The 144179-nt window shown below is 42.4% G+C and overlaps 5 protein-coding genes and 1 pseudogene across 5 annotated transcripts; 3 read left to right on the top strand and 3 right to left on the bottom strand.

The window, feature by feature from the left end:
• Positions 1 to 19035: 19035 nt before the first annotated feature.
• LOC115390206 (noelin-2-like) lies at positions 19036 to 49285 on the bottom strand (annotated as a pseudogene).
• A 7864-nt stretch (positions 49286 to 57149) lies between these two features.
• Positions 57150 to 98611, bottom strand: LOC115390122 (collagen alpha-1(XI) chain-like). The gene is made up of 66 exons (XM_030093829.1): positions 98280 to 98611; positions 85527 to 85694; positions 85356 to 85447; positions 85146 to 85267; positions 84335 to 84497; positions 82868 to 82990; positions 81561 to 81680; positions 81343 to 81474; positions 81174 to 81221; positions 79951 to 79992; positions 79737 to 79799; positions 79553 to 79627; positions 78923 to 79009; positions 78718 to 78774; positions 77901 to 77954; positions 77730 to 77783; positions 77563 to 77616; positions 77404 to 77457; positions 77266 to 77319; positions 77136 to 77180; positions 76053 to 76106; positions 75146 to 75190; positions 75010 to 75063; positions 74882 to 74926; positions 74741 to 74794; positions 74556 to 74600; positions 74423 to 74476; positions 74123 to 74167; positions 73753 to 73914; positions 73615 to 73668; positions 73469 to 73522; positions 73334 to 73378; positions 72913 to 72966; positions 72780 to 72824; positions 72626 to 72679; positions 72127 to 72180; positions 71215 to 71268; positions 71027 to 71134; positions 70849 to 70938; positions 70669 to 70722; positions 70484 to 70591; positions 70299 to 70406; positions 70157 to 70210; positions 70030 to 70083; positions 68416 to 68523; positions 68280 to 68333; positions 68150 to 68203; positions 68004 to 68057; positions 67875 to 67928; positions 67691 to 67798; positions 67405 to 67458; positions 66864 to 66917; positions 66732 to 66785; positions 66402 to 66455; positions 66212 to 66319; positions 66078 to 66131; positions 65495 to 65548; positions 65298 to 65405; positions 62540 to 62593; positions 62376 to 62411; positions 62226 to 62279; positions 61665 to 61992; positions 61317 to 61429; positions 61136 to 61204; positions 58348 to 58581; positions 57150 to 58260 (listed from the first exon to the last, which is right to left on the bottom strand). Exons 1-66 carry the CDS (start codon positions 98356 to 98358, stop codon positions 58114 to 58116), a joined length of 5241 nt encoding a protein of 1746 aa, XP_029949689.1. The 5' UTR covers positions 98359 to 98611; the 3' UTR covers positions 57150 to 58113.
• Positions 98612 to 101524: 2913 nt separating this feature from the next.
• Positions 101525 to 107254, top strand: LOC115390123 (retinol dehydrogenase 8). Its single transcript, XM_030093830.1, has 6 exons — positions 101525 to 101698; positions 105191 to 105352; positions 105454 to 105633; positions 105862 to 105955; positions 106314 to 106497; positions 106590 to 107254. Exons 1-6 carry the CDS (start codon positions 101593 to 101595, stop codon positions 106815 to 106817), a joined length of 954 nt encoding a protein of 317 aa, XP_029949690.1. The 5' UTR covers positions 101525 to 101592; the 3' UTR covers positions 106818 to 107254.
• A 1612-nt stretch (positions 107255 to 108866) lies between these two features.
• Positions 108867 to 116250, top strand: palb2 (partner and localizer of BRCA2). The gene is given in 17 exon segments (XM_030093357.1): positions 108867 to 109157; positions 109231 to 109290; positions 109364 to 109514; positions 109619 to 110050; positions 110136 to 110456; positions 110459 to 110998; positions 111077 to 112188; positions 112775 to 112927; positions 113978 to 114014; positions 114017 to 114059; positions 114214 to 114329; positions 114332 to 114362; positions 114468 to 114584; positions 115165 to 115252; positions 115339 to 115517; positions 115586 to 115613; positions 115615 to 116250. Coding segments are annotated over 17 exon segments (3660 nt in total). The 5' UTR covers positions 108867 to 109085; the 3' UTR covers positions 115795 to 116250.
• A 1343-nt stretch (positions 116251 to 117593) lies between these two features.
• Positions 117594 to 122603, top strand: plk1 (polo-like kinase 1 (Drosophila)). Its single transcript, XM_030094004.1, has 11 exons — positions 117594 to 118254; positions 118593 to 118761; positions 118867 to 119011; positions 119108 to 119201; positions 119289 to 119514; positions 119601 to 119643; positions 119878 to 119972; positions 120069 to 120146; positions 120771 to 120925; positions 121567 to 121749; positions 121858 to 122603. The coding sequence occupies exons 1-11, from the start codon at positions 117892 to 117894 to the stop codon at positions 122050 to 122052; spliced, it is 1746 nt and encodes a 581-aa protein (XP_029949864.1). The 5' UTR covers positions 117594 to 117891; the 3' UTR covers positions 122053 to 122603.
• A 3008-nt stretch (positions 122604 to 125611) lies between these two features.
• On the bottom strand, positions 125612 to 128299 carry sfrp2 (secreted frizzled-related protein 2). The gene is made up of 3 exons (XM_030095195.1): positions 127686 to 128299; positions 127392 to 127472; positions 125612 to 127079 (listed from the first exon to the last, which is right to left on the bottom strand). Exons 1-3 carry the CDS (start codon positions 128185 to 128187, stop codon positions 126775 to 126777), a joined length of 888 nt encoding a protein of 295 aa, XP_029951055.1. The 5' UTR covers positions 128188 to 128299; the 3' UTR covers positions 125612 to 126774.
• Positions 128300 to 144179: the final 15880 nt, after the last annotated feature.

The raw sequence follows: 144179 nt of genomic DNA, 5'->3' as shown, positions 1-144179 counted from the left end.
CATCCGTCCTCACTTCACCGCTCCCTCCACCCTCCGCGGTCCTTTTCCTCCCCGTCTCTCACCCTCTCCTCGCGTCTCCTCGTCTTGTGTAGGAGGAAGATTAGAATCGCCAGAGAGCACAACGAGGATTACCAGATCAATATCGGAGACAATCTTTTTCTCCCATCTCTTTTACATGGTCTATCCCTCAATTTCCCTCTCGTTCCTGCGTCTGTCACTCACTTGCTCTCTGTGGTTAATTCATCCTTTCACCCTCTGCCCTTCAAGTCACTCATTGCTTCTAGGTGAGGGAAAACTGGAAAGAGAGAGAGAGAAGAGCGGGATCTGCCCAGATAATAGAAGGAAAAGACAGATGCAGCTGTGACAGGGACGCGGAGAGGAGAGAGTTTGCTTCTTTTCACTCCACGGATGCTATTGATTCGCCATGACCTGCTTGCACACACAGTCATAATATGCAGCACTCTTAATTCATTACACAATGCTGCAACAGGCAAAGCTGAAGGCTCTAGAACACAGCAGCATCTCGAAGCGTTTCATACCCAGTGACAGATTCATAGCTGAGTGGCGATTATGAAAACACCTGGAGGTATTTTTCTGTCCTCTCAGACAGACCGAGGCCTGAGGAGAGCAGAGGAGAGGTACAGGAGAGGCAGAGAAGATGTAGAGAAGGCAGAAATAACCACAGGTGCACAGATCCATACCAGTTTAAAATAACAAGTCGAGGCGTGTGGAACCTTGTTTGTCCAGTTCCCTGGTAGGCAGAGAGCTGGTAAATGAAATCTAACACAAAAACAGATTAGCCAATAAACTCAGGTAAACACTTACAGATATAGTGGCGCACGCGTGTGTGTGTGTGTGTGTGTGTGTGTGTGTGTGTGTGTGTGTGTGTGTGTGTGTGTGTGTGTGTGTGTGTGTGTGTGTGGTGACGGAGAAGGAGGGGAGGCAGAGGAGCTCATCTTTTATGTATGAGTGTTTGTTTAGCTGCACTTGCAGCTGTGCCTGGGTTACTTCCCATCTCAGTCACACACGACTTGCTAATAAACCCTTTCATCGTGTTTAAACACAGTACTCCATTTAAACTGTCGGTCAATTTGCAAAATTTACTGGACAGTGTGACCAGATCATACCATCTCATATGGTGTGGATGTATGAAGATGTTCTGTAACCATGTGAAAGAGTAAAAACATGGAATAATCTCATCTCTCATGGCGCAGGGTTATTCACATGAATGAACTTGCACACTTGTTTGCTTCGCTTGTTGAGCTGTATGTGTGTGCGTGCGTGCGTGCGTGTGTGTGTGTGTGTGTGTGTGTGTGTGTGTGTGTATTCTTGTGTTTGAATGTGTGTGTACTCGTGTGGCCAGCTTGTATCTCAGTTGGACTCAGGAAATGGGTCTTCGGTTGGGAACAGATGATTGTGAGGCACATTGTCCCAGGCATGACTCTGTAACAGGAGGTGGCCAGTACAGACACACACACACGCTCCTCTTCTCGCTTGCATAATCAACTAAAGTGAAGTCTGCCAAAACTCATGGCCGTATCAGCAAGTCCAAATATCAAAAAGTCTCTCACTCTCTTTCACTCACACACACACACACACACACACACCACAACAAACCTGGCGGTACAGATGTGCGCATGAATCTCATTGATATGCGTGGGCAAAGGCGTGTTATTGGTTCCTACGGGCTCGTTTGGGGCTAATTAGAGAGAGTAATGAGATAAGAGGAGTGGGAGAGGGAGGCGATGCTCTGATGGATGTGGGGAAGGGGACGGCATCTCAATGAAGGGAGACTCCGAGGGAGGGAGAGCGATCAAATTAGAGGATGAAAGGAGAACAAGAGGGAGGGTGGTGAGGGCGGAGGGACGCTGGGAATCAATAATGTGGATGGAGAAAGGGAAACCTCTGCGTACAGACGTAAGCGTCCCCTTCAAAGACGACCTGCCACATGTGTTCCTGCCCACTTTAAACTCCATCAGCCTTCATAATCACAGATTCATTTGCATGTGTCTCTCAGGTAAACTACCCTCTCTGGGTTTTCTGTGTTTGTGTTGCAGTTTAACAATCAACTTTGAACCTTGAAAAACATCACCTTCCATATAAAGTAAAACAGGCATGTTTTAAGAGGACTACTTTAATTCATTTCATTCAAGTATTCCACAAAGACATTCATCAATAATGAAAAAAGGAAATGGTAATAAGGAAGAACTTGGCTAAAATGCCTTTTTTCATTTGTTGATAATAAAACGGGAGATTAAATTGAGAATAAAATCACACATTATGCAAAACAGATGTTATTAACAGTTATTACTCAGATAAGGCTTATAGAGTTGCAAAACACTGAAGTACCTCGCAAATATTTCTGTACTGGAGGAAGAGAGTTATATTCTCTCTCATTCTCGAGCTGCAGCCAATATATTTGACAAAGTTTTCCTGAGCTTAGATTTCTGTGTGATTTGGTTTTAAATTTGACAGCTGTGAAAGTTGTCAGATTTCTGTTGGGACCCAGAAAACAAAAGGAGAGAGAGAAAAAGTTCTTTCCCATAAAATTTCAAATTGATTCAGCATGCTTGAGAAAAAATCAATTCTGCTTTTACATTTGTTTGTCAAAGTATAAGATTCGGCCAACAGACAGTTGGCTGAATGCAGTATAAAGACTTGGAAACTGAAATCGGAAAAAAAGGACTGTTTTATAAACCTGTGTAGAAGCAGCAAGAAATGTATAGATTGGAGCTGTAGTGGAGTCAGAGTGGGGGCAAGGGGGCGGTCGCCCCAGGGCCCACAAGGTCATAGGGCCCCGTTTCTTGTGATGTCTTTACATTTACTCGTAAATAAATTATTATAAAATGTGAAGTGTGTGCGAGAAGGTATACGCATATGATTGTGGGCTCCAATTTGCCAATTCTTACATTACAACTGTCCATGAATGCATCAGAGCTGTAAGCCAGCGCTGATTGGCTGTGCGGCATGAAAAAGTTTTTTCTTTTGCACTTGATCTGAACTCTTTGGAGGGAAGTTAAACAGTAGGCTAAACACTATGCTAGCCGCTAGTGGTACTACCCAAAACCTAACATCGGAGCCATTGGTGAGTCAGTGAAACCTTCAAAAATATTATCTTTATCAGAATGCTGTGGTCTTAAACACCTGCCTATTTGAATGTGCCTTGTGTTGCTTTCAACTACAAGAGACCGCAGAGTCTATTTTTTTCTCTAATATACGTGAATTCCAAAAGATATAGATAGCTGTGTCTATATCTATCTGAATAGATTGTGTAATTTTAGACCAGCTGTGTTCATTTTATATTTAAACTGTATCAAAGATGGTACAGATGTAGCCCGTGACTTTTTATCTGAGATTTCAGCACCATGGACAGCGGACGCCCTGAGATTGACAGCTATCAGCCTGCATTTGTGTGTGTGTGTGTGTGTGTGTGTGTGTGTGTGTGTGCGTGTGTGTGCATGTGTATGTGTATTTGTTCTTCAGAACAAGTTTGTGAACTGGTTTGTGACTTTATTCTGCTTTCTGAGGCATATAGGTTTGCTTGGCTCAATAAAAGTGAGCATTAGTGTGTTGTTTGATGGTAGCATGAGGTATTGTTTGAATAGTAAAATTACTATCATAAGGGCCCTTCGAGAATGCTCCGCCCCCTCTGTACTGAGACCCACGCTCCGCCTCTTGGTTGGAGGGAAGGACAGAAGTCATTTTATTTTATTTTGGCTGTCACTGGGACAAGTACAGCTTGTCAAGCAGATAGGAATGCAGTTTAGATCCATATGACTGGGAATCGAACCTATCTTATCTGTTGCCTTTACACAGATAGGAAAATAACTAAGTGATTGTGTGAGCTGGGAATTGATTAGTATATAGTATAAAAGCTACTCAATTGGGGTCATATATTTGTACATCTGAGACTGAAACCATAATAATTAGATCACTGGGCGTAATAAGCTTGATGATCTAATATGAGACACATGCTTCAGAAATCTAAAGCCTCGGATCGTGTTTCATTATTCTATTTCTTTGGAAAACATATGAATGGTGTGAAATAAGACTCAAACGTTCGATTATTTTCATCCTGTTGAACATGGTCCTTCCTTTGGCCTCAGCAATCATCAGTGTGCTTTCATTTAATTTAGCATGAAATTCAGATCTTCTTTCCACTGCTGCACGTCATGTTTGTGTGAATTTTTCTTCTTTTTTTAAACATGTGTAGATGTCATAGTGCACAAATCAATCAACAGGTTCACATGCTTGAAAATATCAGTGTTGGGAGAATTTTAGGTCGGTTGGATTGGTTTGTCAAATTTCTCAAGTTTAGTGGAGCTTATAACAGTGTTCCCACAGCTACGTGACCAATATGATGGTGATTTTATTTGTAGTGTGGTTGTAAAAAAGGCTCCAAATCAGATCTCAGGATGTCAGGGGACAGCTAGAGATGCATGACAGACTTTCACTCCAGCAATCTCTCACACAAAATGTATTTCAAAATATCTGTGGACATTCTCATTTGTGAAAGTAGGAAGCATCTTAATGTAAATTGAATCAGGTCAGCCGAACTTGCTCATGTGTCCTGGAAGACTTTCACTCCTCATCCAGGTGGTTTCATCAGTTCAGGCTGTTCCCTTGTGAGTTCCCTGGTGAATCTTAACAAAATGGAGGAGCTCAGCTATTTAAACTGTTTAGATGAAATACCCAACGTTTTATATGATACTGAACTTGAGTTGCATAGTTTGCCCATTTAGCGACTAAATAGAATGGTAAAATAAACTAAAGGAGTTCAGCTCCTTCTGTTGAGGACTGAAACACAGGCACATCATTCTGAGACAGAAACTCTTTATTTAAAGGCTAAAGAACACAGATGACAACAACGCAGAAACATTCAAAATGAACAACTACACACAGAGATCAGGGTTTAACAAAGGGAAGACACCAGTGCAGCACATGAGGGAAATGAACACAAGGGGAAAGAGTATTGGTTAATGTGAAACAGGAGGGGGAGACATCCTGGAGCGGCAGACACACACAAGACACGCACTGACACAGACGGGGAACAGATGGGATCCTGACGCTGTCGGTGCATAAAGTGTTCTAAGTTCCTGCTCACCTGTGAGAAACCATATAATAGCTGGGACTTCTCCTGTGCTGTCTGGATTTCAGAAGGGAAATCCTGTTGACTACCTGTTGAAGCCGCCACTAGAGATGTTGCTAAACTGAATGTCATTGTACCCTCTTCCAATCACAATGACAGCTTATTAAACAGTTATATTAAACTCTTCACACAAGGAAGTCTGAACTGAAATCCAGGTCCATGTTTGGCAGATTATTTCGGCGTTACTGTTCATTGTTGGCACCATTATCTTGAATTTGATTTGAACTTGATTTGGTAAATGATCATATGTAGATGTGTGTTACTGCAGATGCACCCTGCAGAATCTTTCTTGAAGTCAGATCTTGGACGAAGGCCTCTAAGGCTCGTGCTGCTCCAGAAATGGTTCAGACAGATGTTGGTGCACCATAAAGGAGAGCAGACAGGTCTCATTAAAACTCAGTTTCCAAACAGTCCTCTCAGGGGATGCTGCAGCGACTGGGAAAGAAAAGGTCTGTTATGGCTGTGCAGGAGGGGACGAGCAGTGATGTATTGCAACACTATCCAAGATAATGATCCTTGATCAATGCTCAGTCATGTTGTATTGTGGAGAGAATGTGAGACAGAATGTGAGCTTTATCACTTGACTCAACTGAGTAGTTAACAAAAACGAAGTCAAGAATGTGTGTACCAAATTAACTCGCTTCCTGTTTGCAGTTTTAATGGATTAAACTTTTAAACTCATCTCCTTCATGTGGTTTATGAAAGCTGTTCTTTAGTTCATCTTTTGTGGGATGTGTGTTTTATGAGCAGAAAGTTGTCTGGAATTGGTATATATCATCGATGAATGCAAAAACTGTGGTAATGTAGTTTAGTTATTGTCTCAGAGTGCAGCACAGTGTCTGGGGGCATACTGTAATCCTGGCACTCTTTGTGATGAACTGCAGTTTCATGCAGGTTGTTCAACACAAATGCAGAAACTGACAAAGTGGTTACCTAGCAGCAATTTTTACACTGAAATAGACTCTTTGTATTTTCTGATATTTCTGACAAATTGCACATGGATACCTGACTGTGAAACCACAGTAAGCACATACATTATATATCACTATGAGCTCCATTTGACATGTTTTGCATGGTTTCCTGGTGATGTAGCTGGAGGAGAACACTTGCAGGCAATTATGTGACACAGAGCAACCGAACACGCCCATCTATAGACGGTGGAAGACAGCAGGAAACGTGTGGATTAATCCCTGTTTTCCTTCCAAACCAAGTCATCTTTATTTACAACAACAAAGATCGCAGAGAGCCAAAGTGCTGTACACAATGTAAATAACACAATAAAACATTTAAAAGACAAATAAAATAAGACATTAGAAATAAAACAAAACTCTCCTCGCGATCACCCGAGAAGATTATGTAAGAGCCGAACCTGGAGTGACACCAGAATTAATACCTTTCCAGGGTCACCCAGGGGTCACAGGTGACATTGATGGTATGCATACTCGAATTGTTTATGGGCGAAGGGAATAGTTAGTGCTTTTAGCACCGTCTTCTGGCAGTCATCCGGGATTCATAGAACTGTGGTAGAGGGATTTATGCAAAACTTTAACTCATATGATAAAATCAATAGGTGATTTTTGAGAAAACTGGAGTTTGGTCAGGCTGGCATGGCGTTGAAAGCTTATCATAGAGACCAAAAATGTTTTGAAACCAGCCTTTTTACATGTTTCCTTGCACTCTGAACTTTGCGATTTTTGAATGGGTTCTAATTGGACCCCCCCCCCACCTCCACCCCGCTGGAATTTCCATGAAATTACAGCTTTTCTGCACTTCCGCTTTCACTTCCTTTTTCAGCACCAGAGGTTGGGGCCTGACGCTTGCCGTGGGCTGCCATCTTGGAATATTGTGCCATTGTGAGGCATGTGCGCTGAATGAAAACTGGCTGGTTTGTTCAAGTTAAATTTAGTTCTGAATAAAGATTTCTGGTGTTTACGTGGTCCTTTTAAAGCAGAATTAACTTTTATTCACAATTAAAGAGGAATTAAAAGTCTCATGCACACCCACTGTAATGAACCTTTATAAGCAAGTGGACCTAAATGAGAATCTCGAACACAGTTAAACTGAGCTGACCAATAAAATAAAATCCCATGAAGCTCAACAGAAGCTACATTTTTGAGAAACAAAATTTGAGGTGAAACTTTTCCAGTTTGCCTCAAGTTGAAGAATTAACCTGGGAGTTTGCAGGATTTATAGCCTCTGCAACCAGCCACCTGACTTCCCTACTGAGGAGCTGTCCTGTAGCGAACACGCACAGTCTGAGTCCAGCAGAGTCCGTCTGAATGAAGCAGCACAGACATCTGCGCGTTCGGAGGGAGTGCAAGTGAATTTCCATCTTCACAGCAGCAGCGATGATAAATCGTTATAAGTGCAGTAAACTTGATTGCTGTGTTTGTCGACCTTTAATAGTATGAATGCATTAATTTGTAGTGCCCATGCAGCCGGGTCATTTCTGTATGCAGGAAGCAGTAATGAAAACTTGGTCATCACTCATGCGAAGGGGGAACGCTGCTGTCTGCATTAAGTTTATGTCTCCTCGGTGGCTCCGCAGTGCAGCCTGCGTGCTTCTCATTTTATGTGTGTATGCCGTTTATATTGTCATTTAGTGCTTTTTATTGCTTTCAAAATTCTCGCCGGTCTGATACAACACTCATGCTCGGTTTTGACTTTCACCACAGCTGAGATGTCCCGAATGTGATGTGACTTATGAGGCTCATTTCGATAATAAAGACGCAAACAAGACCTTGACAAAATCAGAGTGGGGCTTTTATGTCTATTGAGATATTTCATTTAAGCTGGAGAGGTTTTATGTTTGGGAGTTCTGGAATAAATGTGACCTCAACCTCAGTTTTTGAAGAGTTTAAAAGTTTAAATGAAATACCGTACCTTACTTTAAATGAAAAAAACTTAAATTCAACTAGAACCAAGTCAGGAAAGAGGTTGCTTTAAAGCAGGAGTTTCAAACTGAATTTCATGAGGGACCACCTCAGCGTCATGGCTGCTCTCAAAGGACTGGCTGTTTCTCTACGGCGATAAAATGATTTCCCAACACAAACTATTGTCTAAAACCTACCAGGGGATATAGAAAATAACAAAAAACAAAATATTACCGTACTGTACAAACTAATCTACTATACTCATAGTCTTCACCTCTCCTGAACATTTATGAAGCAACTTAAGGTAAAAAACCGGACTGATGAGGATGAGCCACCATTTTTGTAATGAGTCTGCGCAGGGAAGTCCACACAGTTTGCTTAAGTTTAAGATGAAGAAAACATATTAATACAGCAAACGTGTCAGTCAGTACTGTCAGTGGTGTAAAATGTGCCAGAATGAAGGTACATACATGTACCTCTGTGGTGAAATGAAACTAAACAAACCCAAAACTTTAACTTTAACTGCATGAACCATTTCAATATGGAAACGGGGCCAGAAGGTTCTTTGGGTGTATCCTCTCTATCGACCACACTCAGTCAGAAGAAGAAAAGACTGGAAATCCACAGAGAGCTCAGACAGAATGTGAAGGATCAACACCATGTTCTGTGATGCTACTATAGTGACAAAAGTCTGTCAATCACAGGAACCTCTGAAATCTCTCCAGCTGTGCTTCACAGTGATCGGTTGATGGGGTGAAAGGGAAAAATGCTGATTCCAGCAAAACTACCTTATTATTGAAGGATGACTGAACAATGAGGAATCCCAATACTGGGGTTTTCTGCACTTCAACTTTGGAAGTCTTGAAAAGTGAAAATAGCCCCGACTTGCAGCAATTTGTGTCTCCTTGAATAAGCTAAGATGTCGTCTGCACATCAATAACCGCAAGCGAAGGAGCGAAAGCCACAGTATTTGTTTTTTTTAGAAGTGTAGCATTACTGTAAAGTCTGAGCCAACCTCTATTGACTGAATAATTTTTGTGAAAAAAAGCAAAAGGGCCAGGAGCTGAAGGCCAGAGACTGTTAGAAGTGAGCAATGACATTTTTCATTGAAATTCAATGATAGGGATAAGTCGCAAACAGTAAACTCCATGACAGTACTGACAATACGCACTTCCATGACAGCTGTGCAACGTCATGGTGCTGTGCTCTCCACCATAAAAGTACAAAATCTGACAAATCAGACGCATTTGAACACTTCTAATGCAAATCCGGAGAGCTTAAAGACACAATACTATTCAGTAGCACATAATTAATGAGCCATCAGTTACAGTCTGACAAACTATAATTCATCCATTCTATAAAGTGATCTCTTGCTAGCTGAAACACATTTCTTAAGATTCATCCAGAATACTTTCAACGCAGAGCTTCTTTCTCATTATATTGCTGATGCAGGTTTTTCATTCCACATTAAATTTCATCTTAGTTCCACAGTACCTGCCTGTATGGCGCCAAGACGACTGTCAAGTGTTACCTGCAGCATTGTACATGTAGCTCCCATTTCATGTCCCTTGTTTAATAATTGTGGTAATCCTTAAAAATTCATTGGTGAAAGGCTTTTCTTCTCCATCTTTAATCTCACAAAGACTTCTCTTGAAAGTGTTCAGCGCTTTCTCTCTCTGATGTCAAGGGAAAAATCCTGCAGTATGAAAAGCGTAAATTGGCCTTTAAGATCAGCTCTAATTTTAAACAGCAGGAAGCCTGTTTGCACAATTTCCATTCATAAAATGCAACGTTTTTTCCTTTCTTCAATGAATGCCCTATCAGAGTCACTAATCATGTTTCAGGCACAGATGTGTTTATGTTGTCAGTCGTTTAACATCGTCTATCTATCTATCTATCTATCTATCTATCTATCTATCTATCTATCTATCTATCTATCTATCTATCTGATGGAGTCAGCAAAAATTCTCGAGGCATAATGTTCATGAAATGTTTTTTATTGGAACTTGAGATTTAGGTTAGGGGAGGGTGGTCTGAACATTTTTAATGAATCACTACACAAGTCCGTGTAAAGCCTGGGAAATAATCAAAAAATAAATAAACTAGAATTTGGCACTCAGAGAGCGCAGACCTCCGCCACAGGTCAAATCAGTCACCAACAACAATAAGAACACCATATATAATAAAACAACATTGTGATCGGGGGTGCGATCGGAGCGGAGGACAGTAGAAACATACATGAACAGGTTGAAACAAAGACACTGACAGGTTTTTAGGGCAAACCAGAGCTTGGTGAATCAACATAAGGATGGTGAAATCTGTTTTGAGGTGGATGAGAGGGGGCCAAGAAGCCGTCGATATTCAGACTATAGTGGACAATATCATCTGCCAAATAAAAATTAATAACCCTTCTTCTAATTAGCCTTCTTGATTGAATATCGATCATGTGGACCTGTAACATCTGGAGGATAATCTTCCTTTCAGCGCTGTGCGCTCTGCAGCTGACAGATATAAACATATTGCCTCTGCGCTGCAACGACGCTCATGCAGGAAACATTTACACCAGATTTAGATCTTGTGTACGAATTTCTTCCTTAACAGCCGCAACAACCCTGATTTACATCAACCCTGCTGCAAAAAATTCCCAAGTGCATCCCGGCCCCTCCGGCTCAGACCTGTGAAATCCGCCTGCTGCGGCGGCAGCCAGCCGAGCGCCAGCGAGCGGCGTCATTAGTGCTTTGGACTGTGGAGCTTCCCACAGCTTCGCATGGAGGTCCCCAAAGACGGGATCTTGGAGACCGTATGTGACAAAGACAACACGTTCGACAGCCTCATCCGTGTGTGTATGCGTGCTGGCATGCGCACGTGCACGTGTGTGACTGAGTAAGGGGTTTACCGTCGGTGGCAGAGCCTGATTCTAATTGGCTGGCGTCTCCTCCCCAATGTGCTCCGACTTCTATTAATAGCACAGCAGAGCCCGGGTGGAACCTGATGCCTCTTCTTTCTCTCTCAGACCCCCACATCCTCTCTGTTGCTCCCTCACACCCGACCGAGGAAACTATCCGCCACCTCTTTGACCTCCTCCCCTCACCCGCCTCCCCTGTTTTCCTCCTCCCAGGCTAGTCTTTCAGTGTGTGTCCTTGTCTAATGGTCTGATCTCCTCATCATTAATTAAACATGATCACAGGCTGTGTTTCAGTGGCAGAGAACCCCCCCCCCCCCTGCCATATCATATCTGGGTTTTATTCCTCATCTAAAGGTCCTGCCCTCTTTCTGTTTTATTTTCTGCCCTCCTCACTTACCTCCCCGCTCTCTGTTTCCTCCCCCCTCCCTCCTCCAGGCCCTCTCAGGTGCTCTCCTTTAACAGTGTTAAATTATTCACCAGGCTGATTTCCACCCAGGAGACAAAAGGCGGCGGATCGTTGGACAGATAGAGATGAATAAATAAAAAGGGAGGAATGATCTGCCCGTGTGTCTTCCTCCGCACAGAGTGGCGTTTCGTCCGGGGTCGTGTGTGAGTGACTGTGCATCCCTGTGTGGGATTCCGGCAGGTCTTCCGGAGAAGCGCCTCCACGGCGCGGGAGAATCGGCGCCAACGATGGTGATAGATGGAGCGGAGGGAACTCTGCAGCAGGGAGTGTGCCAAACTGAGCGGGGGGGCCTTGCCAAAAACAGCGGGGAGGTGGACAAATAAAGAAAGAGAGGGAGGGACGGAGTGAGAGTAAGCAATAGAGGGAGAGCGATAAAAGATGGAGAAGCACAAAGAGATGGAGGGAAATCGAAGTAGATTCTGTCTGCAGTCTGTCACTGCAGCCTGAATTCAACAATATGTTCATTTGTGTCGCAAAGCAGAGTGAAGATGTGTGCCAGCTTGTTATGTAACGCGTCTGCGAAGATAACATTGAGATTATAGTGTGAGAATTTGCAGGAGATCCTTCTCCATACATGCGGTTCGTTGCTTTGTAAATAACGGCAGATGGGAACTCCGATTTGGAGCGGTGGAAGTGTTGTTGCTGTTGTGGTTGGACTTGCAGATGACACAAAATCACTGCTTGGCGATATCCTGCGAGCTTTCCAGGAAAGCGCTGTGTAATTTGGTGCTAATTATAGGGAAATGCAAGTGGTGCCCAATTGGTACAATTAGTTGCTGATCTAATTTTACTGGATGAATAAAACGTCTGCATTTCGCCCCTTTATTACTGACAAATTACATGCTTTACAAGTGAAGAGTAGCTGAGAATAGACAGGTAAAAGACCCCATTCATAGCTTTTCTTTTAAGAATAAATGGACACAAACAGTTGTTAAACCTCATGTAAATGGGCAAGATACTCAGGTTCTCTGAAAGGAATGAAATACTGATAAAAAAGCAGGAGATAAAACTGCTATAATCAATATGTTTATATCAACAATAGACCAAACGACTGCTTGCGTGTAAAAGGTACCGCGTATTGTTGATGAAACCACTCTGCAGGTCCTCTCTGCTCCAAGGGGCTTTATAGCAGCTCATTCAGCTCTTTGTTCTTGATTTTCCAGCCCACAAAATGCACCACTCCCACCCTTTAGAGCCATTTTTATAAGAAAAAAAGAAAGAAAAATAATGCCACTTGCCCATCACCGAACAAATGTAGCTGACGACCATAATTATCGCGACATTGAGAAAACAGGCAGGAATATTAGATGTAAAAAGCTCACCTTTTTTTTTCTGAATTTCCAAGAACAACACAAAAGGCAAACAGGGCGCTAAAGCAGAGAGCCGAGAGCGGGGGTCCGTGGGCAGACCGGCAGCAGCAGCAAGGGAGGAGAAACACAGGCCAACAAATTCAAAGGTCTGGGAAAAATAAAAGCCAAAATACAAAAAAAAAACAAGAGGCAAAGAAAGGTCTGGAAAGCTTCAGGCAAACACAGCATATTAGATAAACTGGCAGAGACCAAGGAATCCTGGAGGAGGTCGAATCAGGGCCTGTCCTCTGGTTTTCCTGGTTGGGGAACTTTAGATCGAAGCCCCACCAACATCCAAACTGAAGAACCGACTAATGCAAGGAAATACACTTAATAAATTAATTCATTATCAATAGGATTAAAGGATGAATGAAAAAAGGGTTTATTGGGTGAAATTCAAGCCAACACACCAGTTTGTTGATAACGGATATTAGAGATTGGAGCGTTCAAGTTACAGGCTATAACAACACATTTAATAGTGAAATAATGATCAGACAGATGGTTAAATCAGACAACACATAATTTTAGCAAACATTAACAGCACTATCAGTCTTTGTGTGCACAAGTAATAAAAAATTTTTTTGGATAGATTCTCTAAAGCTGCCACAATAAAAATCTTCCTCCCTGGACTGAGGGTTTTTAATTCTTCAATTTTTTTTTTTTTTTACTTTTTTTGAGGAAATTACTCTGTGAATGTTAACAATAAAACATTTGGTTGAAAGAAATAAAATAAATGCTCAAATTAAATGGCAGCTTGTAGTGCACCTTATCTCTCATACTGAGAAGTAAAACCAGAGAGATCTTGAGAAAAAAAAAAAATCATTGTTGAAGCTAGATTGCTGATTTGAGCTGAAGTTTTTCTATAATCAGTCGTTTCATTTCAGCGAAGAAATATTAAGCTGTTTTTATTTTTAAGACAGAGATGTGTTATGAAGCTGTTCAGTGAGTGCCTTCAGTTCATTTGTGTCGTGTCCAGATGTTCCTGCTGCTCCTTCTCCCTCCAGTATTGCTTTCTATCAAATATCACAATTTCATTATCACGGCTTCCGACATGCAGCCCTCCTCCTGATCATTGGCTCAGGCTTCAGGTCAGGGAGGAAAAGTCTTTCCCGTTTCCTGCAGAAATACTATAAAATATTGGAACAAGTATTGTTTCTGCTGTTGTTGTTTTCTGTTATTTGTTTCATTTTTACTTGTCACAAAGCCTAACCTTTTCTCCAGCATATATGAACTCATCATATCTGTCTCCAGTGGAAGAGGGTTTGTTTAAGTAGTAAAGAACATCATCGACAGTATGCATGCAGCCCAGTGTGAGAGGGGGTTTAGACACTTTCTAACTGACACTTTTGGTAACACATTCTGCAGTCTACAGTCTACAATCCTCATTACTGTTTATGGTCACATATTTTGATAAAAAAGTAAAATAATTCATACCCTTCACTCATGTCTTTTCATTATATTGAAAAGGTACAAGAACAAGCACAGCTGCTCGGCATTGATTCTCGATTTGTGAACCAAAGAACTGAAGCATTAAAAATATCTATTAAAAAAAAAAAATTGATCCAGTGACCTTCAAAAGCAGGTAGGCCGAGTTTAACATCCCATATCAACAAAATGTATCTGACTGAATAAAAACATAATATTACATTTCTTAGAATTAAATTGTTGTGATTTAATCCTCTATTGTAAAAAAAAAAAGCTTTTTTGCAATAATCCCTAAATGAACATTGAAAAGCCTGCTCATTTCCCTTTCAAACTGTTTGCGATGATCATGTATTAGCGGGACGGGCAGCAACGCTGAGAATGTTGGTTGTACCAACGACACGTTTACTAAATCTTTTCTGTCAAAGCCAAGCAGCTTTTTTTTCTGCTGTTTTCCATTGATTCTTCTCAGAAAAGATTATAAAACTATTCAGGAAACCATTAAAGCTCTGTGTTGGTTCAGTTGAGAGTTCATTATAACTGTTAAACTCTTGAGATTGATAGAAATGACGTACAGTTCAAACTTCTGTGGCATGAACTTTATATTTGCTTCCACAGCCCGTGTTAATGTGAAGTTTTTATGAATAAATATGTAAAGATGAAAGGTCTCTATAGTCATTCACTTCGTTGCTCTAATTTCACATTTATAGTTGTCAAACTGTGGTTTAGTTGAGGTTATAATCGGCAGATTGCTGTTGCAGACGAGGCAGTGGACCGCGGCAGGAGGGTCACAACTGTTTTCTCTGGAGGCTGCTTCTGTTTCAAAACACAGCCAAGACAGAAAACTCAGGGAAGCTTTCAAAACACCATAAAATGTTCGCAACACAGCTTGCTGGTGCTTTTCTCAGGTGTCCAGGTTTTATTGTCTCCACTGAAAAGTTTTGACTCACTTTAAGAGTTCTCCAATTCTTCCTTAAATGCTAAAGTTGGGCTCAAATCACAGAGAAGCGGCGAGTAAAGTGGAGGACGCGTGTCGGTTTTCGAAGCGGTGACCTGCACTTCAGGCAGACAGAAACTATACAATCACTGTTGCCATGGCAACAGGATAGCCATTTGTGATGCTTCCACAATTAGAGCCACATGTAGCTGCGCCTCTTATCACCCTCCGTCGCATCTTATAGATCCAGCACTGTGTTCATCTCACCGTCCATGAGATCGCTGTTGTTTCCCCGTCTCCTCCCGCCTCTTCGTCTCGGCCAGCGCCAGGCTGTGAACAGTGCGAGCTGCGCTCCTGTGTCTGCATCCAAGACCCTTCACTTAGCACAAGACCCTACTAATCACTGACCCTGCACTTCCTTCATTTTCAGATCATAATTGCCACTTAAATGATAATGAGCAGGTTAACCTTTGCGGCTGAACTTGACCCCACATCAAAACATCGTCCAGGTCGCCTTTTGTGTAATTCAGCTGAGCTCAATTAGAGACAAATGGAAAACATTACTGGAGAAAAATGTGGAGGTAATAACAAACCAGTGAATGTGACTTTAGGATGAGCTCAAGAGGAAGATGTTCACCTCCAGTTTCACTAGATTTCCAATATATTTTCTGTGCCTTGTTCGGACATTCTGCATTAAAGATTGCTTGACATTCAGTCACTCAATGAAATGGTAAAACTTCATGAATAATATAGTAAGATCTGGATCTATCAGAACATTGCTAAAACAGATTGTTTCATCATGTCCTTCTGGAGCTGCTCCTCTACCAGTTTATTTCAGGTAAAATATCAAAGTGTGCTTTCTTGTGTTCAGGTTATATCACTGTTCTAGTTGTTGGTTCCTAAGTTACCTATCTGACATTTTGAGATTTCAGAAAGAACAACAAAGAAACATTTACTCCGTTTTTCTTTGAGGAGCGGTCTATAAATATTCGGCCACAATTTTCAGCATTTAGGCTCCCACTATTGCCAAAAGCAAACCAAGTCAGCTGCCTGACCTGAAAATCCATTTGCAGAAAACAAAACTGATGGGGAAAAAAAGGTCCAGACAACAGAGAAAAGAAGACAGCTGCAGCAGAGGCCTGATAAAACATCAGCAGGGACCAGACCTAGCGTCTGGTGGTGTTTTAAACTTCCTTCAAAGAGTTGCAAATATTGAAATGCTTTGATTTGGTAAATGCTTTGACACTTTTTATTTGATATTAAGAACTGTGAAATGACCCACATCAATAAATTCAAAGTGAACAAGCACAATGCGTGACGATATAACTACAGGCTGCTGTTGCTTTGTACTGCAGAAACAGGAAATAATCACAATCCTGGTTTCTGTATAGAGAGGTTGTGATGCTGCCTCTGGATACTAGATGAAAAATGACTTTTTTTTCTGAGGCAGACAAGAAAGGAAGAAAAGCAGCACAAGAACAGAGTCCACATTTCCAAACACATTAGTAGAAGGTTTTCCGAAAAACAACTGCTTGGCAAGTTATTGTGCATCAAGTTAAAGGTTTCAAACCATTAGCGCAACATTTATTTACAATACTGCGGCGGATGTGTTACTGGTTATGACCCGACATAAAAGCAGTTTGAAAAACAGTCTTAAGACTCCATTCTTCACATTCATCAAAGTATTTGCAAAGTGGCTGCAGCCATGTATGCAGGTGTGTTGTGGGAAGGGGTGATGTGGTGAGTCATGGGTTCTTCCAGCGATGGAGAGAGGTAAAGATAGGAGAGATACACGGAGGGCCATATACTCTTTGATAAAAGGAGATTTCTGTTGTTACAGCAGATTTCCAATAGAACTGGTTTGGGTGGTGATTAAATATTTTCACAAAGTGTGCCTCTGAAAAGATGGAAGCCACATAAAATTAGTTTTAATTCCTACTCTGTTCACCTGTGTCGGATGCAACAACTCTCAAATTTAAACTGAAAATCTTTATTTAAAGGTGCAGTAGGCAGGATTCAGCATCTCCGCCATCTTGCTTAGGATAGATTTGACCCATCTAAGATGGCGATTTGAACCCAGCACAGCCAATCCTGTCCTGTTTTCTCTGACTCACGCCCTTACGCAAGTTAAGCCCCTCCCACAAGAACGTGCGACGAACGCCCCTCGACCAATCACGGTTAGAACCTCATGGGCTCTTCTGATTGGTCAAAGATACCTGAGCTGTGGGATTCCTTTTCAGCTCAGAACAGAGACAATGGAACGCTGCGCCCCTCGTGGTAGTGTAATTATGCTACACTCCTAAAGGATTATCATGAATACTCTAACATTTATCCCAAAGAGACAGAAAAATTAGCATTGACTAGCAAAATCCTGCCTACAGCACCTTTAAAGCACATCTGAGTGTCTTTGGTTGCTATTCCATATCCAACTGTATGTGGGAAAAACAGGCCTAATCCTCATTGAATGAAGGTGAGCACAATATTGATAATATCCATTGCACCTATTTAGCAAAGAAAATACTGACAAATTATTTGTAGAGAAACGAAGCAGACCATTGGCCTCAGCAGCCACTTTCTCTTTTTATGTGAAAATTCTCTTGTAAATGTTTTGAATAATTGGCCCTCAATCTATTGACCACTGAAATTCCCTCTGCTGTGAGATGTGTGAAGGTTTTTCTCACACATTATGTTGAATTTTTTTAAAGGGTTTTATAGCCCTCCCACACAGAGCCTGTGATTAAAACTGAAGGTTCATGAAGATTTTTTTTTTCTTTGCATAAAGTGGTAAAAGTTTACTGTGGTGAGCAGTGCTGGACGAACTGAGAGATGTTTCTCCACACATTAGAGTTAATTTAAAATCCCGAGGAGACACTTTCACCGGCCTTGCAGAACTTCAGACAGCTCCACAATGATTCTTCTGATTTTGACCATCATGGCTCCACAAGCTTCAGTAGCAAAGAGAACAACAGCAGAGATGAAATTATCATCATACAACCTGAAGCACGGATCCTAATCTGGTGTATTTTTGGGTTTCTACTTACATTTCAATCGGATGTCTGTTCTTTAATCTTAATTTTAAGACCACAATATCTCAGTGGATGGTGGTTGTATAATGTTTCTACTTGGTCTCAGCGCTCAATGATCCAAATAGATAAAGCAGTGTAAAAAAAAAAAAAAAAAAAAGTGGATGGATGTGTAAAATATCAGTTTATTTGTTTTATGCAAATTTGTTCCTTTGACTTGCATTTCACAGATGATCAAATGAAACAGGAGTACTTCAATTAAGGTGGTGCATATGTTACTAAATGTGTTTGCAATTGAAAAGTTGGATAGAAAACTGAATGTTTTCTATAAAAAATGAAGTTTCATGAAGTCAAACAACATTAAAAATTACAAAAAGATCTGAATTTGGCTCAAGAAAAACACATTATGGGAGCTTATCTGAAACAATGTTAATGATGTGTGAAAATCACTGGCAAGGAAAAAATAAATTTAGATTTAGCCATAAAAAACTTGTCATAAAACCTCTTCAAATAATACCTGTGGGCACCGGCCAGAAAAAGTCGTGAGATGCCATCATGTCGACAGGCACCGACAGTCTCGTATCTTCATTCGTCCCGCTTCAGAATAAAGAAGTCAGAAAAGTTTCGACAAAGTTTGACAGCAAATTTTATTGAATGAACAACCATGCTGACTGAACACGTCCACGATCACATCACAAACCGGGATTACCTCCGCCGGCGTCGTCGTCACAGCTCGAGTTCTGAAGCGAGGTGAAATTCAGTTCACGAGCCGCCTATTTTTTTTTTTTCTCCCTCGATGATTCGACCTCAACTTCCAAAGTCATTTCTTGATACACAAGTGGAATGAAACGTAACGGAATATGGATGAGCTCAAAAATGTCTGATTTCCTTTTTTTTCTCTCTCTCTCTCTCTCTCGGCGTCCCCGCAGCCGAGGCAGTTAATTTTCATCTTCGCTGTGATGAATACTCTTGCTTGTGACCTTTAGACTGGTGTTCGACAACCATGTATTGTGTCTAGTTATTAGCTCAGTGAGCTCTCGCAGTCCTGAAGTCATTCAAATTCTACCACGGAAAGTATTCATTTTCTTGTTGACGTGAATGGCCATTGTGTGTGGTGTGCATGTATGTGTGTGTGCGTGCGTGTGTGTCAATGTGTGAGTCATAATATTCTTTAAAAGTCCTTCTCTCTCTGCTCTATCCGTCACTCCGGATGACGTGGAACAGCGTGACGTTGTAGAGGACCTGGTGGCCGTTGTTCCAGGTGTACAGCGCCCGCTCTCTGGGGTTGTAGTCCATCATGCTGATGTGGGAGTACTGGTTGTGGAAGGGGATGTCGGTGTACTCGTACGTGGAGGAGTTGGTGTGGTAGGCGAAGTGAACCTTGGCCCCGGCCAGGTGGGAGTTTGTGACTAGAGCGTCCCGCAGATCATGAAGCCCTCGCCGGCGCTTCGCTTGGAAAGCCCGTGTCCCAGCTCTGCAGGACGTCCAGGACCGGGGTCCAGACGACTCACCTGCGGGACGAGAGAGACAGAGGCGTTCTGAAATTCACTCAGCTTTGGTAAAGTTTAGTTTTTTCCATCGCTGGAGCTTTACCATGTTAATTCTCCTTGATCTTCACACTGCAACATGTTGAATGTTTCTCAGTACCAAACACACTGTAGCGACTCTATAATGTTTACTGCATTCGATGTAATAGTTTATTTGCTGAAATGAAAGGTTGATTGTTGTTTACATTGCCTGCGCTGGGCACAGACATTGATTTAGTGGAGGGGATGGACGGGCCAGCCTCGAGGGTGTGTGTCGGAGGGAGCTGGAGTGCGGCGAGAGGTGAGTGTTTGCAAGCGATTTGCAATTTCTCACCCTACTTTCTGGCGAGCCCGGGCAAACTGTACACAATATCGATGCACAAGATACATCTGACAATAAAGACCTGTGCTTAAAGCAGCTAAGAGCAGCAGCAGGCTCATAGATGTGATGCATGGGACTGATGGGGACATATAGCTTGGCCATTTGGATGGAATGTTTCAGTGAAAAAGACAGTTTAAACGGCACATTAGCATTTCAAAGCCAAATGTATTAAAATATTGAAGTTTGTCGATTCATTCATCAACCAAAATCATCTGGAAATGGAAAAATATTGCAAAAATGTGTTGTTTTTTTTTGTATTAAATACAGAAATTGGGATTACAATCAAATACATTGCAATCAACTAGAATTGTGTTTTCACTTTATCGACCAGCTTGACATTATTGATGCTGATCAACCTTTACACACATTTCAATCGTATAAGAAGGAATGGATGGGGACTTATATTATCACAGACAATTATCTGTAAGGCATATATTAAAATCCAGTCATGACACTCCGCCATGCACACCCTGCACATCACGGTATATTACATTCCGCGGCGCAGCAATATGTCTCTGTCATATTTCTAAATGGATTTTTAGTGTGTGGGTGCTAATGACTCCTGGAAGGTAAAGAAAACGTCTGACAGCCAAATCACATTTTCCAATATTTAAATGAGGAGTGCTACACTCACATACAATCAAGAAGAAAAGGAAAGCTGTACCATTATGTTTCCAGCATTTGGGATGGAGGTGTAGACGGCCCACAGCCCGGTCTCATCGGCCATCAGGTCGATGTCAGAGGAGCCTCCCCAGCTGTAGGGGAAGGTATTGTTGTATCCTGCTCCACTCAGGCTGCGCTGCAGCAGCACACTGCGGGAGCGGAAATGGTACTGGACCTGAAAGGGACAAATGCACATATATGTGGAAAACATCCTTCGCTTTGGATATACTTGTAGATCCTCTCACACTCTCTCACCAGGATGTTGCTCTGGTGCTTGTTGTAATAGAGAGACCCATTGTAGACCACGTGGCCGGTTCCGGCCCAGGGGTGGGGTAACAGGTGCTGCACAAAGTTCTGTCCCTTGGTGAAGTCCCCCATCGTCCTGTACTCCAACACGCGCCGGCCCTTGTAGTAGCCGTCCATTGACCACACCTGACAGAGGGGAGGAAAAAGTACGCAGGTGGCTTATCTCTGGTCTCACCCCTGCATCCCGCCTCTAAAACGAACTCCCACCGGGCAATAAGTCCTCTTAAATTTGCTGAACGATCCATCATGGTCACCAGAGACTTGATTAGATTGCACCATGAGGTTCTCAGATGCTCTGCCTGCTGGCCACTGCACAATTTGAATAAATCACATTAAGGGAAAACAGCAGCAGTGGTGATGCAACCGTTTGCTATCCCGCTCATGTGGACGCGCCGATTGTACCACGAGGCTCGTTTCTGTCCATCTCTGGAAAAGGACAAGATGTGTGAACATGGACGCGTTGCAGAAGATTCAACAAATTCATAAATTTAGGAAAAAAAAAAAAAAAAAAAAAAAAAGACTAAAAACTGCCAGAAGTTTGTTACAGCAATAGGGGGACAGTGATTTAGCGGTTGTATTAAAATAATATGGTTGCATGTGTGGTTAGAAGGCAAACTGCATGGCCCACATATCTTCTGTCGCCCCTTCAATCACTGCCAGTTATTAAAATCTAAACTTTTGTGAACGCTACCTGGTGTCACCAGCCATTTCAGGAACCAGATGGAGATAATATGTTACCCAGCAGGGAGGAAAAGGAGGTGAGACTTGTTCTGGTAACATCATTTTACCTGGAACTTCATCACCTGTATGATAGAAGTGATCATGAAAGAGGCTGGAAAGTCTGACTCATCAGATGAGCTGGAGATTTTTTGCTGGTGAGTTTGGTGCTTTCAACAGTCTAAATACCATCATCTCTTTTTCTTTTTTCAAGCTTCACACACTCATTCAGACATGATATGAAAGGTTCATGTTCGAGGTAAATAGAAAAGTGTTCAAAAGAATTAATAAAAAGAAAAAAAGAAAGATTTTTTTTCGGTTGGATCACAGTTTGTAATGAGCAACTCCCAAAGCCAGAACAGCTGAGAACTGCTGCCTCAGACCACAAACCACCGGGCAAACTGTTCCTGTAAATAGATGTGTATTAATTTCACACATCACATTTCATTTCGAAAGTAACCCTTCAGAATCCGCTGAATCCAGGATGCTGTGATCACTGAAGATGTTTGTATGGAACTGCTGCTGACGGTCATTATCAGGGCTGCTTTTACTGGATAAAACCTGGTAAATATTTTGTTTCTGCCTGATGGTATTTGAAGATTAGGCGAGACCTCGACAGGCCGTTAAAATCATGTTTATATCTTCTTTAATTATATAACCGGCGCTGGTTACGTTTGGAGAGTTTTTGCCCTTTCATTTCTGCAGTTTATACATTTCCTTGAGATAATTAAAGGCAATAAATTCTGATTTATCTCTCCCAGGTACGGAGGATTGATGTCCACCTTCCCCCCCCCTCCCACCCCCCTCTGTCAGGCTGACCTGAATTTGAATAAGTGCCTGATGAAAAGCAAAACTGGATAATCTGAGAGTAATGAGAAGAGGTGTGGATATATAGGACAGGGGAGGAAGGCGGGAGAAGCGAGCGGACGGAGAGCGGCGGAAGACGGGGGGGGAAAAAAGAAGAGGCGGGATGGGAGGAAAATTGAGCGACGACAGCATGGAGGATTAATTACCCATAGAGGGACGAGAGGTGAAACAGATGAAAGAAAAGAGCAGAGAGCACCGAGGAGAGAAAACATTGTTGGTGAGAAAGACGCTCGTTATTCCCCCCGCAAGGATCGAGAAGTGCTGGGGGGCAGAAAGCACGGAGGAGATGAAAAGGCTTTCTTTTTTTTTTCTTCTTCTTTTTTTTCCCAAGCAAAAAACTCTCTCTCTCGCTCTCTCCCTCTCGCAGTGGCAGTGACATTTTGAAAATTATAGTTAATTTGTAGTGGCAACATTTAAAATCCACATTGAGTTATGAGCTTCCAGACAAAGGTAACTGATTGCAGTTATTTTGAGGGGCCTTCAATAACATGGAGCTTAATTGAGACTCAGTTTGTAGTTCAAAAAGACAATGAAACAGACTGATTGCTCTCTCTCCACTGTCTCCTTTCCTTAAAACACTGATGAAGCTTTCTGTGTTTTAATTCCCCTTTAAACAGGATTGCAAAGGAACAGGGATCCCTTTGTTTTCTGGCAGCTGTAATCTTCTCACATTTGAATGCACCATTTACTTTACATAAACAAGCTCCAGACGCTGATTATACAACCAACACCGGCGTGTGTAAGTGGAGAGGGCTTTTTTTTATTTTCACAGTTTTTGAACTCACACCTAAGTTTAACAGATTGTTGCGCTGTTTTGTTTAGGTCTGTTCCCACATGGCCGACTCCCACATTTCTTTGGCTGCCTCCCCCGAGAACACCTACGAAGTGATCCCTTCTCAGCGTGACGACACTGCAGGGAATAAAATCCACAGGTCTTTGCAAATATTGAGTCTGTGCTTGACATTTCGAGTGGGTATCTTCAAGCCTGCAGCCGCACGTTGGTTTGTACTGAAGCGGTGGCGTCAAGAGCTCTGTGAGCAAACGTGGGGGTCCAATGTTTTCCTTAATGGCACTTCAGCACGAAACAACCGAGATCAAGAAAACCAAGGTTGAGATCAGGAGGATTTTCGTCTGTACTGAAGCTTCTCCCAGCATTCTGCCTTTCTTCATGTAATTTTTATAAAGAAATCATGATAAAATTGGAATAAGCAGATGATAAATGCCTCAATCAAATGATTTACAGGCATAATTGTAAAAAATTCAAGACTAATTAAAATTCTAAGCTATCAAACAAAGCCATAAAGTGAAACAGTTATAACTAAAAGTGGCATATAAGTGATTTTTAAAGCAAAAACTCCCAAATACAGGATGTCAGCAAAAACTTTTCACCAAAAAAAATCCTTGTCCAACTATAATATAGTAACTTGACAAGACACAAAAGTGTGCGTGGTATCCATGTAGAGATCTTTAAAAAGTCCCAATGTGTACTATTGGTCACTTTTGCCACTTATGGCAGATAAAATGATAATCTAGTTGACAACATATCACGTTTCACTCACTCAGAGTCGAATTATCCTAATGCCACCTGGTTGAAGTAAACAGATGCTGTGTGTTAATGGCACAGTCACGACTTCAACCCGTCAATCGATCGGTGCTCCGCCGATCACCGGTGCCGCTGACATGCTGCCGGCCGGGTTTTGCACTGATGAGGGGAAAAGGAGCAGAAGCGAACTCCAGGAAAGCATTTTGTCGCAGCTCAACTTCAAGGACGTTGAGCGTCTGTTTCATTATCCTTTGGTTTTTACATACAACTTCACATGTGGAGAGTTGTGAAAAGCAGAACTGCTGCAGGCGTACTGCGTACCTGTTCGTATTTACCATGCAAACAAGCGAGCAGTGTACTTCAAAACTTAACTCTCAACAGGTGATACATGGGAAGACGTTTGAGAAGCTGCCGCTTTAAACTCAGCCAAGATACATAAACAACAACACCGCCAACAGCATTGCTTGAAAATAATCGGCAGCTTCCGCAGCTCTTCAGTGGCGCAGCTCTGACACGGCAAAGGTCCCACGGCTGAGGGTTCGGGAAATAACCATTATATTCAGACAAAACAGCCCAGCCTGGTCGAGTTTCTTTCTTTTTTTGTCTAAGACCTCATTTAAAAAAAAGGGGGGCCAAATCTGACTTTGCAGCGACCTTTGATGACGAAAAACTAAAGTTGAGGGACCTTGAGGCTTTCTCACAAATACAACAGCTTTGACCTCAGACCCCTACTTAACCACTGCATCTTCAAAGAAGCTGAAGAGAATCCTGCAAGGCACCAATGGAATGACAACCACTAACCGTCAACCCAAAAACGTAAATGCAACTGATCAAACATCTGTGGTTAATGCAAACCTACCAGAGAGGCGTGTTTGAGCCTTACAGTAAACACAGTAATACTCTGCAGTCCTCGCTGCAGCGTCGGATTACCTATTTGTGGACGTGATCGTTTCCCATTGCACCGTGATCAAACGGGCACCTTTCAAACACCAGATGAATCACATTCCTTCAGTTGTGCCTAAAATAACACTGATTCACCAAAATAGCATCCATCTTTGGCTGGAGCCGTTTTGACTCTGGACACAGAGCGACGCAGATCATTTAAACTCGTCACGAGGCGATTGAACTGGACCACAAAGGCAGACTGATGTGGCAGCAGACGTGGAAAAACTCTAATTTTTCATGTCTTCAGCTGGACTGAGGACGAGAACAAAGGTTGGGAGTGTTGTCCGAGAGTTTTTTGTTTTAGCCCCTGGAGGGAGGAATCACTTCACAGCCAGGTTGAAGAGGAGTAATAATTACCACAAATGAAGAACCCTTTAAGAATTCAAGCGCAAGCTGTCTCAACCTCTTTCTTACCTCAATCTCCTTTTGTAGTTTTACCCCCTTTTCTGTCTGTCTCATCTCCATCCCCCCCCCCCCCCCCCCCCCCCCCAACACTTCCTCAGCCTTTAATCTCTCCCTCGCTTTTCCCTGTTAAACACCTCTTCACCCTCGTTCTCTCCCTCCGGTTTGCTGCGCGTCTCATCCTCTCTCTCTCCTTCTCACACTATCGGCAGAGGCATCTTGACAGATCGGGGGATATCCACACCTCAGCAGCTGTTCCCAAATACAGCGACAGGTGCGTGTGTGTGCGTGCATGCGTGCCCATGAGGAGTACAATACGAGCGCTGCCACACACACACTCACACACACATATAAACACACACCCATTCACACACTGATGAGCTAATGAAGAATTCATAAATGCCAGCCTGGGACCCTTCTGCAGACACTGTTGTCATGGATACCAAAGGATGTATCACAATGACTTTACTCATTAAACTCACCCTGTGTGTGTGCGTGCATGTGGGTATGTATGTGTGTGTGTGTGTGTGTGTGTGTGTGTGTGTGTGTGTGTGTGTGTGTGTGTGTGTGCACTAGATGACCAGCTGTCCAATCGTAAATTTCACGCATGATTTTTAAGACTACAGTATTTCATAAATGTTAAAGAAAAAAAAAAAAACAGACACACAGCAGAAATGATTTTATGCAGTCGGTATGTAAAGTTTATGAGGTTTCACCCATTTGAAGTTTTTAGTGGCTGTATAAATAATGACCGTAAGAAATCCCAAAAGCTGACAACATCCTCAACAAGAACATCATGCTCCGAGCAGATGCCATGATATCTATGCAACCACATGATTATTTTACATTTATCTTGTAGTCTGGAGTCCTCTTCAGAGCCATCAGTGGATTCATATTGTCAGTTTATGATATATGCTTCCGAATTGGCAGTTTCAGGAATCCTTAATCCTCTTGGTTTCCTAATCCGTGCTCTTGAATTCTTGATAAATGCTGGAGGATCACAATGCGCGCCCTTTGGTAATTGCTTTATGCTACTCATTTCTCATCTGGTGGATTCCTAATATGTGTTTTTAGATAATCTGTGGTCTTGGATTATTTATGATAATGTAATCCTGAGATGTGGAGTTTAATTATCACCATTATATTACTGTGTCTTAATCTGTGATCTTGCACTATTAATCCATATGAGTGGATTGCTATTCTGTGCATGTGGATTCCAAATTCATGTTCTTGGATTGTTGATCTTTTCTTGTGGCTTCTGTATTTGCATTTTTTTAAAGTTCTCTTCGATTATTATTTTTTTTAATACTAGTGGATTCAGATTCAGGTTAGTGGATTCCTTATCTATGGCTATGTGTTGAGTCTAACTGTGTGTGGACGATGAACTTCTTTTTAGGGACAGAGCTGACGGCCTTCAGACTATACGGTTCCTCTCAGAGCAATCTGTCTTTCCTCTGATAAACCAGGTGAAGGGTCCGGAAGTGTGGACCAGCAGTCAGATGAAGTGGCATGGCGTCGTTATGGAAAAGTGACAGTGGTTTGTTCCACTTGGAATATGTTGTTTGCCAACATATTCCAAGTTCACAATTACAGGATTTATGCCATCAGAGAAGGTTTTCTTTTGCAGAAAATGCTGAATTTGTAATTGAGTTATTGAGGCAACAAGGAAAGAAGATGACTGCAAGCTAGAAAACACGTTTACACCACAAATGCATTCAACAGAACAAAACCACTCATTCCAATATGGAACTTCCTTTCTTCTAGTGAAATATGCTCTCTGGGGTGCACACCCTGCATCTATTAGGAGAGCTTATAACAGCAGCACTCAGCGTTGGGCCAATTTGTCCCAGTAACTGATCATGCAATTGCACACAAGGGGGAATAAAAAACTCCCTTGCGGACATGAAAGCATTTTATCCAAAGACCACCATAACAAAAGACACCTCAGACAAATGGTTGCAGGCCACTGCGATCAGTAAACAAGGTGAGAAGGGACTATTGTTTAGTCCAGTATCTGTTTCACCCTAATGAAGTGGATGTATTGCCAGTGATGCTGAAAAAAAATAAAATAAAAAAATCCACTATTCCACAGCATCTTTTTCAAACAATATTGCAGATGGAAAAAATGCTTTTTTGACTATTAAAAGCAGAATGAATTTCTTTCAAGCAATATAAACATCTGAAAACGAATCGTCTCATAAAAAAGTCAGCCCAGAAGTGCTTTATATGCAATGGAAGATGGATGGCATGTTTGTGGGCCCTCAAGGTCACACAGAGAGGCACTGAATGTAAACATTAGCATGTTTGTTCACGAGAGAGCTCATCTCTGCATCTTTTTATAGCCCTACTATCTTATTTATGCGAGATACATTTTTTTTGGTGCGGTCCCGACACACTGTGAATACGGCAGTAAAATAGATGGAAAGACAAAGCTTCCCATTGATGCAACAAAGACAGAAACAGATCGGAGGAGAGAGAGAACGACTTCTCTCTCATCAGCCCATAACTCCACCAGTCACACTGGTGACTGGGAAACGCGAGGCAATAACTGGGATACTGCGGCTGTGTATTGCTTCATCTCATCACCACAGAGACGCTCTAATAGGGAACAGGCAGGGGTCACCATGGCGATATAAATCACACCTGGCAACTGGGAGACAGTCGCCTTGACAACTAGCTTAATATGCGCTCCCTGAACTGACCTGTGTGTGTGTGTGTGTGTGTGTGTAGGTGTGTGTGTGTGTGTGTGTGTGTGTGTGTGTGTGTGTGTGTGTGTGTGTGTGTGTGTGTGTGTGAGTTTCTAAAATGGGTGAAGCTTGTAATGAGTGCAGACAAAGTTCACACAGGAGTGTCATGCGAAAACTCAAACCCAAAACAGACTGGGATAAAAGCGTGACGAAAATAATAGAGCTTGACTACCGTGTGTGTGTGTGTGTGTGTGTGTTCACAACACCTGCCTCCATTGTCACGCACACACACAAACTACGGCTTACGTCACTTTCATAAGTCTTGATGAAGAGCTCCACTCATCACTCAATATTGTGGTTCAATGCTAAAAGCACAGAATGTCGTCAGTCTTGAGGGGATGGAAGTCAGGTTACTTTTTTGACTGTACTGTTTTTACATCCTTTAAAAAAAAAAAAAAGTTGGTATTTTTTGCAAATATCACACAGGTACATCAGAGCTAGTCGATCTACATTTCGATCACCACATTAACTCTGTTTTCTGCTCATTCCAGACTCCTCATTTCAAATATTTCCTTGCATTCAGCTTCAATTGAATGTGAAGTTAACCAACCCGATGAGCGCTGTTATTTCTTCAGTGCTAATTTTCCGCATTTCCAAAACATTTGGGGGTAACTGTCCCCATTAGCTACTTGTCCAGCCGTTGTCCCAGTGCGTTACGCCGTAAATAGCTGTTTCATGACAGAGCAAAGTGAATCTAAGCTGGGGCTTCAAACATACGTCACCTGGAAGTCTCTCTCCTCCAGCACACCTGATTCAAGCGAGTGAGTCATCAACCCGCTCCGCACAGACCACACAGGGATCCATTTATGTGAATGAGGTGAGTTGAAGCAGGGAGACACTAGCATGAAGAGCAGTGAGCAGTGCTGGAGCAAGGCCAGGGAACGGTTTTAGATTGATTTATGTTCCCACAACATGAATAATACAACGACACACACATGCATTTGCAGCACTAGTTTGTAGCTGTGAGGGCTTTCTTTGACATAATTTGCTGTCCAGTTTGAAACCTGAAAACAATTCTCATCCTGCCATTTAGAGGGCTGTGCACGGATTAAGTGCACAGAGGCTCTTTCTTCACTTCCAGATGAACTCTGCAGCACTTTAAACACAGCAGAGAACAAATGTGCCTAAGCAAATCAATCACAGGATTTAAGCACAACCAGAGCCGCAGTCTTGCTTTAGCTGGTCTTTCCCGCAGTGTGTAAAATGAACCGAAGCCGAAGTTTCGACACTCCTCTCTCCATTTTTATAAGCCATCAAAAGGTCTCGGTTAGTAAAACGTTTACCACGATTGTCCCACAAATGCATGAAGCCCAGCCAACAAATGAGTGTGCAAGTTATTAAAGTCCTGGCACATAACAGCCATCATAAAAATGTGGCTGCGCAAGTTGTCACATAACGTTGCAAATGCCTGTGAGAATACAAACTGAAGTGAAGTGCAATCTTCGCTGCTTTTACTCTGCTTTGATCTCCATCAGAGGACTGACTGCACCACCAGGACCAGCTGCCAACAAGTGAAACTTGTCCTCAAACAGAAAAGCGCACAGTGCTCACACACTCACACACACAGGCATGCACTGTACACCCACCCTGCTGTCGGAGCTGGGAATCATGGCATCAGTCATCCAGGAACCAAAACGGGACCCCGAGGCTCTCACGGTGATCGGGTTGCTGACTGCAGTCAGACGGCCGCAGCCTGTAAATAAACAATGAACCTATTATGGTGAATCCGGGATAAAGAACCCCGGCAGTGATTCAAACATGCAGCGAGTCCATGTAAAAGATGGTGGAAAGCTCCATGTGTGTTTGTGTTTTTCTGGCTTGCAGGGAGCTGTGAGTTCAGTCCGGGTCTCTTAACCATCTAATTTAAGAACAGCTGTCATCTGTCAGCTCGGTTTAACATTTCATCAAATCTTGTAAATGTTTGAGCTGCAAGCATGAACTTTGGAGAAATGTGCAGGTTTGGGAGAAACGTTTTGGCACCTAGTTGCCAAACAGAAAAAGGCCTATGAGTCATTTCTTGTTGTTGTTGTTGTTGTTTTTCATGTATCTCCTCCAGCTATTAAAATCATGTTGGTTTATTTATGTAACTTTAAAGCTGTGTTTAAGCAACTAAAAGTCACCTTGCAGTCATACAACCTCTGTTTGGAAGGTGGATGTAAAATGTTTGTTGTTTCACTGAGAATTTAAATAGACCTTTAAACAGCTTGGATTGTCATCATTAATAATGTATTTCAATAAAGAGGCTTTTTCACAGGAAATCCAAAGTCAGAACATCCACATAAATGTCTAAAAGCACTTCTGCTGCAATGTTTTCTGTTCGGAACCTCAGGATGTCCCAGATTTAGCATCCAAATATGTCGAAAACAGCCCTGCTGTGGTTTCCATCCTCATGTATGACCTTGTCAGACTTAATTGTTGGAGCAGTGCTGACTGCTCTTAAAGTAATAGTTTGACATTTTGTGGAAAATGTTTCTTGGCTGTGCGGCAGACAGTTAGAAAAGGAAAATCAATACCGCTCCCGTGTTGGTCCAGTAAATATGACGCTATCGTCAGCAGCCCGGTGCAACGCATCAAGGAAACTGAGAACGGCCTCTGGAAGGAGCCCGGCTCTCTCCAGACATGAAGCGTCCCGCTTTATGGTCAACATTCCATCAAATTCAGGTATAAGCTATAATAAATTGGTTTGGTGTTTTTACGCTGACCGTTATTTGACATTTTGGGTGTTTTCATGTTAAAAAAAAAAAAATCAAATAGACAAAAATAATGTGACTAATTCCATCAGATCAGGTGAAGTGGGAGTACCAGAATCACTGGCTCCTGATAGCAGGATGTGAGTGCAGGGTCTATTGACGAGCCCTTTGAGGCAGGCCTCACACCTGTGGCGAGCTTCTCTGGCCTGGATCAAAGTTTATAATCGGGTATGGATCGCTTCCTGCTGAGACTGGAATTGAAAGCATCCGGTCAAATTATGTAAACAAAAGACTTGCCTGAGAATATTATGTTCATAATTATGTTGGGGCTGCCGTGGTTCAGTTGAGCAGGACGTCTCTCAAATGGAGGGTTTCCGGTTCAATCCAGATTCAATCATCTGCTCACACGACAAAGTGTCTTTGAGCATGGCGTCCAATAGACGAGTGACTTGGCACAGTAACAACGCTCATGATGCCTTGAATGCTTCCGTCCTTTATGGTCTTTGTGGTTAAAGAACTCAGAGTCCAGATCTAATGTACAGAATTTCTTGCAGAGTCGCCAGATGTGCCAGCGGTAATAAATGTCACTTTATAACCATTGTCATAGTCGAGGTGCATGAGGTAAAGGTCTGTCTGCAAGAATGGAGAGATTTGTTTTCTCTGTCAGAGCTGTCAGAAAAGAGTGAATTCATTCTTGTGTGACGTGTGAAAACTATTGTGCAATTGGCCAGAAATCTGAAATGAGAAAGGTTAATGAAGAGAACAGAATCTGCCATCTCCGTTCACTCGTTTTTCTGTCCCATCTGTTCCCAGGAGATTTTCACTGAAGTTCTTTGTTCGGCATGAAATGTACTGGTTAGAATTCACTATACCACTCAGTTTGAGAAAAAGAACAAATTTCCTTATTTTTATTGAGTTCATATCCATTTTTTTAACCTGGGTGTAACAACAACCTTCCTTAAACCTTTGATGTTGCACTCAGATTTTTCAAACAGCACTCAGTCCTGGTGTGGAGTTATCAATTTTGTTAAAATGAGACATTCTTGCCTGCTAGAAGGAAATAATTCATAGCGACAGGCAGTTGGTGTGATTTTATGGTCTGAACAAATTCTCTCTGTGTGAAAGGAGGTATTCCTGAATGATGGAGACCCACAAGCCTGCAGGCTTGAGTCCTACACAACTGAATCTAATGAATGTGCCATCATGAAACCCCGATGAAAACCTGATTGTAAGCCACTCGTAGCAATTAGGCGTGTTGTAGCAGCGACATGCTGACGCCATGGTCACCGGATGAAGATGATTCTCGTCTGGTTGTCGTTAGAACAATTACAGGCTGACAGACAATGAACGATGCTTTCAGGCGTATCCGCTGTCATCGTTCCCACAGATGAGCTTTGATTTCACATTACACAGCAATCCTTTGTGTATTTGTTAGTGCTTACTCAGAATATTTCAATTATTCATTTTTAGTTTCAAAAGAAGAATATAGATTTAGTGTGGCTGGGGTTTAGAACTGTGACGACCTGAGGAAACAGTTCAATGCAGCTAAAAACATACTTGATGAATCAGGAGGCTTTTTGTCAAGTTTTCAAGAGGAGGGCAGCGTCTGAGTGTCAGCTTTTTGCTCTTTTTCAAAGTGATTATAAAACTACATGATGTAAAATTTGAATATAAAAAAGTATTCCTGAAAGACAAATGCATCCAAACTTGAATCAAAAATATTAATGTGGAACTAAAATATTGAATATTTCTCTATATGCATTTAGATTATCTCCCAAAGTCCAAAAGCAGGCATTAGTTAATAGTTGGATCTGAAACTGCCTGTAGAAGTGAATGTGAGAGTCAGCTGGGACGGGCTCCAGCTCTGAAGCGGCGTACAAGACGGACGTCGTGTCCTTTAAAAAGGGCAACGCAAACTTCATCTGCACACTGGGCACAAACAGCGATCCTGTGTGAGATCCGTTCAAGTATCATTGATTTCCTCTTCCCCCGGACTTTGTCGCCATATACGCCACCTGTCACCTGCTGTCTGCACTGCTCCCGTCAATAAACCTGGAAACTCTGGAGCTCCCTGCAGTTTGGGATCAACACACCAGGCTGCTGATGTCCATTAAGTTCCCTCTGAGGACTCGTCTTTTTTTCGGAAGGCATTTGGAGCAGATGGAGATGTTTTGATTAGAGTTTTTTTTTGGGAGGTGGATATTATGAGTCACCCTGCTATTGGGAATTTTAATTAATCTGTGTTTCTATTTTTATGATATAATCATTGTTAATTCCCCCTTGTGGTATTTTGGATTAAGCCGTGACATTGACTGGTGCGGGGGACCCGGGTTTGATTCCTGATCGCAGAAGGAAGGGCATGCAGAGGATAACTCGGAGAGTCTATGGTGTGGGTCACAATGACTCTCTGGGGTGACCTCTGATGATATAATTCATTTTAAACAGATTACCAAAAGCAACTGCTGATCAATTAAAACATGTCCAAATTTATGCTGCAGAAGAATCAATTATGCAATAAAAAGAGAGCATATTAAATGTATTTTATCTTTGTATGGTGACTGCTTGACTCATGAAAAATGGTTGAAAAAGGCTTCGGCTGTCTATAAATTACCAAAAGTACCTCCATGGGAACAGCAGTCCAAAACTGAATTCGTTCAAATTAAAATAGCGAATTCTAATTTGCCAGGAATGTAATAATTGTGATTTTTATACTCGTCCAACAGTCTAACTTTCTTTTTACATTTTGTTTAGTAACATTGTTAGGCAAAGTGCTGAACAATTTGAATAGGACAATTACTACTCCCACGGGAGGTCACGATAAAATCTAACAGGTTTTAAAATCATTAAATCGACCGGCGTTGTTGAGGAGAAGCCGCTGCGCTGCCCTCCCTCCCCCACGTACCCAGCTTGTTCATGCAGCTGTGCAGCCTGGTCTCCAGCAGCAGCACCCTCTGCTGAAGCTCCTCGTAGTCGTACGCTCCGATCTCCTCCTGAATGCCCGTCAGGAGGATGGACAGGTTGAGCAGCTCCTGTCGCAGGGTGGCCAGCGTCTGCAGGTCCAGTCTGTACTGCTCCACCACCGACAGGAGGGGCCTGAGCTGGGACATCTGGCCCTTCAGCTCCTGTGAGTGGAGAAGAGATATGAAGCAAAATGAATCTGAGGGAAAGTTTGCACTGATGTCTTTAAATCAGTCCAACCGTTTAAGCTGCTCTGTGCTCGGAGTGCGGTTATTGCTCCTTCCCGTTTAATTTGAGGCGGTTTATGAATGCGGTCGAGGCGCCCTGCGAACGCCACCCAGCTTGTTGAGCTCTGAGAAAAACGCCCAGAGCAAATGTAAAGTCTTTTTTTTTATGCCTCAGACTGTGCCTCAATAATGTATCGCAGGAAGGTGAAAGAGGCAGGAGCATCTCGACTGGAGCACAGGTCTACTCTATTCAGACATCACTGTCACGAGCCAGAACTGAAGGTGGAAGAATAACACCCCGCCGCTCGCCATTCTTCATACCCATTATCATAACACACACGCTGCTGTATCAGTAGAACAAATCGCTGCTGCATAATTAGAAGGTCTTTGTTGATGCTTTATATCTTGCTCTTACGCTGCCGGGCCGTGTAAATAGAACAACTCTGCACGCTGTATTGGAGCATTAACCACAGTCATTATTTGATAGAATCAATCTGGATCATATTTAGTATTTGAAAAATATGCTTTCATTGTCAAACCTGAGCAAAATAATAGGATTAGACAGCTTCAGGCGTTGTGGAGCAGCAGGAAAAATCCGGGGGCCAAGAGGAAGCTTTTTCCTGGCTTATTATTTAAAGAAGAAAACAATCATAAAAAGAAACACATTGAGGATGCAATCAGTACATAATTTATTAAAATACAATTTTAGAAAACAATGGATTGTAAGTGAAATAAAAAGTAACTGTATTTTAAATGATATGAGCTTCAGTATAAAATCAGATGTGTAACAGCTGTCAACGATGTTGTATAGAAACACCTGTCAGATATTTAAAATGACAACATGAGCAATAATATCTCCCATACTTTCAAAAGCCCTGCTCTCATTCATACCACATGTTTTGAAGTTTGTTTCTGTATCAATACTCCCTCTCTGATTGCTACTGGTCTCCAAAGACATGAGAAAGGACACACCGCTATTTAATATGCATTAGTTATTGACAATATGACTTTCATGACTACAATAAAAACATCATCAAACTGCTTTAGCATTACGTAAAGCATGTATGTTGTCATGGCATCAATAATATTATAATCATATAACAATTGCTTAATTATTTTTTTTCCATCAAAACTGCACTGCATGCTGCATATACTTGGAAATCAAACATTCAACATGAGTTATGTACCATATTTTTCCTGACCCACATGACACCAGCTGGTGTCGCTTCAACCACGGCGTCTCATTGAGGTGCAGTTGGGCCAGACGACCCTCCGTACAGACATCCAACTGGGACGAAAATATGTGAATCTGCGGCCCGCTCGTACTCTCATTGTAAATTGAACTTGTTTTTTTGGTGGAGAAGGATGTTTTTTTTTCCTCTTGAATTAATTATTTAAGCACATTCGGTAGTGCGTCATGATTAATTGCTGCCTCCATCCTTGCATCTCTTCGCTCCCCGCTGGGAGGAGCTAAGACAAGACGAAAAGACTCAAGTGAGCAAAGCTACAAAAAAAAAAAAAAAAAAAAAAAAAAAAAGCACGTTAAGTAAGTTTGAAAGCGCCCCAGGAACATGCTAGAGGGACTACACATCCCATCTGGCCTGGGAACGCTCTGTAGTCCCACAGGAGGAGACGGAAGACGTGCTGGAAGAGAGGACGTCTGGGCGAGTCTGCATAGTTTGCCGGCACTGTGACCCAGATAAGCAGCACAAAATGGATGGTTGGATGATTCTTTTTTTTTTTTCTTTGTATTTACAGCTCACATCAGATTATTCTGAACCAGTGCGGATGGAGAGAACAAGACTTTTTTCCCCCCCTGCGATCAGTGTAAATGAAGACCAAATGAGTTATGATGTAAGAAACAACTGTGCGTTGCAAAATGAAAAAAAAAAAAAAAAAAAAAGTGCTCTTTATATCCTCCTTTTATATCTGTTTCAGTTTCTTACATATATCTTTGTTCTCAAATCCCCGCAGAAGAGTTTTCTGTGTGGTGAAAGGAACTAGAGTCGATATGTGAAAAGGCGAGGGATTAAAAAGACGTGTCAAAAGTGAAGACAAAAACATTATCATCTCCTCGGAACATCTCACACCCCCACACACACAAACACAGCAATGCATCCAGGAAACAGGCTTGGCAGCCAGTCAAACACTTGATGTGTCTCCTCCTTCCTCCACAGCCCCAGTGCATCTTCAACATTCCTAAAACATTAAAACGACGCCTTAACACTCTTTTGTGCGTGTCACATGAGCAAAACCAACCATTTCCGAGCAGTTGACCCCAGATTTGGTTGCCAAGCTGTCACTGATTGGTATTGGCAGCATTATTTGCACATAATTGCCGCTTCATTAAGTATTCATTAAAATCAGTCTTGACGAAATGCCAAAAATGTCACGGTGTGTTACATATTGAACACTTTACCTGCCTAATCCCTCCCCCGCCATGTCTCCTCCTTTATCTCCAATAACTGTAATCTCTCCCCTCCTGTTTCCTGCTTTCATGTTTCCTCCTCTCTCTGCCTAACCTTTACCTCCCCTTTCACTTCACTCCGGCTCTTTCCTCTCATCCGTCTCCCCAGAGGGAAAAATAACATACATATGTGCAGAAAGACATGCTCTTTCTCCTTTTTTATGGAACCACCAGTCTTTTCTACCCTGTCTCTCTGTTTAATAATCTCTCTCTTTGACCTTTCCTTCTCTACCTTTCTTTCTTCTTTCCTCCATGAGATAAAAATACTGTTTAGTTATTGATAAACTTAATGTAGCTGCACATAAATATTCAGGAGTTTTGCCTCTCAGTGCAAAGGAAAAAGCTTATGACTGGGAAAAGCCCCAAGGACAGAAACACACGCGCACACACACACACACACACACACACACACACACACACACACACACACACACACACACACACACAACATATATGTAAACTCAAATATACTCCCCAAGTTGTGAAGAGATGAAAGGCAAGTTGGATGTATGCAGAGGCGTGTGTGTCTTTGTGTGTGTCTGTGTGTGTGTTACTTTGTTTACATCACATTACAGACCCAGTAAAATAAGCCTCTCAAACTTTGATGTTTCAATCAGAAAGCCTTTAGAGGTAATGTTAGGTGTAGGTTTAAGCAATGAAATGAATATGTGAGTGTGTGTAATTTATCATTTTTTAAACTAATTTTCTATACGAAGATGCTTTAAAAGCTTTGAAAACAGAATGACCAACAGACAAAAAGGAATTAATGCCACTGGAACGGGAAGCAGTCCTATAATCTGCCATAAAACCTCACCTTTTGGTTTTTCATCAAGCAATTTAGTGCTGCTTTGTGCATTTTATGGTTGCCGGTTGGTAGAATTTGTCATCAGTGGAAAGAACTATGTTAATAAGCTCTGGGCTTGTTTGATGCTTTACTGAGGAAAATAAAACTTTTTATGACAATGAAGATTGTTTATTTGATTGACACCTATGTACTCTGGAGGTGAGTGAACATGTAGAAGACGAATCATCATTCTTTCTTACAAACAACAATTAAAAAAACATAATATCTTTGAGTTCTGAGTTATATTTGCCTGATGGAGCGCCATAACATTAAACAGGAACTATTTTAATGTGAAGCATTTTCAAAGCCATTCTCGATCTCAAATATCTGAAAACATCAATCAGTTTTCATGCAGCTATCAGCTGTCCGTGCCGCAAAATGCACGGGAAATTAGCCCAGTGTCATCATGAATGCAAAGTCAATGCTCAAACAGGAAGAGCATATGTATCTTTGCAATTCCCGAAACAATCTTTCAGTGTCCCATTCTGTCGGGTCACATTGGTCACCGGTGGCAGCAAACACACACACACACACACACACACACACACACACACACACACACACACACACACACACACAGGTCAGTTCAGGGAGCGCATATTAAGCTAGTTGTCAAGGCGACTGTCTCCCAGTTGCCAGGTGTGATTTATATCGCCATGGTGACCCCTGCCTGTTCCCTATTAGAGCGTCTCTGTGGTGATGAGATGAAGCAATACACAGCCGAAGTTGAGACCTCTTGATCTATAAAGTAGATTAGTTTCCATGAGAAAACGAGAATATTTGCTCGCAGATAAATCTAAAGATCACAAATTCTCACACCAACAAAAGCTAAAAACACATGATCTTATCAGTTTCACTATCTTTCGTAGATTGTAATGTTTAAATATGATGAAAATGTCATCAAATATAGAAAGAGTTGGCTTCTTGTCTCTGACAGCTTGAAGTCCAAATCTGTGCAGTGATGCTGCAGTTTTGCTGGCACCTTCAAAGCAGGGCTCTGTGACACTTTCCCACAGCGGACATGAAGCCAGCAAATTGACAGCTTCAAGACAAATTTCATCCCCTCAATGAAAGATGCTCGCGTGTCTGAGTGCAGGCAGGGAACTTCGGCTTGGCATGCGTGAAATCAATGTTTTCACACCAAAGGTTATGTGTTCCCTTCAGCGACGGCCTTCGATCACATGTGCGTCTGAGTGTCTTCGTGTGTGTGTGTGTGTGTGTGTGCGCATGTGTGTGTGTGTGTGTGTGAGACACTGTACCTGCAGGCCCTTTGCTGTCAGAGAGCGTGGATTGGCCACATAAGTGTGTAAGCGTCCGTCCACACCTCTCAGCAGCGGCTCGGAGTCTCGGACGTACTGCAGGTCTCTGGACGTCCGCAGGTCCACCACCTCCATGGACTGACTCACGTTCTGAACCTAGCACACAAACACACACACACACACCGCTGTTATTATGAGTGATTATTTGTGGTGTCCCCGTATGCTGGAAATGCTTATGACTGATTTTGGCTCCAGTCCGCTCTCTGGCACCTGTTATCTCCCCCCGAACACCTGCTGTGAGGCTGTGAGGTGAAATGCTGCAATTTTTAAAGAGCCACCTCACTGAATTCACAGCATCTAGTGGTTTTTTTTGGAGATGCCCATAGGTTTGTTAATATCTGTCCCGGAGATTGACATCTGTGAAACCTCTACTTCCACCTTGGAAGGCAGCGATAAAAAAGGAATTCAATTTGTGCAACTCACAGCTTTGACAGATGACATTTAGAAAGTTTGTGTCTCTCTAGAACGCGTTATGCAATAATTCCCACCACATTTGTCGCTTTTGCGCATTCAGAGCCTTTGTTTCTGCACAATGACGACAATATTAGCTTTAATATATGATAGTGTAGTGTTTATGTTTTTGAGCAGTGTGCGCAGATGTGATGTGAATCATATCTAAAAAAAAAAACGGTTCATGAAAAATAAAGAAACAAACATTAAAAATGAATGAAAACTGAATGTGAATCAAGTCAAAATGTAATTTCCAGGGCAAAGATGAGCTGAAGTTTCTAAATGATCCCCTGGTTTGTCCTCTCTGTAATTCTACTTTGTACCACAAGATGGTGCAGTGAGCCACTGCAGAAAAATGACATTACATTATTTTATAGTAATGCAATTTTCGAGCAGGCAAAGCCCAGCCCAAGGACCAATTACGCCTACATTTGAATTTTATTAAGCCTGTGCAATTTGTCTTAAAATGTCGTATTAATGGCATTGACTAGAATATATCATCAGAATGGCAAATTCCTATTTTAAGCTCATGAGGGCAGCATGAATGTGTAGCATATGTGCACATTGTACAATCATGTAACTTATGGCTATATTTAATATATCTGTCAGATTTTAGAGCATCTATCCAAATATTGTCAATAATATGTCCCTGAAGAACTAAGATGTAGCCCTCTGAGTAAAGATGAGGTACGATAGTCCCTCTAGGGTTCATCTTCTGGGTTCCATATGGCACCCATACTTCAAATGAATGGATTATGTTTAAACCCAGAAAAAAAGGCTGATAATGACTCATTAATTAGAATCTGGAGGGTGAAAGACGACACCAGATTTATCTACAGTTATTTCAGAAACTCGACATCAATAATCTGCAGTGAAAGGTGCCATCAGAGAAACACATGACCAGCGCTGTCGCTGAATAAAAACTGAAAACACGTCATTCGCTGCAAGAGCTTTTCAAAGATCATTTGCCGTGTGACGGAACTACGAATAAAATAAATTACAGTTTGTTCCATGTTATTTTTACGTTCTACAGAACAGCTGAAAAGCCTCATGGGGCTTCGGAGCTGCAGCTTTCTGATGTATAGAAAAGAGCAACTGGGGGGAAATCAATATCAGCACAGCACACACACACAATATTTTACAAGCCAAAATTGTATTACTGCATGAACACTGAATATCCACATTTTTGTTTATTCAAGTTTCTGCAACGTGGCAATTTTGGATCGAGACTACCTGATAATCCAGTTTGCTGCTGTAAAAGTGACTAGCATCAGACGCATGGACAAAAATGTATTAGCTAAAAGGTTTTCACTTATACAGTGCAATTTTTCACTGCTTCAGCAGCCCCACAGCACTTTACATTGTTGGACAAAGTCAGTCACACACTCACACATCAGTGGTGAGGGCTGCCATGCAAGATGCTCAACCTTTAGGGACAATTCAGGCTTCAGGGTGTTGCTGAGGGCTGGGTGGGGGGTATTTAGAGCGTATTAAGGGTGTGTATGAAGCCGTATTGCTGTTTATCGACACATCAGCTCCGTAGTCAGCTGAAGTCGCGTCAGTCAAACTGTGGTGCACACATCTTAATTCAGTCTGTCCGAGTTAATCAGTCATCATCAAAGCCTATTTTAAACTGCTGAATGCACTCTGGCCAGCAGGGCACGGATGTACGCTGCGATGGAGAACCCAGCAAAGCACCTGTCAATGGATGGAATGAAATGACAGGGCAAGACATGAAGAATCAGAAACAAACATCCACACAACACCATCAGCTCTCAGGAAGGGAGGATGTTTATTTTGGGGGGTTGGAAACGCAGATCTCATTCATGGCCCAAAGTTCATGATCAGAATGTATCGATGGATGGATGGATGGATGGATGGATGGATGGATGGATGGATGGATGGATGCTGAACAGCACGTTTTCATGTGGTGCATTTCCTATAATAATCCTGCAGGAGTGTGAGGACCTTGGATAATCCAGAATAGAGAAGACATTTGCTACTGAATTTTTCAAACACAATTTTGTAAAGCTGCGGGCACTGCAGGAAAAAAATAAGAAATTAAAAAATTCTTGTTTCCTCACTTTTTAGATTGAAGATGGAAGAAATGCCTCCAACTATTTAATATATGAAAATGAACAGATATAAAGAATGTGAGAAAATATTATTGTAAGAAACAAACAGTTTAGTCCAGAGTTTTATCATTCCTATCACGTGTGTGAATAATATGATGCAGGAACACACAAATCACGATTCCCTTTGAAGACGTATCTCATTAGATCTATTTAAACATGAGTTTTTCACCTAGAATATGTTCTCTAAAGAAACAAACCCTCCCACGCCTCCTCTGATTAACCAACCCGCCAAGCTACCAGACACTTCAAATCTCTCAAAAAAAAAAAAAAACGTGTGAAAAAAAGTATTATGAAATGACCCAGATATCCAGAAGTGATATGCAAACAAACAAACAAGCAAACAAACAAGCAAACACACCCACGCCTCTCCTGCTGTAACGCGTGCTGCGGAGGACGCAGATAAGCAGGAGGATCAGCAGTGATCCACGTGTGCAAACAGACACACACGTTCACGCTCACAACAGGATGTAGGTGGCACTTCCCGAGACGTGATTAAGATTCATAAAGAAAGAAGACGCACGCCTACAAAAGCAGAGAGAAAGTTATTTCTGATGCTCATCCTCCTTTTCTCTTTCCTCTCCCGTCCTGTGTGAAGAGGACAGGATGTAACACCAGCGGTGAACAACAAAAAGAGTTATAATCCCTGTGATGTTATCAGCAGCGTGCCGCGGCTCACTCTGATGCCTATCATGATGTGTGAGACTTACAGTAGTGCACGCTCTCAGCGATGTTTGCTGGCCTGATGGTGCTCAATAATTCATCAATTCCTGTCACAAATCATATTTATTCCTCTCCCAAGATGCACACACGCATTGAGCGGAATCTGCTTATGCAGCCAAATGCAAACCGTGCCGTAAACACACCCACTATGCACACATGTGTGAGCAGAGAGAGAGGCACACGAATGGACAAACGCAGAGAAGAAAGCGCTTCTTTCCCGCTTATCCGTCAAGTGTTTCCTTTGAGTTTAAGCTTTTCTGGCATGTTGAATGACTGTTAGTCTGCAGAGGATTCAGCCACTGATGTATTAGGGATACATCTGTCAGTGAAACCTGAGAGCCTGCGTGTCTGTTCAAGTGTATTTCTGCAAGTGTCAAAACAAAGAGACAGTCCGGTGAATATTTCATTCCGATGCGCTGCTTCTTTCCCCCCCGCTGCATCACAATGCTGACCACTGAAACATGCAGGGACACGCTCAAGCAGTGGGACACACACACACACACAGAGTGTGTACTCACCTGTTCGGTCAGCAGGCGAAGTTGTCGACTCCGAGGGTCTCGTTTGCAGAGATTTCGGGCCGGAGCGACCACAGTGCACACACACCTGCCGTCGGGATCGGAGGCCGTGCTGTACACCTGCCAGCCTTCCTCCGAACCGGGATACAAACCCTGAGCACAAACAGGCCGCCGTTAATGAAATCACTGCAGGAATCACAGGTCAGGGCCTGCATTCCGCAGAGGAGGGGGTCAGCAAGGTGAAACTCAGAATACTGTTTGATTTGGAGTCTTTTCTTTTTTCCCTCTGTGAGACCTATTTGTGTTTCTTCAGAGGCTTAAAAAAATTTTCTACAAATGTATTTTTTTCAATGTTTTTTATGTGCATTTTGGGCATTGCGACTTGCATTGACATACCAACAAATGTAACATTTTTAATCACCTGACAAAGTATTTGTTGGGATTTATCATAAACACTTGCCAAACAGCAAATACTAAATATAAAAACAAAACAAAACGAGATGTGCCTTTGTAAATCCAGCTCAGAATTCAGATCGTACGTTGATAATATCCACCCCTGTCATACAAACACCTCCAGCTCCTGCATGCAGGTTGAGGTGTTATGAATTATTTTGCTTCCTGCAGGTCTTTGCCTCACCTCAGGCTGCAAACAAACGCTCTCCTCGTGCTGAATGTGACGTGCCATTAAATAAGACATATATTATACATACAGCGGTGGTGCAGAGGGCATTTCTAAAATGAAGATGTTGGAAAAACTGAAAATAATAAAAAAGCATCCTGCACCTGTTGGAGAAAACAGTCACCATCAAATCCACGTTAGTTAGCCTTTAACCTTGAAGCACACTCCATTATCACCGGCGTAAATAAACACCTCTATGTGGCATTCACACATATTTAAAACATTTATTTTATAAATAATGTGGAACAAAAGCACACGTTCCAACATTCTGAGATGAAAAAGTCTGTATAATTAGTGCATTTCATTTTAAAAGATTGGCTTAATATTATTGAGTCCTTCAGTCCAACCATGTAATTTATTGCTTGCATAAAAAAAAAGTCCCCAAACAATGTCTCACTAAAAGCATCAAGCATCTGTTTGAAAATGGATAAAACCTTTATTACATTCAATCTATGTGAATCTATAGTGCTCTGCTCAAGCAGCGCTTTCCAATGATTTTTGCATTAAATGCATCAACCAGGTGAAGAAGAAATGCCAGGAAATGGAAGCCAGCAGCGGCAGGACAATGTAATCACATCTTTTATGAGTGAAATCTATTCAAAAGATTAGTGTCAAAGAAACAGGAAGAAATCGAGAAGTTAATAACTTGTTGGTGTGATGCACTTTTTCATGCAACACACCTGTTCTCAGCATCTCTGCAAGACTGTGACTACAGAGGCAACACTGAGCACAATGTTGTTCCTATTGTTCTCCTCTGCAGGAAATTCACTGTATAATTATCTCAGTAATTTGATTTTCACTTTCTCTTCAAGTTTCAAGATTCGTGACTGCAGCGGAGATGTTCATGCAAAAAGTGTGTGTTCTTCAATTTGTTGATAAAAACCAGCTGTGACATCCCCCACATGCGCAGGGAGGCTGGCAGCACCACCGGAGAGCCTCCGCAGAAGGAACGGCTGTTCTCTCTGGCAAAAAGTCACAGACTCCCCAGAGCTCTCGCAAGTCGGTGCAAAAGATTATTTCCACCCTTCACAAAGTCCTCACTAACGCACAAGTGTGCTTCTACTCTTCTTGTGTCCATGTCTGCCACATAATGTCTTCTAATGCTTTCAAACTGTTTAACAATGACACTCAGCCAATTTAACACAGAATCTTCCGTCTGCTCCTTTGTAGATGAAAAAGAAAATGACACTAAAACAAATCATAGAGGTGTTTCTTTAAGGAGGCAAATGTTGTAGGTTTTGTTGTAAAAAAGTAAAGTAATCAAAATATATTAAATAATGTTTTTTGACAAGTGAGACTGTTCTCTTTGACTTCGAATGGATTGCCGTCATAGATGGGCAGGTTTTCACATACGAGGAATATTTCATGGTAAGACGGGCAAAAAAATGCAACAAAAAACACAAAGAGTATACAATTTAGACTCCATTGAAAGACAAAGCCAAAATCGAATCTCCAGCTTCCACTCACAGTCCCAAAACCTGTGAAAATGTGTGGATGTACCAAAAAAAAGACATCTGTAGGTTTAAATGTGTTTCACTGTCAGGATGTGACCTGCCTTCAATCAGCTGAGATTGAATAGAATTCACATCAGATGAATGCACTGACTGTTAATAAGACACATTTCAATAGTTGGTGAATGTATTAAGGTTCCTGCGATAACTTTCCTATAAAACTTCACTCTTATTGCAGTTTTTGACTCCAAAAAATGCTTCCAGCAACACAAAAAGGTCAGAAAAACTTAGCTGCACGCTTATTTGCCAACGCAAGTCGACATAAAATAAAGCCTTTGGCAGCTCACGATTTAGTTATTTCCCAGAAGACATGTTGGATTCCAAAAAACTACGCCCCAACAGAGGAATATTATTAAATTGCTACAAGTTTGTATAAAATCTTGGTCTGTCTCTTTTTAGGAAAACAACTGCTTGAATACTGACTTCTAATGATGGTATTGTGCGCTTACAAATTTACTGAAAAACATGATTCTGTGAAACGCATCACTGAAAATTAACACTGAGCTTTTGAAGAGAAGGATTCACAACACAGGTTAAATATTTCACTCTTTTGAATTCAGTGGCCCTTAAATTCCTTAAAAAAAAATGTCAGCCCTGCTGTATTATACAAATCAGTATTAAGTATTCAGACTCTACGATTAAAACTGGAGAAAAAGCCATTATTGGCTTCCACAGGGAACAAAAACCTGTTTTTAATCTTTCGCAGCAAAAGGAGAAGCACAGAAACAGACTCCACTGAGGTGATTCTTCAAGGCTGCAGCACAAAACAAGAGAAGGGACTTTTTTATGCTTCTAAAACAACCATCTACATACTTACATAAGATGTTTTCCTATATGTTTCCTTTTTTTGCAATAGTTCAGAAACAACTGATGTTACATGAGTCCTTAAAAGACCGGATGGTGACAGCGCGACGAGATTCGACCAGCTTCACGTCAACATGTTAGCAGTTCGGAGCGACGTAGCGGAGCAGCGGGTCTCAGTCTGACGCGCCGCCGCTATGATCTGGCTGAGAAGCCGTCCTACAAACCCTGAACAAGAGTAATGACAGAGCGGGAAGCTTGAGGATGGAGGCGTGCGAGGGAAGAAGGCGAGGGAGGAGGAGGTGGAGGCCTGAGGGGAAACATCTGATAAATCAATCAGTTGGGTGCTCCGTGGTGACCTTGAAGTCGCGTTTACAATGAGGCCGACCGAGAAAAGAAGTGGTGGGTTTTAGGAGAGGGAGACGTGGACGGGATGAGAATACGAGCGGCGGTTGTGCCGACTGCTGGATGTAATTAAACAGAGGAGGACATATGGCACCTAAGGGCTCATTTCACACCGGGGAAAAATGATAAAAATCTACACAGGCGGCTCGACTGATTGTGATCAGTGCAAACAGGGAGAGAGAGTGTAGCGCAAACAGAGCCACTGTTAAATTGTTGTAGGAGGCAGCAGAGATAGGATGGGAGAAAAAAAAATGTACAACACAGTTTCATATAAAAGTCTCTGAAGGCAGTGTCAGGCTTAGTGACTCCAAAGGAGCAGGCATGGGTCCCAGTGGGTGCTGCAGTCATTTGGTGCGTTTAATTCACCACCAATTTCTGAAATTATCATTTGAGATGCAACTGCAGACTATTAAAAAAACGCATAATCATTTCAGACTCTTTTTTTTGGGTGTATTAAAAACCAAACCAAACCTTCTGCTGGTGAATTGTTTCGTGTTGACAATCTGCTTTTCTGACATAACCTTAATGTACTGTGTGACAGTGCGATGTAGGTGTTTTTATCACTCAACAGGGACAAAAAAATGATAAAAATGTTTTATCCTGTGGAATCAAAACAATGTGAATTTGAACAAAATTATTGAAAATAAACCTGTTTGTGAGTTTGGTTCATGCAAATGTTTCCCTCCACAAAGAGTGCTTTTTACCTGTTTTCTGTATGTGAAAATAAGGACTGATCAACTCTACAACAAACGAGCCCTTCAACTGAGTTCTGCCTCTACTCACAGCACCTAAAGTCACAACGCCACCAATAAAAAGCATCTGTAGAAAAGGACTTACTCTAAGAGTGTAGTTTGTCTTTTCCATTAAATCCAGGCGTCATCGACAAACATGAAGGATTTGGAACCAGATTTGAGATCTGTGAAGAAATTAGCCTCCTGGGAGCGATCAGGAAAACTAACATTTGATTCTATCATTAACTTTTTTTTTTTTAAATTAAAAACCAATTTCCATATGACACTAAGAATAACTGAAGTTAGCTTTGGGTTCGTGCTCGCAGTGACATGTTTAGGATTGAGATTAATTGCTTTAGTGACGTCTAAATTCTCCGCTGCATGATTTTGCACAGAGCTGTGCCTGTATCTGTACTTTTATTCCTGAAACTTTCCGTTCAGACACACTTTCCTCCGCCAGCATTCTGCCGTTCTTAAAGGATTTCCACATGGAAGCCTGTTGTCTGATACGTCTGGTACATCTCTGTGGTCAGTCAATGAAAGAAAAAGTACACTCAGAAACTCTGTTGGAGTGCAAACTAAACAAATTAAAAGTCCCGTCCTTAAAGAAACACGTCATCAATCAATAAGTTCATACCAAAGGACAACTGATGTGCAGGACACACACATATAATCAAGGTGTGTCATAATTAAGAAGGGAAAATTCAAGCTTCTGTTCCTTCAGAGGAAAAGTCAGAAGTCAGCTCCTCTGAAAACATTTCAAGCCTGTTTATTGGAGGCCGTGGAGGAGATTAAGCAACCGCACTGTGAGGACACAGCTGTCAACAAGTGGTCTCACACACTATTGTATTCACGCGCCATCAAACTGGCTTCACGGCGACACGAGAGGCCAGGATTTCAAACAACTGTCTGCCATCATCCTGAGTCGCAGCACTTCCCCTCCAACATCTCCTTCTGCTACCACTCACTTGTGTGTGTGAGCGTGTACGTGCGCACTTGTGTGTGCTCAGGTTTTGCATGATTTAGCTTTCTAGCTCAAAAGGCACTTCACATCTGCTCTGCGGTGGTACTTTGCAACTTCAGCAAAGTGCACACAGACTCCAGCAAGAACACACTCTCACACACACACAAATTGCTGCACATGCCCATGCATAGACAGATATATATTACATGGGGTTAAGACAGTCATATGTGCAGTGGTCCGAGCATCTTCATGTCTGGGGTTTCCAGGGTGTTGCCAGGGCAACAAATCGTCGGCTGTCCCACGGGTGAGTCAGCCTTCCCCAGGAGAAATATCACCCCAGTAAGTCAGAGTGGAGCAATCCTATTACTACTGTGTGTGTGTGTGTGTGTGTGTGTGTGTGTGTGTGTGTGTGTGTGTGTGTGTGTGTGTGTGTGTGTGTGTGTGTGTGAGTGTGTGTGTGTGTGTGTGCTGTACATGTGTTCTTTATGGCTCATTAAAGGGACAATCACCTATTTATTAGTGCCATTTATTTTTTTGAGGAGGGCAATCTTGTTCCCAACAGTGTCTTCCTTGATCTAATTTCTGCACCACTGAACACATCATGACGAATTTCTCTACCCTGAATGTGTTGATTAAAACACAAAAACCGAACTAAATATGTAAATGTATATATTTATGTGTTGTTTTTTTTCCACTTAAACACTAAAGTCAAATGATGTGTCATCCTATTACACATGAAGCATGTCACATTACAGCACATTAGAGAGCTTATGTAATTATATGTTTAGTGAGTGGGTGTTGATGTGCATGAAACAGGAGACAAAAAAATGTGTCATCATGCAAGAACGGGTTAAGGAGCGGATTTAATACATAGAATTTACTGTTTAACTGAGCTTTTTGGAGAATTAAACTTCCAAAAACCCGCCATAGTTTTGGTAAACAGCGCCTTGCAGTGTGTGTGCTTGGTGGAGATGCATGCATACATACACTGACGATCCGCTCGTGTGTTCCTTCAGAGGAGATGATGGTTCCATTGAGTCCGACCAGCGACGGCAGAGTCTGGGACATCCAGTTAGTGACCATGGCCATGGTGCTGAGCACCGCGCCAATCTTCAACATGGGAACGCTCATCCTGGCACACACACATTCACACGGCGCGCACACACACAGGCGCGCACACAAACGCACACTCACACACTCACACACACACACACACACACACGGGCAGAAACTCTGGCTGGCTCTCACACACACTCCAAACTGTTGACAGCAGTCATTTTAGAAACAGCATGTGTCCAACGTGATGCGCAGCGCTGTGCGCACGCCTCACGGTGTCTGCTTCTTAGGAAATAAAAAGAGGGGGAAAAAACCCCTCACACACACACACAAAACAGCGTCTTTTTTCCCCACAGATGAAGAAGATATTGCCACAGGTTAGAGAATAAATCCTGGCACACGAGCCACTCCGGTTGTCTCCATGTGAAGATGCATCAAGTCCAAACATCCAGTGCGCAGCTCCGGCTGCAGGGGAGACGCTCCTGGAAACAGCTGCTTTTAACTGTGTGTGTGTGTGTGTGTGTGTGAATGTGTGTGTCTGTGTGTGTGTCTCCTGGACTGCTTCCTCCGCCTGGCAGTGAGGCGTTGTGGCTGAGCCAGCACTGCTCTCTCATTTATCCACTAACTCGCTGCCTCCCTCCCCTCCTCCTCCCTCCTCCCCTCCCTGAGACGCACTCCTCCATCGCTCGCTCAGATTCCCTCAACTCCTCCATCCAAGCTGAAAAAAATTACCCCCCTGAATATATTTCCCGTCAAATAAATAAGCTGGCAATGTCACACATGCAGCATTTAATATTTACCCTCTTTTATCTAGACTTAGTCATCAATTCATTCTCTTGAAGCAGAATTTCATCTTTATCACAGTGAGAACATCTATTTCTTCTCATCTCGTGAATCTCCTCTCTGCGTTTCTTCGTGTTGGACATTAACAGAGGGAGAGTAAACGCTCAAGTGTTCTGGATTGACCTGTCCTTTTATCAGTCCGAGTGTTTAATGAGCTGCGCAAACCGATGCAACACTGCCACCACGTGGTCAGAAAACCCCGCCAATCCGGGATACAGGCTGGTGTTTGATTTGATCAAGAACTTCAGAGGATGTGCTGGCTGTAAAGATGTTTCATTTCCTCTGAGCCGGCAGTGTTTCCATGGAATCAACAAACACTCCCCCCCACCACCACCACCATGAAACCAGAGCCAGAGTTTGTGTCTGCCAGCTCAGAGCCTGCAGATTAGGGCCAGTTGGTAAGTTTGGTACAAGACTCCAGTGTAACCAGACTCAGCACGACACGGAGCGTCCACACAGTTCAATGCAGCTTGTTGAAATATGATGTCAACAGGAAATAGATGACTTTCTGGCTTTATTTCTAGTGATTTTTCTTTCACCATCTTGTACAGTCGTGCTGTCGTGGTTCTTGATGTCAACCCTCAGATTAGAAGATGATGATGCACTTTGTGTGCTGCAGGAAGACAGATTTCTCCATCTAGTTACCCAGCAATCTTCAACACCTGATTTATAGGTTATGGGGTCAGAGTCTTCCCATCGGACAGAGTGGCTGTCCCGGGTGCTGTATGGATCACTAATCCACCATAAGACACAAACAATCACACACAAGGTGGCAGCTGCCCAACTCACACTTTAAAAACCGCTGATCTATAGCACACAGGCGTCAGGCAGCTCTGTGGATGTATGGCTTCAAAGACTGTGGAGCTAATAAAGAGACTACTGAGTGGATGGAAATGGAAGGCAAAAGCATGTATCAGCCCAAACACGCAACATGGAATGCATATCTTCCTGTCGCCTGTCAACTTTAAAAGCATTTCTGTCAGATCAATGCAAAGGATGCCAAACAAAACATCGGTGTGTGTGGTTTAGCAAGATGAATATTACTGCGAACGGCTCCAGCAGAACAAGGCTGCTCCTGGTTTCACGCCCCGAGCAATTATGTGTCGACAATGTAACTAACCAAGGCTAAATATTTCATCATGGCTTTGTTCTCATCGGCGGCAACGCGCCCATCCTTGCTTGTCCCCGGTAAAGAGCCTGCAGGATACACTATACATGAAATACCCTTCAGCAAAAACACCGAACTGAGCATTAATATTTCAATCAGCAGCACTTAGGGGAAACATATGAAGGGCCGCGACAAAGCCAAAACGACAACTGGGCGCCATGAAACACCTTTGGGGGGGGGTTAGTGGTCACTGGTGCAGGGGGAGAGACGGCTTTCTACATTTCTGAGGAACAACTGACAACAGAGTTGCACCCCAGACAAACACTATCATGAAGTAGGCTAAACAACAAGTTTGTCATTTTCCTCTTTGTTCAAAAGCCAGTAAATTGAATCAACAACTTGTCAGCTACTTTAGAAGTAAATGAAATGAACCCTTTTTATCAGGCAAGAGCTCATTTTTAGTAACTCCCACATCTTCTAGAAGTTTTGAGAGTTGCATAATTTGTGAGCACTTCAAAATACCTAGTATCTTTAACCCTTTACAGGATACTCACAAATAAAATTAAATTAAATTAAACTAGAGAGCGCAGACCTCTGCCACAGCTCAAATCAGTCATCAACAACAATAAGAACACCATATATAATAAAAAAACATTTTATTTCTCCCCAACACAAACATTGTATGGGAGAAAGCTGTTTGTTGCATGTTCATATCTCAATGTGTTGCCTCATAGTCACTGACACTCCGGAATCCCCTTTTTTTTGTCTGTTCTGGATCCTGGTATCCGGAATACTTCCAAGATCTGGATCAGCAGCTGATATCTGTTAGAGTCAATTAAGAACTTACAATGTAATTTTTTTGCCAAGCCCCCTTGTCATTTATTGTTGAGTTATGCCCAACTATGTCAAAGACTGCCCTATCTCTCAATGATAAAGAATCCTTTAAAAAATTCCTGGATCCAGACAGTGATCTGGATCATCACCAAAATTTCATGGATTCTAAGTTAGCCCAAGACCCACCTTTCCACAAAGTTTCATTGCAATCCGTCCATAACTTTTACCGTAATGTTGCTAACAAACCAACCAACCAACAAACCAACAAACCAACGTGATTACATAACCTCCTTGGCGGAGGTAATCAAAAGCATACATATAGGGGGAAAATCTCATTTCACAGTTCTTAAAGTAACAAAGTCACTAATTAATACAAGTGTCATTAATTTAAAAAGAAGTAGAATTGGCCATATTTCACGATTTGTAGCTTCAACATGCTTTTAAATGGGAAACATTTGTCATTTTGTGTTAATGTGGGATGTTATTTGATATTAAATGTTGACTGACATACCCTGAATGTGAATTTGTCATTTAAAATCTATTTTGAGGTTACTGTAATTCAATATCGTGTGTTTTAATATAGTTTATAATATGTTCAACATAAATCCAAAAGGGTCAAAAGTCAAATTGGTATTAATGTGATAGTAATATGAAAAAAAAAATCACTAATCAGTGCTGAATTCAATGTGTTACACAACTCATTCTCGTTACTTTTATGAATGTCATCTACTCGTGATTGTATGGAGAAAAAAAAACAGGAAGTAATAAGGAAGTTAGATGATCACTTGCTCAAATCACAGTTAAACAACAGACCTGAATTGCCATGTTCTGTTTCCTTGTTAAATAAGTGCTTCACAAGTTGCTAAAACTGTGATGATATCTCCTCTGGTTGTGTTTCTAAGTTGTTTGTTTCTTGTAAAGAACACAGAGGTGGAGCGTGGGTCTCAGTACAGAGGGGGCGGAGCATTCTCGAAGCGGCCTTATGATAAGAATTTTACCATTCAAACAATACCTCATGCTGCCATCAAACAACACACTAATGCTCACTTTTATTGAGCCAAGCAAACCTATATGCCTCAGAAAGCAGAATAAAGTCACAAACCAGTTCACAAACTTGTTTTGAAGAACAAATACACACACACGCGCACACAGGTGTCAATCTCAGAGCGTCCGCTGTCCATGGTGCTGAAAACTCAGACAAAAACTTACAAGCTAAATCTGTACCATCTTTGATACAGCTTAAATATAAAATGGACACAGCTGGTCTAAAATTACACAGTCTATTCAGATAGATATAGACACAGCTATCTACATCTTTTGGAATTCACGTATATTAGAAAAAAAAATAGACTCGGCGGTCTCTTATAGTTGAGAGCAACACAAGGCACATTCAAATAGGCAGGTGTTTGAGACCACAGCATTCTGATAATGATAATATTTTTGAAGGTTTCACTGACTCACCAGTGGCTCTCATTTTAGGTTTTGGGTAGTACCGCTAGCGGCTAGCATAGTGTTTAGCATACTGTTTAACTTCCCTCCAAAGAGTTCAGATCAAGTGCAAAAGAAAAAACTCGTTCATGCCGCACAGCCAATCAGCGCTGGCTTACAGCTCTGATGCATTCATGGACAGTCGTAATGTCAGAATTGGCAAATTGGAGCCCACAATCATATGCGTATACCTTCTCGCACACACTGCACATTTTATTATAATAATTTATTTACGAGTAAATGTGAACACATCAAATGAAACGGGGCCCTATGACCTTGTGGCCCCTGGGGCGACCGCCCCCTTGCCCCCACTCTGGCTCCACTACAGAAAGAACAATAAGTTTTCAACAATGCATTTCTTTACAAGTGATACAAATGGTTTGAATGCTAAAAGAAAAAAAAAACAACTTTTTTTTTTTTTTTTAACTATCTGAGACCCAAAAGCAAAGCTATTTATCACATCTGTCAAAGTGTTTCAGCTTGTTTAAAAGTCCAGCTCAGACCTCCAGAGCTGGGAAAAAGAATGTGTTGGGAAAAACATGACTCTATCTCACAAGACAGGATTAAAAATGAGAGTCCATCTGTTTTCTGCCAGACTATCTGATGTCGAGATGAACGCTTTATTGAAAAGTTTGGTTTTCTTACCTGACCGGAGCTGACAGCCAGCAGCAGCTGCAGCACCCAAAGGGCTTCTGGTGGAACCATCACTGTCCTCCTCTCTCACTCCGGTCTCTCCTGTCCTGACCCAACTTTGGCTCCCGCCTGGCAAGGAGCAGGAAGCACTTCAGCTGCATCTGTTGTGGGGGTGGGTGTTGTTGTTGTACACCTTCCCTTGCTGTGCCTCAAGGTCACAGGTTATTGTGTTGGCTGGTGCTGGAGCGACTGAATCCCCTCCGGCTGTGGAGGAGGAACAATGTCTGCACGCAGAGGAGAGCCACGCAGACAGTGACTGGAGATGGCAACTGTCTGAAAGAAGGTTAAAGAGGAGGCGTGGGGAAGGAGGAGGTGGAGAAAAGGATGTCCGCCTGCTGTAGAAACACAGGAGATGGAGATGGTGAGCAAGTAAGATTATACTCGTACACTGTTTTGGCCTCATGAGGCTGTGGAGCAGCACAAAGCATGCAAGTCATCCATCAATCCACCCATCCATCCATCCATCCATTGTTCGACTGTTAACATTTTCAAGTCTTCTTATTACTAGACCAACAAACTGACAACAAACTGTCTGTAGGGGACTGCAGCCAAAAATATTTTAGTTTTTTCTTAAATAATGTGTTTGTTTTGTCAAACAGATGAAAAAAAATCACACATTTTTTTAACAAGACTGTTTGCATTTGTTGAGCTCCACAAAATTTTCTCCCATAAAAATATTAATCTAGCAGAATAAATGCTTGAACTGGAAGCGTTAATCAAAGTGTGACAGAGTTTTTTGATGATGGTTGAAATACCCTGACCTCCTGCTTTGTTACTATTTAATCTGGAACTAAGAAATATGTTCATGAATGGCAGTCTAATCACTCTTTCACATCATTTAATCAAACATTTTGTAACGTATTTAATGTGCTGGAAACAAGTTACTTTGCAAAAAGTCTCCTCATGAGAGTTTTTTTCTGTAAAACTAAAATTATCTCACCTTGTTTCTCTTCAAAGGTGGACCATCAAGATTTAGTTGTTGCCTAATTTTGAACATTGAAATGTTTTTGTCAAATGTTACTTGCTTTCCAAAATGCACAAAAAAAATATTTTTTTAACCTTTTCCTTGGCTTTCACATTTTCCCTGTGAACACCGAAAACAACCTCACGTACACAAACTGAACAGGAATGAAATTTAAAAAACAGCTCAGGACTTTCACACCCATTCGATGGGCCGGTGCTCGAAGGAAGCAGATACGCTCAACACAAAGTGACTGACTTTCATGTCACTTCATTCATATTTCATAGTTGTAAATCAGCAGCTAAACGCTGGCGGATGAGCTGGCTTTGTTCTTCTACTTCATCGCATTAAAGTTTCAGCACCGGTGGAAATGCTGCTGTTGGGTGTACGGCACACATGTCAGAGCCAAAAAAAAAAAAAAAAAAAAAAACAGGACACAGAGGAGGGTCACAGAAAAAGGTGAAGGAAGGAAAAGCAAAGGGAGGAATATGAATGGTGAATACCTGGTGCTGGAACGCTGACTGAATACAAAATACCTGCAGAATTCACACACTTTCACCCAATTTCACTCAATAATGGAAATTAATGAAAGGCCTGGATTTCGGCCAGCTAAACACGGAGCCTCCGGCGGAAACGCAGGAATCAACTCAGACTGGATTTTAAAGGTTAAACTGCAAAAAAAAATGATCATTTACTTTCAGTTTGAAGTGTTTCTCAAAGTCAGGTGAGTTCTGTGCACGTGCGTGAGTGCGTGCACGTGGCCGTTCATGTTGGTATTTTTAGCTTTTTCAGACAGGCTTTACTTCCACACTCTGCTCTTTAGAAATGGATCAACATGCAGCTGGCTTTTACCTGCAACTTAGACCACTTTACATAAATTTTATCAGCTCCGCTGGCTTTCAGTCCCTTTTGGAACACACATTAAGGTTTTACTGATCGATTACGGGACATTAACTACTTTGCATCTAACCTACATTGTGACCTCATTATTTCATGCATAGAATATTAAGTTTTTTCCGAAAATGTCTTTGAACTGGCAACTGCAGGTCATCGGCAACCTCATAACTATTCCAAGTGTGAGAATAAGCAATGATTTAAATCTTGATCAAGCAGCATCAGTCATGTGTGTGGCAACAAAGGCTCAGCCCTTCCAGCTACTTCACTGTGTGTCCAAAATTGAGTGAATTAACATCTGAAAGGTTCCGCTCTGTGGGGTTTGAAGTGTGAGCATTTGAGTTTCTTCCCACACTCCAGAAACATGTTTTGAGGTTTTGAATAAAAAGATGAGTCGTTGATGCATAAAACTAAAACAGCAAAAGACAGAAGGCAGCACTTTTTCTTTTCACTGACAATTTTGGCACATTTTCATCGACTGACATGATTTCTGTCTGAAGCTCAAACAGACCAAAATGTTTCTCAGGCTACAACTCACAGAGAAGACAAAACGCTTTTTCAGAGATTTTCAGAGAATGTTTTGTGTCCATTTGTGTAACTCAAACAAAACAAAGACAACCGGTCACACCAAAAAGGCAACTGTATGGAAAGTTATCACATCTTCAATCGATCAGTTCAGCTTTAAGTGACCGAGCCGCGCTCCGAGTTGACAGCTGAACCTCGGGCCTCACAAGTCTCACCTTCTCTTTCTTTTCTAAAAAAGTTTTTCCCAGTAGAGTTTGTGGGTGTCTGTGGAAGACTATAAATAGTTGTAAGTTTGGCAAACAACTTAAAATGACCTCCAAATCAAATGGTTACGGTCTGGGGAGCAGCGTCTACGAGTGGCTTCAGTTACAAAACTCCTCTCGGCTTGTGCTCGACTGACCATCCAAGAAAACTCAGCAGAAGAACAGATTACTTTTCCAAAACCAATCATCAAAGTTCCTGCAACTGTTGGTGTTAACCTGCTTCTATTATAAATCAAAAAAGACTGAACTGAGTGTTCTCTCCAGATAAAGACTGGGTCACTGACACGACACGTGTTTGGAGCAGATCAAACAATACCAGAAAGAGCAATAAAAATAAAACCAATAACACACAATTCACCTAAATAACTCAAACCTCTAAGACAGAAATGGAAAAATGGCGGCAAGTGGGTCACACTTAGACCCCGTCTGCCTGCTGGATCTTTTTCATATGTAGGACAATCAACCATATTCCAACAAATAATTCCCTGAAATATTGTTAAACTGAATGCATTTTAAGACAGACTGTACTTCTTAGTTGCTGTTTACAATAAAGTAGTAAATTTTCATAATTCATTAAATAATCTGTCGCATTTGATCCCTCTGGTGGAGAAGGTGTAATCTTATGGCCTTCATCCAAATGAAAGTTACCTGTCGAGGCAGGTGCTGGTCCAGAGGTGAGAAAAACAATCTCATGACTGGAAGGTCACAAGTTTGATTCCCTGCAAGACAATTAGGTGAAGGAGGCAATTCATTTCAAAATATTAAGATATTCCTGGAAGAAGCAATTGGGTGGTTTGACCGACAGACGCAGCAACAGTAGCATCCCTAAAAATAGTTTCAAATTGACATGCATTATGAAAGTGGAGACTTAAATAGAGCATAACTAAGAGGGTTTCATTCGGGTTTGGAAGTAGCAGGAGATGGAAGCATCCCCTCCCGTCTTCATCAAATGATTTCAATAAAACAAAATGTCATAATAACTTAAATGTACATAATGTACTTTTATTAAAATATGTTAATCAGTCACTTCCCCGCACAAATATGCATACAAAGACCTTGAGGCAATCATACCACAGCTGGGCTTGTTAAGTTGAAAAAATATAAAACATGGCTTCACAATATATAAAAAAAATGCACTGCCCCAGTTCCCTTTTACAAGAAATGCACTCCGTAAGGAGCGACACATTAGCACCGTGATGAATTACACTCCAATATACATCACATATCAGATAATTAGAACAACAAAATTACAACAACAAACAAACAAAAAAATAACAAAAAAAATAACACAACATATTGAGGTTTGACGAAGTCACGGAATGAGGTGGTGAATGAACGCTGCTAAAATACAGTGTTTTTAGAGGAAGATTCACTGGGAAGGACGTTCTTGTGACTGCAGACAGGTAGGAATTGAGTGCATTAATTAATAATTGCATGAACACAAATGAAAACTGGATGAATACCACTTACTCCTTCAAGGAGGAAAGAAGAGAGAGAGAGAGAGAGAGAGAGAGAGAGAGAGAGAGAGAGAGAGAGAGAGAGAGAGAGAGAAAAGAAACGAGTGTCACTGAGTGTGTGTTAACAGTCAAGACATGTATGCACTTCTCTTGATACCAAAGCAAGTGGGTCCGCTGAGAGAACGTGTGACATGAATGTGTGAATGAAACAATGAAAAAACACTGTTGCTGGTGCACCGACTCATAAATACATGGTTGTGATTGTAGTTCTCGCCCTGCATAGAAAACGTGTCCATGGCTCTTTTTTCCCCATGTAAATGCTCCAGTATTGTGGGTTCCCTTCCTTGACCTGGTTAACCATTGAAGCAGATTGGGCCCACTTGGAAACCAAATTTCTGGTTCCCGTTTCCAAAATCGGACACGGCCACATCGACGATGGGAAGCGTGCTGGACAGCGGGGCGTCAAATTCTAACACCGTCCTTTCCTGCCCTGAGCGTGTCTGCAAAGGAAATGAAGATAATCAAAAGCGAGGTCTAACAAGAGGTGTGTCCGTGTGTGTGTATTTACTTCCTGGTGCGTTACCCACCTGACACCCGTCGTACAGGGCGCTGATGTAGTGTGCGTTCTCGTGCGTCAGCTCCTCGCCGTTGCTGCCCCTGAAGCGCAGCGCGTGCTGATGGCTGTAGGTGGCAGTGTGGAGCCAGGCGGCGGAGTTGAGGCAGTGATAGGTGAAGGTCTGCTTGGCGGTGGCGCTCAGCAGCTTCAAGAAGTTTAGCTGCACAACGTGCACTGGAGCGCCGTCCAATCCGGAGTAGGAGAACTGTGAGAACAGCAAAAGAAAGGCACACAGACGTCAGCTACCATTAGAGAAACACCAAGAGAAATCTGGAGATTATCACTAAAACATGCCGTAAAGTGAGCGTGATAAGAAGATTTATCCAGAATATTGGTAACAAGTACTGTAGGAAAACTCTGATCGCTCGATTGCTTGATTTGATGTTATTGGCCTGGTTATTGCTCAATAGTTAGAATATCTAAATAGAAAGAAATTAAATATATAAACACAGTGTACACAACTCATAGATTTATTTTTCTAAAAGCCCGGGCTTTAACAGCCATTGTTGGTTGTGATCGATTGCCAATCATTTTAGACCAGAATCATCCGACACCATTGGACGATCACTACAGAGCAGACTAAAGACAGGACATGAACAGTCATGTTTGGAAATATGATCAGTCGGAGGAGGATGGAAATGTCTCATCACTCTGCTTTTACCAAGAAATTAATAACTTCTAACATTCTTGATAATAAAACAAGAAACCCACACAACCACTGGTAAACACCTGGAGTACAAATGTGACATTCTGATGGAAATCATCACTTCTGAGTCATGATTCCTCCACCTCTAAGGCCAGAGGATGTACCATGCAGTACAAAATGCAACTGAACTCCATCCAACAGTCATTAAAGACATTTCTTACCGACTTGTTTCCAAAAAATGCACACACACAGCATGCCAGCATGCACTGCACAGGAAGTATTGCACATCAATAAAGAGGAGAAGGAGAGGAGGCCTCATGAGACCCTCTGATGTCAGATGCAAATTTATTTATCGACACGTTGGTTGATTAAGGAGAGATTGAACTGCGAGTATAAATGATCACACTGCTTCCCACCAGGAAGCGACCTCTCTCTGCCTCATTAAGAAACTGAAACAGTCTGCACCACTTGCCCAAATAAAGGTGAAAATGCCGTTCCACAATAACTGCATCAAGGCCATCTTCACTGAATTCATTCAGACCTCTGAGTCAGAACCGTGTTGCAGAGATAAACCTAATCGGCGGTAATCCAGCCGCTTGACAGCCAACTATGAAAGCACGGCAGGCCCGTCACCTCAGAGTGCTTCTATTTATGTGGAACAGCAGCGCAACAAACCTGTGTTAGATTGTAAAAATAGTGATAAAATAGACCAGCAACTTTTTCAGGAAATACCCTGTTTTTCGGACTATGTGAGCCTGGATCAGCTTCTGGCTTCGGCCCCCTGCGGATTGAGTCTGAATGAAGTAGGGATGCAAGATGGATGTTGGGATGAATGGAAGCAGAGCATCATCAATTGTTGTTCAGGTGAGTACCTGAACCAGCAGATGTTTTCCCCGTTATGCAACGACAGCAATTAAAACTTGGAAAAGACTTCTGGTGTTTGATTTTAAGGCAGCACCAATTCATTCAGAAGGCAAAAAAAAAAAAAAAAAGAAAAAGAAAAAAAATGCACACAGCAGATGTGCTGGTAGAAGCACACACAGTTTGTGGGATTCACCCACTGGGGAACAGGAATACTGGTCCTTCCTTACACACGGCGATTTGTGCCAACATGCTGTGAAAAACAAACGCGGGTCTCAATTAAATGATAGGAAGCTGCACAGCGAGAAGGCAAGACCTGGAATTCAATCTGCGATGTGCAGTATTACAACCTGTTTGATAATCTACAAGCTAAACCCAGTCAGCTGCAGTAAACAGCTTCTTTGTTTTTTGCTTTCTGTTACTTGTTTTTTCATAGTTTGTGTAGAACAAATTAAAAATATATATCTTCTAGCCAGCTGAGTACATTATGGAAACTGGAGAAAGTCAACACAAGCCGTCCAATCCCTTGAACGTGATCTGGTCTGGAGAATAGCACTGTATCTTCACACATCTGAATAACTTGTTGACTGTTTGGCGAGAGCGTCCTGCCTCTTCGCTTTGTTTTACCGGCTATAATGAGGAGTGAGAAGTGTTGTGGTGATTTGCACTCACCTAGCTGGCACTTAACACCCCTTTCTGAAAAAATGTTTATCGCTGCAAAGTAAACTGAGCGACAAGGACTCCAATCTATTCAGGCCCCCTTCAAACGTTTTCCGTGGGAACAACCATCTCGGCTGGAGTAGAAAAGGACATTGCTCCTGCGCCACTTTCTGCCGTGCATCACTACAGTGAGCAGGGCTGGAAATGTGCACTCGATGAGATGCACTGGAAATCAACTGACAATCTGAAAAATTGAGTTGCTGAAGCCTCTCCTGACTGCTCCCGGAGTCTGACTTCAGATGGTCTGATGGTTTTTGCATTAACTCTGAAAATTCGAGTAGCTTTGTGGAGACACTCAGAGTCTGCCAACTGCTGAAAACGCCTCTCCGCGCACGCATTAATAAAACGGAGAGGGCTTTTTTTTTTTTTTTTCAAAGCTGACAAATGCTTGTCACTGGCGTTCAGCCAAGATGTGTCCCTCGCGCCAAATCGTGATTCAATTATTTCACATGTGAAGTCCCGTCCCTGAAAAGCTGCATTAAAAAACAAACAAACAAAAAAAAAAACATATACAAATCCCATGAATATATACCTTTTTTCCTTTCCTGAATTGGCTGTACCAGGTGCCAGGCTGCTCCCCTTTCCAGGCTGCTAACTTCACCTGTAGACGGATAACAAAATCAGTTCGTGAAGTCAAAACACGCAATAACTTAATAACTGTGAACAGCCATTAAAAAGGTTAGAAAGCGTGAGTGTGTGTGTGTGAAACGCACCGACTGGAACTTCTTGTCGGGGTGCAGACACGTCTCTCCCTGTGCGGTGAAGTTACAGAACACTTTGAAGGCGTCTCTGTGGCAGCCCTGGTTCGGATCTATCCAGTACTCTCCTGGGAAGAGATAAAACAGAGCGAGGGATGAGCACAGAGGGGCTGGAAAGAAACGGCCACGGCTAATAACACTGTCAACAGCCGACGCAGGAAACCACACGGATACAGGTGAAATCAGACGGAGAAGCAAACGCGCTGAGAGCTGGGAAGGCGGACAGGGAGAGAAAATGAGCCCAGAGATGCCGGCAGACAGCTGCCATAAACAGATGGCCAGGAACACAAACTGATAAAGTACCATTAGGGAGCTCCGGGTGGAGCAGCCAGAGCTCTTTGCAGGTGCGGGCGGGGCTGTGGTACGTCCCTTTTGGGTTTCTCAGGCCCTCCACCTCCACTTTCATAGAGGACAGCGATGCAAACACCTCCTCCATGCCTTGGCCTTCCTTCTCCTTCGCCCAGCCCTGCTCCGCCTGGTCGCTCTGCATCCAGTCCTCCTCCTCCGCTCCCGCGTCTATCACGTCCTCCTCCTCCTCCTCGTTTTCCAGCGCGGCGCCGTCCACCGAGGTGTGAGTTCTCCTTCTCCTCCCTCGCTCTGGCAGAGGTGACATCCCAGCTGCCGGCGGTCCCTGTGGAGGGAGGAGGAGGAGAGGAGAACTGATCCAAGCAGACATAAAACACAAAGTGAGGACAAACCATTAACCCTTTAACCAGGAGTTCGGTCTGGATATATGACTGCATGGCACTTGATTTTGTAGAATACTGAAAAATGTGCAACAGAGAGATTCTTCTCTTCCCCACGACCCTGTATAACTGTATAAAGCAGGATAGAAGATCTATTAAAGGTCTCAAGAGAACGTACTGGGGCTCCTGGAGGTCCAGCAGGTCCAGTGTCTCCTCTGGGGCCGATTGGACCCTAAATAAGGACGAAATAAAATAGCATCGTATTATGCAAAGACCCTGCACTGGTGGGGTAGAAAACATGAAGTTAAACAATGAGCTTTATAGCCACCTGGTTTCCTTTTGAGCCCTTCACTCCGATAGCGCCCTGTGAACGACAGCAGGGGGTTGATAAGAGACTCAGACACAGTATGATACAATAAATCAAGGTTTTCTTTATCAACTGTGATGTGTATTTTCGGATGATGTGGAGTTCTAATGATCTAATATACTCACAGACAGACCGGTGGGACCGGGGGGGCCAGGGGGACCTGGCGGCCCGACGGGACCCTGATGGAGAAAAATCAAACCTGGTTTAGCTACCAGCTCCAACACAGTACTGTGAAGATGATATTGATCAATAATACACTTCTGTTTAGGTGAATTTGTTATTTAAAGAGTAAAATTGCAACAAAGTAACAATGTGACGTTCCCCTTACTCAAATACCGCCTGACTGCCTCGGTACCTTGTAGGATTTTCCTGCTCCAGCCCTCCGCAACGACCCAGACAGGTGTTATTATCGCCCACCAACGTGAGAAATTAGATACAAACAATGGCTTTTTAATAAAAGTATTAGTTTTATTGTGACTTTTCTCACTGTGAGTGAGTTTGATTGATTGCTGACTATGTGTGTGTGTGTGTGTGTGTGGTGTGGTGTGGTGTGGAGATCTGCATGTACCCTTCTTCACCTATGCAGCAGGAATGGCATTCACTGAATGCTCACTTGTTTGATCATGAAGCAAACGATTTGACCTGGGTTGTAAGATAAAAAGCATCCTGGAATATTTTCACATCACTGACACGTAATCAGAACGATAGCGGGGGTTCAAAAGGTCAGTCCTGAGCTCCGAGCTCCTGTTCAGTCACTCACAGCTCTGCTTAAAGTTGAAGTTGAACTAACAGTCCTTATAGCTACATCCCTCGTACATTAACTTTTCTTAAAGCCACTCATAAGAAAATATAGAGACTTTGTTTACCCACAGAAGTACAAGTTTTTTTTTTCTTTCTCTTTGCTCACGAAGGGTTTACGGTGCCAACAAAACAGAATCTGTTCTCGTCCTACGTGCCATCCTGGTTAGTAACGCTTATTTAAAAAGGAAAAATAAAAAGCGGTGCCAGCACAGACAGTCCGACAGGTGGCTCAGGAAATGTGGGCTGTATGGTTTGTGGAGAGCTGGGAAGCAGCTTTGCTGTGTTGTTCAGACTGTGTGGAGATAGTGTTGACACGGTGCTTTCTGTACTCTGGTCATATATTTATGCAGAAACAATGTTAGGAAATGAAGTCCAGCACACAAAGAGACATTTACAGAAAAGATGACTTCATTTCTGATGATAAAAAGCAACCAATCGTGTTAAATCGTATTGCAACTAGAGCTGCTAATGAGTTCTTTGTGGTCACGGTGACATTTAATCTCGGCGTGTTAAAGAAACAGATACGGACCAATTTGACCGAGACTGGGCAAAATCAGTAAAATGAGAGGGCAATTAATCTTGAAGTGAAGACAACTCCGAATGTTCTGCTCTGATTTAGCACAGAGATGTACGGGTACATCATGAAAAAGTCTGTTTCATCACAGATCAGTTGTGATACTCTGATTTCTTTTTCGCAAATGTTTGCTGACATCTGACACGTGCAATATGCTTTCTTCTCCTGCCTCTCAGCGAGCAAGCTGTTCAATATGCAGGTGCATACAATTTCTCCAGAACTGGTTTGTCTTTGTGCCGCTTTGTGTTGCTGCTCTGTCTGCAGCAGCCGGCCTGAGCCCTGGAGAAACATGAAGCATATCTTATCGCATCTGTGAAACTTTAACTATTTTGATTAATTAAAAAAAAAAAAAAAGAAAATTTAAAATTGTAGTTCATTGGTCAAAAATGGAGTAAGATATTACTCCTCAACTTGCAAAAAGCTTAACTTTGCATATCATTTGGCAAATCAACAGAAAGATCTGAAATCTTTCCGGCTGTAGTGCTTTTCTTCGTACTGAGGTTGACAGAATGCTTCATTGCAACATTTCTGCAACCTTTGGCAAGAATATTTTGTCTAAACCACTCCCACAGCATGGCTTCGATGCCAATGCTAATTCGGTTTCTTTCATCACTAAGTTCGACTGGTGGGTCACTCGTTATTCTGTCATTAGGGCAAGAGAGTTGGGTTTGAACAGAAATACAAGATTTAAAGGCTGAAGGGGTTTCACATGGGATATTTGGTCCAAGGATTTGATAATTGTCTCTAAAGTGATTAAAGATTTAAAGCAATCATTTCTGTGAATTAAAAGCTAGAAACAACACAATGATTTTTATATTTTACATTAGTTGTATCAATTACCGGTAAACCAGGGATGTCCAACAAAGGACACTGAGGCCAAAGCCTGGTAGAAAGTCCTTTCCAGCCTGCTGGGTGATATTGCAAAGAGTGAAAACTACAAAATGTAATTTTTTTCAATAAAAATAAATGCTGTTTTAAATGTATTCACTGTGGATGGGTCTGTTGAAGGAAGTGTAGCAGATAAAAAACAACACTGAGAGCCCAGCCGAGACGTTCGAGGAGCACTGAACGCTGCCTTATTGTTGAGAGATGGAGCGTGAGCTTCAACGATAAACTGTGAGGGTGAATTTTTAAAAAGAAAAAATAAATAAATAAATGCACGCAGAAGGCTGCAAAATGCCACAACTGGAGAACATTACATGTTTTTAGACATTTCACGGCAGGCAGGCAGAATAAGGCAAATGTATTTCTATTGCAGCACTCAGACACGAGGTAATTCAGTGTTTTACAAGGAAATTAAATAAATAATACAAGAGCTGTATGTTGTAAAAGACAAAGTTAAACTTCTCTCCCTTTTCACAAGAACAAAGGTAAAATGTGGAGTTTTTTAATGCTACCATTGAATGAGTTTGACATTACGGTGCTTCAGATGAAGCTCTGTCTAATCTGTGTACAGCTTCCTGCAGGTGGGAGTACCGGTATGTGTGTGTTTGTGGTGTTTTCAGCACCTCGTCTCCTTTTGTGCCGAGCAGCCCTTGATTTCCTGGCAGCCCCCTGTCGCCCTTCTCCCCGATGTCTCCCGGAGGTCCGATCAACCCGATCAGACCACCGTGACCCTGCACACACACGCCATGAATGAGGTCAAACACAACATCGCAGCTGAGAGAAAAGGGAATCTTTGAGCATGGAAATTGCATGTGCTTGCCTTGTCTCCTTTCTTGCCGGGGTCTCCCTTCAGTCCCGGTAAACCCGGTGGACCCTGCAGAGACGAAGTTTCTTTATTCCTTTTTCATCAACAAACATGTTTTTTTCTTAAAGGATTAATTAAGTTTCTGGCTGGTTCAGTTCAGTTCAGCAACAATTTAGCTTAGCTTAGAGTATTTTGCATAAAGTACTAAAAAGGGGAAATATTAATATGGCTAACCTAAAGACAACAGAATCTGCTTTCCAGTGCATCTTAATCTAATTAACACTGCCCTGCGCCAAGAAAGAAAAATATCACTGTGCTCAAAGCAACAGCTGGTTGTTTTTATGCCTTTGTTTCTCCGAGAGATTAAAGAAAACACATAAAATGTATTAATGAGCTCACAAAATGCTGGAGTGTAGATTTTTTTATTGTTACCCCTGGACGGATCTAATTCACTTATCTCACTAAGTTTAAAGGATTTATGCTGAGTCGGGCAAACCCACGGCTGGTTTTTGTTTTTATTTGCCAAGAAGTGGTGAACTTTTTAAGTAAATATTATATTGTGCCCCCCCTCCAAAAAAAATTTACTGGCTCGCCTCACCATGGGGCCGGGTGGTCCGGTCTGGCCTGGTGGTCCATTTAAACCCTGCTCACCCTGAGAACGGAAACAGAAACACAAACGATCGCACTGAGTCTGCTCCACTCTGATTCTGCGGCTTTTTCACGTGAACTCACTGCAGGACCGGGGATCCCTCTCAAGCCCTGGGGACCAGGCTTGCCTGGATGGCCCTGGCCACCGACAGGCCCTCTCTTCCCAACAGGACCCTCCAGTCCCGGAGCCCCCTGGAGAGACGGAAAGCAGGTCGCCCCTCAGACTCTGAGCAGTCACAAGTTATTACTCAGGGAGCCTCTTTCTCAGCCTCACCTTCGTTCCTTTCAGGCCCGATTTTCCTTCCTTCCCCGGTTTCCCCAAGTGGCCCTGAGGAGCAAGATTTTTACAACATTTTAACCTGAATCTGTCATACAGGTGCGCACACACACACACACACACACACACACACACACACACACACACACACACACACACACACGGAAAATGCATTAAGAGAAACACTGTCAGTCTCAATCTAGGAAGAAGGAGCCAGCATCCTTTACTCAGATTCTCACTGTTATTCAGGGGCTGACACACTACAACATGACAACACACACACACACACACACACACACACACACACACACACACACACACACACACCCTTCTCCCTGGAGGTCCAGGTGGTCCCGGCTCGCCTGGTGCTCCTGGTGGTCCCTAAAAAAGCGGATATGTTTATTGATCTTTCATGAGTTTAAAGTGTGGAGTGTGAAACCTGGAGGAGGGGGAGCTCACTGATTTTCCGGGGTCTCCAGTGTCTCCTTTAGAACCGGGGATGCCATCGACTCCCTGAGAAGAAAAGTGTTGACGGCTGAAACCTAAATTGCAGGTATGAGGCTGAACATCTTAGTTTAGATTAAAAAAAAATCTGTTCTGGTCCAACCTCAGCAAACAAATAAGGGTTTTTGTTACTGCTGAACATCTGATCTCTAACAAAACACTCAACATGCAATTCTAACCCAGTGTATCTACAATGTTTCTCACACAGTTAAACTCATTTTATGTTTTAAATATAAAGACAAAAATGTCAAGCTTGTGTTTTATTTCCCATTTTAATTGACTCTGTAAGCAGAATTTCTCACTCAAGAAATGAAATACCGATGATCGTCTATTCAGCTGCTTCCTTTCACAGTTTGTCACCGAGGCAGGTCACATCAACTGGCTCCAAACCCTCGGCCAGTTTTTACACCAGGCACCAACTGGGATTTTAACCCGGGTTGCCGAAGCTCAAGATCGAGAGCTGAGTGACGATAAAACACAAACTTGAGACACTCACGTTGGGTCCAGCTTCTCCCTGCTGGCCCAGATCTCCAGTCAGACCGATGGGACCCTGCCAGACAGGTGACAGTGAGACATGAGTTCCTGTGATGTGGATTTTTTCTGGTTTGTTTAGACACAGAGGAGCATAGAGGCCAGTTCACTGCAGCTTTAATGTGTTATAGAGACACACAGTAAATCATAAATAATCAGGAGGTTCTACTCTTGTGTGTGTTTTGCTGCTGTCTGTTCAGAACATTTTAACACCAAAACATTAGGCAGGGTTTCAGATTTTGGCCTCTCACAGCGTTGCCCTTGGCTCCATCCTCCCCGGGGGGGCCCTTGGCTCCGGGTGGGCCAGCGGCTCCTGGGGGGCCCGTGTCTCCCTTCTCTCCGTGGTCTCCTTTCCCTCCCTGCAGCAATGACAGCGAGCATTAAAGACACAGCAGAAAAAAACACCAAAAGACATTCAAAGTACCAGAAACTCACGAGTCTTCCTGAAACCCCGACTGCTCCGGGGTCTCCGGCCTCGCCGTCCTCTCCCTAGCGTGGGACCAAAACGAGTGTCAGAGAGAGAGAGACGATTTGAGGGCGAGTTACCAGAGGAAGCTCCTTCACCTTCTCACCGACGACCCCCGGCTGTCCCACCATCCCCGGTCGGCCTGCCGGCCCCTGTGAGGGAGGAAGACCACATTCCCTCAAACATCAAAACATAAATCCCATAAATCCCACTCTCTTCACACACTCGTGTGTGTGGGACTCACCTGTCCCCCAATGGGTCCTTGAGGGCCGGTGGGGCCTTGCTGGCCTGGAGGACCCTACAACCGCGTCAACAGGGAGAATTAACACCAGCCGATTGTCAAAGTGTGAATATCAAAGACGAGAGGCGCTCACCATGAGGCCCACATGGCCGCTCTCGCCCTTCTCTCCCGGCAGGCCCGGCATTCCCTGACAGGACAGACAGGACGGCGGCGTCAAGCCTTCGCTTCATCTCCTCTGAGGTTCGCACGGCGAACACAACCAAACTCACCTGTAATCCCGTCGGGCCTCTGGAGCCCTTAAAGCCACGTAATCCCTCGTCTCCCTTGGGACCGTACATACCCTGCTGGCCCCGGGGCCCCAGCAGTCCGTCCACACCCTGATGCATCCAGGAGAGTCAGACGTGTTTATTATGAAGGGAGAATGATTGAAACGTCACGTCAATGCCTCAGGATCTAATTCATATCGCCTGGGTTGAACAAGGCACGTTTAAGTATCAATACAAACTGCATCACCTTTATTGAGGCCGGGTCTGCCTGATGAGTCAGTTCATCAGTTTGTTTTATCACTATGGATGAATGGGATAATTATGATTTCACTGGAACAACAATTCTTACATAAAGTGACTTTATAGAATAGTTTTGTCCAAGAGTCGCACTATTTATTATTGTACCTTAAATAATTTATTGTTTTATTCTCTTCCTTTAAAATTGGTGTTACTTTGTTTGTGGTAAATCTCTGATAACAGCTGCACTGCAGTAAGACACCTGGGGTGGCTGCAGGACTTTGGGTTTGATATTTGTAGCATTTGTAATGCGTTTGTGGAGAACACAGCTCAGTTAAGTTCTGAATATATTTTAAATGACACCTTCAAAGAGTATTAAACAGTCAAAAAACTAACGAATATGAAAGACAACATTAATAGGAGTGAATTAATTGGTCCATTGTGCTGACTACTGCACCTGTATCTCTACAAAACGCCACTGTCTCTATTAAATATAATCTGATGTGCCACCAGAGCATCGTGCTAAATCAGAGCAAAATGCTGCTTTTACATCCCAATATTACCGTGTCAGTAGATACAATAACCTAACCTCTACAGAACAACAAAACAAGAGGTGCGGTTTGTCTTTGTAAGACCGTTGTGCACGAGCCGGACATCTGCAGTGGAAACGTGACTAAGTTTAATTAAGTAGAAACTAAACCTGTGGCCTGGCCTGCATAGGCCTGCTTCATGGGTTGTTACTGAGACACTGGAATTGTGTCCACTGTAGCAGATATAATATCCCGAGGGAACAGAATTAATCGGGCAAACAGCATTTCTCCTGGGTAAATCTGTTGTACTCAAATGATGTTTTTGTAAACGTTTTTCTATTTCATTGCAGATTGTGTTTGACATTTACGTTTGTGTGACGTTTTTTGCTATTTTGTTATTGGGGTTTCTAGATTTTCATACGGCAGTCAGACTGTGAACAGCGATGCATCTCCAACATGAATTTGAGAAAGGAGATTAAAATTTAAATGCTAAAACTGTTAATTCTTTATTATCTGGGACTTCTGGTACAGATCCCAGTGGAAAATACACCTATTGGCTTTCTTGTCAGGAGCTGAATGAGAATCTGGCTTCTGAAATCTGTACAAAAACCTAAATGCAAACTCTAAGCAGACGATCTCCTGGCTGTCGTTTCATCTTGAACAGAGGAACGGATCAATCCATCCGTCTCGTCTCTGAACAGCAGCGCGTGAGTGAAAAACACGGTTTGAACCCGGGATCTTCTGGGAACCACACACCTTTCATCACGTCTGTGTTTCTGTGCCGTTTGAGGAGATTCTGGTTTCCAAATACTGAACAAACAAAAAGAGCTCGAAGAGAAATAAAGCTTACTGGAAGTCCTGGCTGGCCGACTGGCCCCTGAGTACCATGAGGCCCCGGAGGTCCCTGAAGTGAGGGAAGGAAAGCGAGAGATGAGGAACGATCCGCTGAGTCGGTCGAGAACATCACCGCCACTCACCGCTTCCCCCTTGTCTCCTTTGCTTCCTTTCTGTCCCGGTCCTCCCTGCTCTCCCTGTGGACACAGACACACACACATCATCACCACAGCACACACACACACAAACACGCTCACACAGCCATTCTGGATACGTGCAGTTTACCTTATCCCCATCATCCCCTGGAGGTCCTGCGGGGCCAGTAGCCCCGGGCATCCCTCCCGGTCCCTGATCCCCGTCTTGGCCCGCCGGTCCGATCGGGCCTTTCTCCCCCTGCGGGACAAAACGCCGCTCAGCAAACACACCTGGACCTCCTGGTCACACCCGAATGAAACGAAGTGTGTATTTACAGGCTCGCCCTTCTCTCCCATCGGACCCGGGCCTCCAATCGCTCCCGACCGGCCGGGCTGTCCGATGGCCCCGGCGGGTCCCGGGGGGCCCCGTTCACCTGTCGGCCCCTGCAGACGGGAAACGTTCGGTTCCTTAAATGTCTGAATATATATTTAAATACAGACGCAGAAGTGTTACGACTCACGATGGCTCCTGGAGACCCGTTCGGTCCCGATCCTCCTTTCAGGCCGGGCGGTCCCTGAACGCATCACACACACACATCTGTTTTCACTCCACTTCACTCACTTCACACACATTTCTAGTATCTGAAACAAGTCAAAGTGTTTTTAAAATGTGGTTTTCGTGTTTTCGTGGTGTGTGTTACCATGACTCCCGGCGCTCCTCTGCTCCCCCTGAACCCCTTCAGGCCCGGAGGACCGCTCTTCCCAGAGGTCCCCGGTAAGCCCGGATCGCCCTGGACGACAGGAAACATGAAGCTTAATCAAAGCTCTAATGATGACCCCGTGATTCTCATAGCTCCTGTTTTGTGTGCATTGACGGACCTTTCCACCTTCCTTCCCAGCGGCCCCGGGTAAACCGTGCTCTCCGGGCACGCCTGGCGCTCCAGGATGACCCCGGTCTCCCATTGGGCCCGACTCTCCCGATTTACCCTAAAACACCAATAAGAGCGTCGATGAAAACATGAGCTCGAAGCTGAAAGAGCGAAATCGTCTCGGCGAGCTGTACGCACCTGCGGCCCCACCACACCCGACGGTCCCGGCGGCCCCGTCTTCCCCTGGAATCCCTGCAAACACCGAAAAACACAACTATTCAACACCGTGTGGCGTTTGAGTGTGTGTGGCTGCAAGTTTTCCTCATTGTTTTTTCGGCCAAAGGACGATCGCGCTGAGGCAGGGAGTGAGTTCACTGTGTGAGATCCTGCTCAACTCGAAACGGCAGAAATAAAGTCCTCATAAAGAAACACATCAGGAAAGTTGAGGCTATTTCTGGTTTTAGAGTCGGTTTTGCAGGAAATGCCCTGTTAGGACAAATCGCTGAAATGTTGGAGAACGTCAGTGCCGTTAAAGAACACGTGAAGAGCTACATTTTGTGACATAAATACAAACTGTATCAAATATAAATACAACAAATAGAGAGAAATGCAACAAATGTTTCTTTTCATGTAATAAATCTAACAAAAATGGCATCTTATTTCCCAACTTATAGTTTTAAAAACCTCTGAAGTGCTGTAATGGATGTGATTGGATATCTAAAAAATAAAAAAAAAATAAAATCACAAAAAAAATTGTGCTGCTTAAAAGGTTTTGTACTTGTTAGTAACTTAAACTGGTTAGTTTTACAGAAATATTGATGATTTCCCCTTGAAGGTTTAATGCAATGTAACCCAAAAGTAATAAAACACACGGTGTGTGAGCGAGCTCTTGGATTTTTCTTTTAGTGTGGTCTGAATACATTGAGAACCTGCATGTGTAGGGGTCATGTTACACAAAAAAGCCAGTCCCACCCACAGTTTATACATATTTAGTAGTAAAGACTAGGTTTTCAACTAGCAGTTTTCAGCGCAGTGGTCAGAGTACTTGAGTGTGGCGGCGATGCCTCCAGGACAGTTTGCTCATCGATGACCTCTCGTGGTCTCACTCACCGGCTCTCCTCTTTGACCCGGATGACCTGGAAGTCCGTCTTTTCCAGCCGGACCCTGCAGACACACGCACAAGAAAGAGGTGAGGAATCAACATGCGCCGAGGAAGTTCAACCTGAAGGGGTGAGGAGAAGCCGAATACATTTCACGCTGCCAGTGTTTTTACTCCGGGAGCTGTCAAATATTTAAATATAACTCCGAGAAGTGTTTCAAAGTGGTACAAAGCAAATGAAGATTTCTCCAAAAGTGCCAATATTCTCACACAAAGACAGACAGACTGTTAATATCTGTCGCTTTACATTATCAAGTTACATGAGAATGCGTCTGGTAAAGTCGTAGGTTTCTGCATCATGGACACATAGAAATATGAATATTTCATTGCAAAGGCTGAAAAACTGGAAGAAAAAAAGCTCCTCTCCTGAGAAAACAATCCTAAATCTAACAGGGTCAAAAACGCATCCATGTACATCCTGTAAACATGTGTGACTGCTCTCTCACTCACAAGTAAACCTTTGGGTCCTGGCTCGCCGTTCATTCCCTGTGGCCCTTGAGGCCCCTAAAAAAAACAGTCGACAGCGAAACATCAAACAAAAACGTCATCGATTAATCTGCTGATCATCCGCTGGACAATGTTATACAGGCAGTGTTTGTCTCACCCTCTCTCCGGGAGATCCTGGGGGCCCATCGTGTCCAGAGGCTCCCTAAGAACAGCGGTCAGGACAAAAGTTGACGGACAGATCATCCAGCTGTGGCGATGTCTCGGTATTGATTAGAGCGGCGTCAGCTGACCTTTTCTCCTGATTTCCCAGTAGGCCCTCTGGCTCCTCTGGCACCTCGAGCACCCTGCGAAGGAAGAGGAGGAGATTCAGCGTTCAGGAAGGAAGTGACTTCCACAGTGTGTGATTTAATTATGCACCTTCCCAAGATGCATCACGGCACATAAGAGACTAGTGCCAAAGTGACTGCTTAAAGTTTTTAACTTGTCTTTAACTTGTTAAAAACTTGTAGTAGCTGCAACTGAGTGCTGGTAAAACAACATTTTTATTTCTGTTAAGATAAAGGTGCAGGATGACTCTGTGACAGAGGCGCTCTGCTGGGAAACTGACGGACAACAATAGTCAGTCTGACAACAACCACACACAACAGGGGTTGTGATAAAACAGAAACTTTTTTCGTGAAAAAGAAACATTTTTTTGGGGACTGCACTCACATTTGGTCCCCTCTGGCCGGCAGTCCCTGGCTGCCCAGCAGGACCCTGTGCAGCAGACACAAAAAGCAGAATATAAATGGGAAAAGTACAACTTTGTGGCATCATATCATCATGAATTCAAACCCCTCAGCTCACTTTCTTCCCCTTCTCTCCTGCAGCTCCCAGAGCACCTGGGAAACCGTCTGAACCCTGGGGAGAGAGGAAGATGCAACACGGTCAATTTGCGAATAACATCTGTTTGCTTTAATTAAACGACTAATTTGTTTTCCAATTAATGTTACCTTCGGCCCCTGCCTCCCTGGATATCCCGGCAGCCCTGGAACTCCCAGTTTCCCCTGAAAGACAGAGAAAGTTTGACACATATTGCATCTTAATGTACTCACTAGTAAAACTTCAGTCACATTTCCCCCAGCCTGTACCTTTTCTCCAGCAGTACCAGAAGGGCCAGCCTCGCCTTGAGGACCCATCTGGCCTTTGGGCCCCTCAGGTCCGTCTTCACCCCGGGCCCCTGCAGCTCCATTGTCCCCAACGTCCCCCTTGGCGCCCATTTCCCCCTTGGCCCCTGGAAAACCGTCCTCGCCCTGCAGAGCGAGCAAAGATGGGAGACGGTGAGAAAGCAGAACGAAACAACCAAAAAAACCGATCCGTCGACGTGAAGCCACAGATGGTGCTGGAAACACGCTGTAGCTTATCTGTGGGGGTTTATACGGTGCTGTCAGATGGCAAAACACTCAGAATTATGGACAGACTGCATTGCTTTTCTGTCTTTCTGTCTTGTTTTTTTTTTACCTTCTCGCCTTTGCTTCCCTTCAGTCCCCTGATTCCATCTGCTCCCTGTCAAATGGGAAGAATTACAACCAGACTGGACGTCAGCAGGAAAACACACGAAGTGACACAACAAATGAGAGCTTAACTTTTTCACACGAGTAGAATTTACCTCTCCACTGTTACCAAAGCATACATTTCCTTTTAAAGGATTACTTCTACTACTCCGATGACTTTTAACATAATTTAAAATACTCTGAAAATACAAAAAAACTAGACTAATACAAATTAGACAGCTCTTTTCTTTGTTTTTTTTTTTCTTACCTTAACTCCTCGTTGTCCGGGGTATCCGACAGGCCCCTGGACTCCTGGAGGGCCCTGAAAGCGAACAGCGACGGTCATGATTAACAGGTTCTCAACGCGCTCTCGCACTGTACGGAAACAGGCAGAAGCTCACCGGCAGCCCTTTCTCGCCCGGAGTGCCTTCTCTCCCAGGGTGACCCTGTCGTGACAACAAGACGTGTTACTGTCTGCAGCTGGGCGAGTCGCGGCGACGTTAGCGTGGGATTAGACTCCGGGGAATGCATTATGTCAATAAGAGTCTTCAGGAGTGTAGAAAAGCGAGAACACTTGAAAACTTACCGGGGGCCCGTCGTTTCCAGGTAAGCCCCGCATCCCTTTTTTCCCCTGAGGCCCCTGTGAGATAAAAATAAAAAATAAAAAAATAGTCATCCCTGGCTCCTTCAACTCCCGGAGGAGAAAATCCAACTACCGTTCTCCTACCTTCTCTCCTGGCAGCCCCACTAAGCCCTGAGGACCGGGAAACCCCTGTGGGAGACATAAAGGCGCTGGATTGTTTATGTGGATGAGCACATGCATTCGAGGGATTTTTGTTTATTTTCTGCTCATACAGTGATTCCCGGGTTGCCCTGCTGTCCGGGCGCTCCGGGTTCTCCTGGCGACCCCTAAACGGGAGAACAAATCATGTCGTCAGAGCAAATGAGCAGCCGATGTGGGTTAAGTATCGAGTCCTTCCACTGTACTCACAATGTTTCCTTTCGAACCTTGAACGCCATCAATTCCTCGAATACCCTGTGAGGAGACCAAAGAACAGTCCCTGAATGCACCCTGCCATACGCGGCCTCCAGTTCACAACGTCTGAGGCAACACAGGAGCCTTTATTTCAAAATAATAGGACACTGGAGGAGGATATGTGTGTTTATAGACAGTCCGTGAGCTGCCAACTCTCTAAAACACGTATCGATTCCCTTGCAGGAGGTGTATTTTTCTGGCTCTGTCTTCTTATGTCCTGTAACTCTCTGTTTCCAAAACGCTTTCCTGTCTAGCTAAAGAGAAAAGACTTAAAATAGAGCACAGTATCCTTAGCTGGGAATTTACAGGCTTGTTATATGACCCTCCAGGGAACTACAACCAAAATGAAAGTCAGATACACCGCTGCTTTAGATATCCCGCCCCCCTGGCTGCAGGCTTTTAATGTTTAATGAACCAACATTGAGTGTGAATATATGATTTTAAGAAAAGGAAATAGTGTTATCAGACGCCAACAAGTGGTAACCTGTTGGTGCTACAGGTGTTAAGTCACATGCTACACTAGATTAAAAAAGAAAGGAAGAAAAAACTGCTTCAGGTGTTTGAAAACGTGATTCCACATCTGGCAAGAAGGTGAGATAAGAATTACATAACATCGTGTTAACAAACGAGACCGTTACTGTAACACGGTAATGACGTAATAACGTGAAATTATGTGATCGTTTCGCCGCTGTTGGATTCATGTAGCTGAGAAAAAGAGCCTAATTTTCACTACATAAACACAGAGGCAGCACAAGCAAGGTGATCATTAGAGCATTACAGTGTGCGCGCCGCAGTCGAGGGGAGAGGTTAAAGTGGGAGTGAGGGCGGTATGCAAGAGAAAGGGTGTAAATTTGACACTCACTGGCTGGCCTGGAGGACCGGGGCGACCTCTGGGGCCGTTGAGCCCTCTGGAACCCTGAGGGGCAAATCACAGAAACATTTCATTTGAAAAATACCACATTTACTCACTGCACCTAAACAGTGCATCACTTCAGAGGTGTTGAAACGATTTACAAGGACTACACACACAAACACACAAACACACAAACAAACGCACACACGCTCCAAAACCAGCACTGTCAGCATCCATGCAGCGAAATAAACTTCCTTGAGCAGAAACTTTAGGATTTACTGTCTTGTTCAGTATCAGTAGAACACATGATCAGGGCAAGATGGAGGATCCAACAACATCAACAAACCTGAGGAAATGGAAAACTTGTACCATAATTTGAGGAAACTGTTTTGAATCTTGGGAAATTTAGCTGTTTTTCACCTCTGGAACAATTAACGCCTGAGATTTAGGATTGGATGGATAAATCTGTCAGGATTAACATTAAACAGTCCATACGGGATTTACAAATATGTTGAACTACAAAGGGGATAACTTCTCACACAGATTTGCATAAAAAAGATTAAATGGAACAGCTGGGCCTGGAATATCAGGAATTAGGCCTCGCTATGATCACAGTGAGGTCTGGTGATGAATTTTGCAACACATAGATATTATGATTGATCATATGTGATGTTAAATATATTGTTGGGTCTTGTTCTGGTTAAAATAAAAATATTAACAATTGCTAAAGACTGCACTGCTGCAGTGACTCATACACTCCATTGGTCGACCTGGAATCAATCTGGATCAACAATCAGTTCGATTTGGGCAACTAAATTGTTCCAGTCGATATATTTTGCTAATGCATTAATAGGAGAGAAGATTAGTCAGCTTGAATGAATCAATCCCTTCCTGTCATATCCAGAGTCAGGAGGAGGAAGAGGAAGAGGAAGTCAACATCTGCCACTCAAGTTTACAACAGCAAAAGGGCCGTAGAATTATCAAAAGTAAAACAGTCTTTGTCTCTATTTTTAGGTGTGTGTGTGTGTGTGTGTGTGTGTGTGTGTGTGTGTGTGTGTGTGTGTGTGTGTGTGTGTGTGTGTGAGCACTCACAGGATCCCCCGGCTGTCCTCTGGGCCCAGACGGCCCCTCGGAGCCCTGTGGAAAGAAGCACCAGCATGAACACCCACATACAGAAACGCCTGCATGAAGACGAATATCTACAATTGACCCGACCTCTCACCTTTTCACCTTTCTCTCCAGGAGGACCTGCAGGGCCCGGCTTCCCCCTGTCACCCTGAGAAAATACAAACACAAGAAAGACGGCGGTCACAACGATAAATCAGCTGCTGATCTGCCTGGTCGATGCCAGTGAACTTACTTTATGTCCTTTGTTTCCAGGAAGACCAGGCAGCCCATCAAAGCCCCTGTCCCCCTATGAGGCACAGTGAAAGGTGGAAGCAGACGGAGAGACGAGCAGATGAGTTTTATGGCGAGAGACGAGACTGGAAGTGAAAACTGTGGCTGTGTATCCGCTCACCTTTGATCCAGTCTCTCCGATTGCGCCACGGCCTCCATCTGTTCCCCCCCGACCCTGAAAAGCACACAAACACAGACGTGGCACAAGACACCGAGCGCTTGAGTCACTTGTGAACGTATTTCGAGCAATGACGTTCCACGAGGAGGAGGAGCGAAGTGAAGCCTCACCCGTTTCCCAGGGCGTCCATTCTGACCTGGGATGCCCGACAGTCCTGGAGGACCCTGGACGAGGGGCGGGAGAAGACAGAGAAGAAGAAACTCAACCATCGAACTGGTTCTCCGTTCCGTAGGCACTGTAGGCCGAAGCAGTAGGTGTTGCTATGGCAACCATAGACTTACCGGTGGTCCAGTCTCACCATTGGTCCCCTTCAGCCCTGATGGACCCGGTGCACCCTGAGAAAAACAAGTTTCAGGATAACATTGCACATTTTATGTCTATTCATATCACACTCACAGTCATGTAAGAATACTTGTTGAACATTTATTTCTGGGGAAAAAAAAAATGAAAAAGAAAATGAATGAATGAATGAAGGTATCTGAGGAGGTATTAACAAGGTTTAGACTAAACAAAAATATAAAAGTAACATAAAAAACATTTAAAATGGTGTGTTAGTAGCTCTGTCTATACAAAGCACTTGATGTGCACATGTGAGCATGCATGCACGACCTTACTCTTGTTTACAGATGGCGAACTTAACATGACTGAGTTGTGAAAAAAAATTACATTTTAGCAAGTTTATTCTCCAGGGAGGTGAATAAATGCTGACAAGAAGACATGTTTCAGTCACTGAGGTCTATGTTCTTCCCAGGTTAAGCTGAGGCTGAGTTGAAAGTAAGTTTCACTGTGAAAACTCCCTCGTGAAGCTGACTTCAGAAATGAGTCGGAGTCTGGCATTTGACAAACTTTGTTTCAACTGGGTTCAAATCATAAGACAAATGCTCCATTCGATTCCAATTCTATATAAGATATCATATTCTTAATATAATAAGAATAATCAGAAATCAAGGTGACTGCAGGTGTTTGTGTGTATAGGCAGTACGTTGTCCTACGTTCACCAGGTGTGTATTCCATTTCATTCACTCTACTGACACTGTGAGCAGTGAGAACTGAGCCTCCAGTAAAACACACACCAAAAATGAGCACAGCGGCACTCACCAGGGGTCCAGGTCTGCCTCTGAGCCCGAGTGGCCCTGGAGGTCCCTTCATGGCCAACTGGAGGACGAGTGGTAAAGAGGAGTCTTACTCTAAACAGTCAAAAGCACACACTGTGTGTGTGTGTGTGTGTGTGTGTGTGTGTGTGTGTGTGTGTGTGTGTGTGTGTGTTCAGGATACGGTAGTGATAGATGAGGATGCTGTGTACCTTGGTCTGCTGCAGGATGGCCTGAGCCTGCGCCTCCTGTGCAGACACCACCACACCGCCCGTCTTCGCATCGCCACCCGACTGGAACTGCACACACAGGAAGCTTTCACTGACGCTGAACTAATCACCCCACCCAGTGGTCACTGCGCCACACTGCCTCCTCAGCTCTTACATCAGAGCGCAGAAGCCCAATCGGAAAAAAATAAATTGAAATAAAATGAATGGGAGGAGAAACCAGAGACGCTGATTGCTTCCACACAGCAGCTCATTGACTGGTTTGATCGCTGTGAAAGCACCGTGAATACCACCGCAAGGCTTTCACACTCATTAACGCTCAATCCAAGTCATTAATTTTTAAGGGCAACGCTGAAATGAACACCCATTCTAGCTGACCTGACAGACTAAAAATATATTTTTCACTGCTGAAACACGGAATCTGGAAGGTTTCACCGAGTAATAAAAGGCTGGCTTGAGTGGTGCTTCCTATGCTGCTCATTTCTCTGCAGCAGTCAAACGTTTCCATTTATCCCCGGGGGCTTTGTTAGAGGTTAACCAGACCAAATAACTCAGAGAGCTTCGCCGCCACAGCCTCCTGAGGCCTCAGAGGAGACAGTAGGATCTTGGTGTTACCGGTATGAGCATTATGTTCCCTGGGGGACCAGGAATCCCGTCGGCTCCACTGAGGCCCGGCCGCCCCGGAGGACCCTGAAGGGCGAGAGAGAGGGAGAGAGAGAGAGAGAGGAGTGCAGTTATGCAGAAAGCTGGGGTGCCACTCATCTGTCAGTCTCTCAGCATACAGAGGGTCAATACTCACCAGCTCTCCAGGGTCTCCACGAGGGCCCACTGGTCCTGTGATCCCAGGAGGCCCCGCCTCTCCCTGACGCACACAAACAAACACACAGGTGAGACGTTAAATGACAGTATTTAAATTCTTCCATTCATATTACTGCCTCGCAGTTATTTTTATTTTTAGCCTGAACTCTGGCAATGTGTTTTGGGTTATATGTCATGCAGTAAAAAGCTCTTACCTCAGGTCCTGGAGGCCCATATGGTCCCGTAATCTGTGTGCCCTGCAGAAGATTCACATCAAAATAAGCTGTTGCTTCGAGGTTCATTGGATGCGAAGTCACTATAGTTACAGCAGTGACACCTGGCAATGTGTGCCAGATATTCTAACCAAAGCAAACCGTTTGCTTTGAACCAAAAAGCGTAAAAGCAGAGACTCATTTCAGCATTTTAATAATAAATACAAAAATTTTGGAAAGGACCTTTTCCACTGACTTGTTTGAGAAGTGCAACAGAAACATGTAATAAGATTGTCAACAAGTTTTGTGAACAAGCATTGTGCCTCAGGTCTATACTTTGATTTTATTTTGAGTCAGGTCAGTGTCTGAAAATGTGCTGAGCATTAATCTACCACGGTGGGATATTTGGAATTTTCTGGTACAGCTGCTAAAAGTACATTGGTGCAATACATAAGTAAATTACTAGAGAAGACATGAATGGACTCTAAATTCTGAATATACGCATAATTATTTTGTTTGTTTTTTGTAGACTCCCTTGAGATTAGCTCTCAATAAAAAAAGGCAGTGGACTCTGTCTGTGATATCTAATTTCCCAAGAAGCCAAACATTGGTTGACACACTCTCAACAACACAGAAAAAGGGTCTGATTAGTTTCCAGGTCTTCATTTTCTTTTTTCTTTGACATGTAAAAAACAAATTTTTACAACCTTAAAGCTGACAACGCCTCAGACACCCTGTAATCTGCAGCATAAACCCAAGCTGGGTGAAGATCCCAGGTTGGAATTACAGGATCAAATGCGTCAAAAGAGTCAGTGACTGTTTTTACTGAGCAAATTCAGTAATAACCCAAACTGAAGCACAATCTATATCAAACTGTTAGTGATCAGTTCTGATTATTGTTTTCGTAATGCATGCAACCTAAAAATCATAGAGATGTTACAAGTGGAAACTGTCAATAACGATTTCCTCTCATCTGTTCCCTCCTCTGTGCTTCACTGCTCTTCTTTGATCATTTTCAAGCTTTTTTATGGTTCTACTCCTAAAGTATGTAAAAACAAGTACAAGATATTTACCTTTTCAACGTTGAACAGTTTTCTGATTTAAATAAAGAATTATCTTCTCTAAGCTTTCACATTACAAGCAGGTACAGATTTACCTTAGTCATTTAAAATGTGATCTATGAGCAAAAATAAATGTTCCAGATGCCTCTTGTGTGTTTTACTTACGGCTCCCAGCAGGCCTGGCTCTCCTTTCTCTCCCTTCTCTGGTAAATTCTGATGAGATGAGATGGTAAAGAGAGAGAGAAACAGCGTGATGGGAGTTTGATTTGAAGTCACATTAAATATCTATTCTCATTTTTTAGAGTAAAGCTGAATAAAAAGCTTTGTGTGTCACCTGTGTGTCAAAAGAGTGCTCGCGTTCCCTCTCGGCCGGCCCGTACCGGTCGTCGTACTCCTCGTACTCGTACTCGTTGACGTGGTAGTAATGCGTGTTGTTGTCGTTGTCGTAGTCCTCGTATTCCAAAATCTGTCCAACACAGCGATGAACGATGAGGGGTGGTGGGAAATAGGGGAGGAAAAAAACTAAATCGGAGTCCTCTGGCAGAGCCTCACCTCGTACTCGGTGACGTTCGGACTTGCGGTCACCGTGGAAACAGAGAGGTCGTCATAGGGGTCACTGTAGTCGAACTCCTCAAACTCTTCAAAAACGTGTTTCTTCGGCGCTCTCTCCACCTGAGAATCAGAAAAAATTCAGGTGTGATTAAAAAAAAAAAAAAATTGACATTCATATCTTTCTGACGTAACCTGTACTATTCCTTACTTTCATGAAAAACTCTTTTCCTATCTGTCTAAGTCTACTTGAAAGCTCTTTAAATGTAAGAAATCATGAAACGTCTGTAGAAATGTAGATTCAGAGCAAGTCACGGCCGGGATTATCTTATATTTCTCCCACACACAAACAAGACCGAATGCATGTGGAGGAAATAGCGGTGCTTTATGAATTTATTTATGAAATTGCATGTTGTGAATGTGAAAATACACAAAATTCTTGCGCCAGATGACATTTTACTTGTATTAATGTCTTGTACATAAATAATTCAAGTTACTATCAACCAGAAGCTTGACTACCAGATCAAAAACATTACTTAGATGTGTAGTTTAGTGAACAGGACAAGCGAACGCCACGTGTACAAAACCGTTTTATTGCCTCACTGTGTGAGTGTCATATAGTCATTGCTTAAAATGATGAACAAAGAAAAACTTAAACGCAGTGTATTTCTACTGTATCTCGCTCAGACAGGGCAAATTGCACTGTGACAGCCTCATCCGCTCATCGGTTCGATGTTTTCCGGCGCTTTCTTAAAGCCAAGTGCGAGTCTGTGTGAACACAATAAAACTGAAATCCTCCCGTGTTTCAGGCTGCCGGCCAGGATTCAAACTGGGGCAGCGGAAAAGGAATTGAAACTTTTCCCAGGAGTGTGAAGCGCTTGGCACTCCAGACCTGGCAAAGCGTGATGGACTATGTAATGTGCTTTACTCGAGAAAAAATAAGGGAGGAAAAAAAAGGAGATGCGGCGTGTGAGAGAGCTCAGCGTAAGCCCCCGGAACATTAATTCCCAACCTGCAGTCAGAGATCACAGGCAGAAAGACAGGTGGAGATATTTACATTATAATGACACCTGATTAGCAGCAACGTAAGTCTTCACACATCATGCTGTAAATATATGACCAACGTGATCAAAACCATTCGTCTTCATGTCATATCAGGTAACAGTTCTCCCTTCTTTCCTTGTAACCTTGGGGGCTGCTTCCATTTCTAAGTGACAGCCTGGATTTACTGCGCTCAGCGCCTGACGCTGGGTGTTATGTGAGGAACGGGCTGCGCGTCTCTCAGACTGGCTGTCACAGGGCGGACTCACCTCTTCGGCCTCCGTCAGAATGCTGTCGTAAGGTAAAGGCGAGTCGCAGTCTGGGATGTAGTCTTGACAGTAGGTCTCTGCAGCCCGGGGGTCGTCAACAACCAGCAGCTGCTGGATTTCTCCCTAAAAAAAAAAAACCCACAAAAAAGAAGTCTGTCGTCAGGAATGCACAGAATGAGTTTGGACGTCATCGCCGACCAATGTGTTACTGATATGAAGACTGATAGCCACATCTAGACCATTTTCCTCTTGTTTTTTTGTCTTCAGCTGTATTTGTTCACTTGAGAGATCAAAGTGAAACAACAGGCTGGTTTTATTGTCGCTTTGCTGAAGTTAATCATAACCAGAGATTTACCCCCCAAAACGGCGCCAGCACGAGTGCGCAGACAGATAAAACCCTTATTACCTTCTCGTTCACTTCCACATATATATATATATATATATATATATATATATATATATATATATATATATATATATATATATATATATATATATATGTATGTATATATATATATATATATATATATATGTATATATATATATATATATATATATATATATATATATATATATACACACACACACACACACACACACACACACACACACACACGCTCAGTCTTGTATTTCTATTCTTGTGGGGACCGTCCATTGACTGCCATTCATGTCTAGCCCCTAACCCTGACCCTAACCCTAACCCTAACCCACACCACAACAAAGCCTAACCCTAAAGAAATGTTTTTGCACTTTTACTTTTTTCAGTAACAACAACATGGTCAAGAAAACACTGTTTCTCCTACTTAGGACCGGAAAAAGGTCCCCACAAGGCACGTCGTTCCACGTTTTGCTATCCTTGTGGGGACATTTGGCCCCAACAAGGATAGAAATACAAGAACACACACACACACACACACACACACACACACACACACACACACACACACACACACACACTCCTGGATGGGAGTCCATGCCAAACACTCAGTTAAACAGCTGGACCACCTGAGTGCAAACAGCAGTCCTCGTTTGTGTTGAAAACCATCAAAATAAGCAACTGAAACAAGAGGTTTTACACAGATCTGAATAGATTTATGAAATATCTTTTGATGTATAGAAAGAACAAATTTTGGGGTAGAGTTCACTAAAAGCAGGTTCAAGGTTTTTAAAGAACTGCACTTCATCCCTAAGACCACTAGAGGACAATGAAGAGGGGTATGGTTTTAGTTCATTAATTTTTCACTTTTTGATGAATAAATCAAGCAAGCAGCAACAAGCAGAGGCACACGCCAAAGCTGCACCAATACACAAGGAGCTCATTGTGCCTTTTTCCTTTTTTTTTGTAGGTTTTTGCGGCTCACACTTCAGGAAGCTGAATCACTATTTAAAGATGCGTCTGGCATTGACTTTATACCGCGCAGTAATTCACTCCATGTCAGGTTACGTAACATCTGGAGGTATTCTCACCTCAAACACGTCTTCGTCCAGCAGACGCGTCCCGAACACGGTAACTCCCTCCGTGCTGACGTGGGGGTCGTGACCTCTGAGCAGGTCCAGGGTGTCCAGCTTCTCACAGTCCAGGTAGAGAGTGACTGACTGTCCCTCCACACTGTAGGCCACCCTGTGCCACCTTGAAACAAGGACAGAAAGGAAGGAAAATCACTCTGTATGTAGAATTAACACATGTTGGGATGTTGCTGATAATAATATTAACTTTTTTTATATATAATTATCATCCGGCACACTTCTAAATTAACTCATTCTTCACTGTATTTTTACATTCCTCTATTCAGGGAGTTGAGAGGTAAAGTGGAGAGAGGATCTCTCCCCCTTCAGCAGAGGAGTCGACGCTGTCAAAATCAATACTGATAAAATGTCACTGATAAATTTATCAATCACCATTCAGTTACCACAGAACAGAGAAAGTGACCTTAAATATAAACCACAAAAAGTTTGGAGGTGATGCGTCTGAGCCCGTTTCTGGACTGCTGCTTATCTACCGTCAATCAATCAACTGTTTCCATAGTAACGGTTTATGAGCATCAGCGTTTGAAGATGGATATAACAGGTGAAAAACACATGGTGATTGTTTCTAAGGATTGCATTAAAGTTTGATTTATGAAAAAGTACATTCTACAAATCTAGTTTTCTCTGGTTTTTGGTTTTTTGTTTTAGCAAACATGACTCAAAAATGTCCGTGAGATCCAAATCTGACGAGGGAGTGTATTTATTTGTGGTGCATCATTATGTCGGCACTTGTGCTCGTGTAGTTACCCACTTGCCATCAGCCAGGTTGATCTTCCTGAAGGTGGGGTAAAGCTCCGGCGGTGGCTGACCCTCGTGGTCCTCGTACAAGAAAACTGGAGATCGCCCGACTTCTACACCCAGCTGCTGCGTGCCCTGAGATGTGCACAGACCAGAGGTGAGGATTTTTAAGGATGAAGATCTGCATCGTGACAATTTCACCTGTTGTTTTGCCCAATCTTACCTGAGAGTCGTACAGCGAGAGTAAAAACACCTGCGAGCCTTTTACAGCTCGCACTGTGGTCATCACTGAGAAATTCACAGGGAAAGGGGAATCTGCAGGGAAACACACAAATGTTTTAACGCTTGAATACACAGTTATACCTGTAAAGCAAACCCAGAAAGAAAACCGTACCAGGGAAGAGCTGCTTTGTGGGCGCGCTCAGTTGAATCTTTTTGCCAATTTTAAAAGAGAGGTCCGTCTCTTCGCGCCCCTTCCTGGAAGTGCACAGTCCCGCCTCCAGCGAAACTCCCTCCATGTCCTCTGACAGTTCCAAGATCTTCAAGACATCGATGGGATTGGCTGCAAAATGAAAATAACATCAATCTCTCTGCAGACCAGTTAAAGACAGACTCATATGGCACACAGTATCTCATCAGGACATGTTGAGGAGTATAATTGAAGGTATTTCATGAATGGAAAAGAGCACATTGTTCAGATTTGCTCTGATATGCTGACTCAACATTTCTGTTTTGTTTTTTTTTCCCTCTTACTATTGTTAGACGAATACAGGAGAATTTTGTTGCAAGAGAATAAATCAAAACCAGTCTTTGTGTGAAACTGAATCTTACAGTTCTGTCCCTGTGTATGTGAGAACTTTAACTCGGACCACTGCGGTCTGAACACTTTACCCTGAAGCTTTGTCCCACATCTAGCAAGAATTCCCCAAAGTCTTCCAGGAATACCACATGCATGCTAACAGGAAGATACGAGACCTTAACACCCTTTGTTTACCAAAACAAGCTCATTTCTTGCTGGAATCTGTTTAAATATTTGTGGAAAATCTGAAGAAATTCCCTTGAGTTGTCCAAGATGTACCATCTTGATGAGAACGGGGCAGACAGACCAAATTTAAGGCAAACTTTTCAAAGATGTCAACATCTGGAGTAACGTTGGAGGGCGCTTGTGTAACTGAGTCTGAGTCTTTTACACAAATTATTTAGAGGTTTCTTTTTCTTGTTTTACCAGTTTCATCAATGCTAAGGCTTCTTCTATTTTTCCCCTTGACACAGGCAGGTTCTTACCGGCCATGTGTTATTAAATCTGTTCTCATGGCTAAGAATCAAAACCGTCTATCCATATTCTATACATATCCATGTTTAAAGGAAAATCACAGTCATCAATCAAATGGGAATGACTTGCTGGAGGAGAAATCCAATATGTGAACCCCCTCCACCCCCTTTCTCTCTCTCACAGCCCATTCTCAAGCTGCCAAAACACTGATAAGGAATTTGCTCCCGCTCTGATGTGTGCACAGTTGCAGATAACAGAACTTAATTAGCGGCTTACTTAGGCTTGAAAAAGAGGGTCTGCACACTCTGCACGCAAACTGCAAATCTTGATGATTTGGTCTTTTTCAAACAGTAAGTGGCAGAAATGTAAGGCGATCAGCCTGCAACTTCAACAGCAACAACAAAAAAGTGCAACGGAAATATGTGTGTTCGTCTTTGGATTTTTCATGTTGCAGCTACTACATGAAAGGAAACAAAAGAAAAAAGAATAGTTCACAAAATATCGTAATTGCTGAAATCTTCACAGCATGTATCAAATTAAAGATGAGCAGGCAAGATGCGCCAGCAGGCGTTTCTTGAATTTAGAAGCTGAATTTGATAGAAGGAACCTGAAAAAAGCAAATTCACAAACACCAGACAAACAGTGGGAGCCCCAGCTGTTCTGCCACTTCTTTAATGCTGCATGTTTTCAGAGTTTGTGATGGTTTCTGATCTTGAACCCTCCCTGAACGGGCTCTCTGTCCTTCACAGGACAGACACACACCCACAATCCCTCAGAGGTCCCACAGTTGTAACTCAATGTAAAAAAGCATGTTATTGGACTGTAGATGAAAACAAGAGTAGTAATGGAAAACCCAGACACAGGGAGAACATGCTAACCAGCACGCCTCCATGCAGTTGATAATGGTAGGCTGCGTTTGTGTGACATTTCCTCTCAAATATGTAGATGCTCTTGACCCTGTAATCAAGCTCCCTCGTAAACGAGCCGATGAAACATTTTATCAGACGGTGTGATTTCTGAATGTGTCCCGCTGCGAGGGCTTGAACTAATCACACGCTACGCCCCGTCTCAGCACATTTCACACAGAAAAAAAGTCTGCATCAGAGCACGCCACTACCAGAGGGCATTGAGGGATACATGAGTTTGGATGTAGCAGTTCAGCCTGATGTCGCACAATGAACACACACAGAGGAACAAGTGGATTCGAAGGATGTGACCACAGTTGTAATTTAAGCAAAAATGCATGACACACATTGTTTGGTCACAGAGCCCCAAGAGGATGGACTAAGCAGAAAAAGATGCGGTGTGTGAGATAGGAGACGGGACTTTAGCGTAAAGAAGGGAAAATAGAATAAATAATAGCTGGTAGAGGAGAGGAGGACATGCCTATACTGGTGTGGCTCCTTTTCACACGTATTTCTGAGGCTTACGTAACCGCCCCATCTGCCTCGCACCTTTACACACACACACACACACACACACACACACACACACACACACACACACACACACACACACACACACACACACACACACACACACACACACACGAGTTTGGCATCACATCTGCGCCTGAGTGCCAGATGCATTTGTTGCCTATTTTATAATGGGTTTGTCCGTCTGTCTGTCCATCTGTCTGCAGATATGTCCGCCTGTCTGCCAGCCGACCTGCTGGAGATCTGTCAGCTTGTAATTCTGCCTTTTTTGTGCTTTTGGCATCGTATTATTTACAGTTATGGGCAACTATTAAATCTTCCACAAGATTTTTGCCTTTTTTTTGAGCACAGAGACATCTGCAAAAAATTTTCACTTTGATTTTATTTGTTTTGTATTTTGTGCACTAAGTAAACACAAAACAAAAAATGCTGACCAGAGAGATACTATCACTTGTTGGGTGTAATTCAATATACAGTCCTCCAGCGGCATTACCATGTTTCTAATAGCAGGCTTGATTTATCTGTCTGGTCAACAACAGCTGGGTAACTTCTGTAACCACAAGTGCTTGTTAGCAACTAGGTGAAAGACTTGATGAAGGTAGTCACATGCATTTAAGGTTAATTTGAACTCTTTTAAGTTAACATAATTTCTTTGTGTCAGTAACTAAAATAGAACTGTTCAAAAACAGTATGGACTGAATTTGAATGCATCTGTAAGACATTATCGTCTTGAATCTTACTAATTTATTCATTATTAAACCTCATATTAAGCTTATAAAATATGCACCCTAACTAAAAAAAAAAAAAACTCCAAGCATTTCATCCTAATTAGTTTTCAACACTGTTAAGAAAAATGTGTCAATTTTACGCCACTGATTTTTTTTCCCCAGTTACTTCTGTTGTGGATATGGTTGCAGAGCTGCTGTCTCTCTCACCGGTGCCGCTGTGAGCTTGTGCATTGTCAATGCTAAACTGCATAACCACATGCATTTGCAGCACTAGATAAACTTCAGTCTATTGTCAGAGCTGACAGCTGCTGTCTGCACGCTGGTAGTTTACCTCCACTGTTTTGTTGCCGTTTCTTGTCGTCTTTTATTCATTAATCCATTTCTTGCATGGAGAGATGTTGAGTTGTATTCAAGCCCACCTTGCTGATGAAAATGTTAAACCTCATTCATAACTCAAACGGAACGAAATAACATGCGTGGGGTCTGTAAAGTGGTCTGAGGGTACCAGAGGAGGTGGCTGCTGCTCTAATTGACATCCTAGTCTGCAGCCTGGCTTTCACTGCAGAGCACCATCCAGGCATGAAGAGATTCATCTTAACTCTTCAACCAGTGCTGCGGCTGGACGATGTAATTTTGTCATTCCAGCTGTGTTGGACTGAGCAGGAAAAAAGGCACACTTTGTATTTGTATTTAATTAGGTATTTGTTATTTATACATTACTTTGTATTTTTTTTTCAGACTGTAATGTGCAGTGTAAGCAATCAGTCTGAATTTACAGATGAATCTTGTCTTTTTTTAATGGAATGTTTGGAATTCTTTCTCACTTAATGTGTCACAGTAATTCAACAATGTGCACTTTATTATGACATTCTGATAAAAACATATTAAATCTACACACTGGTTGTTTTTCCAAGTGAATAGTTATTTTATGATGAAGAAACTATAATATTGCAATGTCTCATTTTTTAAAAGAGTAACTGTTTTCATACATTATTTTCTGTCCAACAGTTTTCAGTAATTATTTGGCAACATTTATTCTTTGTCACAATAAAGTTACTTTAACAGGAAACCATGGAAATTCTGGCAGATAAATGAATTTAAAAAATAGACTTCAAGAAAACATGAGCTAGAAGAAAGTGGTGGTTTTAAGTTATTTATCCAGGACAAATGTTTCTGAACTTTTCCATGAAGTAACTCAGATAAACAATGATCTGTTTTTTTTTAATGACAATGTTATAACAGCTTTCTAAATGGGATAGCCTGGACTTTAGGAGCAAAGGTAATTCAATATACAAACTAACTCATGCTGAACAAAACGTACTAGATTCTCCTGAAGCATTCTGGACCATTTGTCCAACTCTTTCTTTGTTTCAGACAAAAACATGTAGGCAGGTAGTGTTTTCACTATAGTGACAGGAGAGCAAGATTTAAAATCTTTCAGAGCGACTCGATTCAATCTAGTCTTAGTGATTGTTTTTTTCACAACTGTTTTCACCTTGACGCCTATCCACCAAACTCTAAACACCTCAACATATCAGTATGTTAGAGCTATCTGCATATCTCCACAGGATTGCACTACAGCATAAACAGTTGTATTTTTATGGACATAGATGTTATAATTGGCGGTTTGCACTGCGGGTGCTTTAAAGTTTGCCTTAAAAGCCTGAATTACCTACAGTGTAAACCTGAGGGTGAGCACACACTGAAGCCACAGTTAATGCCGCCCTGCGTGTGCGTGTGTGTGTGTGCGCGCGCGTGCACGAAAATGGGTTTCAGCCATACATACCAAGAAATGATCGGCAGCACTGACATCTGAATGCAGCAGAGGACAAGATGAGACATGGAAGCTTCTCTCTGGCTCTATACGTAGTTAAAAACACCAGCTAATGTTTCCCCGTGCTGCTGATAGGCGATGCTTCGGAGTGTTGAAACCATGACTGTTTTATAAGTTTTATAAGTGGACTCTACTGAAAATGAGAACTTGTGTCTTATTGAGATTACCTGTGTAAATGAAGGTTGAATAAAAAAGTAAATAAAGAAAACAGCACTGAGATAATGCACAGACACACACACACACACACACACACACACACACACACACACACACACACACACACACACACACACACACACACAGCATCGACACAATGGGCTGTTCTGGTCTCCATCAGCTGCTGTTGTCCCGAGGCTCTAAACTTTGTGGCGCGAGGAGCACAGTGATCAACATGCATGCACATGCAGAGTATGTCAAACGTTAGCTCCGACATAAACCCACTGTAGTTTGAACAGAGCCATCCAAACAGAGGAATGCTCGCCAACATCAAAGCCACTCGGATGACCTGATTCCAGATAATTACGTGGTTCATCAGATTTCTTGAACATTTCCTGAAAGAATAAGGAAATAAAGACGCTGTGCTGAAGGCCTGAGGGGAAATCGGCAGGGTCTACGGGTCGAAGTCGTTGACTACATCCTACATGATGAATACTGGCTGATTTATGCGAGTTTGTGTCAGTGTCACGTTACATTTCACCTCAAAGAAAAAGTGGATCAGAACGTGCAAACTAAAAGTCAGCACTGGTGATCTTTCTCTACTGATGGACGCTAAATTCATCCTATGATTCACATTAAATGTTCTATTTCCAGATCTAAACTTATTTATATCCAACTAGCTTGAAGTTTCAAGTGTAGAGTTTTAAGGACACGGCACAGTTACACTCTTTCAACAACAAATAATGTGAATAATAAGTACGCCACATGGTTCAAAGGGCAGCATTTAGCCTCCAAATGAATCACAGGCGTGTTTTGGTCTCAACGTCAATTAAACCAATTAGAGCGCCATCTCTCACTTCCTTTAAGATCCAGGTGTGCTTGATTCTTTGCACATTGCTGGATTTAGGGCAGATTTGCCAAGCAGTGAAAAATAAAACTTTTCAGTGAACTAAATAGACACACAGTGAAGGAAAAGACTCTGACAGAGCCACAGAATGAGGCCAAACTAGTGAGACAGGAAAACCAGACCATGTCGATAACACAGTCTCGTCTGCCGTTAGAGTCTGGGTCTGAACAGCAAATCACATGAGTATCACCCACAGCACAGAAATGAACGAAAATACATTAATTTCTTATCCCGCCATATCTTGTTCAGGGTCACAGAGTGTTGGAGCCAATCCCCGGACAGCTCACCAGTTCATCACAGGAAAAACATTTACCCCTACAGGAAACCTATGTTCACTAAAAAACCCCATGATTCTACAGGAAAAAACGATCAAGAAAATTACAGCTGTGGTTGTCTACAACTAATAAAGACACCCGCGCAGTGCCTGATCCTGTTTTGTGTTGGGTGAATTAGAGATACCCTAAATGTTTCACCATGCCTAAACCCCATGGAATCATATTTATTTGAAGAGCGTAACTAATCAAGGAAACACCGATCGCTCTCCAAGCACTTTAACACATATTACGCTGACCTCCTGCGGCGTGAACTATGGATGAGCGGTTGGATGGCTGGACGGCCAATGTGACTAAGACGATCTGTTGGAAAATGCAGCGAATTGTGAGCGAGGTCTTCGATTAATAACCCATTTTGGGCTAAATTCCCACATTTGTACGAGAGCGAATGAGGGGAGAAATGAAGCAGACAGAGACAAACAACACACTGGCAGCTTAACTGGCACCATATTGTAGAGACTTCAGAAAATTCTGTAGACCAGATGTGTGTGTGTGTCTGTCTTTGAGTATGTGTGTGTGTGTGTGTGTGTGTGTGTGTGTGTGTGTGTGTGTGTGTGTGTGTGTGTGTGTGTGTGTGTGTGTGTGTGTGTGTGTGTGTGTGTGTGTAGACATGTTGCGTTGCGTATGTGTGTTTGCGATTAGTCCGTCATTATCTTGGTAATCGCTCCGAATGCAGCAGGGCAGAATTCCGACACTCCGACACAAAAACAGACATCACACTGGGCGTCAAACCTCCCCACAGGAAGATTCGCCCCAGGAGGCTGTCACCGTCGTCCCTGTACCTCCTCTCCTCTCTCTGGTCTTCGCTCCGTCTCTTCCTGGTGCTTTTCTCCAACACTTGACAGAGCTCTCCTTACAAACAAGGACAGGCCAGACGATGAAAAAAGAAAGATGAAAACCAGAGAAGAGAAGAGAAGACAGAGGGACCATATGTTTTCTTTCCTCTCAGCTCAGTCTGGACCGATCAAAGAAACACACTGCTGCAGTCAGACGCTCACACACGTGTGCTTGTGCGTGCACGTTTGAGTTGAATCGGTGTGAAAACGAAGGAAGTCTGTAGATAGACACGCGCTTCTTATCACCTTCTAAGAATATGTGGAGAAATCACAACGTGAACACATCTGAGAGATGTGAAAAATGTCTACACACACACTCACACATACACACACACAAAGTACATTTGTTCCAGCAAAACCACTCTTCCTCTTAAACACCGATCAAAGGCTGCATCAATATTTGTCAGTGGCCGGGCTCTCTGGCTTCTCGGACAGCTACACGCCCGCTATGTGTGGCTCTGCGCTCTATTATTGTTGGAAGTTGCATCATGCGGGGAGTTTCTTTGATTCTTGGAGATCAAAGGGTGAGCTTATTTTCTGACATATGAAAAGTTACAGCAAAACGACGGACTGCGCCAAGGCGCTTGGAAGGATTACAGAAATGATGGCCATCAGCAGTGAAGCCATCTGTTCTCAGTTCTACTTGACATAAATATAAGCGGTATTTTAGTCCCAAAGCATCAAATTAGGAAATACAACACAATGATCTATATGTTTCTCAACCAATACAGTAAATCTACCTCATGGAATGAGCTCAACTTTGCACTAATGACATAATGCAAAAAGAAACTTTTTTCTGAAACTGACTTCAAGTATTATTCAGGCTCTTGATACATTTTCTCTAAATTAAACCTTAATGGTGCAGTGATTATTCACATAGCCAAAGAAATATTGAACATCACAAATATTGTAACACTTTTCAATAAAGCTCGCCAGATTCTGGACCTTTTCAGGCTCCCATTCAGATTGCTTGTCAGTCAAAGTAATGACTTCCCACAAACTGCTGTCTTTTCTCGCTGAGCTTTGTGCAAATTTTCTGTAACCAATAATTAATTTAAAAATGTTAAAACCTCTCTGCTTTCAAACTATTTCATACTCTGGTAATCAACTGATCAACAGCCTCATTATTTTTTCACCGGCATTTGAGTTTGTTCAGATATCTGAAAGATTCAGCTACAGCTTGAGGATCTTGTTTTCTGCCCAAAACAAAGTCTGGCTCACTAATTGAAAACTGAACTATAGGCAGAAAACATAACTGTACAAGCAGGACAGCTGGGAGAGCTCAGATTTCAATTAAAGCCAGGTGAAATACAGAAAAGACAGAGAAATTCCAACGTAGACACATTAGGAGCTGGTTTCTTGAGCCTTATTAGCCACTTTAAATCTGGACATATTTACATTCAGGGTTCAGTATCTTGCTCATGATGTATGGGCAGAGTGAAATTGAGGATCAAACACAACCATGTGATGAGAAGGCAACAGCTACAGCAAACAGCACAGCTGCATGATGAGAATGTCCACAAGAGAACCAAGCAAAATATTCAGGCAGGTGAATACTAGAGGAAGCTTTTAGGGACCCATTTCAAAAGCATTAAGTCCAGAAATACAGAGCTTCAAACCTGTAGCACAAGTCCATTCATTCATGTGAAAGTCCACGATTGTATGTTTTATTGGTAGATAATATAACTATACCACATGTTCCAAAGATGTTGAAGTTAGCCTCTTAATCATAAACATGTTTTGGTGTAACATCAAATAGCCCAATCAAAGCACCCCCTATCGCTGGGTGTGGATACGCCAAACAATCAGAACATACATTTTTTTCTGCCATGCACAGAGTTTGAACAACAGCTGTGGACTGAATTCAACTAAATTCAAATCAAAAGACTTTATTTGTTCCCGGGGAGGCATTTAAAAGACACAGAGAGCAGGCAGTGAAAAAATGGAAACCACAGGCGCAAATAAAACAAACAGACTGCTGCTGTGTCCCAAATAAACTGGGACTATCTGAGGGCTCACCTGTCTGAAATGAAAAACAGACCACACCATTTCTTTCCTCAGGTTGAGGATTACTGCTGCTGCTTTTGTGCAAATGCACATAACAACCTCACTTTGGACACACAGAGATCCTGTTGTTAGGAAGAAAAAAAAAACACCATCTCCCACTTCATGTATCAAAGTGCTCATTGGCAACTCGCTGAACTCAGAATTGTTCCTGATGGAGTGTGACTATGAGTGTAAGGCATTTAAGAGTGCAAATGAACTTGGGGGGGAAGCCACTAATGAAGAATGTTTATGATTATTTGAAAGACAAAACACCACACCAGAGACATAAATAAAGTTTAGAGTTTTTCCCAGTGTTGTAAACAGATTGTGCTTCCTCAATATGCAACCACAACACCAGCATGCTGGACCACAACTCATTTTAATGGCCAACAGGTGCTCTGATGGGCGTGAGTGCATTTCACTCTCAAATAGCATGGAAGCAAGAAAATGACAGCATTGTCAGTCTTGGTAGTGCTTCAGTTGGAAAAATGAGCTCTTATGGAGCAGAGTGCACAGAGCGGATGCATGCATACAGTTATAAAGCCTTGTCATCGCAATGCATGCAATGATGAGTTTAATGACTTCTTGTTGAATTTTGGCAAGTATTTTATCATTCCACCATTTAAAAAATGGAATTAAAAGCAGTTCCTTTCTAGTCTCAGGTACTTTCTGCGAGCAGTTTCCATGTTTATTCATGGTTTTGATTGGTGTAATCCAGTTTTTTTGTCAATTTGTTTTTGTTTTTTAGAGTAAAATCATATCTTTCAGAGTGATTGATGTCTCTTAATCATACGTAGGTGTGGATGCGTGCAGATGATTCCATGTCTCACTGTGTTGGGAGTGTGATGCCACTTATAGTATTATTCTCAGTAGATCATCATAAGCACGCAACTGTGCATCTTAATGACTCAGCCTGTAAGTTAGAAAAAGCTGGTAGGGTGTAAAAAATATACGGATGGATGGAGGGATGGATGGAGGGATGGATGGAAGACATCAAGGCAATGGAGATGTTTGAGTGAAAGGTAAATCTTAAAGAAAACGGTTTAAGACGGAAGACAAATATAGCTCATTTGTCATGTCTTGGCTTTGCAAGTATAAATGTATTGAATGAATTACTGTTCTGACCTGCTACTGGATGAAAATAAACACTACATTGTCAGAAGTCAGAAAGCTTCATGCCAGTGCACCCAATAATTATTTCACCCACAGGTGAACGTCAAACGTAAATCTACATTCTAAACTGCATAATGCAAAATGCAAAAAATGCGAACGTGCATCTTGCACAGTTGTGCAGTGTCACACTTCAGATTTCATATTCGTGTTACTTTGCGGACTCAGCATGTCTTGAATACTTTGGAGGCAATAAATGGACCAGGCAGATAGGGGCGTTCTACACTGTGGGGCAGGTACCTTTCAGAAGCCCCCCCACCCCCACCTAAGGCCGGATCGTGACATGCTTGACCGTAACTTGACCACATTGCTCAGATATCTGTGTCCAATAATTCACCCACAACCCGGCCTGCTGACAGCCAGGTGTGTGACTGCAATTTGAAAGTGAGCAAATGATCAAGAGTGACTTATAACGGAGGACAGTCTAATGATGGGTCTGACGCACTTGTTTGTCAGGTGATTAAAGTGAAAAATATTTTCTGAAGGCACACACGCGTGTGCTTTTTACTATTTGTGGATGCGCTCCTCTTTAGTGGGGGGTTGTTTCCCAATAAAGTCTAATTTACAAGTACATCTCGAGGGGTGGTGCAGGGTTAACCTCAGATGACCTCGCAGGTCCAGAGGTCACATCAGTCACTTCAGCAATGACCTCCACAGAGACAGAGCTGGTTTAGTCTTGACTCCTTCACTCATATTTCTCTTAACATTATCGACTCAAGAGCTTTCTGATGTTGGACAACATGAGCTGAGAGGCTTGTGGAACATTTCTTAAATAGTTTTCAGCTACCCCGCCATCCTGGAAGATGAAGCAGGTGGAGGCAACATGGCAAAGTGTTCGCCAAGTCACGTGCTCACGAGTTCACTGATGTTGTCCTGAATGAAGACGGCTGACTTGCACATAAAACAGCAAGTTAATGAGCATCACCGCGGCTGTAATGAAGGCATTTTCTAGCTTTCTCCTTTGTTTTCAGTGAGCTAGAAAATGTCTGTTCAGTATCTTATTTCACAGGATATTCGACATTGTCCCGACTTGAGTTGAATTTATTGTACCAACTGGATGTTTTAAAACTCAAACATAACAGCAGAAGTTCAGCTTTGAAGGGAAAATGGGATTTTATAGAAACTGCTTTTGAATTATTTCAGTAGTGGAGCTACAAAAGTCATTTTCTAATAAATTCAGTAGTAAAAGTGTTGACCGCTGGCTACATATGAAATTTCAAACTCCTTTAAAGGTGCTGACTGAATGAGTTTGGTTACGCAATCAGCCGCAACCAGTTCCATCGTCTTATCAATGGATATGAATGAGCTTGAGAAGAAAGCAACAAATAAAGTGCTTTTCCCTGACCGCTTCATCTTCAACATGGAAACTTAAAGAACCTTTGAAATCAGCTCATGTGTGACTCAACAGATTTCAACTACTGACCTTTGCAAGCCTCTGAAGTGGTGAAAAGTTTCTCTTTCAACTGAAAAGTTCATGTTGTATTGAAATCAAGTCTTGAAAGACTAGAAAGTATATAACTGTCAATTTAATGTTGAAGAATGTATCTCACGTCATGTATCTGGGATCCATCTGGACTAAATGCCTCAGGCAGTCATTTCAGGCTCTTGGAGTAGCAGATTATTCATATCAGGAGCCAAACTACTCAGTGGATTATGTCATTAGCCAAACATACAGTGAAGCATGCTGGAACTGAAGCTGATAAGCATCAGTGGCACCTGGCTCTAAAAGCCTCCGGAGACTGGAGACAGTAGTCCACCTCCGGGGGACCCCGCGTCCCCAGTACAGTTCACCACAGCTCACTTTAATTTGCCTCAGTCTGTTACCCAGCTGCAGAGGTTAAAAATCCTGTACACCCTTTGTGTGTGTGTGTGTGTGAGAGAGAGAGAGAGAGAGAAAGAGAAAGAGAGAGGCAGAGCGAGAGAGAGAGCAGGCTGATGCAGCAGGTATGGCAGAACAAGTCTAGACATATAGGCAGGCCTATACTTCTCCAACCTCTAGCAAATGTGCAGTGGGCGACCTGGGGATGTGGAGTTCACTTCAATTATCTTTAGGCCTGCATGACCTGGCATGACAAAAAAAAAAAAAATCATCCCTCAGAGGCCAAAAATACATATATTTTCCATGTGGAAGTTAAACAGGAGTGGCTGGGAGAGTGGAAAAGAGTGAGATGCAGCAAAGCCAACCAATAAACCAACATCTGGTTGCATGCAGCAGCAGTGGATTGTGTGCTTGCTGGTGGTGAGATGACCCTGACAATAAAATCCGGCTCCTGGGGGCCAAGAGGGCGACAAGTGAAATGACCCAGGAGGAGGAAAGAGGAAACAGCCACAATGTGTACTCAGAGACTCGATAAACCGTTGATTAATTTGTGATATGTTATTTACATAAACAGGTAAATAGTGAAGGGAATTCAAAAGTTTCGTCCTACCTGCTCTGGAGGTGTGCAAAAAAGTCACAAGTAGTACGATCAGCCGCGTCTGGCGCACCGGGCTCCACGGATCCATCATTGTAGCATTTATATTAATCTATCTGTGCTGGTTATTCCCTCGTGGCTCCGCGTGACACCTGCGCTCAGACGAGCTTCGCCTCTGCACGAGAGCGCTTTAACGGGCAGCCTGCGCGCACCCGAACACCTGGCAGGCGGGAGCGCGCATGCAGACAGGCGGACGGAAGCGCTGATGGATTTACGCACAGCCTGCGCTCCTCTTTGCGCACTTTCACCTCCGGGCGGACGGATGGAGACGCATCAGCAGCGGGACAGAGGAGGCTTCAGTCTGTGGAGGTGTTTCCTCTTTCCCCGGCGGAGAACTTTCCTCACTTTCTCCCCTCCTCCTCCTCCTCCTCCTCTTCCTCCTCCCCTCCCTCCTTGACACGGACATAATTACAGCGCGTGTCATTGTTGCGATCATAATTGCCAATGATTTAAAGCAGGGTGTCAAACATGCGGCCCGTGGGCCAAAGTAGTTCCCCCGAGGTTCCATTAAGGGCCTTTCACTCAGTAAAATTACATCATGACCATCAACTTTTTATTTTATTTTATTTTTTTACTAAAATTATTGGACATATTGAGATCCGGAACTCCAGCCAAGAGATCAGTGATACAGCTGCAGCCAAGCAGTCCAGTATTAAAGGCTTTGAAGATGAATTGGGAAAAAAAATAAATAAAATACAGACTAGATCATGAAGATTTGTCAAGTAATTTCTTGAGTTTATCCCAGAATCCAAAAAAAAAAAAGAACAATTGCTGCATGCAGTTGATCAAGTCTTTTGCACTTTGTAATTGTTACAATACCATATTGTATGATTATTACCCGTCAGTCTTAGCACACGTCAGCTTATTCTTATCAAAAGCTACTTTTTATGTGCATTAAAACAAAGCGAAACATTTGGAAATGGTATTTACAGATATTTTATTGTAGCGCTTATGGCGAGCACTGTCAGCTGATGTAATGCACACGTGCTCCCACTTCTCTCCATACGATATTAATGCACAACACCCATCGCGCACACTCGTGCCACTCTGCATGCACTCTTCCTTCTTTTACCTCTGGAGTGGAACGCGCGGGTGCGCGTGCAGCTGCAGCATGCTGGGACAGGACAGCGGTGCTGCCCAACTAATAAAAATATGCTGCTGCAGATTCCAAATTCCAGTGCCTGTCTGTCTTTGCCCACTCCGCGCTCTCTTCAAACACTGTCTCCCCTGCATAGTGATATCCAAAACTGTCCTGAACAGCTTTTCTTTCCAGAGTTTACAAAGATTTATTCTCTTTTCTGGCGCAAAGGTTGAACGAAACCTGACAAGTTTATTCTCAGTTGGGAGGGGAAAAAATTGTGGAAAGTTAATATGTGAAAAAAAAAAGTCAGTCAGGATCTGAGCTCAGTGCATGTACACACATGCTGATTTGTGTCCTTTGTGCTTTCTAAAAAAAAAGACACATGCAAAGCAATTATTGAGTGCACATAATCTTTAAATTAGTTTAGCTTTTGTGAGAAATTTTAGTTACTCTTGCAGAAATTATTAGGTTTCAGGGAGACTTCTGTAGAGAGATTTATTGTTATCTTATTGTCACCTTATTTTTTAATCTTAAATTCATAAATCAGACCCAATTTAAATAGCACTTTTCATGGACTCCAGTGTAACAGCTATATAGCATAGCATATGTTAACCAGCACTCAGTGGTTTAAATTAACCACTAATTACAAACATTTAAAGAAAGTTAAAAGATGAACAAAAAGCACATAATAATAATAGTATATTCTGGCCAACAAATGCCTGCAAAAACCAGTATAATGTTCAACTGGTAAATGCAGATCAAAACCTTTCAGTATTAATTTAAAGTTTGGGTGTGTTCAGAAACAACTTTTAAAAGGACAATTTAGGTTGTATGGTACAATTGCATTTAAGTATGGCTAAAATTGCATCCAAGATAAATACACTCACTAAAGCACAAGTAATTCAACTCATATTTGTAAATTGTTTCGTCAACTTTTGCTTTTCATCTTAAGAAGAAATTCTCCTCATAATCAAGATAAAAAGAAAGACTCACAAATAAGTTAGTTGCAACAAGCATGAAGAAAGTCTTCTTGATATAGTCATCTTATAATGGACAGAGCCTAAGTAAAGAGTACAGCAGGCAAACATTTCTAGTACAAATAATGTAAGTTTGCTGAGCAATAATTATTAGACAGTCCTGCTTTGACAACTGAACTGTTTTGGTAACAGAAGGAAAATTTTATTGAAGTGCACACACTTTTTTCTTTCTTTTCTTTTCCTTCTTCTTCTTGAAGCACATAGATTCCAGACATATTTGCCAAGTTTCTGCCTCGTGCTGCAGGTATTATCCTAAATTTATGACTGGGAGCTACAATTTGTGAAGTGCGTGAGGATAGAGAGACAAGAGTGAGAGATTTACTACTTCTGTGTTGTCTTTGTGTATTGTACATGTCACAATTATCACTTTTAAGTCTTTCAGATGCAGAATACAAGTGTCGATGTGCTTAATCTATGTTTCTCTGGCTTGTTATGAAGTAATTTACTGGTATTCTGATGTACTCTTTAAAAACATGCGAATATTGTTGGGAAAATAAGTTAAAATAAAAATGTGAAAGTCGTCTGATTCTGACATTTTCAAATGCTGCATTTCTGACTTTTTAGAATTTACAAAAAAAGTATTTGAAATTTGCTTGAAACTATTCATTATATGCAGAATAAATAAAAACATTTTTATCATCACTTTTTTCTAAACAATATGTGAAATAAACCATTGTATTCTATGTATTTTGGATTCATTAGTGCAGCTGACCACAAGGTGGCGCCAAATCACTTCTCCAAGGTTTGAAACTCAAATATCCCTTTGAGTCATTTAAAAGTTGTTCAATCATTCGAGATGTCGGTGAAAATACCGATGTCGGAAAGCCAACTTCAGATAAAACTCTAAAACTTTATTGTTCTTAATGTTTTTTTAAACTGTTCATTTCTGTACTACTACTACCACAGACTCGACCCTGGTGACCGATCGACCTGTTAGATAATCCCAATCTGGCAGCACAGTGAGGCCACGTGACTCTCTCTCTCTCTCTCTCTCTCTCTCTCTCTCTCTCTCTCTCTCTCTCTCTCTCTCTCTCTCTCTCTCTCTCTCTTTCTCTTTATCCTCTTACAGTGACTCTCTCCTCTGATCGCCGCTCATCCCGCTGAGCTGGTAGTCTGTTTTTGCCCCTCTCTTGTTGCCCCCAGAGGAGCCATGGCGAGTCCCGGACAGAAAGTGGTGCTGATCACCGGCTGCTCCTCCGGGATCGGCCTGAGGATGGCCGTGATGCTGGCCAAGGATGAGCAGAAGAGATACCACGGTACGTCTGGATGTGTGCATGACAGAAAATGAACATTTCGTTCTGTTTGCTTTCCTTCACAAATGCACCAGATGTTCAGTTTATTGCAAAGCAGGGGTGGGAAGAACTTCCTAACATGATCACACAGAAATAACTACAATATCAATTGTAAATTCTTACTGTCTTCTGTAAAATCATCACAAAAGATACATAACTCACACGATTACACCAAGGTAAGAAAGTTATTCTTATGTATTTTAAATATTTGACTGTAATTGAGCAATGACTTGAGTATTGCTGCTTCTTAAATCAAATTTCCAGTGTGTGATTCTACTTTAAAAAGTAGAAAGACACCATGCTATATACTATTTTTCAAATTAAAGTTAAATTTCAAATGCATATTTGCAACAAACATAATTTTATAGTTACAGTCATCTAATTTAATATTGTGTGACTGTTCATACATTTTAATGTTTACGTGATATACAGTACTTTTAACACAGATTATTATGGCAGTATGTTAATATGTAAATGTTATGTGGTTATGTGTAAGTCTCTTCATGTTGAACATACTTGGCAATAAAAATGTTTCTAATTCTAATCCTGATGCTGTATTCAGGTAAATTCCTCTATTCACAATCCATTGTAACGTAAAGCCATTGAACTAAATTCTTTCAGAAAAATACTCTGCATTTTAATTGATTAAATATCTCCCAAGAGGACTATTATTTCTCACTGAAAGGAATTTGGAAAATCAAACTGCAGTTGTACTCAAGTACACATTTCTATCGCAGTCTTCATCTCTGATGTCTCTGAATGCAGAACAAAAAGTATAAATCACCAAATTCTTCAAAGGTACATGAGCAAAAACTGAGAATGGGCTTAAAATACAACTGCACACCAGCTTAGAGTGGTGGTAAAATAATACCCAAATTTGTACTCAACTACTGTAAGATTGCTTAATTTGTACTCAACTGTAAGTATAAGTAGTGCAAAAAAACTCAAGTAAAAATACAAAAACGACTCAGTTCTTACTGCATTCATTACACTGCTCGCAGGCAGATATTCAATATGCTGGTATGAAATATTGACATTCAAAACAAAGTTCACAGATAAATAATGAAATAGGATATATACTCAGGGGAACAAATGTAGATATGATACCAGAATGTTGTTGTAGTCATAAATGTATCTGATACAAAAATCAAAAGGTTTAAACAGTAATTAAAATCTTATATGAAATATTATTTTACTTCTGTTGTGTGAATATAATCCATCTATCCAGCTATTATCCAGCCTCATGCTTCAGTCTCAGATGTGTTGTTTGTTATTTCCACTCCTGGGTTGTGGAATCCCTGTGCAGTCTGGTCTGACGCCAATGAAAGCTGAAGAGGAGACTGCGCAACCTGGGGTCACTGAGAGGTCACTGTAGCTGCGGTATAAAGACTCTTTCTCTAAAAGCTGAGCTACAGATGCAAATGAGCTCTCAAGACATGACAACAGAGAAGAAACTTAGCTTTATATATAAAAAAAGTGGCAGAATTATATTTGACAGATCAAAGAAACACAAATCAGAACAATGATGTCTTTTTCATGTTCATAAGAAATATCAGAACATCTAGATTAAAGCTAATTGTTGAAAATTTGTACAAGAAAGACGTTTCTGAGACGGCTGTGATCAGCTGGTCACATTGCTGACTTGCATGAAAATATCCACTGTGTGGAAAACAGGCGTCTTTTTTTATCTGTTTTATCAAACACATGTGGACGGGAAAGGCTGGAGGCAGCAGAGCTGCTCACCAACAGTGACGGTGGAAGAAGTTGAGCCACAGAGAAATCCATCCCTACGCCACATCACCCTCCTCGTTGGCAGGGCTAAAGCACACAGGCAATATATAATATGCTTTAAAATGTGATTTTTATAACTAAATTCCTTCAGAATGACTGTTTAAAAGTTTTCGAATATATCCAGTGTAAATGTATTGATAAATGACAAGGCAAATTAATATAAGATTGATGTGTTGTTGGAAGATCATCTTCTTATTCAGAGGACCATAACAGTGTTTTTCTGTTTTTTTTTTTGTTGTTTTTTTTTTTTCTGTCCTCCAGTTTTCTACATAGATTTGTTAGTAATGACAGGAACAAAAGAAAGCGTCACTGGATGCACTGTCTTTTTTAAAATAAACAAAAATACAGAATATTTTTGTTCAACTTAAACTGTATCATAACGCTAATCATGCAATTATTATTCTTAAGGTGAGAAAAGAGCTCTGGAATTTATTAATTTGCTGTAAAAATGATAATAGGAAAGGTAACTATGTTTGAGAAAGGTGGAGATTTGGCATTTTGACTGTTGGCAGACATTTCTAATGCTGAGAGTGTCTCAAGATTTGACTGAGCTCCTTTTGAAATAAGCTGTAAGTCATAGTTAAAATCTACAAAAGCATCTGATCCTCTTCTCTAGAGTATCATTCTCTAAATCCAAGTTTGAGACATTAACACGTGCCGAGATATTTAAAAGTCAGTCAGATTGACATTCATCTCCATGCCACATTAAATTAAGAAGTAAACACAGGCTTAGTGTTTCCTTTGAACCACATGACCCAAAGCTTCGTTTTAACTGAGGCCAGATTACGTTTTCTGGCGTAAGGAAAAGCTCCCAACTCAGCACACCTCCCTGCAGCCCTGCACACAGCCGCTGATCCCAACTTAACCTTTGGCCTCTCTTAAGACTGCAGACAATAGAAAAAAAGCAGAGGTGAGCTCCTGGTAGGGAGGAGTCCTCGTCTGCCTCAGATCTCCATTGTAGTGACGGGCTGACCGGGTTTATTCCTGGAGCCGGCAGGTGACGTGAGCCCCACAATAAGGCTAATACTGCATAAACTGGCTGCTATAACAGGATTGTTTTCAGCTAAAGGGAGCTGCTTAGGGTTTATATTTACCCGCCTGCTTTCTTTAGCACAAGCCGTTTCCACTTATATGAGCCAGTTATTCACATTGTGAGATCCGGAAGGAGCTGCCTGCAGGCCAAGTCCGGAAAAGGATGCATGCAAGTTCCTTTGCATGTACTTAAATGTCCGTTTCATTTCCTGTTTTGTGCCCTGTTGATCACATGTCTGTTGCAGCTCCCTCTCAGTTTTTATTGTCCTTTTTTTGTTTCCATTCAGCCCAACAAAAATGAAGTGATACACAATAGAAACTCTCTCCTTGACCAGTCACAAAATACTGTGTAACCATCAACATGTATAGGGTCAGTGTGGACGATTATCAAACCAACACTGCCTTCCAATAAAGCTCATTCATGTTACTGAGAATATAGATTGAAATTTTTTTTAAACCAGAATTTCTTGATTTACTCCCTTTATTCAAAGTTAAATGTGGTATGGTAACCATTAGCATATTTTTCAGCAGACCAAAGCAAATCCAGACATGAAACATGAGTTCTGAGTTATTTCTTTTCAGCTTTTTTCCCCCTTTTTGATCGTGCCCCGTTTGTCACCCCTCTATCTGCAGTAATAGCCACAATGAGAGATCTGAAACGCAAAGACAAGCTGGTGGAAGCTGCGGGGGACACATATGGGAAAACTCTCTCTCTGGCAGTGCTGGACGTCTGCAGCGACGAGTCTGTCAAACAGTGTATTAACGGCATCAAGGATCGACATGTCGATGTTCTCAGTGAGTCCATGGAAATCACTGTTAGATTGGTGTTACTCACTTGATTCAATTAAAGACGTTAAAGACGCTCCTTCATTGTCACGTGTTCTTCTCCCATCCAGTAAATAATGCAGGCATTGGCCTGGTGGGTCCGGTGGAGAGCATCCCCATCGACGAGATGAAGAAAGTTTTCGAAACCAATTTCTTTGGGGTGATCCGTATGATCAAGGAAGTGATGCCCGACATGAAGAAAAGGAAAGGGGGACACATCATTGTGGTCAGCAGTGTGATGGGACTACAAGGTGAGAGTCGACAGGGATGGGAAGGGGTGAGTGAGGGGAGAGGAGGTGGGCTGGGGCGTTAGATGAATGGGTGGGCGGGGGCTGGACAGGTGGCTGGGTGGACCGACCAGGGCGCTCATGAGCTTAAAGTGAATTTTATGCATAAACTAAGATAAACAAGAGGAATCAGTCTGTGAAACTGTTTATGTCCTCAAATATAAAATGATTAGATGCGTTGTGTTTCCCTAGGGGTGGTGTTTAATGATGTGTATGCAGCTTCCAAGTTTGCCATGGAGGGCTTTTGTGAGAGTTTGGCTGTTCAACTCTTGAAGTTTAATGTCACGTGAGTACAGCCGCCTTTTTTTCTTTCATCTCTGGCCACAAAGCATGAGTATGCAAATGGTCATTTCAAAGTCCAAATTCAAACATATATGAAAACATCCTCAAGATGAACCCAGATGATCTATTCTACAACGAAAATTGGCAGAATTTAGGGTCATTATTTATCTGATTACATATTTCATTATTATCATTTATCAGTGGATACCTTGTTCTATTTTTAAAAAAACAAAAGTTTAACAAGTTAGATTAGATACTTATTTTTACTTTAGTACTGTTTTTTCATATTCATCTTCATAACTGTGGCTTGCTATTGAGGACCTGTCCAGTTGTAATCTTCATTTCTCTATTTCTTTGCTCAGACTGTCGATGATCGAGCCGGGTCCAGTGCACACAGAGTTTGAAGCTAAGATGATTGAGGATGTGAAAAAGAAAGAGTATCCAGGAGCTGATCCAGACACTCTGAATTACTTCAAGAACGTCTACCTGCCGTCCTCTGTGGACATTTTTGAGACACTTGGACAAACACCTGATGACATTGCAAGAGTACGTCTAGTCTGTCACTCAACGTCACTGTGTCTCATTTCCATGATCCGCAGGTGTGATGGTAAACCGCGTTTATTTTTTTTTATTTACAGTGCACCAAGAAAGTGATTGAAGCAAGCAGCCCACGTTTCCGCAATCTAACCAACCCATTGTACACACCCATTGTCGCGCTGAAATACGCTGATGAAACTGGAGGCCTGTCCGTCCACGCCTTCTACCACATGCTCTTTAACCTGGGACCGCTGATGCACGTCAGCATGACGGCCATGAAGTACCTCACCTGTGGATGTCTAAGGAGCCGGACGATCTCACCCAACTAGCTATACTTTGTACTAGAGAGAGAACAATAACACCAAAAAGAAGACCCTGCTCCACAGTGACTTTGTTGTCAGAGGGTGAAATGTACTGTAGGAATATGACGAGGACCAAAGTCAAGTAGTAAAAAGTCCTTTTGACTCAAAATAAGAAAAATGTGAATGACAAGTCGAAGAATGCGGAAACAGTTTTCAGGATTTTATACATTTGCCATATTTCCTGCTGTGTATGTGCAGTATGTTATGTAACATCGCTGTTCTCTGTACGTACTTTTATATTTCATCATAGTTTATGAGAAGAGATTTCTTATCCTACCCAGAGTGCCAAATGAGTAGGATTTACACTTTTAAAGATGTGTTTCTAGCCTGATTTCATTAGTTTATCACAGATCACTGGTCTTCTTCAGACTATTAAACCTGTTTAATTCTGCTGACGTTTGGCAATTTATACCTTTTGAATTGTATTAGTTCTTTTCCAAGATTCCAGGAAGTATGACTCTGTGCTTCTTGTAAAAAGAATTGTAATTATAACTTTAATAAACTGCCTGATTAGGAGCATCTTTGTCTTTACCCTTGAGTTGATGAAGATTAGACATCTTACACGACTGCTGTGACTACTGGTGTGTGTGTGTGTGTGTGTGTGTGTGTGTGTGTGCATACTTGCATGTCTGTGTGTGTTACGTCACATTTTCTTATTTGAGTTAAATGCTGCCAAACTGAGTTAAGTTAATCATGAATATTGTCAATCAAAGGACTGGTTATTATTACAGTAGTGATTGGGTTAGTGAGGTTTACTGGGTGCAATGTATAATTAATGTTAGAAAAACACAACCATGAAAGAGAATAAGGCCAAAATGGATAAGATGAGAAAATAATGTTTTTTTTTTTTTTACCATTTGGAATTTGAGAGGATAGCTCTTAAAATTGCAACAGAAACAGGCTCAAGTTGAAAAGATTTGCAATTAAAAAGTATTTCATTCATATTTATTCCTGAAGCTTACTACTGTCTCAAATATATATTTTAGGAAAAAAAAAATGCATTGACTGAACAAGATTCAGAGAAACTTGGTTTGCATTTATTTTCACCGGTCTGAATAACTGCAACAGTGTGTTTACAGGTCTCAGTAAAAACTGTCCTGTAGATGCAGCTCATTCAGACCACTGCAGCCTGAGTGTCCCTGCCAACACAGAGTGCAGCACACAATACACTACACCTGAGCTTCAGTCTCTGCATTGGATGCCGGTGTCACAAAGGATAGACTTGAAAATCATACTTCTTGTCCACAATGCTTGAATTATATTGGGCCAAAATACCTATCTGATTACTCATGCAATATGAACCATCCAGACCGCTGACATCCCCTCGAGATTGAGATAGTATTTCCAGAATTAGAAGCAAGAAAGTGAAACTGCTTTTAGTTCAAACACTCCTCACCTGTGGAACAACTTCTTGAACACCTGAGGATTGCTGACACGCTCGCTTCTTTTAAAGCAGACCTTAAAACATTGTTTGTTCGAGCTTTAATATTCTCCATTTCATTGTTTTCTTACTTTGTTTTAACGTTTTTGATCGTTTTAATTGGGAAATAGCCATAATTGATTTGCTTTAGTATATTTAATTTATTTCTTTGTAAAGCACTGTCAGCTGTGTTGTGTCTGAATGGTGTTATGTAAATACATTTGCCTTGCCTTAACTTGATACACCTCAGTTAGTTTGTGGTTAAAGACTATTGATCTGTCATGTATAACTTTACAAATCTGCTTTTCTTTTGCAAATCTGCTGATTTGGAACACGGACTGAAAGAGTTGATTATTGGTGACGGTAACAGTACAGCTAAAATCTCTTGTATAAACTAAAAACAACTTACTGAAGATTTGTGTCTTTCAGGCTGCTTGATCGACTAATCTGAGCTCCGCTGCTCAGGTCTCTGGCTCTGCGAGTCGCGGGAACATTCGAACTAAATCGATTCCCGTCTAATCGAACTTGTAAATAAACTTTGTGGACGCTTGTGGAATTCTTCCATAAACTTCAACAGAAACTGCTTTAAAGGGCGAGCTGTCGAAAAACTAACACCGTATGTATGTAGGCATATTCTAACTTTGTGGTGGTTTATTGACGTTGTTTTAATGTTTAAATGGAACTAAATCGGCGTTGCGTGTAATTTAGCATTAGCTTAGCTGCACGGGTGGAAAACTCACAAGTTAAAATAATGTCACGTCAGCAACGATATAGACACAACAAGCTTTATATTTAGTGTAGCCTGAAGGAGCAGGATGAAGACTGACGATCTCTTGCACTGTGAGGAGCAGCTGAGGACCACACTGCACTGTGATGACAAGGAGAAGGTATTTCTTTACACACTTCTGCCTCACAAACACCACCTAGACATTCACCCTCTTTTGTTTTGTCCCTGCTCAGCTTCGGAGGAAGTTGGCCCAGCTGCAGAGGGAATATCTCAAGACAGCGCAGAGACTGCAGGTGACATTTCAGTTACTCTGCCTTGGTGAGAAAGGTGTAGAAAATTCTCTCACGCACGTTAATCTACGCGCAGCGCGCTGAGCGTCTGGATGCGGTGCGGAGACATGTGAGGAGCAGGATCTCTCAGCAGAACAAACAGACCCAGAAGTCACACTCTGAGCCTGCCTCGTTGATACTGAAGAGCAATGATGGAGATGTGCCAGATGATCAAGAACCTCCTGAACGTAAGTCAGACCTGAGGCTGCCCACACACAGTGTCGCAGCAGATGATGCAAGTGAAAATATTTTGCTTGATAAATACTTAATGATTGATCTGATGTCTTACCAGATTCGGCAGATGGTGATCACCCAAGAAAGAGCCAAGCAATTAGGTTTATGCTCCCCTCAGATGCTTCTTGTCCTCAAACTCCAAATCCTAGCCCTGTCACACAGAGTGGCTCCAGACCGAGTTCTGGCCTGCGTCTCAGGTCACGTCGCAGCCGTCTCCGACTGGAAAGGAGAAGTACAGAGGTCGGGAGGAGCATAGATAACAGTGAGAAGGGACAGGATCAGAGTGACAGAGTGGAATATGATGGAACTGCAGGAGAGGAGGAGGATGAAGTCAAATCAGAGCGAGTTGATGCAGTGCATGAAAGTGAAGAACTATTTTCAAGTGCAGACTCTGAATCTCCCTCGCTGCTGCTCACACACTGGACTGCTCATGGATACACTGACACAGAAGATGTTGCGGAAAACGGTGCACCAAGAAGAAAGAAACTCAGTTGAGAGCTGATCAAAAAAACGATCAGATTTACGACCCCCATTGCTCACCTGTGGCAGCCCCACTAATCCGCCCTGCTGAAAAGAAAACAACAACACAGAAAATAGAAGCAGAGAAGCGGAAAGAGAAGAGGAGGATGCAATTTTTGAGGGAGTGACAGATTTGAAACTACAACAGGAGAGCTATAATGAAGCAGCTGAGAAAATAAATAGTGACCAAAATCCTGATGATATGACAATGAAGGCAGGACTGAATCAGATCACAAGAGATGAAAAGAGTTCCGGCCTTCAGGAATCTTGTACTATAGTGGAAGGACTACTTTTCCCCGCTAGGTATTATGTTCGAACCACCAAGGCGTATGAGTTCTCACAGACTCAGCCTGACATGCAGGCTGTTATACTCTCTCAGTAAATGCACCGCGACATCGCAGGAGTCGGGGTCGTGGCAGAGCACAGACTAAGAGCACTGCTGAACATTCCAACATGCACATTCGGACAGATCTCCCTTCTCAGATAGCTGCCCCTTCATCTGCTGGCCCTCTGAATGCAACTCTTGAGAGATCTGGTGAAAATCTGGATTTAATCTCGCATAGTCAGATGGACCCAGAAGCTGTTTTATCCCCTTCAGTCACTGGAGCTCCTCCTGTAAGGGGCAGGAGGAAGAGAGGTCGAGGCAGAGGAAGACCTCGGACTCCAAGGTCTACAAGCACCCCAATGTCGATCTCACAGAGCCCCTCAGCTGATGGGATGAAGCTTTGCGTCACCCAAAAGGAAACGTTAATAGTGCCAGATGAAACCATGCCAGCACCCAGCCACTACACTGTTTCTCAGCTTTCTCCTGAACTTATTGAAACTCAGTCCACTTCTGGTTCTGGACAGACGCAAAAGGTCTTTCCTGTTTTTATGAAGACCGGCATCAAAACTACGCAATTGCCATGTAGGAACAGAGGTAAGAGCATATGCTAATGATAATCGTATTTCACATCTCTGCATTATCTCATGTTCCTGTTTTCTCACTTTCCTCCAGGCTCAGCAAGCTGGCAGTCCCTCCTCCTTCCATCCTCCTCACCCACTCCATCATCTCTGCTTCCTCTCCCTTCCCTGTCCCCTCTCCTCCCAGTCAAAGACCTGTCCGCCATGAGCATCCAGGATTTTCACCTCCCAGACGAGCAGTTTGCCTCCCTGAAGCTACAGAAGCTTCGCAGTGTGGCCGTGGAACTAGGAACTGAGGATTTCTCATCCTCATCTCACAACACGTGCAGCAGCTACCAGCGCTCCAGCCCTCACTGCTTCAGCGCTAACAGCCCGGTGACACCTCTCCCCCTCCCACTCAGCCTCACTCCCACAGCTTCCAATTTGCCACATGCTGATGAAGATCACCGAGCTGCCACGCTGTCTGCAAGTCTCCAAAACCTGTCAACAGAGCACAAGCATAGAGATGAACTGAGCAAGCAGCCTTCAACAGATGGAGATATAACAGAAACCTGCAAAGAGGAGCTGACCGAACACCTTCAGGCAGAGATTCACAGCAACACATCATGTTCTGTCTCACGAGTAGAAGTGAGTGAAGGTGGCGACTGCCTGCCTACACATAAAGAGGATGAAACACAGGCTCTGTGTGGCAAGTCGGTCAGCTGCACACAAACCAACAAACATGCTCTCCTAAAATCTGAACAAGCAATTTATTGTGGAGAGGATCAAAGGTCTGGAAACACCCAAGCAGAGAAACCTTTTCCCAGTTATTGCCCGCTGCAGGATAGACCGAAGGAGCCCTCTAACACCTGCGATTGTTTACAAACCACTGAATCTCCAGAAGAGTCTTCCGTTAATCAACTGAATGTGAAATCTCCTGCTGAAGTTTCAGAACAGCCATCTGAGGCTGGCGCACGTCTTACCGCAGGAGTGCCGACTGAAGAAGAAATAAGTGCTGTTCACACTCATGTCCTCCTCAGTTCTCCCCCAGCTTCAGCACCTTGCCAGTTCATCACCCCACATCTGCCCTCATCCACCCTCACCTCCAGCCCGGAGCTTCCCTCCCTCGGAATCACCCCCCATCCGGACGCTGCTGGCCTCCCCCTGATTTCCTCGCCCTCGGCTCTGCCCCCCAGCCTGCCTCCTCCAGCTCTCTCCCCCCCGTCTGTCTGTCGTTCACTCTGGCGTTGAGCTGCAGGGTTCCAGAGGAAAGACTGGCCTGACAACGAAGGAAGCTGCAGGACAAAGCTTCAAGACACATCACACACACTGAAGGTAAAATAATCTTTCTTTTTTTTCCATCATCAAGAGAAAACACTTTGCATGAAATCCATCAGGACTTGTGTGTGAGCGTTTCACGATGATGATAAACATTGGAAGTTGAATTCCTTCTCTGTACCATAAGACAATTTGGAACAGTGGTTAGCTCTCTTGCCTCACTGCAGGAATATCATGGGTTTGAGGCTTTTCTGTGTTTAGTTTCTTTTTCAAAAAAACATATATTGAGACTAACCTGTCTCTCTCAATCCCCCGTCAGTGTGAATGTGAGTGTGTGTGACAGTGATTACCTGCCCCCAGTGTACTCTGCCCTCACAGGTCCAGCTCTCTGCCTCCATAAGTTGGATGAATAAAGAATGAGCAGACATTGCGATCATTACATTAGGAAGTGATCAGTTTGCTGAGTGAAGTGTTGCGTCTCTGCAGTGTCTCCAGCTAAGTGTGTGTGTGTGTGTGTGTTCCTTTATGTATTCAGGCGGCAGCAGGAGGATCTCTGGTGGACGCGTACTGCTTTATCGACCCCTCAGGTACTTTGTGTGTTGCAGCGGCAGGAAAATGGGCTGTGTGTCTTTGGAGTCAGACTTCAGCTTTGGACTGGAGTTTAAAACACACCTGGACATTCAGTGAGGTGAGGTGTGCCTGTCCAAACACACGAATGCATAATACACATGACAATATTCATTGGAGAAGGCCAATATGACCTTGCATATTGTTTGCTGTGACATTTGTTAGGTTGCTATACTGATAACGTATGAATGAGAGTATAATATTTTCATGTATTAAGATCACAGTGTGGCTGCATTATTTCACTCTGAGTCAGAACTTAGAAATCAGTTTTATTTTATTGCACTTTTGAAGGCAAAGCTTGATACTGACATTTGAAAGTGTAAAATTTATTTTCTTGCAGGTATTTGATCCAAAATTGATAAAAAAATATTTTCACGAATTCATGATTGATATTACAACGATGTTGAAATCGTGTGAAATAGCCAAGCCATTGGGTTTTACATCCGTTTATATCGTTAATCATATTTTGTCAACAGAAATCTTGTAACCGAGTGAGTCAAGTCTTAGCAGTTGATAATGACCATCACTCTCAGCTACAGAGAATATGTTTGTTGTACTTTACCAACACGTGGCATCTGTTTCGTTTCTGTTTCTCTCGCTGAAAACTTTCACAATGTTGCTGATCGACCCTCCGAACTGTACCTGAGTGTATTTTTTGCAGCTGATTTTAAAAGCTATTTTTATTCATTGTTCGTCTTAGTCAGGTAGTTTTTAAGCCTCTAAAAAAGTCTCAAAAATACACCACACTGAAATGAAAACTTTTTTCTGTTTTTACTAATATTCCTCATAACATAAATACACTGCAGAAATATCTCATGAGGACATTTAAACGATTAATTTTTCAGAATGTTGATTTATGTTGACACCGTGTAGTTGAAACTTGCCATTTTAACTCCCATGGGACTACCACACACAGAATAAATGTGTGCAGTCATATCTTCTTCAGCACAGTTGTTCGAACAGCCTGCACCTCGTTGTGATGCAATGCATAAACCTGCATGTTTTTCCAGTCTGACATGCAGCTGAGGACGCATCCGGCCGAGTGCCATGCATGTTAGAGATGGAATTAGACGTTACTTAAATTGTAATGTGTTTTTGTCACTGTCTGCAGCCTGTAGTCACGTGTTTCCACGTCCGGGACGGTGCAGGATGATGTGTGTGACTCTGGGTCAGCTGGAAATCAGAGAAGTGAGGTGAGTCTGAGGCACTGAAAGAGACTCTGTTGTCTCAGGGTGGCCTGAAAATTGATCCCACAGTGCCACTACAAACACCAACACTTCCTGGTTTGCTCATCCATCTGCAGAATCAAGCTGTGCAGTGACCATGGTTTAATTCTCATGTTTGCAGGACGCTGTCGAGTTCCCGCCTCACGCAGAAGCTGACCTGTGAGGGTGTCTTCCAGGCGGTTATCGGGCTGTCTGAGTCCAGAGTGGTTACATCCTCGCCGTCGGCGACTGGTTCCACCTGCAGGTGTTGGCATTGTCAGAAAGCAGCAGGTAACACAGCTTGTGTTTATTGTCTGTCATGTTACATATCATTGTGCAGATGTCTGTGGACTTTACCGCTCTCTCTCTCTCTCTCTCTCTCTTTCTCTCTGTCAGCTCACCTAGCTGTCATTCTCTTGCGTCTCCTGGCGTTTGTGTCGGGGCCCTCGCTCCGGTTGAAGGGCTGTCAAATGCGCTCATCGGCACTGATGAAAGCGGACACCTCTTTGTTTGGTGAGGAATATAAAAAGTGCCAAATCGACTGCTTGTGCAGGCAGCAGTTTGAAGCCTGAATCTGAATCACCTTTTTCTTTTTTAAGTTTCTTTGCTGTTACAAATTAAACAAGTGGTGCTGTCTTTGCAACTTGATTTTTCTGCCCTCTAGTGGCTAAAAATAAATTGTCATATGTATAATTCCTATCATACACATGTCAGATTAATGACCTGTGAGCCAAATCCAACTTACTTGGCATTTTGTGTGACCTGGGACAGCTGGAAAGGCTTTAAACTACAGCTCCCAGAATGCATGTTGAGTTCATGCCACAATGCTCTGTTGCAGTATTTCATTTGTTTGAGTTGAAAAACATATATACTGGCTAAATTCTCAGGAGAAATTTTGATGCAGAGGATAGGTAACGTGATGCATGTCATTATTTTTGTATTAATAATTTAAATGTCCATCTGTACATCTTTGTACATGTAGATCTTTTTAGATAAATGCACACTAAGTTTACACTAAATTTGAGCAGGTTTGACTTTAAAGTGAGCTTTCAGTCATTCCTGTAGTTTACTGTTTCTTGTTTGTTGGTGGCAGGAACGTGAAGAGTGGACAGCTGCTGTGTAAAGTCGCGTTCGGAGAAGATTTCTCGCACACAGCCTGTCTCAGAGGATACTCCCACTGTGTAAGATTGTTGTTTCAACAATAACATAAATACACCTGTGCCTGCTTGACTTCCTGACTCATGAAGTGTGTGTTCTGGCGGTGCAGGGAGTGCTGTTTGTCCTGCTGCAGCATCACTTTCTGAGCTCCCTCGAAAAAGAAGAAGAGAAAAAGGTGTTGAAGGACAACACAAGAGACCACCTGTTCTCCTTGGTGGCGGTTAACCCCCTGAGCGGAAAGTCTGTCCCGGCTGCTCGTCTTTATCCGCCTGCTGCCTGGACCGACAGGTGAGACCCAGGACCAAATAGGCCTCTCCATATGAGTGTATTCACACACGTGTGTCTGTGTCCCACAGTCTGTGTGAAGCCGACGTTAACCGCACCGGGTGTGGTGGGCCTGAGTCAACGTGGCTGCGTCTGCGTGTGGGAGCTCGGGCAGCGGGGGGCTCCGCGGACGCTGCAGGCTCCCGAGAGTGACGCCTGGCAGCTGGCTCGGTGGGGAGGGGCCGACATGCTGGTGATCGGGCATCTCAACGGAGATGTTACTTTACACAGCTGCAACTGAAAACGCTCTCAGAAAACATGTTAAGTCCCACAGTCACTCTGAATATTTAACACCACAGAATCACATCTGGCTGCTTCACCTACTTAGATTTTAGTTGAAAATCTTTCTTCTCAAATTCATCTACAACATTTTGTAGATACTTACTATAGATAATTTCTGATTAAATTCATCCCCAGTATTGTGTTTGCACTCTGTCAGCCCTCTGTCCCAACCTCTACAGGGTTCACGCTTTGCCCTTCAGTTTTTGGAAATGCTTTTTAAAGCACATATATTGCACACTGAAGTTCTTTGTGTAAAAATGCCCAATGTTTTAGATCACTGTGATGCCATGCTAAAAACCTGCTGGGTTTTTTTTGTTTGTTTGTTTTACTACTGCTGCTGTGGTTGTTTGTGTACATGCATGTTGTTGTATTTGTTAAATGTAAAGAAAATTACTTGTTACCAAAGATTGTTTTAAAGTTGACATTAAACATTTTGTGAATTCTGTAGACTTTGTGATTTATTTATTTATTTTATTAAATTATTATTATTTTTTTTTTTTTTTTTTTGGGGGGGGGGGGGGTGGTTTGGTTTGTTTCATGAACTGTAACGTCTTGAGAAATTAGGATACCAGGGCACTGATGAGTAAACGGTCCCTTCCTGTAATGAAATTGAAACTTAGAATAATCACAAATCATCAGGCTGTGGAAACAAATTTCCCTTCACGGGATAATAAAGACGTATCTATCATAGAAATACAATATATTTTTGTGTTATGTTTCATTTATTTACAAAATCTCAGAAATCTATTTTAATTATGGCACACCGAAGAAGTGCATTAGATGTGAAGTATAGCTTGTTTTGCAAGTCAGTTAAAAAAGATTACATTAATCAGTCAATTAAAAAAGACAACACTAATGAATTAAAGGTGCAAACAAATCAGAGAAAAACCTTTAAGTGCAGAGATGTTCAATACTTGTGTTAAAAAAATATATTAAAACATGGTGGAGGCACTATCGTGCTAAGGGGCTGCTGTTCTTCCTCTTGTCCTGGATGTGCTGTTCAAAATGTTGTTTTGAGGTAAACCTCCAGAGTGTTTGAGCCTTACATTTTCCCATGCATATTCCCTCCATTGGTTTGAGCCAAAAGTGTTAGATTGTGTTTGCAAATATTTAGCCAATCCTCCTCAGAAATTGTGATTTTAGCTTATTTCTCATTTAGATTTATTGTAAAGTGTTGTGATTTTTATTGAAAGATTTTAAGCCTGAATAGAGTCTGGTAATTAGTTTTCTGTTGAGCTTGGATTTATATGCATTGATCATAATTTCAGATAAATCTGTCTCACAATGGACAAGGTACCTTGTCTGTCCCACTTTCACTATGTATCATAATCTTTTTAGACAGACAGATTACTTGTGTAAAATATTTAAGTCTGGAACTCGAACACTTGAAAACATGCCTTATCTTACTCGGGAACAAATTGTACACAACAATTTTTTTTCCAGCTTGTTTACAAAATCGGCTGTCGTTGAACCCCGTTCTAACTACATATCCCGTCGTCCCTTGCTGAAGGAAAAAAACTCGTTCGGCGATTGGCTAATTTTGCACAGATCTTCCCTTGATGCCTTGCCACAACGTTTGGATTTTAAATTTGAAAAACCAATCAGAGAGCGCGTTAAGTCGCATCCTACGTACCAAGGATAGAGAGACCAATCAGAGAGCTCCGTAGAGCCGGAGGCAGGACCAATCAGAGTGCGCTGTGCGCAGCGAGGCAGCATTTTAAACTTGTACCGGAGGCTGTTTTCAAAAGGCGAGGACAGCGTAACACTGGAGCCACCGAGGATCCTTCTGGCGATGCTTTTCACGTTTCCCACAGGTTTTTAAAAATTCGGTTTGAATGTTTTATTCACCTTTTGCTATTTTTTCTTAGAATTTGAGCGCTTATTTCTGTAGTGTGTTAGACATTGTTTGGATTTAAGCGTGTATGGGTGCAGCTAGCTTCGAGGGCTGCAGTAACTTCGCTTTAACATCAGTTTGACCCATTGCCGTCATTGACAAGTCGACTCTTGAAATCATCCAGACTTTTTTATATCCTACCAAAGAACACTTAAGCCCAAAATGAGTGCTGGTGTTGCAAAGCCGGCGAACCCGGCGGCTCACGTCGACCCGAAATCGGCTCCCTTGAAAGAAATCCCCGAAGTCCTGGTGGACTCCCGCAGCATGAAGAGGTACTCCAGGGGTCGCTTTCTTGGAAAGGGAGGTTTTGCTAAATGCTATGAAATCACGGATATGGACACCAAGCAGGTTTTTGCTGGCAAGATAGTGCCAAAAGCTTTGATCCTGAAACAACACCAGAAGGAGAAGATGGCGTCGGAGATCGCCATCCACAAGAGCCTCGGCCACCAGAACGTGGTGGGCTTCCATGGGTTTTTCGAAGACGAAGACTTTGTGTTTGTCGTGCTGGAACTCTGCAGGAGAAGGGTGAGTGTGAAGCGAAAAACTTGTCCAGTTACACGTACCCTTTCTTTGACAACAGTCACGGTGGCCAACGGTTATCAGCAGCTCTCTTCCGTTGTTTGTACTGACCCAGTGCAGGACGCTGGGCTTCGAGCATTTCGAAAATCTTACTTTTTGTCATCAAAACATTCCGTGACCATAAACCTCGATGTTTATTTGTCCGATTAATACTGATGTGGTTCATTTTTTTTTAAGTCTCAGCTGGCTTGTAGTCAACACGACGCCAGCCTTTGGAGCTGCTTGATGTGCCATTCTCTGCATGTCACGCTTTCTAATCAAAACCCTTTTATTTCCCTTTCCAGTCGCTGCTGGAGCTGCACAAGCGACGCAAGGCTGTCACCGAGCCCGAGGCTCGCTACTACATGTCCCACTTGCTGAAGGGTGTCCAGTACTTGCATAATAACAGAGTCATCCACAGAGACCTGAAGCTGGGAAACATCTTCCTAAACGACGACATGGAGGTCAAGATAGGTGATGTGCTTTCAACTCTTTGACGCAGTAATTTGAGTAATATGAGCAGCAAACTAACCCTAACCCTGCTGCCACTTCACTGATTCTTCTTTATTTCTTACACAGGTGACTTCGGTCTGGCTGCCAAGATAGAGTTTGATGGCGAGCGGAAGAAAACGTTGTGTGGCACACCCAACTACATTGCACCTGAAGTGCTTTGTAAGAAGGGGCACAGTTACGAAGTGGACGTGTGGTCACTGGGGTGCATATTGTGAGTGGGAAGACACAAGCTCACAAGACAATGCTGCCGCTTTACAGAATTCAGCACAGTCGGCTCAGTCTTTGTCCCGTCTTTATGCTGTGTTAGGTACACGCTGTTGGTGGGAAAGCCTCCATTTGAGACCAGCTGCCTGAAAGAGACCTACAACCGCATCAAGAAAAACAGCTACACCATCCCCTGGGTATGTTTATTGGAAAAGAGATCCCCCACCCCCCCAGAGTTGTGTAGTTTGTGCCAATTTCTCACTCCTCTAATAAACTGTGTGCAGCACATAAAGCCAGGCGCGGCCTCTCTGATCAAGAGGATGCTGCATGCGGATCCCTCTCAGAGGCCGACCATCTCCGAGCTGCAGGAAGACGAGTTTTTCACGTCCGGTTACATCCCCTTACGGCTGCCCACGACCTGTCTCACTGTGCCCCCGCGGTTCTCCATCGCCCCCTCTACGGCAGCCGAGCTCGGCCTGAGGCGTCCACTCACAGCCATAAACAACAAAGGTAAAGGAGTAGCATTGTGCAGGGTTCGGAGGGAAGCACCTCAGAGTATTTTGGTGTTTACACAGTTGTTGACCTTCTATTTTCAGCTGGAACAGAAAAGGTAGAGGTGAAGGACGAACCTGTGCAAAGGTGAGATCTTTCTTTTAGCTCTTTCTGTTACATACTCTGATAAAACTGAATGTCTGGCAAATTTGGGGTCACATCATGGGTGATGGTTAGGTTATTTGATCATGATAAGTGATCGAATGAGTGTTGCCTGAAGCTAATAAGACACAGCTTTTGTTTTAAATCGGTTGTCATGATGTCTTTAAAAGCAATTTGTCTACAGGTTTTTTTTGTTTTTTTGGGGGGGTTGGTCTGTAGGGATGCTGACCCAGAATGCAATCTGAAAGACATACTGCAGCAGCTGGACAGCATTGTTGCCTCCAAGCCTGCTGACAAAGACATTATTCGTCAAGGTGAGTGCTCGGTGGTCCGAGGGGAACCTCACAAACATGCTTGGATAATCTTTTTTGTTTGAGTGACATGAGGAAACTCTGTTTTTCTGCTTGTAGAAGAGGCCGAGGATCCTGCGTGCATCCCCATTTTCTGGATCAGCAAATGGGTGGATTACTCTGATAAATACGGACTGGGTAAGCTCTCCATTTAAACTTCACTTTGGAAGTGCGGCGTGAATTTGTTCATACAGCTGGATTATATTGGTAACTCTTTTGTAAATTAAACGTGTTGCTGTTTTGACCCTTACATGGAGGGGCCTTGTGGACCCTCATTGCATTCCGTTGTCCTTCCTGTATTTGAAGAACAAGAAGTTGCTGCTTGATAGCCGTACATACTGTGAAGCTCAGTCATTAACTGTTGACGATCAATTAAATTTTGGCATTTAACCAATGTGGGCAAGGCTAAATTTACTGTTTTGTTTCTCTGACAGACACGTATTAACTGCATGTCGTCTTTGAAATTGCTTCAATCTTGAGCACATTAATCTTCCTGTCTAAACTAAGAGTTTCATGATCCACCGCCTGTTAGACGCTTCTCCCTCTGAGGGATGCTGGATCTGCAGCAATCTGGAAGGCTGACATTCCTAAATCAAACCCTCCTATTGTTAAACAACCTGCAGCAGTAAACTGTGAAGTGTTTGTGGAGTTCTGCTCCTCTTTTCTTCAAACTCACCAGTGTTCTGTGAACTAAACGGCCTGGTTTAAAAGGAAAAAAAAAAGGGTCGAGAAAAGGTCAAGAGTCTCCCTCATCTTTTCCAGGCTATCAGCTCTGTGACAACAGCGTTGGCGTCATGTTCAATGACTACACACGCATGATCATGTACGCCGACGGAGACAGTCTGCAGTACATCGACAAGACGGCCAGCGAGTCCTACCTGAGCGTGCGCTCTTTCCCCGCCACCCTCAACAAAAAGGTGAAAAGGCAAACTTTCTATGGGACCGCTGCTTTGTGTGGGAGATTTTCAAGGGATAAAGTCAAACCGCACGTACACTCCACTTTCGTCTCGTCAGACTGATAAAGAAACGGCACAAAGATTTTTCCTTTATACTGTGAGGGGGGAAAAAATAACCAGTACGAGCTCCTGCATGCTGAAAGTGTTCATAATTTAACAAAAACATGTATTTTAAGCTCCATCAGCTGTAATTGTTTCTCACAGCACACGCTTTGCTTGCAAAAGGTATCAAGATAAGCTACAACGTGATGCCAGTCATTTCTGTGTGCTGTATTTTGATCTCTACTCTAAACTGTGCAACAAACATAAGTGTTCAGTTCGCACATGACGGCGGCCTTTTTAATTAGTAAGTTTAATTTTTGGGATGCTTAAAATTCAACACTGAAGCTTGCAGATATTTTAGATTTATTACCAAAAAGTTAAATATTTTTATTTTTCATACTTTGTGCTTAATCATGAAAAATAAAAATGCAATTTCAATTTCATAGGATTTTATATTTTTGGTTTTTATATATATATAAAAGACTAATAATTATAATGTAAAATGTTAAACTTTCAACTTTTTCAATGATATTCCAAATATCTTGACATCCCGGCTGCAGATAACACTGCTGAAATACTTCCGGAACTACATGAGCGAGCACCTGCTGAAGGCCGGCGCCAACGTGGCGCGGCGGGAAGGCGACGAGCTGGCCCGGCTGCCCTACCTCTCCCTGTGGTTCCGAACGAAGAGCGCCATCGTGCTGCACCTCACCAACGGCACCGTTCAAGTCAACTTCTTCCACGTGAGACACTCCTCCTCGCCTCCCGCCTTTCAAACTGCAGCCGTCTAAACCGTCCCCCGACGCGTTCGACACTCAACTCTCTTCTGTTTCTCCGAACCCCTCCGGCAGGATCACACCAAGCTCATCCTGTGCCCGCTCATGGCCGCCGTCACCTACATCGACGAGAAGCGCGAGTTTCGAACCTACAAGCTGTCTCTGCTGGAGGAGTTCGGCTGCAGCAAGGAGCTGGCCAGCAGGCTCCGCTACGCCAAGCTCATGGTGGAGAAGCTGCTGGAGAGCAAACGCGCCAACGCCGCGCATTAGCACCCGCTTTCTCAGTCTTGGTTTGTACTAACTCGATGACGAATTCCTCTGTAATGCCTTTTAAATGTTGGTTATTTTATCAGTCTGGTGTAGAGCCTTCCTTTAAATTTATTTTAAGTCATCTTCAAGACCTGTACCATGAAAGTACTCAGTATCACACCTCAGAATGTGTATAGTTTCATCTTCTGTTAACAGAAGCTCTTATCATTTTTAAGTTCTTGATGAGTGACTGAAGTTGGATCAAAGTGTCAGTTGTATTTGGAAACTGGAGCCATGTTGACAAAATGCATTCTGGAGATCTGGGCTCAGGTTGATTTTTGTGGGTGGAAGATGTCGTCACTGTTCTGCTTTTCTCCTGTTTACCCGTTTTTTTTATTTGTTTTGTCTGTCAACACATCTCCATCATGTACACCAATCCTGTAGTGACTTTTTAACTTCTCAGTGTTTTAGGTGTCATTTTCAACATGATGTACAGACGCTTGTATATGCATACATGTTGTAAAGATGGTTTAAAGTCACTTGAGTTTAAATAAAGATTTTGTTGAAGTGTACAGTTTTGATTGTTAAATTTTAAATCTTAAAAATGTTTCTTTTGACATCGGCTGCAGTTAACACAAACTTCAATTTCCCGAGAAGCAGCCTTTCCCACAACTCCTCACATCATTAATGCTCATTTCCTCTTCTCACCTAATCTGTAGTTTGAGCTGCAAGGGTACTTGAACGCACCACCAGGCTCCGGAGTCGTGGTGTTGAGATACCTGAGACACGATACCCACTGTTGACTCTTCTGTGATTATATAGTTTGAAATGAAGAAATCACCATTGCATGTTTATACTTAATGTACTTTCATGATGTACTGTTACTGTATGGTGAGCTTTTTTCTGTAATATTAATCTGAAAATGATATATTCCTGAATTTTTGTAAATAAAAACTAGATATAAACTGCTACGAAGACATTCTTGCACACAGCCTGCTCTCCAACTCCACACAAACAGGCCATTACTACTAATCAAATTACTGTATTTGAAAGAGGGCGTGTAATAGTTTTATGAGAAAGTTCAAGAGCCAAGCCATAAACCATAATATACGTGGTTCTAAGTGACTTTCCCATTCACTTCTAAATTCAGTAATCGTTACTGCCTGGGTCATTTTGTGGTGATAATATTTAAATGCATTGGTGTTGCATTAAATTTCCTGAACAATGCTGTATTATCCAATACTCCCACTAGAGGTCTCTGGACATTTAGAAGTGGCATTTTAAAACTGTCACCAGGAAATGGAAACAAGCAGGACAAAATATTTTATCTTAAATTCTATGAAAATTTATGATAATGTTTTCGCTGTGATCAGAGGCAGATATTACCTAGGGTGGATGAAAGGAACACAAAACCTCATCACATGATAGAAATTATATTTATAGCAAAACCTTTGTTGAATCCGCAAAGTTAAATTGACAATTCATTTTTGAGAATTTAGAAACACATTGGATTCACTTATTCATAATAGCACGTGTTTAAATATTATCAGCATCAATATTCCTTCTCTAAACCTGAAAACTCCCCCTTTTCATAACCTCATTCAGACATCGGTCCACAAACTGGAAGATGCAATCAGTTTTGATGGCAGTGTTCACATTTCCGAGCGCCACATCACCCTCCAATTCAAAATCCCTGCAGAGAGAATGATCTTCCTTTACAACAGATTAATCACTGTGCTTGTTAGAGAATTTTCATGCTCCCTGCTTTGATTAATGGATTTATTTAGGATGAAAAATCACTCATTTCAATACAGTGATCAACATCATAATTTAAAATGTGATTCATATACAGAAAAGGAAAGAAATAGATGAAAAAATCTGCCTGTTTATGGTAACTTTGCATACACCAACATTACTGGCTGATTTTGTCCTAAATTGTTAACTTTTCCTCTATTTTTGTCTCATAAATCTTTGAAATATGAACTCCTTGGCCAGAAGTTCTCTGACATGATCATGATACATAGTCACAACTCTGAAGATCAAACTCAGAGCTCATACGAAGAAACAATAAGAAATTACGTGACTTAGTTGGTTCCATGAAATTATGGTCGACCTTTGTGAACATTTTACATTTTTTTTTGCAGTGCCAATTTTGTAAACCTGCCTGTGATCCACATATCTACATATCGAAAACTGACAGAACAAGCTGTAAGCTTTACTGTGCAGCTCGCACGTCTTTAATGTCTTTTAAAAAAAAGTTTTAAGGTTATTTAGAGGATAATGAAGTGAATTTGGGATCAGGAGTTCACAGGTTTGACTCCCACAGTGGTCAGGTCATTATGGATCCCTCAGCAAGACCCTTGACCCTCATTAGCGTCCTAATGAGTCTGACCACTGCACCCTACGAATGGGTTGGATAACTGTGGGCAGAGGTGGAGCATGGGTCTCAGTACAGAGGGGGTGGAGCATTCTCTACAGGCCCTTATGATAGTCATTTTACCATTCAAACAATACCTCATCCTACCATCAAACAACACACTAATGCTCACTTTTATTGAGCCAAGCAAACCTATATGCTTCAGAAAGCAGAATAAAGTCACAAACCAGTTCGCAAACTTGTTCTGAAGAACAAATACACATATGCACGCACACACACATACACACAAATGCAGCCTGACAGCTGTCAATCTGAGAGCTTCCGCTGTCCATGGTGCTGAAAGCTCAGATAAAAATTCACGGGCTACATCTGTACCATCTTTGATGCAGCTTAAATATAAAATGAACACAGCTGGTCTAAAATTACACAATCTATTCAGATAGATATAGACACAGCTATCTATATCTTTTGGAATTCACGTATATTAGAAAAAAATAGACTCGCGGTCTCTTATAGTTGAGAGCAACACAAGGCACATTCAAATAGGGTGTTTAAGACCACAGCATTCTGAGAAAGATAATATTTTTGAAGGTTTCACTGACCCACCAGTGGCTAAAATGTTAGGTTTTGGGTAGTACCGCTAGCGGCTAGCATAGTGTTTAGCATACCGTTTAACTTCCCACCAAAGAGTTCAGATCAAGTGCAAAGAAAAAACTCGTTCATGCTGCACAGCCAATCAGCGCTGCTTACAGCTCTGACGCATTCATGGACAGTCGTAAATTAAGAATTAGCAAATTGGAGCACACAATCATATGCATATACCTTCTCGCACACACTGCACATTTTATTATAATAATTTATTTACGAGTAAATGTGAACACATCACATGAAACGGGGCCCTATGACCTTATGGGCCCTGGGGCGACCGCCCCCTTGCCCCCACTCTGGCTCCACTACAGACTGTGGGAATTAATAATCAATCCAAGGGGACATAATAAAGGATGATCAGTTCAGTTTATAGTGTGTAATAAAGTAAAAAAATAAATTTTACTTTAATTTTTCTGCTAGAAGTTGGATCAGCAACATTAAATGGATGAAAGCCTCAATGTTTCAGAAATCATTTTTTAAACATGGACGTGCATGCACGCACACACACACACACACACACACACACACACAAACAGCAAGGACTGAGTCATTTCACACAGGTCGTTAGCAGCCTTTAATTGCTGAACCATCATACAAGAATAAATGACAGTATTTGATATTTACACTGTAATACTTTTCTAAAATACTTTATATTGCAAACATACACACAACCACATGACTGCTTGCACTCAGCAAGTTGCTGCTCATCAAAAACCCGACAAATCAATCAGACATCTATTCTTCAGTTGTACGTAAAAACCAGCCCAGAATGAGGACGCAACTCAACACACATATGTTTGGGTGTGGAATGAAAGTCCAGAGTAGAAAAATATTTGTTTCTTCATAGGTGGTAGAAAATTATGCAGTGGCTCAAGTACAAAACGTTTACCAAGAATACAATTTTGAACAAGAAGAGAACATAGCCAGCTATTTCTCATTTATTTTGCTTGAGAAAACGGTGGGAATAAAAAAAAAAAAAAGAAGCACAGCTAGTGTTTGAACGGGACATTTTGCACACATGGGGCCTGCAGATTTACTGAACATGTGATTAAATCTTTGTAGTAATGGTCAATATAACTGTTTAACTGTGTTAAACACTTCATATTGGACGTTTGAAGACATCCGGCCCCTTCAAAAGATTTAACTCTGATTTAACCTTCAGGAAAGAAAGGAAAAACAAATCTTGAAGTCAGAATAAAGCTCATCCTGACTCCTGGACTCAGCAGCGGGACACATCTGCCAGTGATTATTAGAGTCGAGTCATTTTTAATCCTGGACTCAAAGCTCTGCAGCTTTTCACACTGACCGTGTAATTTGTTATTCCCCTGCACCTTAAACACCATCTGAGTGCAATTATCTGCCCTGATGAGGGGCTGCAGGACCTTCCCCCTGGGAAACACACGTTATTACCGAGATCACCGCCAGGGGGCGCACGAGGACCATTAGCCGAACCTGCAAGAATCCCAATCAGAGGAATGAATGCGTGCTTATTGTAGTATCGTGCGTGCCCCATGCCGCATGTTTTTGAAGATTTCAGTGATAAATCAGTGACTGAGAAACTAAACTATGTTTTTACGTTTCTTCTGAGGCCAAGAATATCCATTTCCTACACTCAAACCACAACTGCAACGTTTGCGTCAATTTGAAAAAAAAAAAAAAAAAAAACAACAAAGAAAAGGTCTCAACTAAACTTGATCTTTCAGCAGTTGTGAGTCTTCCTAGCACTGCATTTTCCTGATGCTGCGGGAAATCCTCTTGAACTCTCGCTGGCCCTTTTGCCAGCGCTTGAGCGAGGTGATGACCAGGTGGCCGTCCATCTTCTGGCCCATGACCAGGTACGCGGCGTTGATGTCGTTCATCTCCTCGCAGATGCACTGCAGTCCGTCCTTCAGCCACAGCACCGTCTTCCTCAGGTCACGCTCCGTCACGCCGTTCATCATGTAGATGGTCTTGCTCTTGGTCTCCGGCACGATCTTGGTGTCGCCGTTGATGTAGGAGATCTCCTTCACCTTGATTTTCAGAGCTTGTGTGCGCGTGCAGGCGAGAGGAGGGGAGAGAAAGAGGAATAGAGAGAGGCATTGTGTTCAATAATAATCATTTCTGACGTGTTCTTATGAAAGCCATCTGAAAAGCCGAGGGCCTATTTACACATGGTTTCATGGAATTATGCATGCGATGGAGGGGATGACAATGAAACGGGATTAAATAAATGACGCCTGGAGAAATACACTTAATCCAGGCTTTCAAGTGCTTGAAGAGCGTGTAATGTTGGATTTCTTGGAACTTTCCTTAATGACATCCCGGGGTCTCTAGTATATTAGGTGGGCGGACTTACCAAAGTCATTCTTGCACAAGTTGTCAACAATTTCATTGTCGTTTTCATCTGTTTCTTTGCAAGCATCGCACACTCTGGGAACTAAAAGTAAGAGATGAGGCAATTATTACACAACATACACACATCCACTGATACCAAAGTACATTAATTAATTGGATATATGGAATAGAAATGAATAGTAAACGATGCTGTTCACGCGTGAACATTTGGAAGTAATAACAATTACGCATGAACATTTTTTTACACGCAATCTTGTGCGTAAAAGCACATTTATGCAATTTGAAATGATCTCACCCTCTCTGGTTACTGGCACGACGTTCTCTATGCTCGCAGGAGGTATGCACAAATCATTGTCGAGTGGGAAATTGTCGCAGTCCAACATGTTCGGCCACGGAAAGCCAAACGCGGACATGATGGGCGCGCAGCCGCGCTTGACGCTCTCACACAGAGACCTGCACGGCTGAATCGGCTCGTCCAAGTCGTCCAGGCAAACTGGAGCGAAAAGAGAACAGAGAAACTTTCTTGTGTCGGGGTGACACTGCTTCTGAACCAACGGGATCCAGGACGAAGCTTGCTGCAGAACTTCGTTCATGGTTTCGTGTCCGAGCAGGTTCGGGAGGCGCATCTCTGTGTACTCTATGTCATGGCAGAGCAGGAGGTTGGCAGGAATCGGCTTGCAGTTGTTCTTTTTGTAGAATAAGTCATGCTGGCCAAAGTTGTACAGTCCGTGGATGGCTTCCAGCGCTGGTATTGTTATCGCCCACAACACGGTCGCAGTCGAAATAAAGGCTCTCATTTTCTTCGCGCGTAAAAGTTGCCAAATAAGAACGTGGACTGGAAATCAGCCGTTGTTGTGCATCCGTCGCCGTGGTTAGAGCGTCTGTCAGTGGCCAGCTCCTACTGTAACAAGGGGGTTTTCTTCCAGGCGTGTTTGGGAGGAGTCTGCACATTGTGCGTAAAGAGCTTTTCTTCATTCAGCACACTGGGGCTCCTCATATCAGGTGAAGCTGCGAGACAAATTTATCTTCCCAGTCAAAGAACAACCCAAATTCTCATTTGTTGCTCCTCTGGGCATGAGAGGTATTTCTGATTTCTAATTATGGCTCACAGTATTTTATCACTAGTCGTTTTCCTGACAGTTTTCCTCCCTATTTCATCTCCTGCGCTCCGCAGCAATCATAACAAAACTTGTCTGACAGGTTTTCCTCATTACGCTCAAATCAACAGAAATATATCCTGAGTGATCCCTTAAGTTGCTGTTTTTAGAGCCGTGCTGTAAATAGTTTGGAAATGTCAGTAAGGGGCATTTAGCTCAGTTCAGTGGAGCGTTAATTTTCCATCATTAGAAGTGGTGAAATCCTTTGGGCAGGTCTGCAGGTTCACGGCACACAGTGAAATATGGCGTGCCCTGGTGTGAGAAGCAGACCTCCACACAGAACACCCAGGGGGGAAACCAAATCTGCCTCCTCCGGGCACTGCAGCTCTGGCTCCTGTCCGCTCCCAGACCCCCATGAGCCGCGGCCCGCTCTGCAGAGAGCAGTGTGGTTCTTCTCAGACTCAAACTCCCTCTTTCCCTCTTGCAACAAGCTGATGTGAGTGGGTGCCCCAGTCCCAAATGTAAGACTCGCGGAATTTCTTGCTAAAAGGGGTCAGTTCACCCAAATTACACAAACATATTTTCCCACTTACCCCTTGTGGATTGTAGATATGCAGATGTTTTTGGTTTTCCTTATATCTGATGTAGAGAAGCCTGCTGCCAGCACAGTGAATGGAGGTGAATTGAATTACATTTGAGACGCAGAAAACCCACCAGCAACATGTATTACCAGCTACAATGGCATGAAAAACAATCAGTAAGTCCTCAGTCTGCAAAATTCCATACATTGATTCCTTTACTTTCACTGTTTGCCTGGACATTGAGTAATTCTTCAATAGTTCAAATATGTTCATGAATCTGCAGCACCTATAAATGGTATATGACTTTTAAGGTAGTTCTAAATATTTTGTTCTTAATTCAACATGCCATTAAAGTTTATTGGTCTACGAACGCCCCCTTTTTGCTCAACTGAACAAGGAGGATATTTCTGCAAGAAATCCCATGTTTTTCTTTCCATACATAAACATGACAAAGCCTCTGAACCATTTGACCTAGAACATAAAAAAAGCGTTTCATAAATTAGGTGCTGCACTGTAGAACTGGGTGTTAAATGGATTTTCCACTGAAGGATCAGTCACTCAGATAAACATTTTCTTACCATAAGGGTTTTTGTGTCTCGCTGGGTTTAACATTGTTATTTATGCAAGTACCGGTAGTTATTTTTTTATTTTTTTTAAAAAGACCAAAATAATCAGTTAATTATTGTTGCTGTCTTCTTGATATAATGTTCACATGTTATGAAGCAGTAGCAGACCCCCTCCTGGTGTTCTGAACCCCTTTGCAGGCTTGTCAGAGATGATGGGGGCAGAAATAACGACATTTCTTTACCTTAAACAGATGTGAAAAACTGTTTGTTGCTTTTACTTTGAAAGTTTTACCCTAAGAATATCAAAGTTGTAAAGACCAATTAAGGGAGGAAGGCCTGGAGGAAGAGGATGTGCTGCACTTTATTCAAGGTCATGATGAACCAAATTGTGTAAAAATATGCTGATGACATTCCCCTACATGTACAATATCATGCTTAAACAATAAAGTCTCCAAACAGTTAAGATTGAATGTCAAGTTGATTGCTTTTGTAGCAGCACCTGCTTTGGAAGTGTACAGTTTTTCCTCTCTCTAATAATTACTTTTAAGAAAAACAATGTTTTAAAAAAACAGTCACAGAAAAAAATGCTCCAAAACGCTTCACAAGACGATTCCAGGAAAAATAGCCCACAGTGCAGTTTGTGATTTGGGTGAGTTGACCCTTTAAAGGGCAAACATGCATTTCAAATCTATCAAAATTAAAAGCACAAGGAGCCCAGAGATGTTTTTCTGTCTGTGGCGACACATCCAACTTGCTTTTACGGGGTAACTCGGCCCCTCCGAGCCCCCCTCTGTCCGGCTCTCTGTAGAAACACTTATCCAGCCATTTAGGGGCTTGAGCACCCCCATTAACCTGCAACTGGTCTCCCCCCTGGCTGAGCAGTGGGTCATTTGGCTTGACTGTACAGTGAAGAGGCAGGTCACATGTTGACCTTTAGATCATTGATCAGCTGTAAACAGGTTCAGGACGCACTTCCATGTGCAAACTGTGTTGAGAGGCAGCACTGTGGGGAAGTTCTTGAGGGTGAAGTATCATGCGAGCTTCGATTCTTCCCGTGAAATGCCAAAAAAAAAAAAAAAAAAAAGGTGTGTGAATGAGGACCTGGATCTAAAGTGGAGGTAATCAGGAGCAGATCAAGCATTTTCAAGGCTCTGTGTTCTCTCTATTACTCATACATATCCAGTTAAGGTAGAGGCCTGTGATGGAAGTAAGCTGATTCAAGGCCCGTGTTTAACCCCAGCAGGTTCTCATTAAAACTCAGCGTGAAAACCAGACACTGCTTGTCGCAGTTGTTCATCTGCAGCACAGTGACCCCTCACTTTCACTCTTTACCTCTACTACTTCATTCTTTTCCATATTTTTTGGAAAAACCAAAGGTTTGACTACGATCAAAGCTTAAATGTAGAACCAAGACCCCCATTTTTTGCAGATCCCTCATGGTACCATGCAGTCAAGCTCCTGAGAACTGGTGCTTAAGATAAGAGCAAAAAGACAATCTGGAAATAATTTCACTTGCTTTTTCTAGTCATAACTGTCATGAAGTGACAACAAATTGATCCAAGACTTATCTGTGCAGCCGGAGGCACGATACAACTCATAGTCCAATACACACCTGGCTTCCTGAGGCCTTCATAGTGCAGTGATCAAGGTAACTGTTACACGTAGTAGGTTTCAAGACTGCTCAATCTCCATGCCATTAGTGGCTTTTTGACTTTGACAAATGGTAAATGGATTTCACTTCTCTAATGCTATTTCCTTCCTCAAAGCGTTTTTCATAGTTAATGAAATTCAGTGGTGGCAAGTCAGTAAGTCCATCCATTGGGAGCAGTTTGGGTTTTAGCTCATATGGGCTGATTGAAAAACGCATTCTTGTTATTCAGAGAGGATCCACTCTACCATCTGAGCCACAGCCTCCCCCAAACGTTCCCTATAGATTCCCAAAACACGGGTCTGCAACCAATTGCTCTGGAGCTGCATGGAGCTCTTCATCCTCTGTGTAGCAGCCCTTTGAATCTTTCACAACATCCTGAGCGTAATAGGGATATATTGTTTCTGCTACAGTTTAAATATACTTCATGTTAAGTACTGAAACTTGACATTTTCAATTCTCAAAGTGTAGAACTTTGTTTTCTCCGGCGGCCCCTCGACTGCCAGCTGAGAGCCGGCCATACGCCTCTGAACATCATCTCCAAGTGCACTAATGAGCTTGTTAGCTTCAATCACACTCTCTCTGCAGTCTGCACTGACACTGAGGAAGGAATTTATCCCATTCAAAAGGAATTAATCTCATTAGAGCTCCAGAGTCATATACATCGTGCCTGCTTGGCGTAATTGACGTTCCTATTGTACGGGCCTAATGGACTCAGCGTGGGGCTTCGGAGCAGCTGTGGGATGGACGGACAGACTCTGGGATAATCAGATCCATGTTGGTGATGCACATGGTCTGAAACAGCAGGCAGACAGACAGAGGCTGCATGAATACCTTTGTATCGACTGAAAATATTCATTTTAATGCATTTTAATGTTCAACATTTTATGTAATTTTTTTCCTTCAGTTTAGAAGCTCAGCCTTCAAAATAATCTTACTTACTTGAAAACTGAAGCTTTGAATGACTTAACAGCAGCAGTTTATTTTATTTTTTTGTTCATTTCAGTTGAACTCTGCCTTCAGCTGGGATCAACTTCACCACTATAAAAGATGGACGGACGGTCAAAGTTTTCACCTTCAGTGGTGGAACTTGGAAAAACGGACTGTTTTTATGGCACAAGTAACAAACAAAGCAGTCAAATATGTCATCTTTTTAATTATTGAAGATGTCACATTGTGGTTTTTCAAGCAGTCATTTCTCAAATCTGAATTAACAAATAAGATCCAAGCTGCTCATTTGTGACTCTTTGTTACTGCAGATGCTGTTTCTCTCTCAGTGATAAACTGAGTCACATCCAAGTAGTTAAAAATAGTTATGAAAGCCTTTGAAATCTGTGTCACAGGATTCAAAACCAGTGCCGTTGTACCATAAAACGCGGCACACCAGCCAGGTTTATGTCCGCAGGATGTCTACGGATCAGAGTGACAAGCGGATCCTTCTGTGAGGCTTTGCTCTTTGACCCCTGACCGATACTGAAGCTGGAAGACTCACACTGTGAAGGGCTTTCCGGGGATATTTTACAGCTCAGAGTAAACTACAAGCAGCTCGGCAGCCACAGAGGTGCTCTCCGAATGACCCACACCTGATCTTCCCCTCATATGGAGAAGAGCCCGTCAGGATCTGAACCCTCGCCACCGTCACACACTCCTCACAAAGTGAAATAACTCACTTTTCTAGTCAGAAACCCAATAAGTACATCTATTTTTGGATTACTCTGCAAGTTTTGATATTAAAAAGAAAAAAATCACAAAATCCGATGCTGTTTTGGCTTCAGTTTGCATTTTGAGTGATGCTGTTTTTAAATCCAGATGCGAAAGAGAAATGATTTTGAAATCTGTGAATGTTCTTGCCTCATTAGCTCCAAAGTCTTTTAAATTAATTCACTTCCTACAAATGTAAGCGCTCCATTACATGAACAAATTACCACTCCAGCGTAAGTCATGGATCATTTCCCCTTTTGACAGTTTGTGTTGTGAAATATAATCTCACACAGCTCCATCAGAGGAATCTGAGCGTTAGGAAAAAAAAAAAAAAAGAAGAAAGAAAAACCACCCCTCTTAATTTTAGCGATGGTGGCAGCAGGTTAGCAAGTGACCCACGGCGACCTCTGGAATACCAGGCACGGGCTCAAGTGTAAATAAAGGTTTGGCATTCATTCACAGTTGTGACACTGCAACAAGGACACATTTTGTGTGGAGGTATAGTCGGCAGAAACTGAGCTGACTTTAGATTTGGTTTAAGTCAAACAAAAGAAACGATAAATTCTTCTTACTGATTCAATGTCTGGACTTCAGAAGAGAGATTTTAAAGCAGGTTACACGATTCAACTCATAGCTATGAGACAAAGAACTATTTTTATATATAAATTTTAGTAATTCCTGCAAAAAAAGAAGTCTAGAACAAATGAGCAAGATGAATTAATTCCACGTGTTCAACCCAATGTAAGTTAATTAATTAATTTCTTCCAGATTTTCCTGATCTGTCAAAAATTACAGGCTTGCTTGACTAAACATTGTATTCTCTTGAGTTTAAAACCACATAATGTCCAAGTAAAATTCAATGTGTAATGTAAAAAACAAACATTAAAATTAGGTTTCCACTTTCAGAACTGAAATCTACTTATAATGTGTTATATAATGCTCAATCACTTCTTCAAGATTTTTTTCTCCAGTGAACCAAAATCCTGAAAAAACAGTGGAAACTGTGGGAAAATGACAACGATGTCCACAAGAGAACACCTGTTTTTCTGTCGTAGACAGCAGGGAGTTCATAATGTAAAATACCTGCAGTCTTTGAACACATCCTGCTGTACATCTCAAAGAAATGCGATCATCTTGGACGTCTTGGACGTTTCGTCGCTCACCCAAGTGGCCTCATAAATTCACACTGTTGCCTGCTGGCTAGAAAAACTCATAAAATACTTTTATTTCAATTTCAACACAATACAAGGTCTTTCTTCAGATGTTTTGGTTGGTCTGTTTTGGCATCTGAACAGCAAATTTTATTTATTTCACCAAGTTCTTTTTTTTAATGTATAGTTCGACTGAATGACATTTACAAATCACAAATGTACAACCTTATTGCTTAGTGTGTTAAAGTACTCGAGAGTAACACAAAAAACAATCACATGATTACAAATTACACACGAAGGTCAATTTATCAAGTGAAAGATGTTTACATGTCATTTTGGACGCCCCCAGGTCTCACGTTGGAGAAATCTTGGCGTATTCAGCTGAGCAGAAAGGTGCAGGCCGGCCATGTTCTGACTGACATTGATGATTTGAGGGTGCCGAACTGAAATCTTGTTGGATTTTGAGGTCTATAAACTGTTTTAGATTCCCAGTTGTGCACTTTGAACATATTCCTGAAAATGAAAAACACGATATTAACGTCATGTTGACCTTTACGAGCCATTTTTCCATTTATATAAGATCTTGCCATCAATATTGCGCAAAACATGACATTAAACATTCAGTTGTAGAATAAAAAAAATGGGAAGCGTTCCACAGAATGGCATCTTGAGTTTGAAAGTTGAGGAATTAAAGAAGTGCATAATCGTCATCCTGGGCACTGCACTGTGAGAACAGGAGGTTCAGAATACCTCAGTTTAACACTGACTCCAGTGTGAGCCATTTTTCAGCTGTTTCCGACTCCTTATTTTGAAAGGGCCATTTTATCCCTAACATAATTTTTTGGCAAAAATCACTTCATCCCATTTCTTCGATGTATTTAAAGAGTCATTCAACCCAGTATCATTAAAATCTGAGATGGCATATTCTGCTCACTGCCTGTTCTTCTCAGTGACAGACAATTCAACATTTGCAGATAAGAAGAGGCAGTCTTCAGTCACAATAAACAAAAAACTTCACATCGCTTTATTTGGATTTTCTACAAAATGCAGACAAACTGTGGTGTACCCAGCATGACACAAAGGTGGTGTAGTAAGCAGACAATCACTTTGAGGTTGTAATGTTTTTCCTGCATCTCTGTTGCGTTAATTGATGATGCCATCCAGATGAGAGACGTTGGTATAAAATGTCTGTCTGCTTCTGCCCTCACTGCACTGGGTAGATTATCATAGGAAGTGCTGTTTTATATAGAATTTCTTAATGTATGTAGATTTTTTTTCCCACCGATGAACTAAAATGTATAACTGAATAACTGAAAGCTTTCAGGAGACGTGTAAAGCCAATAATGCGCCCTTATGACTTTCCCTTTTTCACATGAAGAAAGTAACATTAAAACTCCTCATGCTGACTGTCTGACTGTGGTGACGTAGGAGAAGGAAACTCAGTCTGCAGTTAGACTAAATGACTTCTCAGCGCCCTGCCAGAGGTGTGTGTTAGTACCGACTTGCGTTAGCATCACCACTGGGTGTATGTGTGTGTGTGTGTGTGTGGAGGCAGATGGAACAAGCCTGAGGCGCTGCACATTAAACCTGCAGAGTCCTGCTGAGACGTGGAGTAAAAAAGACCGAGAGTTATCCAAAACTCTTCAGGGAGACACATCTCTGAGAAACTGGCCAAGGGCTTTTCCAACCTCAAACATCTCGCTAAACCGCCTTCTTCTGAGAGCTTCTGCTGTTATCGCCGTGCCTGCGTTTCTCCACGTCTCAGAGCATCACGGTTATCTTCGCTCGCTGCACCACATGGCTGAAGGAGGAACGTAAACACGGCCGTGCTTATCGCTCACTCCGCCGCCTAATCAAATAATCTCAAAATTCTGGTATGACAGGCCTGGTTAAATTATGGTGATGGCAAAATAGCAAGTTTGAGCGTTCCAAACAAAACATTGCCCAGACCGTGCTCCACACTGCCAGAGGTTACGTACGCCCGATCGGGTGACACATCAAGTGTATGCAAGATTGAATTTACCATTTATTCTAATCCATTCCATGCATGATGTCTGCCTTTTTAAAGGCTGCTATTACCACCGAAATGGCAAGCAAGAAGTGACAAACTAGCTCAGCATCAAGGTGCTGGGGCTGTTTTATATGCACCGTTTTTGGCTCCTGCTGCTGCTGAGAGAACAGCTTACGAGATATCCAATCGCTTACTGGACGTATTCAAACAAACAGCTGCATCGTATTGGAATGATAATATTCTTGTGTTTCAGCAGCCTCTGGACGACACCGTGGCTTCTGATCTTGACTTTCATCACCAGTTATTCACTTTATTCCTGGCCAGGTTTCCTTGTTTCTGTCCCCTTTATATTTTCCATGTAGGGGCTAAAGCATATTTGTCTTTGTATATATTTGTGTTGTGTACATACCAGAAAACACAGATGAAGTCCCGTTCCTTGTATATGCTGCTACAGTCAGTGAACGCACAGATGCATTATGCTTCTCCACTCACTAGATTATCCAGAGCAGAGGATCAAATCAGCTCCACATGGCATGTTGTGCTTTCTCTGTATGATCTGCACACACACACACACACACACACACACACACACACACACACACACACACACACACACACACACACACTCCTGTCTCCCAGGGCTGTGTCTGCAGCCATAATTGTTTTCAGCACCTCTCCACTTCTAAAAACGTCCAGGAAAATCCCCAAAACAAAACAAATTATATTAATAAAGAAAACTGAAAAGCACTTTCTTTATACAATTTTCTTCCCTCAATGCCACCCACTGTTTTGCACACATTTTATTAATTTATTTTAACTTTTTCCATATTTTCAAAGTAAATATTCACAGTTGTGGACAGATCCGCCGTTGCAGCCGCCTGCTTTTATGTGATTTCACTTTCAACTCTTTTTTTAGATTTTTATTTAATTCCTAACTCATTTTTTTTAGGTGGAAATTTGTTTTCACATTCGTTCCTTCTTCATACAGACATCGGGTGACCCAGATGAAACAACAGGTATATACCCTGTATTTAAAAAGGTCAGAGTCTTGTTGAGATATAAAATCTCTGACACAATGGTAGGATAATCACCATTTTAAGCACATTTGAGGCAGGTATCAATTGAAGTTACTTTATCTGTCATTGTATTATAAGGTGAAAGAATTAACTGCAAATTTTGAAATATCTGATGCGAGATCTCCTTTTTTTTGACATGTTTGTTGCCTCCAGTGCAGAAGAGGATCTTTGTTTGTGTGACCCTGAGCTGAGCAGTGGGGATGTCTGTGGTCAGAGGATGCTTACGCCCTGTGGTTTCGTGTTTGGATGTGTTCTGTTTGCTTCAGTCTTTCTGTCTTTAATTTCTACAAACGGCTCAAACTCTCCTGAGCAACAGCAGGAAGATCGACGCTTCTGTCTCATTTTCTTGCTACCTGTAAGATTTAAAGTTTTTCTCCCTGACGCTGAAGAACGCCGTGCGGAAAGGGGGCTGTCGGGTTGGAAAAACTTGACCCTAACATTGTTCGATCCCCTCCGTGCTCTTCATGTCCCCGGAGACAAAAATGGTCAGACTCCTTTTGGACGAGGAGGGAGGAAAGCTGCCATTGCCACCTCGTCTCCGCGGTGTCAGACGCGGCCGTTTGAACCTGAGGTTCAGGCGTAAATCTCCGGCGTCGGGCCAGCCTTGACATTCTTTTCCCAGATGGTGCCTCCCCTGCTGTGGACTCTGCCCCAAAGAGGCCTGGCATCTCAGATCCACCCATCCATCACCGGGGAACGCAGCCTTTTATACTGCTGCAGGAGGCCCCCGTAGCGAGCACCTGCCCCCGTGTTTTCACCTTGTGGTTAAAACAACCTCCCAGCGCCCCCCCTCCAGCAACCCTCCTGCACCCACCGCTCCCCTCTGCTTTCCTGAGAGGTGAGGGGTCACTTGAGGGTGTGAGACAACTTAGCGTGTCCAGAGACACTCTCCTAATGTGACGCTCACGCCCAGTCTGTGGTTAAATCTATTAGAGCTCATGTTACGGGCAGGTCAGAGGGTTGAGAAATACTAATGTTAACAGGAGGCCACACAAGACACAGGAGAAACAGAAGTCTGACTGCGATCACTGCACAAGATGCAGCCAAACAGCAAAATACACCGCAGTCTAAATCATAAGGGTAAAAATAAAGCTGCAAAGCCATACAGAATGCCTCTTCTCTGCTCCAAACAGCTTCCCTACAAAAGAATCGTACTCCTCTCGATTTTGGCCCATCTGTTTTATATATTGGAGCCAAAAACATCACTGATTTGATTGGACCCAAATGTGACGCTTGAGGCTCCTTCATACATCCATCGCCTCTTTGACCCTCCTTCTCTCTTACCCTGCACCAAAAACGCTCCTTTTCCCTTTTCCCGCTCTCCCCATTGGTCTTTTTCAAGGGGCTGCAGGCCTCTCCGTGTGTGTGTATTTGTGTGTACTCTGGAAAGTATAGTATGAAACATTCTCCCATTAATGAGAGAAACTGCATTCTGCAGCACCTGCAGTCTTCTTCCTCTACTTTCTAGGCTCCGGTGGTGTTTTGAATGAGCTCTCTGTTGTTTGATAAAATGTTTGTGTTTAACACAAGTTTGTTCTGTTTCCAGCATGTTATAAAATACAAGTGAATACTTTCAGTTTTAATCTCATGACTGATGCACATGTCAATACTTGACCTTTCACAGTCTATCAAGTCAAATGATCCGGCTAATGAAGTTATCAGTTCATTGCCGGGTTATCAGTCGAGGTTCCCTGTGCTGATTAGGATTAATTGAGATGTCACCATGTTGGTGAAATCCTCACCATGGGCGATAGGCCAATCGAACACCGCTTAAAAATCAACACAGTCTATTCACTCCCTTGAAGGTGTGACGTCTTTATCGACCTTGAGGCCATTTTGATGGAGTGACTGAACTCGGGTCAACATTCAGTTTCCACGGTTCACTGCTGTTCATCGATCATCGATTCATCAAATGGCCGAGCCTTTTGACAGCGCAATGAAAAACAGGGAAGACAAATTGAATAGCAGGCTTTGCAAAAATACTACAGCACATGAACCAAAATGAACTAAAATGAACAAAAAATAAATCGACCAGGTACACCTTGTTTCCTTGTTGGTGTTTGAATAGTTTTAAGTAACATTCTTGGAGAATTTGTACAAAATGACTTTCTACTGAAAAAAGCAAAAAGTAGGATAGAAGAGATGACCTTGTAGCCTATTATAAAGTCTAATGTTCATAATATGACTTTATTACATTTTAGTGGTTGCAGTTCTGCTTTTCTAAAATAAATACACCCCGGGTTGTTTTGGAACTGAGATAGATATTTTTTAGCTGCTTAAAAACACACCTCAAGAGGAAGCAGATGCTGTCCTCCGTGCCGTGTTGCATCCACCTCATCTTCCAAGACACAACACATCATGTCCGTAACCGGCTCAGCCATGAGCAGGCGCAGCCGTGCACTCTGGCATCTATCGCCCCGCACCGACGTCAAACATCTGAAAAACACGGAAAGGCTGTCCCACATGTTTCTGATCAAGGCAGAGGTGAGCTGTGGTCACACTGAGCAGTTCACCCGCTCTGTCATCAATTCTTCATGTAAATCGCATTGTTCTGTCGCTGTTAAGATTAGAAATCCCTGCAGGAGAATGGCCGCATTATGAATAAATAATAAAGTGAGTTCTCATTCTGAGTAAGTTATGATGGCTAGTGTTTCTTGTTGCTGCTGTCAAGTGTGCCCTCTTTTGTTTTGGGTTAAAAGAAGGGGTGGGGTGGGGGTGGGGGAGCAGAAAAGAAAGGAAATCTGAAGATGCTGGCTTGTTTCCAGCTTGCAAACGAAGCGTATCGCATGCTCTCCGTGTGACAATGTTTAAACAAGCTTTCAGCAACGCAGCTCCGATGGATTCACAGATTTATGGAAAAGTATCGTTATGCTGCACATATGCCGAACGTCTGAAGTCAAAGCCAGCTGTGGTGATTTATGAGCTTGAGAATTTTTGTATTTGTCACAATCCTTTTAGCAAAATATAAACAGATCTGAAGTCTGTTCCAAAGAAAAATGACACGGAGAGCGCATATTCTGGTCCTGACCTGTACGTGTTGAAAATCTTATAAATAAAGCAACGAACTGTTTGTGATCAGTTTTTACTGCAAGACTTCATCCAAATCTAATTGGTGATAATACACATATCAATACTGATACTGATACTAATATTAACAATAATTTATAAACAAATCTACAGTGCTGATCTCAGAATGCAGTCAAGTTCACGATATTGAACTAATCTCATGTGGTTTTGCATCATTCTGCATCACATAAATTTTGACAACAGTAAGGTATGATCATGTATTAAGAGTTCTTTTGGTTTTCAGGTGCTGTGGATTTAAGATATTTGCGGGCATGCTGCACCCAGATAATGTCAGTCACATGTCTGGGATTTGGGAGGAAAACTGGACGACCCAGAGGGGAAAAACACAAATTCACAGGGAGACCATGCAAACCACAGGTCCCCACTCCAATTGAAGATTGTTTTGCTGTGAGGTGTGTGTGTTACACCCCTGAAAAAAAGAGATAAAACAATCCCATTGGTGATGTGAATTGTGTTTCCTCAGTCCTTTACAGTTGTCAGCACAGCGAGTCCCTGGAGACCTGGTTAGTTTTTAGACTGGCTTCTCTTCCTTCTGCAAGCAGGATTCAAACCAAGATTCCCAACACTGGAGGCCAAAACTTTATCTAACGCTGCACCACTGCACTGATGCTTCATCATGGTTTAGTGAGAGACTGGATTAGAGGTGCCTTTAAAAGTCAAAAGACATTATTGACATTCTGAAATATTAATTTCTTCAGCTCCACAATAGTGAAAAATAAGCTTTAATCTTTTTATTTTTTTTAACAGAACAGGGACAGATTTCATGTAGAACTACATATTTTAACATGAGCAATGAATCATTTATCATTTGTTAATTCTTTCTTGCTAATAAATTTTCATTCAGTCATTGTTCAAGTATACAAAACTGGACTTTCACGAGGTTTTTTTGAGTGAAACTCAGGCTCGCCGCCACTTTTGCACTCTGAGCACTCTGGTTATTGTTTTCATTTTGCAGTCTGACTTCAGCTCATAATCTGTGCCATCTTGCATGTCAGAGAACTTCAGAAGACTTTCTGTGTGCTCCTATTATAGCTTTTACTTGCAGCAGGTGGAAGTTGTAATGAATATCTCATGCTACAAATCTGCATGACATAAACAAGTTTGTCTTTCTTTCTCTCTCATTTCTTTTAAATCTCCCGACAACCCAATGTGTCTTTGGCACGAAATCATAAAAACTCCAGTCTGCTGCTTTAATTTCATTTACTTATATTTTAATTTTGTGTATGTAAAGCTTTTCAGTTGACGTAAACAACGGTATATGCAGGGCAAAAACATCAACATGCAGGATTGTCTCCTGGCATGAATGCTGTCACATGGCCCGAGACTCGTATTTTTGCTCGAGATCAGGAAAAAGCCCGCAACACTTGATATGGAAGCGTTAGGTATCCCCACAGCTGTTGCCTTGGCCGCATTTTCACAATCACTCAGCAGCTGTATGTCACCTAAATCTCTTCAGTGCCGTCATGCAGCTTCAAGCTCTTTGTTATTCAAACTAGAAACCACAATGCAGGAGAGTAGTTTACAGTATATCTTTACAGAATAGAAGAAGAAATAAATAAGAGCTTGGCTCTACAGCTGTTCTGTATTTATCAAAGTGCCACTCTTTCCAGTCGACTATCAGACTGGACAATCAGAGGTTACGTTTTCTTGTTTTTGTTCTGCAGGAAATTCTGCTTCCAGGGGAATGATAGGAGATCTGGTGATCCAATACAGATGACAATGACGAATGTAGGACATCAGTCGCCTTAAGTGACCTGGTTTGTTAGTGGCTCCAACACGTGAATGACCAGCATATATGGATGATCTCAACACCATTGTGTGCATTTTTTTTAATATGGCTGAATGAATCTGTGAATCTGTGTATGCAGAAGTAAGCAGAGCTAAGCTATCCTTACTTCACCGAGTCATTTTTTTTGCAGTTTGTGATGAGAGTATGCTCCTAGTTTAGATTGTTGGCATAAGAATTTTTGCACACGAGGAACAGCTTCCACAAAAAATCATGAATACTCCACTTTAATCTATTTCTGAAGGACTTACCGATCTGATGATTCGATCTGACCGTCTTATCTTTGATGTAGCTGAAGGGATACAGATGCAGAGAGGATCAAAGCTGCAGGAATGTTTGCAGGGTGCAAGCGGGCAAGTGCCCTGATGTCCAAACCCATGGCTGCACTGTTACACACACACACACACACACACACACGCACACACACACATATGATGTTGCTTGATTTGTAGAAACAATCTGCCATTGACAAGATGACGATTCTTAATTAGCATGACAACAAAGATTTCCTAAAAAATAATTGTAGCAGTGCCACTGTGCCAGTAATTTGTGTTTTGTCTCTTATTTAAATCCAGGATAAATATATCAGATACTCGATGGTATATTCTTTTCTTACCTTGTGCATTCATTTTGCTCTTTTTCTTTTAAAATGTTTGCAGCGTTCTGCAGGTGGCAGAGTAAAACTGTTACAGGGCTTTGGTCATATTTTATTTTAAAATAGTCCCTAATAATCTGAATGTGATTAGTAATAAAATTTTTTTTGTAATGTCACTGGTTTTTGCTGTGATGAAAGAGTAAATAATAATTGATACGATTGCTAAGGCTTGTTCTCATTCCTTTTGCTGTGGATGATAAACATTTTGGAAACTGTTCTGTTCCCTGAGTCCCCTCAAGCTCGCCTGCCAGAGATGCCAGAGATATTCCAACAGGTCTACTGCAGGTTATGATGACCGTTCAGCAATGAACTGAGACACGGAAGCTTGTTTGGCCTCATTGACTGATATGATCGGAGATCTCTTCCTTCACCGACCCGCTGAGGCCGAGAACCCTCTGAAATCACAAATACAGCAGAGTACAGCACTCGACAAAACCCACCGAGGTGCTGAGGCCAGATTGAACCGAGTCAATAAATAACTGAATGGTTATCAATGGCTGCATCACACTTGGTTAAGACCTCATTGTTTATTGTCTTTATGATACTGTCTACTGAAGATTTTGGCTCTTCAGCTCAAATATTCCCAGAGGAAAGCTCGTTTGGATTAAGAGCAGACTGAGTGGAGCCACACTGAATCACTTTTTTTTTTTTTTTATCTTTACTCACAAAATCAAATTCTCAAAGATGTAAATGACTGAGGGAAAATAATCCAATTACAATTTCTGATTTTGAAGTTATGTCACACCCAGTCCCCAAGGAAACATTTTAGCTTCGTGAGGGATAAAAGAGACTTAGCTTCATTTTAATTCACCTCATTTAGTCATGTACGGTTTTGAAAGTCACTAAATATGTTTTCCTCAACAGGATTTAAACCTGATTATAGTGAGGATGTTGTAGAGCTTTGTGGTGACTCAGAAACTGATTTCACAGGTGTATCAAACCTGAGGAGCCAGCCCAGCCCAGCAATACGGTCTTGTCTCAAAGCCAAACCAAGTGGTTCGTCTGTACTGCTATGGATGGAAGTGATGATAGAGCAACACTGGAAACATAATTCTAAAATATTTAGTAGTTCCTACTAGTTCTTAAATGGAGGTTGAGAAGGGAAAAATGAGAGAAATGTGTCTATCAGAAAATTTAGAAGCACTTAAGACAGCTGAATTATTCTTTTTTTTTTTGTTTTAGTTAAATAACGCTGCTGTGAACTGCCCGTCAACGCTGCTCCTCACAAAATATACCCACTTATCTCATAATTTTAATGGAATCAGAATCTGTCTTTTTTCCACCGGTGCTCTAAACTTAAAAACACTGAAAGGACAAAACACTGTTAATTTCACCAACATCCTCAAGTGTATGGAGTTTAAGATAAAAAATGTGTTGACTTTTGAAAAAAAATTAAGCTATAAAGTCACTCCTGGACGCTCCACAACTTT

This window comes from Salarias fasciatus, chromosome 6, assembly GCF_902148845.1.
Source record: "Salarias fasciatus chromosome 6, fSalaFa1.1, whole genome shotgun sequence".
Taxonomy (NCBI): Eukaryota; Metazoa; Chordata; class Actinopteri; order Blenniiformes; family Blenniidae; genus Salarias; species Salarias fasciatus.
This window is presented reverse-complemented; position numbering and strand designations above follow the sequence as displayed.

Excerpts from the sequence above, each read along its gene's own strand:
- plk1 (XM_030094004.1), top strand. The coding sequence starts at position 117,892 with ATGAGTGCTGGTGTTGCAAAGCCGGCGAACCCGGCGGCTCACGTCGAC. Across the intron at positions 119,012-119,107 it reads TGGTCACTGGGGTGCATATT|GTACACGCTGTTGGTGGGAA; the intron begins GTGAGTGGGAAG and ends ATGCTGTGTTAG. Across the intron at positions 119,202-119,288 it reads ACAGCTACACCATCCCCTGG|CACATAAAGCCAGGCGCGGC; the intron begins GTATGTTTATTG and ends AACTGTGTGCAG.
- LOC115390122 (XM_030093829.1), bottom strand. The coding sequence starts at position 98,358 with ATGATGGATCCGTGGAGCCCGGTGCGCCAGACGCGGCTGATCGTACTA. Across the intron at positions 70,211-70,298 it reads CAGGGGATGATGGGGATAAG|GGAGAGCAGGGAGGACCGGG; the intron begins GTAAACTGCACG and ends CTGTGTCCACAG. Across the intron at positions 61,205-61,316 it reads CCGACAAGAAGTTCCAGTCG|GTGAAGTTAGCAGCCTGGAA; the intron begins GTGCGTTTCACA and ends ATCCGTCTACAG.
- LOC115390123 (XM_030093830.1), top strand. The coding sequence starts at position 101,593 with ATGGCGAGTCCCGGACAGAAAGTGGTGCTGATCACCGGCTGCTCCTCC. Across the intron at positions 101,699-105,190 it reads TGAGCAGAAGAGATACCACG|TAATAGCCACAATGAGAGAT; the intron begins GTACGTCTGGAT and ends CTCTATCTGCAG. Across the intron at positions 105,956-106,313 it reads CTCTTGAAGTTTAATGTCAC|ACTGTCGATGATCGAGCCGG; the intron begins GTGAGTACAGCC and ends TTCTTTGCTCAG.
- sfrp2 (XM_030095195.1), bottom strand. The coding sequence starts at position 128,187 with ATGAGAGCCTTTATTTCGACTGCGACCGTGTTGTGGGCGATAACAATA. Across the intron at positions 127,473-127,685 it reads CGTGCCAGTAACCAGAGAGG|TTCCCAGAGTGTGCGATGCT; the intron begins GTGAGATCATTT and ends TCTTACTTTTAG. Across the intron at positions 127,080-127,391 it reads CTTGTGCAAGAATGACTTTG|CTCTGAAAATCAAGGTGAAG; the intron begins GTAAGTCCGCCC and ends CGCGCACACAAG.